Below are 144,179 nucleotides of genomic sequence, written 5' to 3'. Positions count from 1 at the left end.
AAAAATAAAGGCGCTGTATTGGAGTGCACAAAGCATTCGAAACAAAATGGATGAACTGTTAATTAATGATGGTATTAGCACACTAGAGAGGGATGACCTAAGTTCAGGAAAGCAGGATGTAGAAGTGGTTTGGGTAGTGATGAGGAATGGTAAAGGCAAGAGGTCACTTCTGGGAGACCTGTACAGACCCCACAACAGTAACCTCACAATAGGATATGGTATCAAAGAAGAAATAATGGGAGCTTGTCAGAAAGGTATGACAATAATCATGGGGGATTTTAATCTACATACTGGAAAAATCAGATGGGCAAAGATAGCCTAGATGAGGAATTCTTGGATACTGAGGCCACCCATGTCCAAATGCAGCAAGACCAGGACCATATCCAGGCTTGGGTTGACAAGTGCCCAGTTACAGTTGTGTTACACAAGTGCCAGGCAATGACCATCTCCAACAAGACAGAATCTCAGCCTCACCCCTTGATGTTCAATGGCATTACCCTTGCTGAATCCCCCACTATCAACATCCTGAGGGTTACCATTGACCAGAAACTGAACTGGACTAGCCATATAAATACTGTGGCTAGAAGAGCAGGTCAGAGGCTGGGAATCCTGCGGAGAGTGACTCACCTCCCCAAATCCTGTCCACCATCTACAAGGCACAAGTCAGGAGTGTGATGGAATACTCCCCACTTGCCTGGATGAGTGCAGCTCCCACAACACTCAAGAAGCTTGACACCATCCAGGATAAAGCAACACATTTGGTTGGCACCACATCCACAAACATTCACTCCCCCCACCACCAACACACAGTAGCAGCAATGTGTACCATCTAAAGATGCACTGCAGGAATTCACCAAGGCTCCTTAGACAGTAACTTTTAAACCCACAACCACTCCCATCTAGAAGGACAAGGGCAGCAGAAAGATGGGAACACCACCACCTGGAAGTTCCCCTCCAAGACACTTACCATCCTGACTTGGAAATATATCGCCGTTCCTTCACTGTCACTGGGTCACAATCCTGGAACTTCCTCCCTAACAGCACTGTGGGTGTACCTACACCACATGGATTGCAGCGGCTCAAGAAGGCAGCTCACCACCACCTTCTCAAGGGCAATTAGGGATGGGCAATAAATGCTGGCCCAGCCAGTGAAGCCCACATCCTGTGAATGAATAAAATAAAAACTTAATTCTGGCACCAAACAGAGAGCAGGCTATACTTGACCTGGTATTGTGCAATGGGACACGATTAATTAATGACCTCAAAGTGAAGGCACCCCTTGGGTAGCATATTCAAAATATACTTCATTGGCTGAAGAGACAGTAAAAAATGTTGAAAATATAAGGTAGCTTAATTTGTCTGCATAAATCTCTAAGGCATTTCATTACAATTCCATTCCTTTGGGATATCATTGAGAAATGTGATAAATGCAAGTTCTTTAATTTAAAAAAACCCTTTTAATTGAATACATTATATGACAAGAATTTGCATACTCCAAAAATGATTTAACAGAATAATTAATAATAATTGGGTCCTTGAATGCAGAGCCAAAACAATCGCTTCAATGCCCTTACAGAGGCGGAGAGACGGGACAGAGGGATTTGAAAACAAGGATGAGATTTTAAAGATCAAGACATTGCTAGACTGGGAGTGAATGTAGGTCAGTGAGCACAGGGGTGATAGGGGAATGGGACTTGGTGTGAGTTAAGGCATGGGCAATGCAGTTTTGGATGACCTCAAATTTACGGAGGGTAGAATGTGGGACACCAGCCAGGGGTGCGTTGGAATAGTTGAGTTTAGAGGTAATGAAGGCAAGTGTGAGGGTTCCAGTAGCTGATGAGCTGAGACAGGGCGAGATGAGGCAATTTTACAGAGGTGTACTTAGGCAGCCTTAGAGATGGCAGGAATATGAAGTCGGAAGTTCATCTTGGGGTTAAATTTAAGATCAAGATTGCAAACAGACTGACTTAATTGCACACTGTTATCAGGGAGATGGATGGAGTCGGTAACTAGGGAATGGAGTTTGGAGTGGAAACTGAATAAAACTGACACTGGTCTCCTTAATATTCATTTGGAGGAAATTTCTGCTCATCCAGTATGGTGATAATGACTGGATAAGCGGTCTGATAATTTAGCAACAGTAGAGGAATCAAGAGAGGTGGTGGTGACATAGAGCTGGGTGTCCTCAGGCCGAGAGAGAGCACGCCACTAGACTTTTTTATTCATGGGATGTGAGTGTCGCTGGCTACACGTGACTCCAGACCCACAGCAATGTGGTTGACTCTGAATTGGCCTAGCAAGACACTCAGTTGTATCAAACTGCTACAAAGTCTAAAAGGAATGAAACTGGACAGATCACCCAGCATCAACCTAGACACTGGAAACGACAACAGCAAACTCAGCCTTGCCAACCCTGCAAAGTCCTACTTACTAACATCTGGGGGCTTGTGCCAAAATTGGGAGAGCTGTCTCAGACTAGTCAAACAACAACCCGACTCACAGAATCATACCTTACAAACTGTCAATGAGACAGGACAGACCCGGCAGAGGTGACGGCACAGTGGTATTCAATCAGGAGAGAGTTGTCCTGGGAGTTCTCAACATTGCTGCTGGACCCCATGAAGTCTCATGACGTCAGGTCGAACATGGGCAAGGAAACCTCCAGCTGATTACCACGTACCGCCCTCCCTCTGCTGAGGAATCAGTGCTCCTCCATGTTGAACACCACTTGGAGGAAACACTGAGGGCAGCAAGGGTGCAGAATGTACTCTGGGTGGGGACTTCAATGTCCATCACCAAGAGTAGCTCGGTAGCGCCACTACTGACCAAGCTGGCTGAGTCCTGAAGGTGATGGTTGCTAGACTGAGTCTGCGGCAGGCGGTGAGGGAACCAAGAGGGAAAAAGAAACTTGTAATTTATTATTCTTTTATGGGACATGGGTTTCGCTGGATAGGCCAGAATTTTTATTTGAGTGACTTGGAGAGAACTTCTAGGTGATGATATTCCAGGGGGTGGAATATCCACTACGCATGTCCTTCTAGGTAGTAGAGATCACAAGGTTGGAAGGTGCTGTCTAAGGATCCTTGGTGAGTTGCTGCAGTGCATCCTGTAGATGGTACACACGCTGCTGCTACTGTGTGTCGGTGGTGGAGGGGGTGAATGTTTGTGGATGGGGTGCCAATCAAGTGCGCTGTTTTGTCCTGGATGGTATGGAGCTTCTTGAGTGTTGTGGGAGCTGCACTCATCCAGGCAAGTGGGGAGTATTCCATCACACTCCTGACTTGTGCCTTGTAGATGGTGGACAGGCTTTGGGGAGTCAGGAAGTGAGTTACTCACCACAGGATTCCAATCCTCTGACCTGCTCTTGTAGCCACAGTGTTTAAATGCATATAAATACTTTGCCTACAACAGCAGGTCAGAGGCTAGGAATCCTGCGATGAGTAACTTACACCCTGTCTCCCCAAATCCTGTCCACTATCTACAAGGCACAAGTCAGGAGTGTGATGGAATACTCCCCACTTGCCTGGATCATCCATTGGGGAGGCCACGGCTTGGTGGTATTGTTGCTGGGCAAATAATCTGGAAACCCAGGGTAATTCTTTGGGGACCAGGGTTCAAATCCTGCCACAACAGGTGGTGGAATGTGAATTCAATAGAACCATTGTAGATTTTTTTTGTAAAAACCCATCTGGTTCACTAATGTCATGGAAATCTGCTGTCTTTACCTGGTCTGGCCTACATGTGACTCCAGACCCACAGCAATGTGGTTTACTTTAAAATGGCCTAACAAGCCACTCATATGTAATAAGCTGCTACAAAAAAGGAATGAAACTGGACGGACCACCCAGTATCGACCTAGGCACTGGAAATGGCAGGAGTAATCTCAGCCCTGTGCACCCTGCAAAGTCCTCCTTACTAACATCTGGGGTCTAGTGCCAAAATTGGGAGAGCTGTCTCACAGACTAGACAAACAATAACCTGACATAGTCATCCTCACAGAATCATACCTTACAGATAATGTCCCAGACTCCCCCATCACCATCCCTGGGTATGTCCTGTCCCACTGGCAGCAACGACCCAGCAGAGGTGGGGGCACGGTGGTATACAGTCGGGAGGGAGTTGCCCTGGGAGTCCTCAACATCCACTTCGGACCCCATGGAGTCTCATGGCATCTGGTCAAACATGGGCAAGGAAACCTCCTGCTGATTACCACGTACCGCCCTCCCTCAGCTCATGAATCAGTGCTCCTCCATGTTGAACACCACTTGGAGGAAGGACTGAGGGCAGCAAGGTGCAGAATGTACTCTGGGTGGGGGACTTCAAAGTCCATCACCAAGAGTAGCTCGGTAACACCACTATTGACCGAGATGGCCGAGTCCTAAAGGACATAGCTGCTAGACTGGGTCTGTGACAGATGGTGAGGGAACCAACAGCACGAAAAAACATAACTGACCTCATGCTCACCAACCTGCCTGTCACAGCTGCATCTGTCCATGACTGTATCGGCAGGAGTGACCACTGCTCAGTCGTTGTGGAGACTAAGTTGCGCCATCACATTGAGGATACCCTCCATCGTGTTGTGTGGCACTATCACTGTGCTAAATGGGATAGATTTCAAACAAATTCAGCAACTCAGCAGCAGCAGAATTGTACTCGAACACAATCTGTAACCTCATGGCCCAGCATATCCCCCACTCTACCATTACCATCAAGACAGGGGATCAACCCTGGTTCAACGGAGTGTCCAGGAGCAGCACCAGACATACCTAAAAATGAGGTGTCAACCTGGTGAAGCTACAACACAGGACTACTTGTGTGTCAAATAGCATAAGCAGCAAGTGATAGGCAGAGCTAAGCAATCCCACAACCAACAGATCAGATCTAAGCTCTGCAGTCCTGCCACATCCAGTTGTGAATGGTGGTGGACAATTAAACAACTCACTGGAGGAGGAGGCTCCACAAATATCCCCATCCTCAATGATGGGGAAGCCCAGCACATCAGTGCAAAAGATAAGGCAGAAGCATTTGCAACAATCTTCAGCCAGAGGTGCCAAGTGGATGATCCATCTCAGCCTCCTCTGGAGGTCCCCAGCATCACAGATACCAGTTTTCAGCCAATTCCATTCACTCCAGGTGATATCAAGAAACGGCTGAAGGCACTGGATACTGCAAAGTCTATGGGCCCTGACAAAATTCCGGCAATAGTACTGAAGACTTGTGCTCCAGAACTTGCCTCACCCCTAGCCAAGCTGTTCCAGCGCAGCTACAACACTGGCATCTACCTGGCTATGTGGAAAATTGCCCAGGTATGTCTTGTTCACAAAAAGCAGGACAAATCCAACCTGGCCAATTACTGTCCCATCAGTCTACTCTCCATCATAAGTAAAGTAATGGAAGGGGTCATCAACAGTGCTATCAAGCGACACTTGCTTAGCAATAACCTGCTCACTGACACCCAGTTTGGGTTCTGCCAGAGTCACTCAGCTCCTGAGAACATGGACAAAATAGCTGAACTCCCAAAGTGAGGTGAGAATGAGTATCCTCGACATCAAGGCAGCATTTAACCGAGTGTGGCATCAAGGAGCCCCAGCAAAACTGGAGTCAATGGGAATCAGGGGGAAAACTCTCTGCTGGTTGGAATCATACCTAGCACAAAGGAAGATGGTTGTGGTTGTTGGAGGTCAGTCATCTCAGCTCCAGGACATCACTGCAGGAGTTCCTCAGGGTAGTGTCCTCGGCCCAACCATCTTCAGCTGCTTCATCAGTGACCTTCCTTCCATCATAAGGTCAGAAGTGGGGATGTTCGCTGATGATTGCACAATGTTCAGCACCATTTGTGACTCCTCAGATATTGAAGCAGTCCATATCCAGGCTTGGGCTGACAAGTGGCAAGTAATATTTTCTCTACAGAAGTCCCAGGCCTTGACCATCTCCAGCTGCAGAGAATCCAGCCATCCCATCCCTTGATGTTCAATGTTCAATTACCATCACTGAATCCCCCACTATCGACATCCCAGGGGTTACCATTGACCAGAAACTGAACTGGACTAGCTATGTAAATACAATGGCTACAAGAGCATGTGAGAGGCCAGGAATCGTGTGACGAGTAACTCACTTCCTGACTCCCCAAAGCCTGTCCACCGTCTACAAGGCACAAGTCAGGAGTGTGATGGAATACTGCCCACTTTCCTGGACGAGTGCAGCTCCCACAACACTCAAGAAGCTCGACACTGTCCAGGACAAAGCAGCCCCACTGATTGGCACCCCATCCACAAACATTCACTCCCTCCACCACCAACACACAGTAGCAGCAGTGTGTACCATCTACAAGATGCACTGCAGGAATTCACCAAGGCTCCTTTGACAGCACCTTCCAAACCTGTGGCCTCTACCAGCTAAGTGGGTGAGGGGAGCAGGAGCATAGGAGCAGTTGCGGCTGCACCCTGCACTCTATGGCTGCCCTTTCACTCTACCTCATCAAAATCCTACCATTGCCTCCCTAACAGCACATGGACTGCGCTCACCAGATTGTGATTCCAAGGCTAACCTAAAGCTGGGTCCCACCGAGGTGTGTGTCTCTCTGCTGGTGGAGGGTGTGGGTGACGCTGTGATGGGTTTTCAATTAGGGTTTCAATAGATTCTTCTTCTGAGGTGTTTTCAGGACTTGATTGGAGGCCCTGGGTCATGGACTCTGTCGGCCGTTTCCCAGATGTGTCTGTGAAAGCAAGAGAGATAATCAGTGCCTGGCAGTGCCTGTGAAACAGGACACTTCACTCACAGCATGGCTGTCTGATGGATGTTGCACTGCTGGATCCTCACTTGGTAGAGCAGCACCGATCTCACCGTCAGCACAGGACCGGTCCCGGTCATTGCCGGCCAGCTGGATGGCTCTGTTTTCAAAGTCCGTGAGGATCTTGATTTCAGGCATTCCTCCACCGGTTTGTGACCTCTCCCTCTTGTTGTGAGCCAGCTTGTCCTGCATGAATAGAGATGGAGAGAGTGTAAGCAGGATGCCTGCCAGGCCAGATGATAAGTATACCTGGCCTGTGTGGGTGGTAAGTGATCCCATGGACAGGATGAGGACAATGAGTGTGTGTGAGAGAGAGTGAATGGTGATGTCCCTCGCACTGGCAGTGAGTGAGGGCCCTGTGGGTGTGTGCTGGGTTTGTGAGTGTGTGTGTGTTGGGGGTGATGAAAAGAGTCACTTACTCTGGGGGAACAGAGGAGATCATTCACCCTCTTGCGGCACTGGGTGGCTGTCCTCTTTTGCAGGGCATTGGCATTGACCACCACTGTCACTGTCTCCCATGCCGGATTGTGATGTTGCTGCTCCTCCTGCGTCCAGAGTGGGGGTAGAGGTCATCACGACCAGACCCCAATGCCTCGAGGGACTCGTTATTAAACGGGGGTGGGGAGGGGGCGGTGTGATGCTGCTATCTTCCTGCCTTTTGGGGCCATGCCCTTCTGTACAACAGTCATGGCTGGAAGCACTGAGGCCTGTGCGAGCGGCTGTACTTTAAATATGGTGCCTGGCAAAATGAAGCAGTGAAATGATGGCGTGGTGGGAGGATGAGAGCCCATCCACCATCGAAATGGCGTGTTTGCCAGGAATGCATAATTAATGAGGTGGGATTGGGACAGCACAGCGTGAAAAGCCACCACTGCAGCTAGCGGGTACAATGTCCCTTTTCCCACCCGCTACCACTTAGTGCAGATCTGGGACAATTCTGCCATTATCTGGACATTATCATATTACTGTTTGTGGGAGCTTGCTGTGCACAGCTTGGTTGCCAGGTTTCCCATGCTACAAGGTACTAAGAACTTCAAAAGTACTTGATTCATCTTGGCATGTTTTGAAGATGCTTAGTAATGTAAGTATGGCTGTCTTCCTTCCTTCCTCTGTCCCTCTCCTTCGTTCTTTCCTTCTGTCTCTCTCTCTCCTTTCTTTTATAAATTTCAGTGCATTATTTACCATCTTTCAGGAGACTTAAATGGATATCTGTGGGTTATAATACTGATTCCTCCACTGTGCCTATCCCAGACCAATGCTGATAGCCTCTACCTCCATTTCCAAAGTTGCTATATACCTTGATCCTGTGGTTTGTAATACCCGTCTCCAATTTCGGTGTAAGCGTCACTGACTCATGTGTCATTATTGTCATTGAAGAGAAGGCGAAAACTACAGCAGAACTTGTACTAGAATAGTAATGCTCATTATATTTTTAACATCTCATTAAAAAATGTAAAAGTAGTAACAAACAAGTTCCAGTATTAACATCACAGGCCCAAACACACACACGGACACAGCCATCCTGTTCAATAAACAACATCAGTTACAGTCAAGGCTGATATTCTTTAGTTGTGGAGGTTTTGTCAAATAATGTTTTAGATTGTTAGCTACATTAAATATTTACATGTTATATTTTCATATAAATAAAGCAAACTTCAACAAGTAAAAACACAACGGGAATAACTCAGTGCAGCAGACAGATGCATTTGTGATCTGTGCTGACATGAGTTGGTTTTTTTTGAACTGCTCATACACACAAACTGCAGAGTGTCAGCCGTGGCTCTGTGGGTAACACTCTCACCTCGGAGTCAGCAGCTTGGAGGGTCACAGCCCCTCTCCAGGAATGAGCACGGAAATCCAGCTGATACTCCAGTGCAATTTTGAGGGGGTGCTGTCTTTCACATGAGATGTTAAATCAAGACCCCATGTCACCCTCACATGTGGATGTAGAAGGCACATTTTTGAAGAGCAGGGGAGTTCTCATCAGTGTCCCGGCCAACAGTTACCCCTCATGACTAAAAAAAACAGATGATCTGGTCATTATCCTATCGTTGCTCTTGGGGCCTTGCTGTGTGTAAATAAAAGCTACAGTGTCTCCAACATTGAAAACAGTGTCACAACCATGTGAAAGCTGTTTCCTTAAAGTGGTCTGTGGGCTATGAATTTGTGCATGTGTATGTAGCTTAGAAATGGTTCAATTTAAAAATAACCCATCAGACAGTTTTAGTCTTAAACAAAAGGTCAGGTTATGACAAAACTACAGCTGAAAATTACTCTGGTAAAAGTGTTAAAGTTAGTAACTAAAATGCAGGTGCAAAGACTAAAATGCAGACAAAGAAAAAGATACTTAAAGATGAGAATTAAATCAGTCGGTGGGATATCATTGTGGGACGGATGCTTAACTTCCCTCTTTCAAAAGTGAAGAGGTTGAACCTTGAGGTTTGGGTTTCAAGGCTGTGTATGTATGTAGGTTTATGTAGGCGACTATTCAGGAGTTTGCCTTTTCAGATGGACTCAGCAGGTCAATAGGTTTTTGGGAGAGGGAGGTTTCCTATTTGTCACTAATTCTACGATTACTGCACTTGCAAATTGTCTGAATTCTTTCGGCAGAGCAGCAATTCATTTCTCATTACCCACTTTGTCCTCCCTTGGCCAAGAACCCTCTCGGGTGTTGTTTCTCAGAGTTCTTCATGGGGTTTTGCACTCTGGCTCACAAGATGCCTTTGCACACCCCCCTTTACACAGTTCCAAAAGCACAACAATGGCTGCTATATTCATTATCAAGGAATCATTTTTACACCAGGCAAAGAAGTTAATTATGTTGTGGTCTTCTGAAGTCTCTTCCTGTTGTCATGACTCACTGAGGATAGTGCGCTGTAATATCAGCCTCACTGAGGATCGTGCACTGTAATATCAGCCTCACTGAGGATCGTGCGCTGTAATATCAGCCTCACTGAGGATCGTGCGCTGTAATATCAACCTCACTGAGAATCGTGCACTGTAATATCAGCCTCACTGGGGATCGTGCGCTGTAATATCAGCCTCACTGAGGAAAGTGCTCTGTAATATCAGCCTCACTGAGAATCGTGCACTGTAATATCAGCCTCACTGAGGATCGTGCGCTGTAATATCAGCCTCACTGAGGATCGTGTGCTGTAATATCAACCCCACTGTTCCCTGAGCAGTGACGAATATGAACAGTTTGACCAAACTATCAGATTGCCCCAATTCTAACTGTTTAAATTAGGTTAACAGAACATGAGCACCAGGTTTGTAAACTTAATAAGTAAATAACTGTTTATTGAACAAAATGTCTTTAACCAGTGACAAAAGGAAGAAATATGAACTGCTAATTTCTAACTCTATAACTTAAACTCTTAACTTAAATCCTGTGACACGCATACAAGACACATTGAGAAAGCATAGCACCAATTCTGGAGTACGGGATTCGATGGTTGACTTTGATTGATGTCTTCCAAATTCCTTTCAGTTCTTAAACAAAAACAAAAATGCCTGGAAAAACTCAGCAGGTCTGGCAGCATCTGCGGAGAGGAACACAGTTAATGTTTCAAGTCCCAATGACTCTTCATCAGAACTAAGGAAATAGAGAAATGAGGTGAAATATAAGCTGATTGGGTGGGTGGGTGGGGGTGGGGGGGTGGCAGGTAGAGCTGGGTAGAGGGCCAGTGATAGATGGAGGCAAAGAAGAGATTGCCAAAGATGTCATAGACAAAAGCACAAGAGGGTGTTGACGGTGGTGATATTATCTAAGGAATGTGCTAGTGAGGACATTAAGGGTAGCAAGCAGGACAAGCTAGTGGGAGATAGCCCTAGTGGGGGTGGGGTGAAGGGAAGGGATCGAAATGGGCTAAAAGGTGGAGATAAAACAATAGATCAAAATAAATTTAAAAATAGGTGGGAAAAGAAAAACATATGTTTTTTAAAATTATAAATTATTGGAAAAAGGGGGATCGGAAAGGGGGTGGGGATGGAGGAGAGAGTTCATGATCAAAAATTGTTGAACTCAATATTCAGTCTGGAAGGCTGTAAAGTGCTTAATCGGAAGATGAGGTGCTGTTCCTCCAGTTTGCGTTGAGCTTCACTGGAACATTGCAGCAGGCCAAGGATGACATGTGGGCATGAGAGCAGGATGGGGTGTTGAAATGGCAAGCGACAGGGAGGTCTGGTCATGCTTGCAGACAGACCAAAGGTGTTCCGCAAAGCGGTCACCCAGTCTGCGTTTGGTCTCTCCAATGTAGAGGAAACCTCATTGAGAGCAGCGAATGCAGTAGACTAAATTGAGGGAACTGCAAGTGAAGCGCCTCTTCACTTGAAAGGAGTGTTTGGACCCTTGGATGGTGAGGAGAGGGGAAGTAAAGGGGCAGGTGTTGCATCTTCTGCAGTTGCATGGGAAGGTGCCATGGGAGGGGGTTGAGGTGTAGGGGGTGATGGAGGAGTGGAGCAGGGTGTCCCGGAGGGAATGATCCTTGTGGAAAGCCACCAGGTGGGGTGAAGGGAAGATGTGTTTGGTGGTGGCATCATGCAGGAGTTGGCGGAAATGGCGGAGGATGATCCTTTGAATGTGGAGGCTGGTGAGGTGATAAGTGAGGACAAGGGGGACCCTATCATGTTTCTGGGAAGGAGAGGAAGGCGTGAGGGCGGATGCGTGGGAGATGGGCCGGACACGGTTGAGGGCCCTGTCAACCACCGTGGGTGGAAAACCTTGGTTAAGGAAGAAGGAAGACATGTCAGAGGAACTGTTTTGGAAAGTGGCATCATCAGAACAGATGCGACGGAGGAGAAGGAACTGAGAGAATGGGATGGAGTCCTTACAGGAAGCAGGGTGTGAGGAGCTTTTATTTGCTTTTGCTTTTTGCTTTTTGCTTTTACCCTTTCACTTCTTGTTGATGAGCTGGTCTTCCAGCATTTTCAGTATTTAATTCACTGGTTGAGCATATGCTTTTCAATGTCTCTAACAATGATTTTCTGATTTGCCCCTTGATGGGGATTTTCAGAGAGAGAGCAGTTTATAGAAATATGAGGACAAAATACCAGCTAGCTATTATTCTAGGATAACTGGAATCTTATACACAGAGGAGAGAGAGGTTTCAAGTCTTTTTCTTTTCAGGCTAGAAACTATTCAGCTGCACTGCTCTCACACAAACCCTGGTCACCTGGTCAGGAGCCAATTAAAATGCTATTGCCAGGCAGCTCCTGTGGTCCAGGACTCCTTTCCGGCACCATCCTGTCTTTCATGGCACACTCTGTTCCAGGACAGCAACATTGTATATATCTCTCATCCTGTTCCAGTGGACATGTCCTTCAACCTGCAGCCATTGTAATTCTAATCCACAGTCCAACAGAAAATAAAAAGATATGTTCTTTACAACAGTCCAACAGAAATAAAAAGGTATGTTCCTTACATGCCTCCACTCTTAAAAGAGATGAAACGTCATTTCCAAATGTGTTTCATCACAAGGTATGTGACACATAGGCAACAAAACACGAAGCTTATTTTCATTCATTCTTCCTCCCCCTTGTGCAATCTTATACAATCTTCAGCATTTCTTACCCTTTTAACTTTTTTTAGTATTTTACACCAAGGACAATGTATCTGCGATCACATTATCTTCACCAGCAATGTGAATAATCTTTATATTGAATGGCTAAAACAACAGACTCCACCTAAACAGTCCAGCATTTCGAGTTTTAAACTTCTCAATGAACACCAGTGGATAATGGCCAGTGTAGATTAGTGTTTGTTTGTTATTGTGTCGGACATAAACTTCAAAGTGTTGAAGAGACAACAACAATACTGGAGTTTCTTTTTCTCCTTAGAATACTTCCTCTGATATTGATTTCGTCTCTTGGAAAAGTACCCCACCGGCTTCTCCATCTCTAATTTATCATTTTGTAATAGAACTGTACCTACCCCCAAGTCTCTATTTTAAAAGGTTTGGTAAAATCAGGGGCAGCCAACATGGGTTCATTTATTAAGATTACTTTCAGCTTTTCAAAGGCTGCTTAACATTCTGCCAGTTTTCCTAAAACTGGTGAGAGGTGCAGCTATTGTGCTGTCTACGTCTCCCTCTACCTTACTCTTACTGTCTCTGTCATCCTCCATTACCCTTACCACCTGGTACACTTGCTCTGTCTTATCATCTTCTCTGTGATGATATTGCTTCAACTTGTTTATGTGACATAACCGTTTCTTCTCCCAATGCTCAGGAGTATCTATCAGATAAGTCACTTTACTGACCCTCCTAACGACCTTGTAGGAGCCACTGAATTTTGATTTCAGGGTTCACCCTGCAAAGGTAAAAATACCAATACTTCATCTTCTGCTTGGAATGTTCTAGTTGCAGCATGTTTGTCTGCCCATTCTTTCATTTTGGCTTGGGAAATTTTTAAGAGCTCTCCTGCTACTTTACATGCTCCTGTGAGTCTTTCTAGAAACATGGACACATAATCCAACATGGAGGAATCATCTTTCTGCTTTAAGAACTTTTCCTTAATCATTTTTAATGGGCTTTTTATTTCATGACCATCGATCAATTCGCATAGACTAAATCCAGTCGATTCATTCAGAGAATCTCTGGTAGCACATAGTAAGAAATCTAATCCATTGTCCCAATCCTTTGGATATTCATGGCAATAGGGTCTTAAGCATGGTTTTGAGAGTCTGATGGTGTCTCTCTAAAGCTGGTGATAGGCAATAGACTTTATTTTTTTGATACACAAACTGTTGATTATGCCCTGGTGTTATGAATGATACAGTTGGTAAAGGGGAATTATTTAAAAATCCCAGAGGGAAACTTTAAACAACTGTCATAACCTATATTTTTAAATGTTATGTTTGAGATGCGACTCAAAATTCGGGAATCAGAACCCCAGTTCTCAAGGTTTTACATTAAACTAAAGGAAACATTTTATTAATTTTCACAGGTTAATATATACACATGGCTACAAATTACTACTATCATAACTTTTAACAAATTCCCAAACTAATCTCCATTAAGGTAACAGCAACTTATAGAATTAACCAGACACCAGGCAAAGCTTTTTCACCTTACACATTCTAAATGAGGTTATTTTCACTGTGGAGCCAGTTGGACCAGTTGAAGTCTTACAGCTGCCTTTTGATCTCACATTGCCTCTGCCCTGCACACCCAAAAACTACTGAAGTTATACCTACCACCATCAAATTGTCATTGTCTCACCAGCCTCTTTGAACACCACCTTTTAACAAGGAAACCCTTTCATAGAACCAATTTTATTAGTAATACAAACATATTGCTTGGTCTCTGCTAGCCAGGTGATAGTTTTCACCCCCTCTTCTAGAATGCTGCATTCAAAAAATGCAAATGCACTCTCTCTCTTACATATCAAAACTAGGACATATCAAAACACCCAGACTAGCTGGCTTTAATCCAATTAAGGCATGTCCACAGACTAAACCTCTTTTAAAAGAAAAATATTTTCCAAAATATTATATACATTAATAGCTTCATGACACTCCCCTCCTTATCAGAAAATGAATTGTCATAATTCTAAAAGATGGCTTCATTTTAATAACCCATCTCACACTATCTCCTATACTTATTACACTATTACATTACCAGATACATGCATTAACATCACAATATATATACACAAGTCCTTGGTATCAACAAAAGTCATTTCAGTTCAGTGTCCAGCTTTGTTTAAATGTCCCAATTTCCTAATACATCTGCAAACAGATCTTCTCTTCCAGCAACATGTATAATCTGTAGATTAAATGGTTATAATAATGGACTCCATCTGAAAAGCCTTGCACTTTTGTCTCGAAATTTGTCCAGAAACTTCAAAGGATTATGGTCTGTATAAACAATTGTTTCTGATGAATTGTTTGCAACAATTTGGTTCAATGAAGAGTGCAGGAGGGCATGCCGGGAGCAGCACCAGACATACCTAAAAATGAGGTGTCAACCTGGTGAAGCTACAACACAGGACTACTTGTGTGCTAAACAGCATAAGCAGCAAGTGATAGACAGAGCTAAGTGATCCCACAACCAACGGATCAGATCTAAGCTCTGCAGTCCTGCCACATCCAGTCGTGAATGGTGATGGACAATTAAACAACTCACTGGAGGAGGAGGCTCCACAAATATCCCCATCCTCAATGATGGAGGAGCCCAGCACATCAATGAAAAGATAAGGCTGAGTGGATGATCCATCTCGGCCTCCTCTGGAGGTCCCCAGCATAACAGATGCCAGTTTTCAGCCAATTCCATTCACTCCACATGATATCAAGAAATGCCTGAAGGCACTGGATACTGCAAAGGCTATGGGCCCTGCCAATATTCCGGCAATTGTACTGAAGACTTGTGCTCCAGAACTTGCTGCGCCCCTAGCCAAGCTGTTCCAATGCAGCTACAACACTGGCATCTACCCGGCTATGTGGAAAATTGCCCAGGTATGTCCTGTACACAGAAAGCAGGACAAATCCAACCCAGCCAATTACCGCCCCATCAGTCTGTTCTCCATCATCAGTAAAGTAATGGAAGGGGTCATCAACAGTGCTATCAAGCGGCACTTGCTTAGCAATAACTTGCTCACTGATGCCCAGTTTGGGTTCTGCCAGGACCACTCAGATCCTGACCTCATTACAGCCTTGGTTCAAACATGGACAAAAGAGCTGAGCTCCCGAGGTGAGGTGAGAGTGACTGCCCTTGACATCAAGGCAGCATTTGACCGAGTGTGGCATCAAGGAGCCCCAGCAAAACTGGAGTCAATGGGAATCCGGGGAAACTCTCCACTGGTTGGAGTCATACCTAGCACAAAGGAAGATGGTTGTGGTTGTTGGAGGTCAGTCATCTCAGCTCCAGGACATCACTGCAGGAGTTCCTCAGGGTAGTGTCCTCGGCCCAACCATCTTCAGCTGCTTCATCAGTGACCTTCCTTCCATCATAAGGTCAGAAGTGGGGATGTTCGCTGCTGATTACTCAATGTTCAGCACCATTCACGACTTCAGGTACTGAAGCAGTCCATGTCTAAATGCAGCAAGACCTGGACAATATCAAGGCTTGGGCTGACAAGTGGCAAGTAACATTCATGCCACACAAGTGTGCAATGTCTTTCTCCAACAAGAGATTCCAAGCATCACCCCTTGATGTTCAATGGCATTACCATCACTGAATCCCCCACTATCAACATCCTGGGGGCTTATCATTGACCAGAAATTGAACTGGACTAACCATAAAAATACTGTGGCTATAAGAGCAGGTCAGAGGCAAGGAATCATGCGACGAGTAACTCAACTTCTGACTCCTCAAAGCTGTCCACTATCTACAAGGCACAAGTCAGGAATATGATAGAATACTCCCCACTTGCTTGGATGAGTGCAGCTCCTACAACACTGAAGAAGCTTGACACCATTATTCGGCTTGATTGGCACCCCATCCGCAAACATTCACTCCCTCCACCACTGATGCATAGTAGCAGCAGTGTGTGTACCATCTACAAGATGCACTGCAGGAATTCACCAAGGCTCCTTAGACAGCACCTTCCAAACCCATGACTACTACCATCTAGAAGGAAAAGGGCAGCATATGAATGGGAACACCATCACCTGGAAGTTCCCCTCCAAGTCACTCACCATCTTGAATTAGAAATATATCGCCATTCCTTTACTGTCTTTGGGTCAAAATCCTGGAACTCCCTCCCTAACAGCACTGTGGGTGTACCTACACCACATGGACTGCAGCGGTTCAAGAAGGCAGCTCACTACCACCTTCCCAAGGGCAATTAGGGATGGGCAATAAATACTGGCCCAGCCAGTGACACCCACATCCCATGAATGAAAAAATACTTAAATTTCAAACTGCTGCATTGCTAACACCAAACTCAAAGTCTCTTTTTTTGATCATTTAATATCTTCTCTGTTGTACATTCAGCTTGCGTGAAAAATCCCCTGTTAGTTTTTCAATTCCAGTTTCATCTTCTTGTAACAGCCCCAATGCCTATATCACTTTCGTCAAGGGCCAACTTGAATTGCTTGGCATAATTGGGTATGGACAAAACTGGCATCGTAGTTAATACAGTTTTCAAACTATCAAATGCCTTCTGACACTCCAGTGTCCATTGAAACGTCTTGTTCTTTTTTAATAGTTCAGCCAGTGGAGCAACCACTTGGCTAAACTTTGGTACAAATTTCCAGTAAAACCCACTCATGCCCAGAAATCTCAAAAGTTCTTATTTTGTTGTAGACACTGGGAAATCCATGATAGCCTTGAGCTTCGCATCTCTTGGAGTGATCTTACCATGTCCAATGGTATGGCCTAGATACACAACTTGCACTTTTGCAAAGTCACTTTAAGCCAAGTTCATCACCAAATTAGCTTCCTGTAGCTGAGTAAATAATTCTTCCAGATGCTGTAACTGCCCCTCTCACATCTGACTGAAAATGATTAGACCATCAACATAAACAGCGCAATTTCTTCGATCCGCAATTACTTTGTTTATCAGTCTTTGAAATGTTGCAGGTGCATTCTTCATACCAAATGACATGACTTTAAACTGATACAGTCCATTTGGCATTACAAAAGCTGATTTCTCCTTTGCTTTCTCCAACAATGGTACCTGCCAATATCCTTTTATCAAGTCAATCTTTGTGATAAATTTAGATTGTCCCACTTTCTCAATACAATCTTCTAACCGTGGTATAGGATATGATTCCACTTTTGTCACTGCATGCACCTTCTGACAGTCCACACACAGTCTTTGGGCAGAATTTTCCGTTGTGGGGGGAGGGTCCAGGCGTGGGCGGGCGCGGACCTGATCGTTGCCCGTGATCGGATCCGTGCCACCATTTTATGTGGCCGGGCCAATTAATTTGCGCCCAGAGTATTTGCCGACTCCCGTGGACAGTGTGAGTGTGCGGGTGAGTGCGCACAGAACGTCGAGTACAATGGTGACTCAGCGGCCTGTTTAAAGGAAGGCCTGACATCCTCCTGTAGGCTGCTGACAACGGCCACGTCCAGGTCACACCACATGGGGTTGGCTGAGCAGGGCAGGCTGCAGGGTAGGGTCCAGGAGCAGGGCCAGGCTGCAGGGTAGGCCAGCGGCGGGGTGGGTGGTGGGGGGGGGGGATGTGTGGGTGGTGGGGGGGGGGGGGGGGATGTGTGGGTGGTGGGGGGGGGGGATGTGTGGGTGGTGGGGGGGGGGGGGATGTGTGGGTGGTGGGGGGGGGGGGGATGTGTGGGTGGGGTGGGGGGGGGATGTGTGGGTGGTGGGGGGGGGGATGTGTGGGTGGTGGTGGGGGGGGGATGTGTGGGTGGGTGGGGGTGGGGGGGGGATGTGTGGGTGGGGTGGTGGGGGGATGTGTGGGTGGTGGGGGGGGGATGTGTGGGTGGTGGGGGGGGGGATGTGTGGGTGGGGTGGGGGGGGGATGTGTGGGTGGTGGGGGGGGGATGTGTGGGTGGTGGGGGGGGGGGGGATGTGTGGGTGGTGGGGGGGGGGATGTGTGGGTGGGTGGGGGTGGGGGGGGGATGTGTGGGTGGTGGTGGGGGGGGGGATGTGTGGGTGGGTGGTGGTGGGGGGGATGTGTGGGTGGGTGGGCGGGGGGATGTGTGGGTGGGTGGGTGGTGGGTGGGGGGGGGATGTGTGGGTGGTGGGTGGGGGGGGGATGTGTGGGTGGTGGGGGGGGGGATGTGTGGGTGGTGGGGGGGGGGGGGGGATGTGTGGGTGGGTGGTGGGGGGGGATGTGTGGGTGGGTGGTGGGGGGGGGGGATGTGTGGGTGGTGGGGGGGGGATGTGTGGGTGGTGGGGGGGGGGGGATGTGTGGGTGGTGGGGGGGGGGATGTGTGGGTGGGTGGTGGGTGGTGGGGGGGGGGGGGGATGTGTGGGTGGGTGGTGGGGGGGGATGTGTGGGTGGGTGGTGGGGGGGGGGGATGTGTGGGTGGTGGGGGGGGGATGTGTGGGTGGTGGGGGGGGGGGATGTGTGGGTGGTGGGGGGGGGGATGTGTGGGTGGGTGGTGGGTGGTGGGGGGGGGGATGTGTGGGTGGTGGGGGGGGGGATGGGTGGGTGGTGGGGGGGGGGATGTGTGGGTGGTGGGGGGGGGGATGGGTGGGTGGTGGGGGGGGGGGATGTGTGGGTGGTGGGGGGGGGATGGGTGGGTGGGTGGTGGGGGGGGATGTGTGGGTGGTGGGGGGGGATGTGTGGGTGGGGGGGGGGGGATGGGTGGGTGGGTGGTGGGGGGGGGGATGTGTGGGTGGGTGGTGGGGGGGATGTGTGGGTGGTGGGGGGGGGGGATGTGTGGGTGGGTGGGGGTGGGGGGGATGTGTGGGTGGGTGGGGGGGGGTGGGATGTGTGGGTGGGTGGTGGGGGGGGATGTGTGGGTGGGTGGGGGGGGGGATGTGTGGGTGGGTGGGGGGGGGTGGGATGTGTGGGTGGGTGGTGGGGGGGGATGTGTGGGTGGGTGGGTGGTGGTGGGGGGGGGGATGTGTGGGTGGGTGGGGGGGGGGATGTGTGGGTGGTGGGGGGGGGATGGGTGGGTGGGTGGTGGGGGGGGGGATGTGTGGGTGGTGGGGGGGGGGGATGTGTGGGTGGTGGGGGGGGGATGGGTGGGTGGGTGGTGGGGGGGGGATGTGTGGGTGGTGGGGGGGGGGATGTGTGGGTGGTGGGGGGGGATGTGTGGGTGGTGGTGGGGGGGGGGGATGTGTGGGTGGTGGGGGGGGGATGGGTGGGTGGGTGGTGGGGGGGGGGATGTGTGGGTGGTGGGGGGGGGGGGGGATGTGTGGGTGGGTGGTGGGGGGGGATGTGTGGGTGGGTGGGTGGTGGTGGGGGGGGGATGTGTGGGTGGGGGGGGGATGTGTGGGTGGGTGGTGGGGGGATGTGTGGGTGGGTGGTGGGGGGGGGATGTGTGGGTGGGTGGTGGGGGGGGGATGTGTGGGTGGGTGGTGGGGGGGGGGATGTGTGGGTGGTGGGGGGGGGGATGTGTGGGTGGTGGGGGGGGGGATGTGTGGGTGGGTGGGGGTGGGGGGGATGTGTGGGTGGTGGGGGGGGGGGATGTGTGGGTGGTGGGGGTGGGGGGGATGTGTGGGTGGTGGGGGGGGGGGATGTGTGGGTGGGTGGGTGGGTGGGTGGGGGGGGGATGTGTGGGTGGGTGGGGGGGGGGGGATGTGTGGGTGGGTGGGTGGGTGGGTGGGGGGGGGGATGTGTGGGTGGTGGGGGGGGGGGATGTGTGGGTGTGTGGTGGGGGGGGGGGGGTCAATGCGCCCCTCACTATTCAGGTGAATTCCTTGCTGCCCTCCTCGAGGAGGTGGCAACCCGGTGGGAGGTGCTGGTCCCTCAGGACAGGAGGAGGAGGCCCCCCCACATGATGAAATGTGCCTGGGAGGAGGTGGTGGAGGTGGTGAACTCCCGCGATGTGGTGCGAGGCACCTGGATCCAGTGGCACAATCGCTTCAATGATTTGTTGAGCTCAGGCAGGGTGAGGACCATGTTGGCATTGGGCATTTAACCCAGCTGGTAGCCTTCGACTTTGAGAGCCCCCCCCGCCCCCCCCAAGTCTTATTGTCGTGACTGTATTGAATCATTGAGGGCATTTTTCCTTTGCTGGATGGGCCAGCAGATAGTGCCCATGCTTACATCAGCCTGAGTGGTTCATGGGGAGATGGGTTCTCCCCCGCACCATGTGTTGCTCTTAGTCGTGCATGGACTAGTCTGGGGGAAACCTGCAGGAGATGCAGCTCGGCACATACTCAGAACTCCAGCACGTCCTATTCACGATGAGGAGATGGTAGAAGGGGAGCCTCAAGGTGTCGTGGCCAAGAACCATCTGCTGCCCTTGACGCTGCATGTGGTTGCGCCTCCTTGCTATGGGAGCAAATACCATGTGTTTCCTAAAGTGATTTATGCAGAATGTGTCCAAGGAGGCCACTGGGGGTGTTGGGAGCAGGCGTACTATCTTTGTGTGACTGATCAGCGGTAGCGGGGAGAGGAGGCACTGAAGGCCTGATATTGCCCACTGTGGTTGGGGTGCAGCATGCGTGTGCAGAGTCCAATGAACAGTGTCCTCCCTTTCTCAGGAGGAGAATGCTCATAATGCCTCGGAGCATTCGAGGATGGGGGCAGCCAGGCACAGCTCCTCATGTTAAGCAGATTCGAGCAGGAGGCCCTTGAGCTGGAGAGGCAGCTTGCACCCAGGTCAACTGGTGTCAGTGAGGCTGGGGTGGCTTGGCCAGGTCTCTGAGGCCAGTGAGATCTGCGCTGTTCCCAACATCCACAGCACTGATGATCGTTAAATTTGTTAATGTTGCAACGTTGCTCAGTCACAGACTGATACAGTCAGACGTGTGGAGCATCGAAAAAGGCCCTTCGGCCCATCGAGTCTGTGCCGGTCAAACAGGTACCTAACTATTCTAATCCCATTTTCCAGCACTAGGCCCATAGCCTTGTAAACCATGGCATCACACGTGACATCCAAATACTCCTTAAATATTATGAGGGTTTCTGCCTCTAACACCCTTTCAGGCAGCGAGTTCCAGATTCCCACCACCCTCTGGAGCCCACTCGCTGACTGTAAAAGGACGCGGGATGACTTCGGGTGGCGCTCCCACCATCACCCCGCATCACTTCCATTTTCAGGTCGGCAGGGGCGCAGCCGAGTCAATGGCCTATTGAGGCCATTGAGAAACTAATTAAAGTCATTAATGGACCTGCCCGTCCAACCTTAAGGTTGGTGAACAGGCCGGGAGCCCTGGCAGGCTTCAGAAAAAGCATCAAACCTCATCCACGGCCAAGATGAAGTTCTATGAGGGTATTTAAATTTTTATTAAAGGTTTCAGTAAAAGTATCCCATATGCCTTCTGAACCACCTTATCTACCTGTCCCGCTACCTTAAGGGACCGGTGGACATGCACACCAAGGTCCCTCTGATCCTCGGTACTTCCCAGGGTCCTACCATTCATCGTGTATTCCCGTGCCTTGTTTGTCCTGCCAAAGTGCATCACCTCACATTTATCCGGATTAAATTCCATTTGCCACTGATCAGCCCATTTGATCAGCTCGTCTATATCCTCCTGTAATCTAAGACTATCCTCCTCACTTTTTACCACCCCACCAATTTTCATGTATTCCACGAACTTACTGATCAACACTCCTACATTCAAGGTTAAATCGTTTGTATCTACCACGTTTATATCTACCATGTTTATATCTACCACATTTATATCTACCACGTTTATATCTACCACGTTTATATCTACCACAAATAACCAGGCTAAGGGGAGGCTTCCTGAAAGCTACAGGCCAGCTAAAGATTCCTGACTACAGAGTGCTGACCTGAAGCTTAAAAGTACAGAAAAAGCTGCTGGAAATGCAATCTGGACTGCTGCAGATTACACAGGCAAGTTTTAAAAACTTTCCCCAATAAATATTCCACAAAGCAGATTGAAAATCCCACTGAGTCCTCTTATCCCGCCCGTGGATGAGCTTCATAGAAAAGTACCTTACCTGCCTGCCTGTTCTGTCTTCTATCTGGAGTATTTATTAAATAATTTACTTCACTCAATTTCTTTTCAAACCTGTAAGGCTCACTAAATCTTGCATTTAATGAATCCCCTAGTGCTAGTAACAAAGCTAATAATTTCTCTCCAGCGACTAAACTGCGAATTTTAGCCTTCTTCTCTGCTTTCACTTATATCACTTGCTGTGAGATCTTTAAATTCTCCCTGGCCAACTCACACGCTCTGTTCAATCTTTCCCTGAAATTTGATAGGTAATCCAGGAGAGGTGTTTCTGAATTTTTACCTATCAATTTCTCATGAATCAACTTCAGTGGTCCCCTTACCTCATGACCATAAACTAGTTCAAACGGGCTAAAACCAGTCGATGCATTAGGAGTGTCTCTAATAGCAAATAACAAAAATGGAATTCCTGTATCCCAATCCTGTGCATAATCCTGACAGTATGCTCGTATCATAGTTTTTAAAGTTTGATGCCATCTTACCAAAGCTCCTTGTGACTCTGGATGATAACCTGTTGACTTGAATTGTTTAATCCCCAAACTGTTCATTATTTCCTTAAACAGCTGTGACATAAAATTTGTCCCCTGACCTGATTGTATTTCCTTAGGTAAACCAGATCTTGTGCAAAATTTAATTAACTCCTCCACAATTTTCTTAGTTGTAATATTTCTTAAAGCTATCGCTTCAGGAGACCTGGTAGACACATCCATTATTGTCGATAAATGCTGATTTCCACTTTTAGTCTTCGGGAGGGGTCCTACACAATCAATCACGACCCTGGTAATAGGTTCTTCAAATGCTGGTATTGGAATTAAAGGCTCCGGCTTAATCACTGCTTGTGGTTTTCCTGTTATTTGACATGTATAACAGGTTCTACAGAATTTGACCACATCCCGATGCAATCCTGGCCAAAAAAAAAATACCTCTGTATCTTTTCCTGTGTTTTCCTAATTCCTAAATATCCCCCCATTGGAATTTCACCAGCAATCCTCAGAATCTCATTTCTATAACCTAATGGGATAGCAATCTGTTGTACCTCCCTCCAGCTTTCATTTCACAGAATCACAGAAGCAAACAGCGCAGAAGAGACCCTTCAGCCCATCGAGTCTGCACCGCCACATGAGAAACACCCGACCTACCTAATCCCATTTACCAGCACTTGGCCCATAGCCTTGAATGTTATGACAAGATATGTTTGTTGAGACATGATCTGAACTCCGCTTTCTCATTAATATATTCCCTCGAGGAGAATAATGTACTGGAATACATTTTGCTTCAGTTTCTGAATCAGCTTTCTGATATAACTGTTATAATTGCAAATTGTTTTTATGTAACTCCACTGACCTCTTTGAGTTAACCACTTCAACTGAACTGTCCTGCATTCCTTCGTCCTGAACAATGTTATCAATACAGTGCCAGCTAATTAGCTTTTGATACCTTCTTCTTGCCTTTGAACTGCCTGCTTATCTTGTTTATTTTGTTCTTCCTGATGGGCCTTTGATCTCATTATAACACAATCAGGAAACAATTCAGGATGTTCCTTCTGTAACAACTCTGTTGAAAACACTTCTACAGGCTGCTCAACTACCATAGACATCACCCACATTAACTATGTCATTACCCAGAATAAATTAAACCCCTGCAATGGGCAATTTTTCTACCACTCCAACTATAATGTCACCAGTCTTCCATCTGCTCTTCAAACTTACCTTCCACAACAGAATAGGTTTAGCAACTCCATGAACCTCACTTATTATTACCTTCTCCTGCAGCACTCCCCCTGAACAATAAATATCACTACCCCACAACATTAAGGATTGACTAGCCCCAGTGTCTCTCAAAATTTTAACATCTTTACCTACTCCACCCTGTACCCATGGAAAGATTTTCCCTTCACACACAAAATCTTTAAACATTTCTGTAGCCTGGGCCTGAATCTTCCGGTTGGTGTACGTGTGCGGGTCCTGCTCACCGACAGGTGAAGTGACGTGTAGTGACATTGGGCATCATTCTGGTCCTCAGTTTGGTGGGTGCACAGCTGACTCCGAACTGTCAAAGGTCTATTAAAAACAAAAAACTGTGGATGCTGGAAATCCAAAACAAAAACAGAATTACCTGGAAAAACTCAGCAGGTCTGGCAACATCGGCGGAGAAGAAAAGAGTTGACGTTTCGAGTCCTCATGACCCTTCAACAGTTCTGTTGAAGGGTCATGAGGACTCGAAACATCAACTCTTTTCTTCTCCGCTAAAGGCCTATTAAGGCCATTATTGAACTAATTGAGGTACTTGTCTGGGCTGCCTGTCTAACCTTAAGGTTGAGGGGCAGGCAAAGAGTCCAGGTGGCCTTTGCATCTTTCATGAAACCTCATTCATGGGTGAGATGACGTTTCATGAAGGGTTTATAAGTTTAATAAAAAGTTTTATTAAAATTCATTGACATGTCCCAGCTCAAGTGACATTGTCACACGAGGGGACAGGTCTGAAATTTTTTTCTATTCTTTTATTCAACTTTTAATAATCAAAGTAATCTCCCCGAGGCAGCTCTCAGGTGCTTACAGGTGCACGTCATGCTGGACAGGCCTTAATTGGTCTGCCCACACAAAATGGTGGCGTGCAGCCAATCACGGGCAGCGATCGGCAATGCTCCTGGCCGCAACTGTTCCCAAACTGCCTGCCCGATGGGGAGAAAATTCTCCCCCTGCTCCTCAGAATTCTTTTGAGTAAACTGTGAACACAGTCCCACTTCTTTCACCAATTCTCCCTGTTTCACCTGTACACAAACTACTGGTTTCTCCTGTGTCTGAACCTCAGAACCCACAGTACTTTTACTTCCAGAGCTTTTCTGTACCCCAATAATTCCTACAGATTTTTTGTGCAATCCCCAACACATTGATTTCTTCTGCCCCACCTTATTACTATGAAAACACCTCAATTTTTGATGTCACTTCTATCTATAGCACCTTTCTTTTTACTCTGAGAAAGAATAACTTCCTGGGAACTTCCGCTACTCCTTCTTTCTCCTGACCACCTGCCTTCCTTTCACCTTCCCACTTTTTATCCTTTTCCAATTTTAAAGAGTGATAGGAAAAAGGTTTAGCTCTATGAACTACCCCACTATCATCAGCTATCTCTGTAGCTCATCTTACAGAATGAACACTCTGCTCCTCCACATGAGTTCTCACTAACGGAGGGATAGAATCTTTAAATTCTTCCAAAACAATGACTTCCCTAAGAGCTGAATAGGTTGTTTCTATTTTTAATGCCTGTATCGACCTGTCAAAATTACTTTGATTTACTCTTTCAAACTCAATATAATTTGGCCAAGCTGTTTTCTCATATTCTTAAATTTCTGCCTGTATACTTCAGGAACCAACTCATATGCACTCAAAATAGCCTTTTTCGCCACATCATAATTCACTGACATTTCTTCTGAAAGTGAAGCATATACCTCAATCCCCCTACCTAACAACTTAGATTGTAATAATAATGTCCTGTTTTCCTGTGGCCATTTCATCTATTTAGCTAGCTTCTCAAATGAAATAAAGAATGCTTCAATATCTGTTTCCTCAAACTTTGGAAGAGCTTGTACAAATTTAAACATATCCCCACTGGATTCTATTCTAGAGACAAATCCATCCTCACCTATTGACATCCCTTTTCTAACTGCCAGTATTTGCAGTTGGAATTTTCTCTCTTTCTTTTTCTCTTTCTTCCTTCTCTTTCTTCACAATTTCTAATTTCCTTTTAAAAACCATTTCTCTGTCCTTTACATCAAATTCTAGCATTTTCATTTGTGACTAAACTCTCACTGTCTCCAGCTGTGACTCACTAGTTTCAGGTTTCACTTCCAACTGTAGACACTGTGCTATACTTATAACTATATCTGATTTCCTAGCTCCTGCAGGTAACTCCAATTGTAACTTATCCACCAACTCTGTTAACTTATTTTTGGTTATTCTCTCCAACCCAATTAGAGATATCTCTTCTACTCTCAGACAAGTCTTAGCAATTGCCAAAGCCATTTTGTAGTCTCACCACTTCTAAAATATCTCACCAACTCCTGAATTCAAGGTGCCCATCGTACTCGTAAGCTTAAGATTCACTAATACCTAACCAATCAAGGAATTAGAAATATAATTTATCCTGGATGAGCCCCCCATTGTTATGATTGATGCTGGTGGGAAAGTGGAATTATTTAAAAATCCCAGAGGGACACTTTAAACAACTGTCATAACCAATAATTTTAAATGTTATGTTTGAGATGCGACTCGAAATTCAGGAATCAGAACCCCAGTTCTTGAGGTTTTATATTAAACTAAATGAAACATTTTATTGTTTTACACAAGTTAAAATATATGTACGCATAGCTACCATCATAACTTGTAACAAATTCCCAAACTAATCTCCATTAAGGCAACAATAACTCATAGACTTAACCAGACACCAGGCAAAGCATTTTCACCTTACACATTCAAAATGAGGTTATTTTCACTGTGGAGCCAATTGGACCAGTTGAAGACTTACAGCTGCCTTTTGATCTCACATTGCTTCTGTTCTGCACACCCAAAAACTACTGAAGTTATACCTACCACTATCAAATTGTCATTGTCTCACCAGCCTCTTTGAACATCACCTTTTAACAATGAAACCCTTTCATAGTACCAATTTTATTAGTAATATAAACATATTACTTGATCCCCGCTAGCTCGGTGGTAGCTTTTACCCCCCTTCTTGAATGCTGTATTCAAAAAATGCAAGTGTTTGCTTTCTTTTACATCTCAAAACTAGTACACATCAAAGCACCCAGACTAGCTGGCTTTGATCCAATTAAGACACAACCACTGACTAAACCTCTATTTTAAAAGAAAATATTTTCCCAAAATATTATATACAGTAATAGCTTCATGACACCTGGAAAATTTTAGACGTGAAGTTAGAACCTTGGTCAGATTGTATTTCAATTGGTAGGCCATAATGAGTGAAAAGCTGAGTTAACTTTCCCACTACCACCTTAGTTGTAATTGTGCTTAAAGGAATGACTTCTGGAAATTAGGTTGTCAGATCCATGATTGTAAAGATATACAGGGTCCTGCTTTCATTTTGGGTAATGGTCCTACACAATCTATTAATATCGGACTGAATGGTTCTTCAAAAACTGGAATGGGTAGTAAAGGTGCTGGTTTGATTGTATGTTGAAGTTTACCTACTACCTGACAAGTATGACACATTTTAAAAAATTGCACTATGTCTTTATGAAGTCTTGGCCAGGTAAAATGCCTCTTTATTGATGCTAGGGTTTTCTATATTCCTACATGTCCTGCCATAGGAATTTCATGTGCTACTCGCAATATCTCCTTATGATATTTGGGCGGTACCACTATCTGATGCACAACCATCCATTCCTCATCCACAGCTCTGTGAGGATGTCTCCACTTCCTCATTGGAACTCTGTTTTTAATGTAATAGCACTCCAGAACTCTCTTTGCCTCAGCTTCAGTATGAGCTGATTGTGCTAACTTGTTCAACTCTGGTTCTGCTTTCTGAACCTCGATTAATTAAGACATGCCAAACACTTCCTTTGAATTATCCTCATCCTTATTACTATTACTTGTTAAATCTACACCCAAATTGTCGCTGCCTTTTCTTCCAAAATATTTCAGTCAAACCCCCAAACTATGTCACGACTCACTGAGGATAGTGCGCTGTAATATCAGCCTCACTGAGGATCGTGCGCTGTAATATCAACCTCACTGAGGATCGTGTGCTGTAAAATCAGCCTCACTGGGGATCGTGCACTGTAATATCAGCCTCACTGAGGATCGTGGGCTGTAATATCAGCCTCACTGAGGATCGTGCACTGTAATATCAGCCTCACTGAGGATCGTGCGCTGTAATATCAGCCCTCACTGAGGATCGTGCGCTGTAATATCAGCCTCACTGGGGATCGTGCGCTGTAATATCAGCCTCACTGAGGATCGTGTGCTGTAATATCAGCCTCACTGAAGATCGTGCGCTGTAATATCAGCCTCACTGAGGATCGTGCAGTGTTATATCAGCCTCACTGAGGATCGTGCGTTGTAATATCAGCCTCACTGGGGATCGTGCGCTGTAAGATCAGCCTCACTGGGGATCGTGCAGTGTTATATCAGCCTCACTGGGGATCATGCACTGTAATATCAGCCTCATTGGGGATCGTGCACAGTAATATCAGCCTCACTGAGGATCGTGCGCTGTAATATCAGCCTCACTGGGGATCGTGCAGTGATATATCAGCCTCACTGGGGATCGTGCGCTGTAATATCAGCCTCACTGGGGATCGTGCAGTGTTATATCAGACTCACTAGGGATCGTGCACTGTAATATCAGCCTCACTGAGGATCGTGCACTGTAATATCAGCCTCACTGAGGATAATGGGCTGTAATATCAGCCTCAATGAGGGTCGTGTGCTGTAATATCAGCCTCACTGAGGATCGTGCGCTGTAATATCAGCCTCACTGAGGATCGTGCGCTGTAATATCAGCCTCACTGAGGATAATGCGCTGTAATATCAGCCTCACTGAGGATCGTGCGCTGTAATATCAGCCTCACTGGGGATCATGCGCTGTAATATCAGCCTCACTGATGATCGTGCGCTGTAATATCAGCCTCACTGAGGATCGTGCGCTGTAATATCAGCCTCACTGGGGATCGTGCAGTGTTATATCAGACTCACTAGGGATCGTGCACTGTAATATCAGCCTCACTGAGGATCGTGCGCTGTAATATCAGCCTCACTGAGGATAATGGGCTGTAATATCAGCCTCAATGAGGGTCGTGTGCTGTAATATCAGCCTCACTGAGGATCGTGCGCTGTAATATCAGCCTCACTGAGGATCGTGCGCTGTAATATCAGCCTCACTGAGGATAGTGCGCTGTAATATCAGCCTCACTGAGGATCGTGCGCTGTAATATCAGCCTCACTGGGGATCATGCGCTGTAATATCAGCCTCACTGATGATCGTGCGCTGTAATATCAGCCTCACTGAGGATCGTGCGCTGTAATATCAGCTTCAATGAGGATCGTGCACTGTAATATCAGCCTCACTGAGGATCGTGCGCTGTAATATCAGCCTCACTGAGGATCGTGCGCTGTAATATCAGCCTCACTGGGGATCGTGTGCTGTTTTATAAGCCTCACTGGGGATAGTGCACTGTAATATCAGCCTCACTGAGGATCGTGCGCTGTAATATCAGCCTCACTGGGGATCGTGCTCTGTAATATCAGCCCCACTGGGGATAGTGCGCTGTAAAGCAGCCTCACTGGGGATCGTGCGCTGTAATATCAGCCTCACTGAGGATCGTGCGCTGTAATATCAGCCCCACTGGGGATCGTGCGCTGTAATATCAGCCTCACTGGGGATAGTGCACTGTAATATCAGCCTCACTGAGGATCGTATGCTGTAATATCAGCCCCACTGGGGATCGTGCGCTGTAATATCAGCCTCACTGGGGATCGTGCGCTGTAATATCAGCCTCACTGAGGATCGTGCGCTGTAATATCAGCCTCACTGGGGATCATGTGCTGTAATATCAGCCTCACTGAGGATCGTGCGCTGTAATATCAGCCTCACTGAGGATCGTGTGCTGTAATATTAGCCTCACTGAGGATCGTGCTGCTGTAATATCAGCCTCACTGAGGATTGTGTGCTGTAATATCAGCCTCACTGAGGATCGTGTGCTGTAATATCAGCCTCACTGAGGATAGTGCGCTGTAATATCAGCCTCACTGAGGATCGTGTGCTGTAATATCAGCCTCACTGAGGATCGTGCGCTGTAATATCAGCCTCACTGGGGATCGTGCGCTGTAATATCAGCCTCACTGGGGATCGTGCGCTGTAATATCAGCCTCACTGAGGATCGTGCGCTGTAATATCAGCCTCACTGGGGATCGTGCGCTGTAATATCAGCCTCACTGAGGATCGTGCGCTGTAATATCAGCCTCACTGAGGATCGTGTGCTGTAATATCAGCCTCACTGGGGATCGTGCGCTGTAATATCAGCCTCACTGAGGATCGTGTGCTGTAATATCAGCCTCACTGAGGATCGTGTGCTGTAATATGAGCCTCACTGAGGATCGTGCGCTGTAATATCAGCCTCACTGAGGATCGTGTGCTGTAATATCAGCCTCACTGAGGATCGTGTGCTGTAATATCAGCCTCACTGAGGATCGTGTGCTGTAATATCAGCCTCACTGAGGATCGTGCACTGTAATATCAGCCCCACTGGGGATCGTGCGCTGTAATATCAGCCTCACTGGGGATAGTGCACTGTAATATCAGTCTCACTGAGGATCGTGCGCTGTAATATCAGCCCACTGGGGATCGTGCGCTGTAATATCAGCCTCACTGGGGATCGTGCGCTGTAATATCAGCCTCACTGAGGATAGTGCGCTGTAATATCAGCCTCACTGGGGATCGTGTGCTGTAATATCAGCCTCACTGAGGATCGTGTGCTGTAATATCAGCCTCACTGAGGATCGTGCGCTGTAATATCAGCCTCACTGAGGATCGTGTGCTGTAATATCAGCCTCACTGAGGATTGTGTGCTGTAATATCAGCCTCACTGAGGATCGTGTGCTGTAATATCAGCCTCACTGAGGATAGTGCGCTGTAATATCAGCCTCACTGAGGATCGTGTGCTGTAATATCAGCCTCACTGAGGATCGTGCGCTGTAATATCAGCCTCACTGAGGATCGTGTGCTGTAATATCAGCCTCACTGGGGATCGTGCGCTGTAATATCAGCCTCACTGGGGATCGTGCGCTGTAATATCAGCCTCACTGAGGATCGTGTGCTGTAATATCAGCCTCACTGAGGATCGTGTGCTGTAATATCAGCCTCACTGAGGATCGTGCTGCTGTAATATCAGCCTCACTGGGGATCGTGCGCTGTAATATCAGCCTCACTGAGGATTGTGTGCTGTAATATCAGCCTCACTGAGGATCGTGCGCTGTAATATCAGCCTCACTGAGGATCGTGCGCTGTAATATCAGCCTCACTGAGGATCGTGTGCTGTAATATCAGCCTCACTGAGGATCGTGTGCTGTAATATCAGCCTCACTGAGGATCGTGCGCTGTAATATCAGCCTCACTGAGGATCGTGCGCTGTAATATCAGCCTCACTGAGGATCGTGTGCTGTAATATCAGCCTCACTGAGGATCGTGCGCTGTAATATCAGCCTCACTGGGGAACGTCTGCTGTAATATCAGCCTCACTGGGGATCGTGCGCTGTAATATCAGCCTCACTGAGGATCGTGCGCTGTAATATCAGCCTCACTGGGGATCGTGTGCTGTAATATCAGCCTCACTGAGGATCGTGCGCTGTAATATCAGCCTCACTGAGGATCGTGCGCTGTAATATCAGCCTCACTGGGGATCGTGCGCTGTAATATCAGCCTCACTGAGGATCGTGCGCTGTAATATCAGCCTCACTGAGGATCGTGCGCTGTAATATCAGCCTCACTGAGGATCGTGTGCTGTAATATCAGCCTCACTGAGGATCGTGTGCTGTAATATCAGCCTCACTGAGGATCGTGTGCTGTAATATCAGCCTCACTGAGGATCGTGCGCTGTAATATCAGCCTCACTGAGGATCGTGCGCTGTAATATCAGCCTCACTGAGGATCGTGTGCTGTAATATCAGCCTCACTGAGGATCGTGCGCTGTAATATCAGCCTCACTGAGGATCGTGCGCTGTAATATCAGCCTCACTGGGGATCGTGTGCTGTAATATCAGCCTCACTGGGGATCGTGCGCTGTAATATCAGCCTCACTGAGGATCGTGCGCTGTAATATCAGCCTCACTGAGGATCGTGTGCTGTAATATCAGCCTCACTGGGGATCGTGTGCTGTAATATCAGCCTCACTGAGGATCGTGCGCTGTAATATCAGCCTCACTGGGGATCGTGCGCTGTAATATCAGCCTCACTGAGGATCGTGCGCTGTAATATCAGCCTCACTGAGGATCGTGCGCTGTAATATCAGCCTCACTGAGGATCGTGTGCTGTAATATCAGCCTCACTGAGGATCGTGCGCTGTAATATCAGCCTCACTGAGGATCGTGTGCTGTAATATCAGCCTCACTGAGGATCGTGTGCTGTAATATCAGCCTCACTGAGGATCGTGTGCTGTAATATCAGCCTCACTGAGGATCGTGTGCTGTAATATCAGCCTCACTGAGGATCGTGCGCTGTAATATCAGCCTCACTGAGGATCGTGTGCTGTAATATCAGCCTCACTGGGGATCGTGCGCTGTAATATCAGCCTCACTGAGGATCGTGTGCTGTAATATCAGCCTCACTGAGGATCGTGCGCTGTAATATCAGCCTCACTGGGGATCGTGCGCTGTAATATCAGCCTCACTGAGGATCGTGTGCTGTAATATCAGCCTCACTGAGGATCGTGCGCTGTAATATCAGCCTCACTGAGGATCGTGTGCTGTAATATCAGCCTCACTGGGGATCGTGTGCTGTAATATCAGCCTCACTGAGGATTGTGTGCTGTAATATCAGCTTCACTGAGGATCGTGTGCTGTAATATCAGTCTTACTGAGGATAGTGCGCTATAATATCAGCCTCACTGGGGATAGTGCGCTATAATATCAGCCTCACTGGGAATAGTGCGCTGTAATATCAGCTTCACCTGGGATGGGAAGCTGTAATATCAGCCTCACTGGGGATCGTGCGCTGTAATATCAGCCTCACTGGGGATAGTGCGCTGTAATATCAGCCTCACTGGGGATCGTGATCTGTAATATCAGCCTCACTGGGGATAGGGCTCTGTAATATCAGCCTCACTGGGGATAGTGCGCTGTAATATCAGCCTCACTGAGGATAGTGCGCTGTAATATCAGCCTCACTGGGGATAGGGCGCTATAATATCAGCCTCACTGAGGATTGTGTGCTATAATATCAGCCTCACTGAGGATCGTAGGCTGTAATATCAGCCTCACTGAGGATCGTGCGCTGTAATATCAGCCTCACTGAGGATCGTGCGCTGTAATATCAGCCTCACTGAGGATCGTGCGCTGTAATATCAGCCTCACTGGGGATTGTGCACTGTAATATCAGCCTCACTGAGGATCGTGCGCTTTAATATCAGCCTCACTGAGGATCGTGCACTGTAATATCAGCCTCACTGAGGATCGTGCGCTGTAATATCAGCCTCACTGGGGATCGTGCGCTGTAATATCAGCCTCACTGTGGATCGTGCGCTGTAATATCAGCCTCACTGAGGATCGTGTGCTGTAATATCAGCCTCACTGAGGATCGTGTGCTGTAATATCAGCCTCACTGGGGATCGTGCGCTGTAATATCAGCCTCACTGAGGATCGTGCGCTGTAATATCAGCCTCACTGGGGATCGTGTGCTGTAATATCAGCCTCACTGGGGATCGTGCGCTGTAATATCAGCCTCACTGAGGATCGTGCGCTGTAATATCAGCCTCACTGGGGATCGTGCGCTGTAATATCAGCCTCACTGGGATCGTGCGCTGTAATATCAGCCTCACTGAGGATCGTGTGCTGTAATATCAGCCTCACTGAGGATCGTGCTGCTTTAATATCAGCCTCACTGGGGATCGTGTGATGTAATATCAGCCTCACTGAGGATCGTGCGCTGTAATATCAGCCTCACTGAGGATCGTGCGCTGTAATATCAGCCTCACTGAGGATCGTGCGCTGTAATATCAGCCTCACTGAGGATAGTGCGCTGTAATATCAGCCTCACTGGGGATCGTGCGCTGTAATATCAGCCTCACTGGGGGTCGTGCGCTGTAATATCAGCCTCACTGAGGATCGTGCGCTGTAATATCAGCCTCACTGGGGATAGTGCGCTGTAATATCAGCCTCACTGAGGATCGTGCGCTGTAATATCAGCCTCACTGGGGATCGTGCGCTGTAATATCAGCCTCACTGAGGATCGTGCGCTGTAATATCAGCCTCACTGAGGATCGTGCGCTGTAATATCAGCCTCACTGAGGATCGTGCGCTGTAATATCAGCCTCACTGGGGATCGTGCGCTGTAATATCAGCCTCACTGAGGATCGTGCGCTGTAATATCAGCCTCACTGAGGATAGTGCGCTGTAATATCAGCCTCACTGAGGATCGTGTGCTGTAATATCAGCCTCACTGAGGATCGTGCGCTGTAATATCAGCCTCACTGAGGATCGTGCGCTGTAATATCAGCCTCACTGAGGATCGTGTGCTGTAATATCAGCCTCACTGAGGATCGTGCGCTGTAATATCAGCCTCACTGAGGATCGTGCGCTGTAATATCAGCCTCACTGAGGATCGTGTGCTGTAATATCAGCCTCACTGAGGATCGTGTGCTGTAATATCAGCCTCACTGAGGATCGTGCGCTGTAATATCAGCCTCACTGAGGATCGTGTGCTGTAATATCAGCCTCACTGGGATCGTGCGCTGTAATATCAGCCTCACTGAGGATCGTGCGCTGTAATATCAGCCTCACTGAGGATCGTGTGCTGTAATATCAGCCTCACTGAGGATCGTGCGCTGTAATATCAGCCTCACTGGGGATCGTGCGCTGTAATATCAGCCTCACTGGGGATCGTGCGCTGTAATATCAGCCTCACTGGGGATCGTGCGCTGTAATATCAGCCTCACTGAGGATCGTGCGCTGTAATATCAGCCTCACTGAGGATTGTGCGCTGTAATATCAGCCTCACTGAGGATCGTGCGCTGTAATATCAGCCTCACTGAGGATCGTGCGCTGTAATATCAGCCTCACTGAGGATCGTGCGCTGTAATATCAGCCTCACTGAGGATCGTGCGCTGTAATATCAGCCTCACTGAGGATCGTGTGCTGTAATATCAGCCTCACTGAGGATCGTGTGCTGTAATATCAGCCTCACTGAGGATCGTGCGCTGTAATATCAGCCTCACTGAGGATCGTGCGCTGTAATATCAGCCTCACTGAGGATCGTGTGCTGTAATATCAGCCTCACTGAGGATCGTGCGCTGTAATATCAGCCTCACTGGGGATCGTGCGCTGTAATATCAGCCTCACTGAGGATCGTGCGCTGTAATATCAGCCTCACTGAGGATCGTGTGCTGTAATATCAGCCTCACTGAGGATTGTGTGCTGTAATATCAGCCTCACTGAGGGATCGTGTGCTTTAATATCAGCCTCACTGAGGATCGTGTGCTGTAATATCAGCCTCACTGGGGATCGTGCGCTGTAATATCAGCCTCACTGAGGATCGTGCGCTGTAATATCAGCCTCACTGGGGATCGTGCGCTGTAATATCAGCCTCACTGGGGATAGTGCACTGTAATATCAGCCTCACTGAGGATCGTGCGCTGTAATATCAGCCTCACTGAGGATCGTGTGCTGTAATATCAGCCTCACTGAGGATCGTGTGCTGTAATATCAGCCTCACTGAGGATCGTGCGCTGTAATATCAGCCTCACTGAGGATCGTGTGCTGTAATATCAGCCTCACTGAGGATCGTGTGCTGTAATATCAGCCTCACTGAGGATCGTGTGCTGTAATATCAGCCTCACTGAGGATCGTGCGCTGTAATATCAGCCTCACTGAGGATCGTGCGCTGTAATATCAGCCTCACTGAGGATCGTGCGCTGTAATATCAGCCTCACTGAGGATAGTGCGCTGTAATATCAGCCTCACTGAGGATCGTGCGCTGTAATATCAGCCTCACTGAGGATCGTGCGCTGTAATATCAGCCTCACTGAGGATCGTGTGCTGTAATATCAGCCTCACTGAGGATCGTGCGCTGTAATATCAGCCTCACTGAGGATCGTGCGCTGTAATATCAGCCCTCACTGGGGATCGTGCGCTGTAATATCAGCCTCACTGAGGATCGTGTGCTGTAATATCAGCCTCACTGAGGATCGTGCGCTGTAATATCAGCCTCACTGAGGATCGTGTGCTGTAATATCAGCCTCACTGAGGATCGTGTGCTGTAATATCAGCCTCACTGAGGATCGTGTGCTGTAATATCAGCCTCACTGAGGATCGTGTGCTGTAATATCAGCCTCACTGGGGATCGTGTGCTGTAATATCAGCCTCACTGAGGATCGTGCGCTGTAATATCAGCCTCACTGAGGATCGTGCGCTGTAATATCAGCCTCACTGAGGATCGTGCGCTGTAATATCAGCCTCACTGAGGATCGTGCGCTGTAATATCAGCCGCACTGAGGATCGTGCGCTGTAATATCAGCCTCACTGAGGATCGTGCGCTGTAATATCAGCCTCACTGAGGATCGTGCGCTGTAATATCAGCCTCACTGAGGATCGTGCGCTGTAATATCAGCCTCACTGAGGATCGTGCGCTGTAATATCAGCCTCACTGAGGATCGTGCGCTGTAATATCAGCCTCACTGGGGATCGTGCGCTGTAATATCAGCCTCACTGAGGATCGTGCGCTGTAATATCAGCCTCACTGGGGATCGTGCGCTGTAATATCAGCCTCACTGAGGATCGTGTGCTGTAATATCAGCCTCACTGAGGATCGTGCGCTGTAATATCAGCCTCACTGGGGATCGTGCGCTGTAATATCAGCCTCACTGAGGATAGTGCGCTGTAATATCAGCCTCACTGGGGATCGTGTGCTGTAATATCAGCCTCACTGAGGATCGTGCGCTGTAATATCAGCCTCACTGAGGATCGTGCGCTGTAATATCAGCCTCACTGAGGATCGTGTGCTGTAATATCAGCCTCACTGAGGATCGTGTGCTGTAATATCAGCCTCACTGAGGATCGTGTGCTGTAATATCAGCCTCACTGAGGATCGTGCGCTGTAATATCAGCCTCACTGAGGATCGTGTGCTGTAATATCAGCCTCACTGAGGATCGTGTGCTGTAATATCAGCCTCACTGAGGGTCGTGCGCTGTAATATCAGCCTCACTGAGGATCGTGCGCTGTAATATCAGCCTCACTGGGGGTCGTGTGCTGTAATATCAGCCTCACTGAGGATCGTGTGCTGTAATATCAGCCTCACTGTGGGTCATGCACTGTAATATCAGCCTCACTGAGGATCGTGTGCTGTAATATCAGCCTCACTGAGGATCGTGCGCTGTAATATCAGCCTCACTGAGGATCGTGTGCTGTAATATCAGCCTCACTGAGGATCGTGCGCTGTAATATCAGCCTCACTGAGGATCGTGTGCTGTAATATCAGCCTCACTGAGGATCGTGCGCTGTAATATCAGCCTCACTGAGGATCGTGCGCTGTAATATCAGCCTCACTGAGGATCGTGCGCTGTAATATCAGCCTCACTGAGGATCGTGCGCTGTAATATCAGCCTCACTGAGGATCGTGTGCTGTAATATCAGCCTCACTGGGGATCGTGCGCTGTAATATCAGCCTCACTGAGGATAGTGTGCTGTAATATCAGCCTCACTGAGGATCGTGCGCTGTAATATCAGCCTCACTGAGGATCGTGTGCTGTAATATCAGCCTCACTGAGGATCGTGCGCTGTAATATCAGCCTCACTGGGGATCGTGCGCTGTAATATCAGCCTCACTGGGGATCGTGTGCTGTAATATCAGCCTCACTGAGGATCGTGCGCTGTAATATCAGCCTCACTGAGGATCGTGCGCTGTAATATCAGCCTCACTGGGGATAGTGCGCTATAATATCAGCCTCACTGGGATCGTGTGCTGTAATATCAGCCTCACTGAGGATCGTGCGCTGTAATATCAGCCTCACTGAGGATCGTGCGCTGTAATATCAGCCTCACTGAGGATCGTGCGCTGTAATATCAGCCTCACTGAGGATCGTGTGCTGTAATATCAGCCTCACTGAGGATCGTGCGCTGTAATATCAGCCTCACTGAGGATCGTGCGCTGTAATATCAGCCTCACTGAGGATCGTGCGCTGTAATATCAGCCTCACTGAGGATCGTGCGCTGTAATATCAGCCTCACTGAGGATTGTGCGCTGTAATATCAGCCTCACTGAGGATCGTGCGCTGTAATATCAGCCCTCACTGGGGATCGTGCGCTGTAATATCAGCCTCACTGAGGATCGTGCGCTGTAATATCAGCCTCACTGGGGATCGTGTGCTGTAATATCAGCCTCACTGAGGATCGTGTGCTGTAATATCAGGCTCACTGAGGATCGTGAGCTGTAATATCAGCCTCACTGAGGATCGTGTGCTGTAATATCAGCCTCACTGAGGATCGTGTGCTGTAATATCAGCCTCACTGGGGGTCGTGCACTGTAATATCAGCCTCACTGAGGATCGTGCGCTGTAATATCAGCCTCACTGGGGATCGTGCGCTGTAATATCAGCCTCACTGGGTTCGTGCGCTGTAATATCAGCCTCACTGAGGATCGTGCGCTGTAATATCAGCCTCACTGGGGGTCGTGTGCTGTAATATCAGCCTCACTGAGGATCGTGCTGCTGTAATATCAGCCTCACTGAGGATCGTGCGCTGTATATAGCCTCACTGAGGATCGTGTGCTGTAATATCAGCCTCACTGAGGATCGTGCGCTGTAATATCAGCCTCACTGAGGATCGTGTGCTGTAATATCAGCCTCACTGAGGATCGTGCGCTGTAATATCAGCCTCACTGAGGATCGTGCGCTGTAATATCAGCCTCACTGAGGATCGTGCGCTGTAATATCAGCCTCACTGGGGATTGTGCGCTGTAATATCAGCCTCACTGAGGATCGTGTGCTGTAATATCAGCCTCACTGAGGATCGTGCGCTGTAATATCAGCCTCACTGAGGATCGTGCGCTGTAATATCAGCCTCACTGAGGATCGTGCGCTGTAATATCAGCCTCACTGAGGATCGTGCGCTGTAATATCAGCCTCACTGGGGGTCGTGTGCTGTAATATCAGCCTCACTGGGGGTCGTGCGCTGTAATATCAGCCTCACTGGGTGTCGTGCGCTGTAATATCAGCCTCACTGTGGATCGTGCGCTGTAATATCAGCCTCACTGAGGATCGTGTGCTATAATATCAGCCTCACTGGGGATAGTGTGCTGTAGTATCAGCCTCACTGGGGATAGTGCGCTATAATATCAGCCTCACTGGGATAGTGCGCTGTAATATCAGCCTCACTGGGGATAGTGCGCTGTAATATCAGCCTCACTGGCGACAGTGCGCTGTAATATCAGCCTCACTGGGTATAGTGCTCTGTAATATCAGCCTCACTGGGGATAGTGCGCTATAATATCAGCCTCACTGGGATCGTGCGCTGTAATATCAGCCTCACTGGGGATAGTGCGCTGTAATATCAGCCTCACTGGGGATAGTGCGCTGTAATATCAGCCTCACTGGGGATAGTGCGCTGTAATATCAGCCTCACTGAGGATAGTGCGCTGTAATATCAGCCTCACTGAGGATCGTGCGCTGTAATATCAGCCTCACTGAGGATAGTGCGCTGTAATATCAGCCTCACTGAGGATCGTGCGCTGTAATATCAGCCTCACTGAGGATAGTGCGCTGTAATATCAGCCTCACTGAGGATCGTGTGCTGTAATATCAGCCTCACTGAGGATCGTGCGCTGTAATATCAGCCTCACTGAGGATCGTGCGCTGTAATATCAGCCCCAGTGGGGAACGTGCGCTGTAATATCAGCCTCACTGAGGATCGTGCGCTGTAATATCAGCCTCACTGAGGATCGTGCGCTGTAATATCAGCCTCACTGGGGATCGTGCGCTGTAATATCAGCCTCACTGAGGATCGTGCGCTGTAATATCAGCCTCACTGGGGATAGTGCGCTGTAATATCAGCCTCACTGAGGATCGTGCGCTGTAATATCAGCCTCACTGGGGATAGTGCGCTATAATATCAGCCTCACTGGGATCGTGTGCTGTAATATCAACCTCACTGAGAATCGTGCAATGTAATATCAGCCTCACTGGGGATCGTGCACTGTAATATCAGCCTCACTGAGGATCGTGCGCTGTAATATCAGCCTCACTGAGGATCGTGTGCTGTAATATCAGCCTCACTGAGGGATCGTGCGCTGTAATATCAGCCTCACTGAGGATCGTGCGCTGTAATATCAGCCTCACTGAGGATCGTGCGCTGTAATATCAGCCTCACTGGGGATCGTGTGCTGTAATATCAGCCTCACTGAGGATCGTGTGCTGTAATATCAGCCTCACTGAGGATCGTGTGCTGTAATATCAGCCTCACTGAGGATCGTGCGCTGTAATATCAGCCTCACTGAGGATCGTGTGCTGTAATATCAGCCTCACTGAGGATCGTGTGCTGTAATATCAGCCTCACTGGGGATCGTGCGCTGTAATATCAGCCTCACTGAGGATCGTGCGCTGTAATATCAGCCTCACTGGGGATCGTGCGCTGTAATATCAGCCTCACTGAGGATCGTGCGCTGTAATATCAGCCTCACTGGGGATCGTGTGCTGTAATATCAGCCTCACTGGGGATAGTGTGCTGTAATATCAGCCTCACTGAGGATCGTGCGCTGTAATATCAGCCTCACTGGGGATAGTGCGCTGTAATATCAGCCTCACTGGGATCGTGTGCTGTAATATCAACCTCACTGAGGATAGTGCAATGTAATATCAGCCTCACTGGGGATCGTGCGCTGTAATATCAGCCTCACTGGGGATAGTGCGCTGTAATATCAGCCTCACTGGGGATAGTGCGCTGTAATATCAGCCTCACTGGGGATAGTGCGCTATAATATCAGCCTCACTGGGGATAGTGCGCTGTAATATCAGCCTCACTGAGGATCGTGCGCTGTAATATCAGCCTCACTGAGGATCGTGCGCTGTAATATCAGCCTCACTGGGGATCGTGCGCTGTAATATCAGCCTCACTGAGGATAGTGCGCTGTAATATCAGCCTCACTGAGGATCGTGCGCTGTAATATCAGCCTCACTGAGGATAGTGCGCTGTAATATCAGCCTCACTGAGGATCGTGCTGCTGTAATATCAGCCTCACTGAGGATCGTGCTGCTGTAATATCAGCCTCACTGGGGACAGTGAGCTGTTATATCAGCCTCACTGAGGATCGTGCCCTGTAATATCAGCCTCACTGGGGATTGTGCGCTGTAATATCAGCCTCACTGAGGATCGTGCGTGTAATATCAGCCTCACTGAGGATCGTGTGCTTTAATATCAGCCTCACTGGGGATCGTGTGATGTAATATCAGCCTCACTGAGTATCGTGCGCTATAATATCAGCCTCACTGAGGATCGTGCGCTTTAATATCAGCCTCACTGAGAATCGTGCGCTGTAATATCAGCCTCACTGAGGATAGTGTGCTGTAATATCAGCCTCACTGGGGATCGTGCGCTGTAATATCAGCCTCACTGAGGATCGTGCGCTGTAATATCAGCCTCACTGAGGATAGTGTGCTGTAATATCAGCCTCACTGGGGGTCGTGCACTGTAATATCAGTCTTACTGAGGATCGTGTGCTGTAATATCAGCCTCACTGTGGGTCATGCACTGTAATATCAGCCTCACTGGGGATAGTGCGCTGTAATATCAGCCTCACGGGGATCGTGCGCTGTAATATCAGCCTCACTGGGGATAGTGCGCTGTAATATCAGCCTCACTGGGGATAGTGCGCTGTAATATCAGCCTCACTGGGGATAGTGCGCTGTAATATCAGCCTCACTGTGGATCGTGCGCTGTAATATCAGCCTCACTGGGGATAGTGCGCTGTAATATCAGCCTCACTGGGGATAGTGAGCTGTAATATCAGCCTCACTGGGGATCGTGCGCTGTAATATCAGCCTCACTGGGGATAGTGCGCTGTAATATCAGCCTCACTGAGGATAGTGCGCTGTAATATCAGCCTCACTGGGGATAGTGCGCTGTAATATCAGCCTCACTGGGGATAGTGCGCTTTAATATCAGCCTCACTGAGGATCGTGCGCTGTAATATCAGCCTCACTGGGGATAGTGCGCTGTAATATCAGCCTCACTGGGATAGTGCGCTATAATATCAGCCTCACTGAGGATAGTGCGCTATAATATCAGCCTCACTGGGGATCGTGCGCTTTAATATCAGCCTCACTTAGGGACAGTGCGCTATAATATCAGCCTCACTGGGATTAGTGCGCTATAATATCAGCCTCACTGGGGATAGTGCGCTATAATATCAGCCTCACTGGGGATAGTGCGCTGTAATATCAGCCTCACTGGGATCGTGTGCTGTAATATCAGCCTCACTGGGGGGCGTGCGCTGTAATATCAGCCCTCACTGGGGGTCGTGCGCTGTAATATCAGCCTCACTGGGGATCGTGCGCTGTAATATCAGCCTCACTGGGATCGTGAGCTGTAATATCAGCCTCACTGGGGATCGTGAGCTGTAATATCAGCCTCACTCGGGATCGTGCGCTGTAATATCAGCCTCACTGAGGATCGTGCGCTGTAATATCAGCCTCACTGGGGATAGTGCGCTGTAATATCAGCCTCACTGGGGATAGTGCGCTATAATATCAGCCTCACTGGGATCGTGCGCTGTAATATCAACCTCACCGAGAATCGTGCAATGTAATATCAGCCTCACTGGGGATCGTGCGCTGTAATATCAGCCTCACTGGGGATAGTGCGCTATAATATCAGACCCACTGGGGATAGTGCGCTGTAATATCAGCCTCACTGGGGATAGTGCGCTATAATATCAGCCTCACTGAGGATCGTGTGCTTTAATATCAGCCTCACTGGGGATAGTGCGCTGTAATATCAGCCTCACTGGGGATCGTGCGCTGTAATATCAGCCTCACTGGGGATCGTGCGCTGTAATATCAGCCTCACTGGGGATAGTGCGCTGTAATATCAGCCTCACTGAGGATAGTGCGCTGTAATATCAGCCTCACTGGGGTTCGTGCGCTGTAATATCAGCCTCACTGAGGATCGTGCGCTGTAATATCAGCCTCACTGAGGATCATGTGCTGTAATATCAGCCTCACTGAGGATCGTGCGCTGTAATATCAGCACACTGAGGATCGTGCGCTGTAATATCAGCCTCACTGGGATCGTGCGCTGTAATATCAGCCTCACTGAGGATCGTGCGCTGTAATATCAGCCTCACTGAGGATCCTGCGCTGTAATATCAGCCTCACTGAGGATCGTGCGCTGTAATATCAGCCTCACTGAGGATCGTGCGCTGTAATATCAGCCTCACTGAGGATCGTTTGCTGTAATATCAGCCTCACTGAGGATCGTGTGCTGTAATATCAGCCTCACTGGGATCGGTTGCGTGTATTTTCAGCCTCACTGAGGATCGCTGCACTGTAATATCAGCCACACTGGGATCGTTGCGCTGTAATATCAGCCTCACTGCGGATCGTGCGCTGTAATATCAGCCTCACTGAGGATCGTGCGCTGTAATATCAGCCTCACTGGGGATCGTGGCTGTAATATCAGCCTCACTGGGATCGTGCGCTGGTAATATCAGCCTCAACTGGGGATAGTGCGCTGTAATATCAGCCTCACTGGGATCGGTGCCTGTAATATCAGCCCTCACTGAGAATCGTGCGCTGTAATATCAGCCTCACTGGGATAAGTGCGCTGAAATATCAGCTCTACTGAGGATCGTGCGCTGTAATATCAGCCTCACTGAGGATCGTGCAGCTGTCCAATATCAGCTCCCAACTGAGGATCGTGCTGCTGTAATATCAGCCACACATGAGGATCGTGCACTGTAATATCAGCCTCACAGAGGATCGTGCGCTGTAATATCAGCCTCACTGGGATAGTGCGCTGTAATATCAGCGTCCACTGAGGATCGTGCGCTGTAAAGCAGCCTCACTGGGGATCGTGTGATGTAATATCAGCCTCACTGAGGATCGTGCGCTTTAATATCAGCCTCACTGAGGATCGAGTGCTGTAATATCAGCCTCACTGAGTATAGTGTGCTGTAATATCAGCCTCACTGGGGATCGTGTGCTGTATAATATGAGCCCCACTGGGATCGTGGCTGTAATATCACGCCTTCACTGAGGATAGTGTGCTGTAATATCAGCCTCACTCGGGGTCGTGCGCTGTAATATCAGCCTCACTGGGGGATAGTGCGCTAGTACTATCAGCCCTCACTGGGGATCGTGCGCTGTATTATCAGCCTCACTGAGGATAGTGTGCTGTAATATCAGCCTCACTGAGGATCAGTGCGCTGTAATATCAGCCTCACTGGGGGATGTGTGCTTTAATATCAGCCCTCACTGAGGATCGTGCGCTGTAATATCAGCCTCACTGAGGATCGTGTGCTGTAATATCAGCCTCACATGGGGGAAGTGCGCTGATAATATCAGCCCCACTGGAGACAGATGCGCTGTAATATCAGCCTCACTGAGGGTAGTGCGCTGTAATATCAGCCTCCCTGGGGATCGTGCGCTGTAATATCAGCCTCACTGGGGATAGTGCGCTGTAATATGAGCCTCCCTCGGGATATTGTGCTGTAATATCAGCCTCACTGGGGATAGTGCACTCTAATATTAGCCTCACTGGGGATAGTGCGCTGTAATATCAGCCTCACTGGGGATAGTGCGCTGTAATATCAGCCTCACTGGGGATAGTGCGCTGTAATATCAGCCTCACTGGGGATAGTGCGCTGTAATATCAGCCTCACTGGGGATAGTGCGCTGTAATATCAGCCTCACTGGGGATAGTGCGCTGTAATATCAGCCTCACTGGGGATAGTGCGCTGTAATATCAGCCTCACTGGGGATAGTGCGCTGTAATATCAGCCTCACTGGGGATAGTGCGCTGTAATATCAGCCTCACTGGGGATAGTGCGCTGTAATATCAGCCTCACTGGGGATAGTGCGCTGTAATATCAGCCTCACTGGGGATAGTGCGCTGTAATATCAGCCTCACTGGGGATAGTGCGCTGTAATATCAGCCTCACTGGGGATAGTGCGCTGTAATATCAGCCTCACTGGGGATAGTGCGCTGTAATATCAGCCTCACTGGGGATAGTGCGCTGTAATATCAGCCTCACTGGGGATAGTGCGCTGTAATATCAGCCTCACTGGGGATAGTGCGCTGTAATATCAGCCTCACTGGGGATAGTGCGCTGTAATATCAGCCTCACTGGGGATAGTGCGCTGTAATATCAGCCTCACTGGGGATAGTGCGCTGTAATATCAGCCTCACTGGGGATAGTGCGCTGTAATATCAGCCTCACTGGGGATAGTGCGCTGTAATATCAGCCTCACTGGGGATAGTGCGCTGTAATATCAGCCTCACTGGGGATAGTGCGCTGTAATATCAGCCTCACTGGGGATAGTGCGCTGTAATATCAGCCTCACTGGGGATAGTGCGCTGTAATATCAGCCTCACTGGGGATAGTGCGCTGTAATATCAGCCTCACTGGGGATAGTGCGCTGTAATATCAGCCTCACTGGGGATAGTGCGCTGTAATATCAGCCTCACTGGGGATAGTGCGCTGTAATATCAGCCTCACTGGGGATAGTGCGCTGTAATATCAGCCTCACTGGGGATAGTGCGCTGTAATATCAGCCTCACTGGGGATAGTGCGCTGTAATATCAGCCTCACTGGGGATAGTGCGCTGTAATATCAGCCTCACTGGGGATAGTGCGCTGTAATATCAGCCTCACTGGGGATAGTGCGCTGTAATATCAGCCTCACTGGGGATAGTGCGCTGTAATATCAGCCTCACTGGGGATAGTGCGCTGTAATATCAGCCTCACTGGGGATAGTGCGCTGTAATATCAGCCTCACTGGGGATAGTGCGCTGTAATATCAGCCTCACTGGGGATAGTGCGCTGTAATATCAGCCTCACTGGGGATAGTGCGCTGTAATATCAGCCTCACTGGGGATAGTGCGCTGTAATATCAGCCTCACTGGGGATAGTGCGCTGTAATATCAGCCTCACTGGGGATAGTGCGCTGTAATATCAGCCTCACTGGGGATAGTGCGCTGTAATATCAGCCTCACTGGGGATAGTGCGCTGTAATATCAGCCTCACTGGGGATAGTGCGCTGTAATATCAGCCTCACTGGGGATAGTGCGCTGTAATATCAGCCTCACTGGGGATAGTGCGCTGTAATATCAGCCTCACTGGGGATAGTGCGCTGTAATATCAGCCTCACTGGGGATAGTGCGCTGTAATATCAGCCTCACTGGGGATAGTGCGCTGTAATATCAGCCTCACTGGGGATAGTGCGCTGTAATATCAGCCTCACTGGGGATAGTGCGCTGTAATATCAGCCTCACTGGGGATAGTGCGCTGTAATATCAGCCTCACTGGGGATAGTGCGCTGTAATATCAGCCTCACTGGGGATAGTGCGCTGTAATATCAGCCTCACTGGGGATAGTGCGCTGTAATATCAGCCTCACTGGGGATAGTGCGCTGTAATATCAGCCTCACTGGGGATAGTGCGCTGTAATATCAGCCTCACTGGGGATAGTGCGCTGTAATATCAGCCTCACTGGGGATAGTGCGCTGTAATATCAGCCTCACTGGGGATAGTGCGCTGTAATATCAGCCTCACTGGGGATAGTGCGCTGTAATATCAGCCTCACTGGGGATAGTGCGCTGTAATATCAGCCTCACTGGGGATAGTGCGCTGTAATATCAGCCTCACTGGGGATAGTGCGCTGTAATATCAGCCTCACTGGGGATAGTGCGCTGTAATATCAGCCTCACTGGGGATAGTGCGCTGTAATATCAGCCTCACTGGGGATAGTGCGCTGTAATATCAGCCTCACTGGGGATAGTGCGCTGTAATATCAGCCTCACTGGGGATAGTGCGCTGTAATATCAGCCTCACTGGGGATAGTGCGCTGTAATATCAGCCTCACTGGGGATAGTGCGCTGTAATATCAGCCTCACTGGGGATAGTGCGCTGTAATATCAGCCTCACTGGGGATAGTGCGCTGTAATATCAGCCTCACTGGGGATAGTGCGCTGTAATATCAGCCTCACTGGGGATAGTGCGCTGTAATATCAGCCTCACTGGGGATAGTGCGCTGTAATATCAGCCTCACTGGGGATAGTGCGCTGTAATATCAGCCTCACTGGGGATAGTGCGCTGTAATATCAGCCTCACTGGGGATAGTGCGCTGTAATATCAGCCTCACTGGGGATAGTGCGCTGTAATATCAGCCTCACTGGGGATAGTGCGCTGTAATATCAGCCTCACTGGGGATAGTGCGCTGTAATATCAGCCTCACTGGGGATAGTGCGCTGTAATATCAGCCTCACTGGGGATAGTGCGCTGTAATATCAGCCTCACTGGGGATAGTGCGCTGTAATATCAGCCTCACTGGGGATAGTGCGCTGTAATATCAGCCTCACTGGGGATAGTGCGCTGTAATATCAGCCTCACTGGGGATAGTGCGCTGTAATATCAGCCTCACTGGGGATAGTGCGCTGTAATATCAGCCTCACTGGGGATAGTGCGCTGTAATATCAGCCTCACTGGGGATAGTGCGCTGTAATATCAGCCTCACTGGGGATAGTGCGCTGTAATATCAGCCTCACTGGGGATAGTGCGCTGTAATATCAGCCTCACTGGGGATAGTGCGCTGTAATATCAGCCTCACTGGGGATAGTGCGCTGTAATATCAGCCTCACTGGGGATAGTGCGCTGTAATATCAGCCTCACTGGGGATAGTGCGCTGTAATATCAGCCTCACTGGGGATAGTGCGCTGTAATATCAGCCTCACTGGGGATAGTGCGCTGTAATATCAGCCTCACTGGGGATAGTGCGCTGTAATATCAGCCTCACTGGGGATAGTGCGCTGTAATATCAGCCTCACTGGGGATAGTGCGCTGTAATATCAGCCTCACTGGGGATAGTGCGCTGTAATATCAGCCTCACTGGGGATAGTGCGCTGTAATATCAGCCTCACTGGGGATAGTGCGCTGTAATATCAGCCTCACTGGGGATAGTGCGCTGTAATATCAGCCTCACTGGGGATAGTGCGCTGTAATATCAGCCTCACTGGGGATAGTGCGCTGTAATATCAGCCTCACTGGGGATAGTGCGCTGTAATATCAGCCTCACTGGGGATAGTGCGCTGTAATATCAGCCTCACTGGGGATAGTGCGCTGTAATATCAGCCTCACTGGGGATAGTGCGCTGTAATATCAGCCTCACTGGGGATAGTGCGCTGTAATATCAGCCTCACTGGGGATAGTGCGCTGTAATATCAGCCTCACTGGGGATAGTGCGCTGTAATATCAGCCTCACTGGGGATAGTGCGCTGTAATATCAGCCTCACTGGGGATAGTGCGCTGTAATATCAGCCTCACTGGGGATAGTGCGCTGTAATATCAGCCTCACTGGGGATAGTGCGCTGTAATATCAGCCTCACTGGGGATAGTGCGCTGTAATATCAGCCTCACTGGGGATAGTGCGCTGTAATATCAGCCTCACTGGGGATAGTGCGCTGTAATATCAGCCTCACTGGGGATAGTGCGCTGTAATATCAGCCTCACTGGGGATAGTGCGCTGTAATATCAGCCTCACTGGGGATAGTGCGCTGTAATATCAGCCTCACTGGGGATAGTGCGCTGTAATATCAGCCTCACTGGGGATAGTGCGCTGTAATATCAGCCTCACTGGGGATAGTGCGCTGTAATATCAGCCTCACTGGGGATAGTGCGCTGTAATATCAGCCTCACTGGGGATAGTGCGCTGTAATATCAGCCTCACTGGGGATAGTGCGCTGTAATATCAGCCTCACTGGGGATAGTGCGCTGTAATATCAGCCTCACTGGGGATAGTGCGCTGTAATATCAGCCTCACTGGGGATAGTGCGCTGTAATATCAGCCTCACTGGGGATAGTGCGCTGTAATATCAGCCTCACTGGGGATAGTGCGCTGTAATATCAGCCTCACTGGGGATAGTGCGCTGTAATATCAGCCTCACTGGGGATAGTGCGCTGTAATATCAGCCTCACTGGGGATAGTGCGCTGTAATATCAGCCTCACTGGGGATAGTGCGCTGTAATATCAGCCTCACTGGGGATAGTGCGCTGTAATATCAGCCTCACTGGGGATAGTGCGCTGTAATATCAGCCTCACTGGGGATAGTGCGCTGTAATATCAGCCTCACTGGGGATAGTGCGCTGTAATATCAGCCTCACTGGGGATAGTGCGCTGTAATATCAGCCTCACTGGGGATAGTGCGCTGTAATATCAGCCTCACTGGGGATAGTGCGCTGTAATATCAGCCTCACTGGGGATAGTGCGCTGTAATATCAGCCTCACTGGGGATAGTGCGCTGTAATATCAGCCTCACTGGGGATAGTGCGCTGTAATATCAGCCTCACTGGGGATAGTGCGCTGTAATATCAGCCTCACTGGGGATAGTGCGCTGTAATATCAGCCTCACTGGGGATAGTGCGCTGTAATATCAGCCTCACTGGGGATAGTGCGCTGTAATATCAGCCTCACTGGGGATAGTGCGCTGTAATATCAGCCTCACTGGGGATAGTGCGCTGTAATATCAGCCTCACTGGGGATAGTGCGCTGTAATATCAGCCTCACTGGGGATAGTGCGCTGTAATATCAGCCTCACTGGGGATAGTGCGCTGTAATATCAGCCTCACTGGGGATAGTGCGCTGTAATATCAGCCTCACTGGGGATAGTGCGCTGTAATATCAGCCTCACTGGGGATAGTGCGCTGTAATATCAGCCTCACTGGGGATAGTGCGCTGTAATATCAGCCTCACTGGGGATAGTGCGCTGTAATATCAGCCTCACTGGGGATAGTGCGCTGTAATATCAGCCTCACTGGGGATAGTGCGCTGTAATATCAGCCTCACTGGGGATAGTGCGCTGTAATATCAGCCTCACTGGGGATAGTGCGCTGTAATATCAGCCTCACTGGGGATAGTGCGCTGTAATATCAGCCTCACTGGGGATAGTGCGCTGTAATATCAGCCTCACTGGGGATAGTGCGCTGTAATATCAGCCTCACTGGGGATAGTGCGCTGTAATATCAGCCTCACTGGGGATAGTGCGCTGTAATATCAGCCTCACTGGGGATAGTGCGCTGTAATATCAGCCTCACTGGGGATAGTGCGCTGTAATATCAGCCTCACTGGGGATAGTGCGCTGTAATATCAGCCTCACTGGGGATAGTGCGCTGTAATATCAGCCTCACTGGGGATAGTGCGCTGTAATATCAGCCTCACTGGGGATAGTGCGCTGTAATATCAGCCTCACTGGGGATAGTGCGCTGTAATATCAGCCTCACTGGGGATAGTGCGCTGTAATATCAGCCTCACTGGGGATAGTGCGCTGTAATATCAGCCTCACTGGGGATAGTGCGCTGTAATATCAGCCTCACTGGGGATAGTGCGCTGTAATATCAGCCTCACTGGGGATAGTGCGCTGTAATATCAGCCTCACTGGGGATAGTGCGCTGTAATATCAGCCTCACTGGGGATAGTGCGCTGTAATATCAGCCTCACTGGGGATAGTGCGCTGTAATATCAGCCTCACTGGGGATAGTGCGCTGTAATATCAGCCTCACTGGGGATAGTGCGCTGTAATATCAGCCTCACTGGGGATAGTGCGCTGTAATATCAGCCTCACTGGGGATAGTGCGCTGTAATATCAGCCTCACTGGGGATAGTGCGCTGTAATATCAGCCTCACTGGGGATAGTGCGCTGTAATATCAGCCTCACTGGGGATAGTGCGCTGTAATATCAGCCTCACTGGGGATAGTGCGCTGTAATATCAGCCTCACTGGGGATAGTGCGCTGTAATATCAGCCTCACTGGGGATAGTGCGCTGTAATATCAGCCTCACTGGGGATAGTGCGCTGTAATATCAGCCTCACTGGGGATAGTGCGCTGTAATATCAGCCTCACTGGGGATAGTGCGCTGTAATATCAGCCTCACTGGGGATAGTGCGCTGTAATATCAGCCTCACTGGGGATAGTGCGCTGTAATATCAGCCTCACTGGGGATAGTGCGCTGTAATATCAGCCTCACTGGGGATAGTGCGCTGTAATATCAGCCTCACTGGGGATAGTGCGCTGTAATATCAGCCTCACTGGGGATAGTGCGCTGTAATATCAGCCTCACTGGGGATAGTGCGCTGTAATATCAGCCTCACTGGGGATAGTGCGCTGTAATATCAGCCTCACTGGGGATAGTGCGCTGTAATATCAGCCTCACTGGGGATAGTGCGCTGTAATATCAGCCTCACTGGGGATAGTGCGCTGTAATATCAGCCTCACTGGGGATAGTGCGCTGTAATATCAGCCTCACTGGGGATAGTGCGCTGTAATATCAGCCTCACTGGGGATAGTGCGCTGTAATATCAGCCTCACTGGGGATAGTGCGCTGTAATATCAGCCTCACTGGGGATAGTGCGCTGTAATATCAGCCTCACTGGGGATAGTGCGCTGTAATATCAGCCTCACTGGGGATAGTGCGCTGTAATATCAGCCTCACTGGGGATAGTGCGCTGTAATATCAGCCTCACTGGGGATAGTGCGCTGTAATATCAGCCTCACTGGGGATAGTGCGCTGTAATATCAGCCTCACTGGGGATAGTGCGCTGTAATATCAGCCTCACTGGGGATAGTGCGCTGTAATATCAGCCTCACTGGGGATAGTGCGCTGTAATATCAGCCTCACTGGGGATAGTGCGCTGTAATATCAGCCTCACTGGGGATAGTGCGCTGTAATATCAGCCTCACTGGGGATAGTGCGCTGTAATATCAGCCTCACTGGGGATAGTGCGCTGTAATATCAGCCTCACTGGGGATAGTGCGCTGTAATATCAGCCTCACTGGGGATAGTGCGCTGTAATATCAGCCTCACTGGGGATAGTGCGCTGTAATATCAGCCTCACTGGGGATAGTGCGCTGTAATATCAGCCTCACTGGGGATAGTGCGCTGTAATATCAGCCTCACTGGGGATAGTGCGCTGTAATATCAGCCTCACTGGGGATAGTGCGCTGTAATATCAGCCTCACTGGGGATAGTGCGCTGTAATATCAGCCTCACTGGGGATAGTGCGCTGTAATATCAGCCTCACTGGGGATAGTGCGCTGTAATATCAGCCTCACTGGGGATAGTGCGCTGTAATATCAGCCTCACTGGGGATAGTGCGCTGTAATATCAGCCTCACTGGGGATAGTGCGCTGTAATATCAGCCTCACTGGGGATAGTGCGCTGTAATATCAGCCTCACTGGGGATAGTGCGCTGTAATATCAGCCTCACTGGGGATAGTGCGCTGTAATATCAGCCTCACTGGGGATAGTGCGCTGTAATATCAGCCTCACTGGGGATAGTGCGCTGTAATATCAGCCTCACTGGGGATAGTGCGCTGTAATATCAGCCTCACTGGGGATAGTGCGCTGTAATATCAGCCTCACTGGGGATAGTGCGCTGTAATATCAGCCTCACTGGGGATAGTGCGCTGTAATATCAGCCTCACTGGGGATAGTGCGCTGTAATATCAGCCTCACTGGGGATAGTGCGCTGTAATATCAGCCTCACTGGGGATAGTGCGCTGTAATATCAGCCTCACTGGGGATAGTGCGCTGTAATATCAGCCTCACTGGGGATAGTGCGCTGTAATATCAGCCTCACTGGGGATAGTGCGCTGTAATATCAGCCTCACTGGGGATAGTGCGCTGTAATATCAGCCTCACTGGGGATAGTGCGCTGTAATATCAGCCTCACTGGGGATAGTGCGCTGTAATATCAGCCTCACTGGGGATAGTGCGCTGTAATATCAGCCTCACTGGGGATAGTGCGCTGTAATATCAGCCTCACTGGGGATAGTGCGCTGTAATATCAGCCTCACTGGGGATAGTGCGCTGTAATATCAGCCTCACTGGGGATAGTGCGCTGTAATATCAGCCTCACTGGGGATAGTGCGCTGTAATATCAGCCTCACTGGGGATAGTGCGCTGTAATATCAGCCTCACTGGGGATAGTGCGCTGTAATATCAGCCTCACTGGGGATAGTGCGCTGTAATATCAGCCTCACTGGGGATAGTGCGCTGTAATATCAGCCTCACTGGGGATAGTGCGCTGTAATATCAGCCTCACTGGGGATAGTGCGCTGTAATATCAGCCTCACTGGGGATAGTGCGCTGTAATATCAGCCTCACTGGGGATAGTGCGCTGTAATATCAGCCTCACTGGGGATAGTGCGCTGTAATATCAGCCTCACTGGGGATAGTGCGCTGTAATATCAGCCTCACTGGGGATAGTGCGCTGTAATATCAGCCTCACTGGGGATAGTGCGCTGTAATATCAGCCTCACTGGGGATAGTGCGCTGTAATATCAGCCTCACTGGGGATAGTGCGCTGTAATATCAGCCTCACTGGGGATAGTGCGCTGTAATATCAGCCTCACTGGGGATAGTGCGCTGTAATATCAGCCTCACTGGGGATAGTGCGCTGTAATATCAGCCTCACTGGGGATAGTGCGCTGTAATATCAGCCTCACTGGGGATAGTGCGCTGTAATATCAGCCTCACTGGGGATAGTGCGCTGTAATATCAGCCTCACTGGGGATAGTGCGCTGTAATATCAGCCTCACTGGGGATAGTGCGCTGTAATATCAGCCTCACTGGGGATAGTGCGCTGTAATATCAGCCTCACTGGGGATAGTGCGCTGTAATATCAGCCTCACTGGGGATAGTGCGCTGTAATATCAGCCTCACTGGGGATAGTGCGCTGTAATATCAGCCTCACTGGGGATAGTGCGCTGTAATATCAGCCTCACTGGGGATAGTGCGCTGTAATATCAGCCTCACTGGGGATAGTGCGCTGTAATATCAGCCTCACTGGGGATAGTGCGCTGTAATATCAGCCTCACTGGGGATAGTGCGCTGTAATATCAGCCTCACTGGGGATAGTGCGCTGTAATATCAGCCTCACTGGGGATAGTGCGCTGTAATATCAGCCTCACTGGGGATAGTGCGCTGTAATATCAGCCTCACTGGGGATAGTGCGCTGTAATATCAGCCTCACTGGGGATAGTGCGCTGTAATATCAGCCTCACTGGGGATAGTGCGCTGTAATATCAGCCTCACTGGGGATAGTGCGCTGTAATATCAGCCTCACTGGGGATAGTGCGCTGTAATATCAGCCTCACTGGGGATAGTGCGCTGTAATATCAGCCTCACTGGGGATAGTGCGCTGTAATATCAGCCTCACTGGGGATAGTGCGCTGTAATATCAGCCTCACTGGGGATAGTGCGCTGTAATATCAGCCTCACTGGGGATAGTGCGCTGTAATATCAGCCTCACTGGGGATAGTGCGCTGTAATATCAGCCTCACTGGGGATAGTGCGCTGTAATATCAGCCTCACTGGGGATAGTGCGCTGTAATATCAGCCTCACTGGGGATAGTGCGCTGTAATATCAGCCTCACTGGGGATAGTGCGCTGTAATATCAGCCTCACTGGGGATAGTGCGCTGTAATATCAGCCTCACTGGGGATAGTGCGCTGTAATATCAGCCTCACTGGGGATAGTGCGCTGTAATATCAGCCTCACTGGGGATAGTGCGCTGTAATATCAGCCTCACTGGGGATAGTGCGCTGTAATATCAGCCTCACTGGGGATAGTGCGCTGTAATATCAGCCTCACTGGGGATAGTGCGCTGTAATATCAGCCTCACTGGGGATAGTGCGCTGTAATATCAGCCTCACTGGGGATAGTGCGCTGTAATATCAGCCTCACTGGGGATAGTGCGCTGTAATATCAGCCTCACTGGGGATAGTGCGCTGTAATATCAGCCTCACTGGGGATAGTGCGCTGTAATATCAGCCTCACTGGGGATAGTGCGCTGTAATATCAGCCTCACTGGGGATAGTGCGCTGTAATATCAGCCTCACTGGGGATAGTGCGCTGTAATATCAGCCTCACTGGGGATAGTGCGCTGTAATATCAGCCTCACTGGGGATAGTGCGCTGTAATATCAGCCTCACTGGGGATAGTGCGCTGTAATATCAGCCTCACTGGGGATAGTGCGCTGTAATATCAGCCTCACTGGGGATAGTGCGCTGTAATATCAGCCTCACTGGGGATAGTGCGCTGTAATATCAGCCTCACTGGGGATAGTGCGCTGTAATATCAGCCTCACTGGGGATAGTGCGCTGTAATATCAGCCTCACTGGGGATAGTGCGCTGTAATATCAGCCTCACTGGGGATAGTGCGCTGTAATATCAGCCTCACTGGGGATAGTGCGCTGTAATATCAGCCTCACTGGGGATAGTGCGCTGTAATATCAGCCTCACTGGGGATAGTGCGCTGTAATATCAGCCTCACTGGGGATAGTGCGCTGTAATATCAGCCTCACTGGGGATAGTGCGCTGTAATATCAGCCTCACTGGGGATAGTGCGCTGTAATATCAGCCTCACTGGGGATAGTGCGCTGTAATATCAGCCTCACTGGGGATAGTGCGCTGTAATATCAGCCTCACTGGGGATAGTGCGCTGTAATATCAGCCTCACTGGGGATAGTGCGCTGTAATATCAGCCTCACTGGGGATAGTGCGCTGTAATATCAGCCTCACTGGGGATAGTGCGCTGTAATATCAGCCTCACTGGGGATAGTGCGCTGTAATATCAGCCTCACTGGGGATAGTGCGCTGTAATATCAGCCTCACTGGGGATAGTGCGCTGTAATATCAGCCTCACTGGGGATAGTGCGCTGTAATATCAGCCTCACTGGGGATAGTGCGCTGTAATATCAGCCTCACTGGGGATAGTGCGCTGTAATATCAGCCTCACTGGGGATAGTGCGCTGTAATATCAGCCTCACTGGGGATAGTGCGCTGTAATATCAGCCTCACTGGGGATAGTGCGCTGTAATATCAGCCTCACTGGGGATAGTGCGCTGTAATATCAGCCTCACTGGGGATAGTGCGCTGTAATATCAGCCTCACTGGGGATAGTGCGCTGTAATATCAGCCTCACTGGGGATAGTGCGCTGTAATATCAGCCTCACTGGGGATAGTGCGCTGTAATATCAGCCTCACTGGGGATAGTGCGCTGTAATATCAGCCTCACTGGGGATAGTGCGCTGTAATATCAGCCTCACTGGGGATAGTGCGCTGTAATATCAGCCTCACTGGGGATAGTGCGCTGTAATATCAGCCTCACTGGGGATAGTGCGCTGTAATATCAGCCTCACTGGGGATAGTGCGCTGTAATATCAGCCTCACTGGGGATAGTGCGCTGTAATATCAGCCTCACTGGGGATAGTGCGCTGTAATATCAGCCTCACTGGGGATAGTGCGCTGTAATATCAGCCTCACTGGGGATAGTGCGCTGTAATATCAGCCTCACTGGGGATAGTGCGCTGTAATATCAGCCTCACTGGGGATAGTGCGCTGTAATATCAGCCTCACTGGGGATAGTGCGCTGTAATATCAGCCTCACTGGGGATAGTGCGCTGTAATATCAGCCTCACTGGGGATAGTGCGCTGTAATATCAGCCTCACTGGGGATAGTGCGCTGTAATATCAGCCTCACTGGGGATAGTGCGCTGTAATATCAGCCTCACTGGGGATAGTGCGCTGTAATATCAGCCTCACTGGGGATAGTGCGCTGTAATATCAGCCTCACTGGGGATAGTGCGCTGTAATATCAGCCTCACTGGGGATAGTGCGCTGTAATATCAGCCTCACTGGGGATAGTGCGCTGTAATATCAGCCTCACTGGGGATAGTGCGCTGTAATATCAGCCTCACTGGGGATAGTGCGCTGTAATATCAGCCTCACTGGGGATAGTGCGCTGTAATATCAGCCTCACTGGGGATAGTGCGCTGTAATATCAGCCTCACTGGGGATAGTGCGCTGTAATATCAGCCTCACTGGGGATAGTGCGCTGTAATATCAGCCTCACTGGGGATAGTGCGCTGTAATATCAGCCTCACTGGGGATAGTGCGCTGTAATATCAGCCTCACTGGGGATAGTGCGCTGTAATATCAGCCTCACTGGGGATAGTGCGCTGTAATATCAGCCTCACTGGGGATAGTGCGCTGTAATATCAGCCTCACTGGGGATAGTGCGCTGTAATATCAGCCTCACTGGGGATAGTGCGCTGTAATATCAGCCTCACTGGGGATAGTGCGCTGTAATATCAGCCTCACTGGGGATAGTGCGCTGTAATATCAGCCTCACTGGGGATAGTGCGCTGTAATATCAGCCTCACTGCGCTGTAATATCAGCCTCACTGGGGATAGTGCGCTGTAATATCAGCCTTACAGGGGATAGTGCGCTGTAATATCAGCCTCACTGGGGATATTGCTCTGTAATATCAGCCTCACTGGGGATAGTGCGCTGTAATATCAGCCTCACTGGGGATAGTGCGCTGTAATATCAGCCTCACTGGGGATAGTGCGCTGTAATATCAGCCTCACTGGGGATAGTGCGCTGTAATATCAGCCTCACTGGGGATAGTGCGCTGTAATATCAGCCTCACTGGGGATAGTGCGCTGTAATATCAGCCTCACTGGGGATAGTGCGCTGTAATATCAGCCTCACTGGGGATAGTGCGCTGTAATATCAGCCTCACTGGGGATAGTGCGCTGTAATATCAGCCTCACTGGGGATAGTGCGCTGTAATATCAGCCTCACTGGGGATAGTGCGCTGTAATATCAGCCTCACTGGGGATAGTGCGCTGTAATATCAGCCTCACTGGGGATAGTGCGCTGTAATATCAGCCTCACTGGGGATAGTGCGCTGTAATATCAGCCTCACTGGGGATAGTGCGCTGTAATATCAGCCTCACTGGGGATAGTGCGCTGTAATATCAGCCTCACTGGGGATAGTGCGCTGTAATATCAGCCTCACTGGGGATAGTGCGCTGTAATATCAGCCTCACTGGGGATAGTGCGCTGTAATATCAGCCTCACTGGGGATAGTGCGCTGTAATATCAGCCTCACTGGGGATAGTGCGCTGTAATATCAGCCTCACTGGGGATAGTGCGCTGTAATATCAGCCTCACTGGGGATAGTGCGCTGTAATATCAGCCTCACTGGGGATAGTGCGCTGTAATATCAGCCTCACTGGGGATAGTGCGCTGTAATATCAGCCTCACTGGGGATAGTGCGCTGTAATATCAGCCTCACTGGGGATAGTGCGCTGTAATATCAGCCTCACTGGGGATAGTGCGCTGTAATATCAGCCTCACTGGGGATAGTGCGCTGTAATATCAGCCTCACTGGGGATAGTGCGCTGTAATATCAGCCTCACTGGGGATAGTGCGCTGTAATATCAGCCTCACTGGGGATAGTGCGCTGTAATATCAGCCTCACTGGGGATAGTGCGCTGTAATATCAGCCTCACTGGGGATAGTGCGCTGTAATATCAGCCTCACTGGGGATAGTGCGCTGTAATATCAGCCTCACTGGGGATAGTGCGCTGTAATATCAGCCTCACTGGGGATAGTGCGCTGTAATATCAGCCTCACTGGGGATAGTGCGCTGTAATATCAGCCTCACTGGGGATAGTGCGCTGTAATATCAGCCTCACTGGGGATAGTGCGCTGTAATATCAGCCTCACTGGGGATAGTGCGCTGTAATATCAGCCTCACTGGGGATAGTGCGCTGTAATATCAGCCTCACTGGGGATAGTGCGCTGTAATATCAGCCTCACTGGGGATAGTGCGCTGTAATATCAGCCTCACTGGGGATAGTGCGCTGTAATATCAGCCTCACTGGGGATAGTGCGCTGTAATATCAGCCTCACTGGGGATAGTGCGCTGTAATATCAGCCTCACTGGGGATAGTGCGCTGTAATATCAGCCTCACTGGGGATAGTGCGCTGTAATATCAGCCTCACTGGGGATAGTGCGCTGTAATATCAGCCTCACTGGGGATAGTGCGCTGTAATATCAGCCTCACTGGGGATAGTGCGCTGTAATATCAGCCTCACTGGGGATAGTGCGCTGTAATATCAGCCTCACTGGGGATAGTGCGCTGTAATATCAGCCTCACTGGGGATAGTGCGCTGTAATATCAGCCTCACTGGGGATAGTGCGCTGTAATATCAGCCTCACTGGGGATAGTGCGCTGTAATATCAGCCTCACTGGGGATAGTGCGCTGTAATATCAGCCTCACTGGGGATAGTGCGCTGTAATATCAGCCTCACTGGGGATAGTGCGCTGTAATATCAGCCTCACTGGGGATAGTGCGCTGTAATATCAGCCTCACTGGGGATAGTGCGCTGTAATATCAGCCTCACTGGGGATAGTGCGCTGTAATATCAGCCTCACTGGGGATAGTGCGCTGTAATATCAGCCTCACTGGGGATAGTGCGCTGTAATATCAGCCTCACTGGGGATAGTGCGCTGTAATATCAGCCTCACTGGGGATAGTGCGCTGTAATATCAGCCTCACTGGGGATAGTGCGCTGTAATATCAGCCTCACTGGGGATAGTGCGCTGTAATATCAGCCTCACTGGGGATAGTGCGCTGTAATATCAGCCTCACTGGGGATAGTGCGCTGTAATATCAGCCTCACTGGGGATAGTGCGCTGTAATATCAGCCTCACTGGGGATAGTGCGCTGTAATATCAGCCTCACTGGGGATAGTGCGCTGTAATATCAGCCTCACTGGGGATAGTGCGCTGTAATATCAGCCTCACTGGGGATAGTGCGCTGTAATATCAGCCTCACTGGGGATAGTGCGCTGTAATATCAGCCTCACTGGGGATAGTGCGCTGTAATATCAGCCTCACTGGGGATAGTGCGCTGTAATATCAGCCTCACTGGGGATAGTGCGCTGTAATATCAGCCTCACTGGGGATAGTGCGCTGTAATATCAGCCTCACTGGGGATAGTGCGCTGTAATATCAGCCTCACTGGGGATAGTGCGCTGTAATATCAGCCTCACTGGGGATAGTGCGCTGTAATATCAGCCTCACTGGGGATAGTGCGCTGTAATATCAGCCTCACTGGGGATAGTGCGCTGTAATATCAGCCTCACTGGGGATAGTGCGCTGTAATATCAGCCTCACTGGGGATAGTGCGCTGTAATATCAGCCTCACTGGGGATAGTGCGCTGTAATATCAGCCTCACTGGGGATAGTGCGCTGTAATATCAGCCTCACTGGGGATAGTGCGCTGTAATATCAGCCTCACTGGGGATAGTGCGCTGTAATATCAGCCTCACTGGGGATAGTGCGCTGTAATATCAGCCTCACTGGGGATAGTGCGCTGTAATATCAGCCTCACTGGGGATAGTGCGCTGTAATATCAGCCTCACTGGGGATAGTGCGCTGTAATATCAGCCTCACTGGGGATAGTGCGCTGTAATATCAGCCTCACTGGGGATAGTGCGCTGTAATATCAGCCTCACTGGGGATAGTGCGCTGTAATATCAGCCTCACTGGGGATAGTGCGCTGTAATATCAGCCTCACTGGGGATAGTGCGCTGTAATATCAGCCTCACTGGGGATAGTGCGCTGTAATATCAGCCTCACTGGGGATAGTGCGCTGTAATATCAGCCTCACTGGGGATAGTGCGCTGTAATATCAGCCTCACTGGGGATAGTGCGCTGTAATATCAGCCTCACTGGGGATAGTGCGCTGTAATATCAGCCTCACTGGGGATAGTGCGCTGTAATATCAGCCTCACTGGGGATAGTGCGCTGTAATATCAGCCTCACTGGGGATAGTGCGCTGTAATATCAGCCTCACTGGGGATAGTGCGCTGTAATATCAGCCTCACTGGGGATAGTGCGCTGTAATATCAGCCTCACTGGGGATAGTGCGCTGTAATATCAGCCTCACTGGGGATAGTGCGCTGTAATATCAGCCTCACTGGGGATAGTGCGCTGTAATATCAGCCTCACTGGGGATAGTGCGCTGTAATATCAGCCTCACTGGGGATAGTGCGCTGTAATATCAGCCTCACTGGGGATAGTGCGCTGTAATATCAGCCTCACTGGGGATAGTGCGCTGTAATATCAGCCTCACTGGGGATAGTGCGCTGTAATATCAGCCTCACTGGGGATAGTGCGCTGTAATATCAGCCTCACTGGGGATAGTGCGCTGTAATATCAGCCTCACTGGGGATAGTGCGCTGTAATATCAGCCTCACTGGGGATAGTGCGCTGTAATATCAGCCTCACTGGGGATAGTGCGCTGTAATATCAGCCTCACTGGGGATAGTGCGCTGTAATATCAGCCTCACTGGGGATAGTGCGCTGTAATATCAGCCTCACTGGGGATAGTGCGCTGTAATATCAGCCTCACTGGGGATAGTGCGCTGTAATATCAGCCTCACTGGGGATAGTGCGCTGTAATATCAGCCTCACTGGGGATAGTGCGCTGTAATATCAGCCTCACTGGGGATAGTGCGCTGTAATATCAGCCTCACTGGGGATAGTGCGCTGTAATATCAGCCTCACTGGGGATAGTGCGCTGTAATATCAGCCTCACTGGGGATAGTGCGCTGTAATATCAGCCTCACTGGGGATAGTGCGCTGTAATATCAGCCTCACTGGGGATAGTGCGCTGTAATATCAGCCTCACTGGGGATAGTGCGCTGTAATATCAGCCTCACTGGGGATAGTGCGCTGTAATATCAGCCTCACTGGGGATAGTGCGCTGTAATATCAGCCTCACTGGGGATAGTGCGCTGTAATATCAGCCTCACTGGGGATAGTGCGCTGTAATATCAGCCTCACTGGGGATAGTGCGCTGTAATATCAGCCTCACTGGGGATAGTGCGCTGTAATATCAGCCTCACTGGGGATAGTGCGCTGTAATATCAGCCTCACTGGGGATAGTGCGCTGTAATATCAGCCTCACTGGGGATAGTGCGCTGTAATATCAGCCTCACTGGGGATAGTGCGCTGTAATATCAGCCTCACTGGGGATAGTGCGCTGTAATATCAGCCTCACTGGGGATAGTGCGCTGTAATATCAGCCTCACTGGGGATAGTGCGCTGTAATATCAGCCTCACTGGGGATAGTGCGCTGTAATATCAGCCTCACTGGGGATAGTGCGCTGTAATATCAGCCTCACTGGGGATAGTGCGCTGTAATATCAGCCTCACTGGGGATAGTGCGCTGTAATATCAGCCTCACTGGGGATAGTGCGCTGTAATATCAGCCTCACTGGGGATAGTGCGCTGTAATATCAGCCTCACTGGGGATAGTGCGCTGTAATATCAGCCTCACTGGGGATAGTGCGCTGTAATATCAGCCTCACTGGGGATAGTGCGCTGTAATATCAGCCTCACTGGGGATAGTGCGCTGTAATATCAGCCTCACTGGGGATAGTGCGCTGTAATATCAGCCTCACTGGGGATAGTGCGCTGTAATATCAGCCTCACTGGGGATAGTGCGCTGTAATATCAGCCTCACTGGGGATAGTGCGCTGTAATATCAGCCTCACTGGGGATAGTGCGCTGTAATATCAGCCTCACTGGGGATAGTGCGCTGTAATATCAGCCTCACTGGGGATAGTGCGCTGTAATATCAGCCTCACTGGGGATAGTGCGCTGTAATATCAGCCTCACTGGGGATAGTGCGCTGTAATATCAGCCTCACTGGGGATAGTGCGCTGTAATATCAGCCTCACTGGGGATAGTGCGCTGTAATATCAGCCTCACTGGGGATAGTGCGCTGTAATATCAGCCTCACTGGGGATAGTGCGCTGTAATATCAGCCTCACTGGGGATAGTGCGCTGTAATATCAGCCTCACTGGGGATAGTGCGCTGTAATATCAGCCTCACTGGGGATAGTGCGCTGTAATATCAGCCTCACTGGGGATAGTGCGCTGTAATATCAGCCTCACTGGGGATAGTGCGCTGTAATATCAGCCTCACTGGGGATAGTGCGCTGTAATATCAGCCTCACTGGGGATAGTGCGCTGTAATATCAGCCTCACTGGGGATAGTGCGCTGTAATATCAGCCTCACTGGGGATAGTGCGCTGTAATATCAGCCTCACTGGGGATAGTGCGCTGTAATATCAGCCTCACTGGGGATAGTGCGCTGTAATATCAGCCTCACTGGGGATAGTGCGCTGTAATATCAGCCTCACTGGGGATAGTGCGCTGTAATATCAGCCTCACTGGGGATAGTGCGCTGTAATATCAGCCTCACTGGGGATAGTGCGCTGTAATATCAGCCTCACTGGGGATAGTGCGCTGTAATATCAGCCTCACTGGGGATAGTGCGCTGTAATATCAGCCTCACTGGGGATAGTGCGCTGTAATATCAGCCTCACTGGGGATAGTGCGCTGTAATATCAGCCTCACTGGGGATAGTGCGCTGTAATATCAGCCTCACTGGGGATAGTGCGCTGTAATATCAGCCTCACTGGGGATAGTGCGCTGTAATATCAGCCTCACTGGGGATAGTGCGCTGTAATATCAGCCTCACTGGGGATAGTGCGCTGTAATATCAGCCTCACTGGGGATAGTGCGCTGTAATATCAGCCTCACTGGGGATAGTGCGCTGTAATATCAGCCTCACTGGGGATAGTGCGCTGTAATATCAGCCTCACTGGGGATAGTGCGCTGTAATATCAGCCTCACTGGGGATAGTGCGCTGTAATATCAGCCTCACTGGGGATAGTGCGCTGTAATATCAGCCTCACTGGGGATAGTGCGCTGTAATATCAGCCTCACTGGGGATAGTGCGCTGTAATATCAGCCTCACTGGGGATAGTGCGCTGTAATATCAGCCTCACTGGGGATAGTGCGCTGTAATATCAGCCTCACTGGGGATAGTGCGCTGTAATATCAGCCTCACTGGGGATAGTGCGCTGTAATATCAGCCTCACTGGGGATAGTGCGCTGTAATATCAGCCTCACTGGGGATAGTGCGCTGTAATATCAGCCTCACTGGGGATAGTGCGCTGTAATATCAGCCTCACTGGGGATAGTGCGCTGTAATATCAGCCTCACTGGGGATAGTGCGCTGTAATATCAGCCTCACTGGGGATAGTGCGCTGTAATATCAGCCTCACTGGGGATAGTGCGCTGTAATATCAGCCTCACTGGGGATAGTGCGCTGTAATATCAGCCTCACTGGGGATAGTGCGCTGTAATATCAGCCTCACTGGGGATAGTGCGCTGTAATATCAGCCTCACTGGGGATAGTGCGCTGTAATATCAGCCTCACTGGGGATAGTGCGCTGTAATATCAGCCTCACTGGGGATAGTGCGCTGTAATATCAGCCTCACTGGGGATAGTGCGCTGTAATATCAGCCTCACTGGGGATAGTGCGCTGTAATATCAGCCTCACTGGGGATAGTGCGCTGTAATATCAGCCTCACTGGGGATAGTGCGCTGTAATATCAGCCTCACTGGGGATAGTGCGCTGTAATATCAGCCTCACTGGGGATAGTGCGCTGTAATATCAGCCTCACTGGGGATAGTGCGCTGTAATATCAGCCTCACTGGGGATAGTGCGCTGTAATATCAGCCTCACTGGGGATAGTGCGCTGTAATATCAGCCTCACTGGGGATAGTGCGCTGTAATATCAGCCTCACTGGGGATAGTGCGCTGTAATATCAGCCTCACTGGGGATAGTGCGCTGTAATATCAGCCTCACTGGGGATAGTGCGCTGTAATATCAGCCTCACTGGGGATAGTGCGCTGTAATATCAGCCTCACTGGGGATAGTGCGCTGTAATATCAGCCTCACTGGGGATAGTGCGCTGTAATATCAGCCTCACTGGGGATAGTGCGCTGTAATATCAGCCTCACTGGGGATAGTGCGCTGTAATATCAGCCTCACTGGGGATAGTGCGCTGTAATATCAGCCTCACTGGGGATAGTGCGCTGTAATATCAGCCTCACTGGGGATAGTGCGCTGTAATATCAGCCTCACTGGGGATAGTGCGCTGTAATATCAGCCTCACTGGGGATAGTGCGCTGTAATATCAGCCTCACTGGGGATAGTGCGCTGTAATATCAGCCTCACTGGGGATAGTGCGCTGTAATATCAGCCTCACTGGGGATAGTGCGCTGTAATATCAGCCTCACTGGGGATAGTGCGCTGTAATATCAGCCTCACTGGGGATAGTGCGCTGTAATATCAGCCTCACTGGGGATAGTGCGCTGTAATATCAGCCTCACTGGGGATAGTGCGCTGTAATATCAGCCTCACTGGGGATAGTGCGCTGTAATATCAGCCTCACTGGGGATAGTGCGCTGTAATATCAGCCTCACTGGGGATAGTGCGCTGTAATATCAGCCTCACTGGGGATAGTGCGCTGTAATATCAGCCTCACTGGGGATAGTGCGCTGTAATATCAGCCTCACTGGGGATAGTGCGCTGTAATATCAGCCTCACTGGGGATAGTGCGCTGTAATATCAGCCTCACTGGGGATAGTGCGCTGTAATATCAGCCTCACTGGGGATAGTGCGCTGTAATATCAGCCTCACTGGGGATAGTGCGCTGTAATATCAGCCTCACTGGGGATAGTGCGCTGTAATATCAGCCTCACTGGGGATAGTGCGCTGTAATATCAGCCTCACTGGGGATAGTGCGCTGTAATATCAGCCTCACTGGGGATAGTGCGCTGTAATATCAGCCTCACTGGGGATAGTGCGCTGTAATATCAGCCTCACTGGGGATAGTGCGCTGTAATATCAGCCTCACTGGGGATAGTGCGCTGTAATATCAGCCTCACTGGGGATAGTGCGCTGTAATATCAGCCTCACTGGGGATAGTGCGCTGTAATATCAGCCTCACTGGGGATAGTGCGCTGTAATATCAGCCTCACTGGGGATAGTGCGCTGTAATATCAGCCTCACTGGGGATAGTGCGCTGTAATATCAGCCTCACTGGGGATAGTGCGCTGTAATATCAGCCTCACTGGGGATAGTGCGCTGTAATATCAGCCTCACTGGGGATAGTGCGCTGTAATATCAGCCTCACTGGGGATAGTGCGCTGTAATATCAGCCTCACTGGGGATAGTGCGCTGTAATATCAGCCTCACTGGGGATAGTGCGCTGTAATATCAGCCTCACTGGGGATAGTGCGCTGTAATATCAGCCTCACTGGGGATAGTGCGCTGTAATATCAGCCTCACTGGGGATAGTGCGCTGTAATATCAGCCTCACTGGGGATAGTGCGCTGTAATATCAGCCTCACTGGGGATAGTGCGCTGTAATATCAGCCTCACTGGGGATAGTGCGCTGTAATATCAGCCTCACTGGGGATAGTGCGCTGTAATATCAGCCTCACTGGGGATAGTGCGCTGTAATATCAGCCTCACTGGGGATAGTGCGCTGTAATATCAGCCTCACTGGGGATAGTGCGCTGTAATATCAGCCTCACTGGGGATAGTGCGCTGTAATATCAGCCTCACTGGGGATAGTGCGCTGTAATATCAGCCTCACTGGGGATAGTGCGCTGTAATATCAGCCTCACTGGGGATAGTGCGCTGTAATATCAGCCTCACTGGGGATAGTGCGCTGTAATATCAGCCTCACTGGGGATAGTGCGCTGTAATATCAGCCTCACTGGGGATAGTGCGCTGTAATATCAGCCTCACTGGGGATAGTGCGCTGTAATATCAGCCTCACTGGGGATAGTGCGCTGTAATATCAGCCTCACTGGGGATAGTGCGCTGTAATATCAGCCTCACTGGGGATAGTGCGCTGTAATATCAGCCTCACTGGGGATAGTGCGCTGTAATATCAGCCTCACTGGGGATAGTGCGCTGTAATATCAGCCTCACTGGGGATAGTGCGCTGTAATATCAGCCTCACTGGGGATAGTGCGCTGTAATATCAGCCTCACTGGGGATAGTGCGCTGTAATATCAGCCTCACTGGGGATAGTGCGCTGTAATATCAGCCTCACTGGGGATAGTGCGCTGTAATATCAGCCTCACTGGGGATAGTGCGCTGTAATATCAGCCTCACTGGGGATAGTGCGCTGTAATATCAGCCTCACTGGGGATAGTGCGCTGTAATATCAGCCTCACTGGGGATAGTGCGCTGTAATATCAGCCTCACTGGGGATAGTGCGCTGTAATATCAGCCTCACTGGGGATAGTGCGCTGTAATATCAGCCTCACTGGGGATAGTGCGCTGTAATATCAGCCTCACTGGGGATAGTGCGCTGTAATATCAGCCTCACTGGGGATAGTGCGCTGTAATATCAGCCTCACTGGGGATAGTGCGCTGTAATATCAGCCTCACTGGGGATAGTGCGCTGTAATATCAGCCTCACTGGGGATAGTGCGCTGTAATATCAGCCTCACTGGGGATAGTGCGCTGTAATATCAGCCTCACTGGGGATAGTGCGCTGTAATATCAGCCTCACTGGGGATAGTGCGCTGTAATATCAGCCTCACTGGGGATAGTGCGCTGTAATATCAGCCTCACTGGGGATAGTGCGCTGTAATATCAGCCTCACTGGGGATAGTGCGCTGTAATATCAGCCTCACTGGGGATAGTGCGCTGTAATATCAGCCTCACTGGGGATAGTGCGCTGTAATATCAGCCTCACTGGGGATAGTGCGCTGTAATATCAGCCTCACTGGGGATAGTGCGCTGTAATATCAGCCTCACTGGGGATAGTGCGCTGTAATATCAGCCTCACTGGGGATAGTGCGCTGTAATATCAGCCTCACTGGGGATAGTGCGCTGTAATATCAGCCTCACTGGGGATAGTGCGCTGTAATATCAGCCTCACTGGGGATAGTGCGCTGTAATATCAGCCTCACTGGGGATAGTGCGCTGTAATATCAGCCTCACTGGGGATAGTGCGCTGTAATATCAGCCTCACTGGGGATAGTGCGCTGTAATATCAGCCTCACTGGGGATAGTGCGCTGTAATATCAGCCTCACTGGGGATAGTGCGCTGTAATATCAGCCTCACTGGGGATAGTGCGCTGTAATATCAGCCTCACTGGGGATAGTGCGCTGTAATATCAGCCTCACTGGGGATAGTGCGCTGTAATATCAGCCTCACTGGGGATAGTGCGCTGTAATATCAGCCTCACTGGGGATAGTGCGCTGTAATATCAGCCTCACTGGGGATAGTGCGCTGTAATATCAGCCTCACTGGGGATAGTGCGCTGTAATATCAGCCTCACTGGGGATAGTGCGCTGTAATATCAGCCTCACTGGGGATAGTGCGCTGTAATATCAGCCTCACTGGGGATAGTGCGCTGTAATATCAGCCTCACTGGGGATAGTGCGCTGTAATATCAGCCTCACTGGGGATAGTGCGCTGTAATATCAGCCTCACTGGGGATAGTGCGCTGTAATATCAGCCTCACTGGGGATAGTGCGCTGTAATATCAGCCTCACTGGGGATAGTGCGCTGTAATATCAGCCTCACTGGGGATAGTGCGCTGTAATATCAGCCTCACTGGGGATAGTGCGCTGTAATATCAGCCTCACTGGGGATAGTGCGCTGTAATATCAGCCTCACTGGGGATAGTGCGCTGTAATATCAGCCTCACTGGGGATAGTGCGCTGTAATATCAGCCTCACTGGGGATAGTGCGCTGTAATATCAGCCTCACTGGGGATAGTGCGCTGTAATATCAGCCTCACTGGGGATAGTGCGCTGTAATATCAGCCTCACTGGGGATAGTGCGCTGTAATATCAGCCTCACTGGGGATAGTGCGCTGTAATATCAGCCTCACTGGGGATAGTGCGCTGTAATATCAGCCTCACTGGGGATAGTGCGCTGTAATATCAGCCTCACTGGGGATAGTGCGCTGTAATATCAGCCTCACTGGGGATAGTGCGCTGTAATATCAGCCTCACTGGGGATAGTGCGCTGTAATATCAGCCTCACTGGGGATAGTGCGCTGTAATATCAGCCTCACTGGGGATAGTGCGCTGTAATATCAGCCTCACTGGGGATAGTGCGCTGTAATATCAGCCTCACTGGGGATAGTGCGCTGTAATATCAGCCTCACTGGGGATAGTGCGCTGTAATATCAGCCTCACTGGGGATAGTGCGCTGTAATATCAGCCTCACTGGGGATAGTGCGCTGTAATATCAGCCTCACTGGGGATAGTGCGCTGTAATATCAGCCTCACTGGGGATAGTGCGCTGTAATATCAGCCTCACTGGGGATAGTGCGCTGTAATATCAGCCTCACTGGGGATAGTGCGCTGTAATATCAGCCTCACTGGGGATAGTGCGCTGTAATATCAGCCTCACTGGGGATAGTGCGCTGTAATATCAGCCTCACTGGGGATAGTGCGCTGTAATATCAGCCTCACTGGGGATAGTGCGCTGTAATATCAGCCTCACTGGGGATAGTGCGCTGTAATATCAGCCTCACTGGGGATAGTGCGCTGTAATATCAGCCTCACTGGGGATAGTGCGCTGTAATATCAGCCTCACTGGGGATAGTGCGCTGTAATATCAGCCTCACTGGGGATAGTGCGCTGTAATATCAGCCTCACTGGGGATAGTGCGCTGTAATATCAGCCTCACTGGGGATAGTGCGCTGTAATATCAGCCTCACTGGGGATAGTGCGCTGTAATATCAGCCTCACTGGGGATAGTGCGCTGTAATATCAGCCTCACTGGGGATAGTGCGCTGTAATATCAGCCTCACTGGGGATAGTGCGCTGTAATATCAGCCTCACTGGGGATAGTGCGCTGTAATATCAGCCTCACTGGGGATAGTGCGCTGTAATATCAGCCTCACTGGGGATAGTGCGCTGTAATATCAGCCTCACTGGGGATAGTGCGCTGTAATATCAGCCTCACTGGGGATAGTGCGCTGTAATATCAGCCTCACTGGGGATAGTGCGCTGTAATATCAGCCTCACTGGGGATAGTGCGCTGTAATATCAGCCTCACTGGGGATAGTGCGCTGTAATATCAGCCTCACTGGGGATAGTGCGCTGTAATATCAGCCTCACTGGGGATAGTGCGCTGTAATATCAGCCTCACTGGGGATAGTGCGCTGTAATATCAGCCTCACTGGGGATAGTGCGCTGTAATATCAGCCTCACTGGGGATAGTGCGCTGTAATATCAGCCTCACTGGGGATAGTGCGCTGTAATATCAGCCTCACTGGGGATAGTGCGCTGTAATATCAGCCTCACTGGGGATAGTGCGCTGTAATATCAGCCTCACTGGGGATAGTGCGCTGTAATATCAGCCTCACTGGGGATAGTGCGCTGTAATATCAGCCTCACTGGGGATAGTGCGCTGTAATATCAGCCTCACTGGGGATAGTGCGCTGTAATATCAGCCTCACTGGGGATAGTGCGCTGTAATATCAGCCTCACTGGGGATAGTGCGCTGTAATATCAGCCTCACTGGGGATAGTGCGCTGTAATATCAGCCTCACTGGGGATAGTGCGCTGTAATATCAGCCTCACTGGGGATAGTGCGCTGTAATATCAGCCTCACTGGGGATAGTGCGCTGTAATATCAGCCTCACTGGGGATAGTGCGCTGTAATATCAGCCTCACTGGGGATAGTGCGCTGTAATATCAGCCTCACTGGGGATAGTGCGCTGTAATATCAGCCTCACTGGGGATAGTGCGCTGTAATATCAGCCTCACTGGGGATAGTGCGCTGTAATATCAGCCTCACTGGGGATAGTGCGCTGTAATATCAGCCTCACTGGGGATAGTGCGCTGTAATATCAGCCTCACTGGGGATAGTGCGCTGTAATATCAGCCTCACTGGGGATAGTGCGCTGTAATATCAGCCTCACTGGGGATAGTGCGCTGTAATATCAGCCTCACTGGGGATAGTGCGCTGTAATATCAGCCTCACTGGGGATAGTGCGCTGTAATATCAGCCTCACTGGGGATAGTGCGCTGTAATATCAGCCTCACTGGGGATAGTGCGCTGTAATATCAGCCTCACTGGGGATAGTGCGCTGTAATATCAGCCTCACTGGGGATAGTGCGCTGTAATATCAGCCTCACTGGGGATAGTGCGCTGTAATATCAGCCTCACTGGGGATAGTGCGCTGTAATATCAGCCTCACTGGGGATAGTGCGCTGTAATATCAGCCTCACTGGGGATAGTGCGCTGTAATATCAGCCTCACTGGGGATAGTGCGCTGTAATATCAGCCTCACTGGGGATAGTGCGCTGTAATATCAGCCTCACTGGGGATAGTGCGCTGTAATATCAGCCTCACTGGGGATAGTGCGCTGTAATATCAGCCTCACTGGGGATAGTGCGCTGTAATATCAGCCTCACTGGGGATAGTGCGCTGTAATATCAGCCTCACTGGGGATAGTGCGCTGTAATATCAGCCTCACTGGGGATAGTGCGCTGTAATATCAGCCTCACTGGGGATAGTGCGCTGTAATATCAGCCTCACTGGGGATAGTGCGCTGTAATATCAGCCTCACTGGGGATAGTGCGCTGTAATATCAGCCTCACTGGGGATAGTGCGCTGTAATATCAGCCTCACTGGGGATAGTGCGCTGTAATATCAGCCTCACTGGGGATAGTGCGCTGTAATATCAGCCTCACTGGGGATAGTGCGCTGTAATATCAGCCTCACTGGGGATAGTGCGCTGTAATATCAGCCTCACTGGGGATAGTGCGCTGTAATATCAGCCTCACTGGGGATAGTGCGCTGTAATATCAGCCTCACTGGGGATAGTGCGCTGTAATATCAGCCTCACTGGGGATAGTGCGCTGTAATATCAGCCTCACTGGGGATAGTGCGCTGTAATATCAGCCTCACTGGGGATAGTGCGCTGTAATATCAGCCTCACTGGGGATAGTGCGCTGTAATATCAGCCTCACTGGGGATAGTGCGCTGTAATATCAGCCTCACTGGGGATAGTGCGCTGTAATATCAGCCTCACTGGGGATAGTGCGCTGTAATATCAGCCTCACTGGGGATAGTGCGCTGTAATATCAGCCTCACTGGGGATAGTGCGCTGTAATATCAGCCTCACTGGGGATAGTGCGCTGTAATATCAGCCTCACTGGGGATAGTGCGCTGTAATATCAGCCTCACTGGGGATAGTGCGCTGTAATATCAGCCTCACTGGGGATAGTGCGCTGTAATATCAGCCTCACTGGGGATAGTGCGCTGTAATATCAGCCTCACTGGGGATAGTGCGCTGTAATATCAGCCTCACTGGGGATAGTGCGCTGTAATATCAGCCTCACTGGGGATAGTGCGCTGTAATATCAGCCTCACTGGGGATAGTGCGCTGTAATATCAGCCTCACTGGGGATAGTGCGCTGTAATATCAGCCTCACTGGGGATAGTGCGCTGTAATATCAGCCTCACTGGGGATAGTGCGCTGTAATATCAGCCTCACTGGGGATAGTGCGCTGTAATATCAGCCTCACTGGGGATAGTGCGCTGTAATATCAGCCTCACTGGGGATAGTGCGCTGTAATATCAGCCTCACTGGGGATAGTGCGCTGTAATATCAGCCTCACTGGGGATAGTGCGCTGTAATATCAGCCTCACTGGGGATAGTGCGCTGTAATATCAGCCTCACTGGGGATAGTGCGCTGTAATATCAGCCTCACTGGGGATAGTGCGCTGTAATATCAGCCTCACTGGGGATAGTGCGCTGTAATATCAGCCTCACTGGGGATAGTGCGCTGTAATATCAGCCTCACTGGGGATAGTGCGCTGTAATATCAGCCTCACTGGGGATAGTGCGCTGTAATATCAGCCTCACTGGGGATAGTGCGCTGTAATATCAGCCTCACTGGGGATAGTGCGCTGTAATATCAGCCTCACTGGGGATAGTGCGCTGTAATATCAGCCTCACTGGGGATAGTGCGCTGTAATATCAGCCTCACTGGGGATAGTGCGCTGTAATATCAGCCTCACTGGGGATAGTGCGCTGTAATATCAGCCTCACTGGGGATAGTGCGCTGTAATATCAGCCTCACTGGGGATAGTGCGCTGTAATATCAGCCTCACTGGGGATAGTGCGCTGTAATATCAGCCTCACTGGGGATAGTGCGCTGTAATATCAGCCTCACTGGGGATAGTGCGCTGTAATATCAGCCTCACTGGGGATAGTGCGCTGTAATATCAGCCTCACTGGGGATAGTGCGCTGTAATATCAGCCTCACTGGGGATAGTGCGCTGTAATATCAGCCTCACTGGGGATAGTGCGCTGTAATATCAGCCTCACTGGGGATAGTGCGCTGTAATATCAGCCTCACTGGGGATAGTGCGCTGTAATATCAGCCTCACTGGGGATAGTGCGCTGTAATATCAGCCTCACTGGGGATAGTGCGCTGTAATATCAGCCTCACTGGGGATAGTGCGCTGTAATATCAGCCTCACTGGGGATAGTGCGCTGTAATATCAGCCTCACTGGGGATAGTGCGCTGTAATATCAGCCTCACTGGGGATAGTGCGCTGTAATATCAGCCTCACTGGGGATAGTGCGCTGTAATATCAGCCTCACTGGGGATAGTGCGCTGTAATATCAGCCTCACTGGGGATAGTGCGCTGTAATATCAGCCTCACTGGGGATAGTGCGCTGTAATATCAGCCTCACTGGGGATAGTGCGCTGTAATATCAGCCTCACTGGGGATAGTGCGCTGTAATATCAGCCTCACTGGGGATAGTGCGCTGTAATATCAGCCTCACTGGGGATAGTGCGCTGTAATATCAGCCTCACTGGGGATAGTGCGCTGTAATATCAGCCTCACTGGGGATAGTGCGCTGTAATATCAGCCTCACTGGGGATAGTGCGCTGTAATATCAGCCTCACTGGGGATAGTGCGCTGTAATATCAGCCTCACTGGGGATAGTGCGCTGTAATATCAGCCTCACTGGGGATAGTGCGCTGTAATATCAGCCTCACTGGGGATAGTGCGCTGTAATATCAGCCTCACTGGGGATAGTGCGCTGTAATATCAGCCTCACTGGGGATAGTGCGCTGTAATATCAGCCTCACTGGGGATAGTGCGCTGTAATATCAGCCTCACTGGGGATAGTGCGCTGTAATATCAGCCTCACTGGGGATAGTGCGCTGTAATATCAGCCTCACTGGGGATAGTGCGCTGTAATATCAGCCTCACTGGGGATAGTGCGCTGTAATATCAGCCTCACTGGGGATAGTGCGCTGTAATATCAGCCTCACTGGGGATAGTGCGCTGTAATATCAGCCTCACTGGGGATAGTGCGCTGTAATATCAGCCTCACTGGGGATAGTGCGCTGTAATATCAGCCTCACTGGGGATAGTGCGCTGTAATATCAGCCTCACTGGGGATAGTGCGCTGTAATATCAGCCTCACTGGGGATAGTGCGCTGTAATATCAGCCTCACTGGGGATAGTGCGCTGTAATATCAGCCTCACTGGGGATAGTGCGCTGTAATATCAGCCTCACTGGGGATAGTGCGCTGTAATATCAGCCTCACTGGGGATAGTGCGCTGTAATATCAGCCTCACTGGGGATAGTGCGCTGTAATATCAGCCTCACTGGGGATAGTGCGCTGTAATATCAGCCTCACTGGGGATAGTGCGCTGTAATATCAGCCTCACTGGGGATAGTGCGCTGTAATATCAGCCTCACTGGGGATAGTGCGCTGTAATATCAGCCTCACTGGGGATAGTGCGCTGTAATATCAGCCTCACTGGGGATAGTGCGCTGTAATATCAGCCTCACTGGGGATAGTGCGCTGTAATATCAGCCTCACTGGGGATAGTGCGCTGTAATATCAGCCTCACTGGGGATAGTGCGCTGTAATATCAGCCTCACTGGGGATAGTGCGCTGTAATATCAGCCTCACTGGGGATAGTGCGCTGTAATATCAGCCTCACTGGGGATAGTGCGCTGTAATATCAGCCTCACTGGGGATAGTGCGCTGTAATATCAGCCTCACTGGGGATAGTGCGCTGTAATATCAGCCTCACTGGGGATAGTGCGCTGTAATATCAGCCTCACTGGGGATAGTGCGCTGTAATATCAGCCTCACTGGGGATAGTGCGCTGTAATATCAGCCTCACTGGGGATAGTGCGCTGTAATATCAGCCTCACTGGGGATAGTGCGCTGTAATATCAGCCTCACTGGGGATAGTGCGCTGTAATATCAGCCTCACTGGGGATAGTGCGCTGTAATATCAGCCTCACTGGGGATAGTGCGCTGTAATATCAGCCTCACTGGGGATAGTGCGCTGTAATATCAGCCTCACTGGGGATAGTGCGCTGTAATATCAGCCTCACTGGGGATAGTGCGCTGTAATATCAGCCTCACTGGGGATAGTGCGCTGTAATATCAGCCTCACTGGGGATAGTGCGCTGTAATATCAGCCTCACTGGGGATAGTGCGCTGTAATATCAGCCTCACTGGGGATAGTGCGCTGTAATATCAGCCTCACTGGGGATAGTGCGCTGTAATATCAGCCTCACTGGGGATAGTGCGCTGTAATATCAGCCTCACTGGGGATAGTGCGCTGTAATATCAGCCTCACTGGGGATAGTGCGCTGTAATATCAGCCTCACTGGGGATAGTGCGCTGTAATATCAGCCTCACTGGGGATAGTGCGCTGTAATATCAGCCTCACTGGGGATAGTGCGCTGTAATATCAGCCTCACTGGGGATAGTGCGCTGTAATATCAGCCTCACTGGGGATAGTGCGCTGTAATATCAGCCTCACTGGGGATAGTGCGCTGTAATATCAGCCTCACTGGGGATAGTGCGCTGTAATATCAGCCTCACTGGGGATAGTGCGCTGTAATATCAGCCTCACTGGGGATAGTGCGCTGTAATATCAGCCTCACTGGGGATAGTGCGCTGTAATATCAGCCTCACTGGGGATAGTGCGCTGTAATATCAGCCTCACTGGGGATAGTGCGCTGTAATATCAGCCTCACTGGGGATAGTGCGCTGTAATATCAGCCTCACTGGGGATAGTGCGCTGTAATATCAGCCTCACTGGGGATAGTGCGCTGTAATATCAGCCTCACTGGGGATAGTGCGCTGTAATATCAGCCTCACTGGGGATAGTGCGCTGTAATATCAGCCTCACTGGGGATAGTGCGCTGTAATATCAGCCTCACTGGGGATAGTGCGCTGTAATATCAGCCTCACTGGGGATAGTGCGCTGTAATATCAGCCTCACTGGGGATAGTGCGCTGTAATATCAGCCTCACTGGGGATAGTGCGCTGTAATATCAGCCTCACTGGGGATAGTGCGCTGTAATATCAGCCTCACTGGGGATAGTGCGCTGTAATATCAGCCTCACTGGGGATAGTGCGCTGTAATATCAGCCTCACTGGGGATAGTGCGCTGTAATATCAGCCTCACTGGGGATAGTGCGCTGTAATATCAGCCTCACTGGGGATAGTGCGCTGTAATATCAGCCTCACTGGGGATAGTGCGCTGTAATATCAGCCTCACTGGGGATAGTGCGCTGTAATATCAGCCTCACTGGGGATAGTGCGCTGTAATATCAGCCTCACTGGGGATAGTGCGCTGTAATATCAGCCTCACTGGGGATAGTGCGCTGTAATATCAGCCTCACTGGGGATAGTGCGCTGTAATATCAGCCTCACTGGGGATAGTGCGCTGTAATATCAGCCTCACTGGGGATAGTGCGCTGTAATATCAGCCTCACTGGGGATAGTGCGCTGTAATATCAGCCTCACTGGGGATAGTGCGCTGTAATATCAGCCTCACTGGGGATAGTGCGCTGTAATATCAGCCTCACTGGGGATAGTGCGCTGTAATATCAGCCTCACTGGGGATAGTGCGCTGTAATATCAGCCTCACTGGGGATAGTGCGCTGTAATATCAGCCTCACTGGGGATAGTGCGCTGTAATATCAGCCTCACTGGGGATAGTGCGCTGTAATATCAGCCTCACTGGGGATAGTGCGCTGTAATATCAGCCTCACTGGGGATAGTGCGCTGTAATATCAGCCTCACTGGGGATAGTGCGCTGTAATATCAGCCTCACTGGGGATAGTGCGCTGTAATATCAGCCTCACTGGGGATAGTGCGCTGTAATATCAGCCTCACTGGGGATAGTGCGCTGTAATATCAGCCTCACTGGGGATAGTGCGCTGTAATATCAGCCTCACTGGGGATAGTGCGCTGTAATATCAGCCTCACTGGGGATAGTGCGCTGTAATATCAGCCTCACTGGGGATAGTGCGCTGTAATATCAGCCTCACTGGGGATAGTGCGCTGTAATATCAGCCTCACTGGGGATAGTGCGCTGTAATATCAGCCTCACTGGGGATAGTGCGCTGTAATATCAGCCTCACTGGGGATAGTGCGCTGTAATATCAGCCTCACTGGGGATAGTGCGCTGTAATATCAGCCTCACTGGGGATAGTGCGCTGTAATATCAGCCTCACTGGGGATAGTGCGCTGTAATATCAGCCTCACTGGGGATAGTGCGCTGTAATATCAGCCTCACTGGGGATAGTGCGCTGTAATATCAGCCTCACTGGGGATAGTGCGCTGTAATATCAGCCTCACTGGGGATAGTGCGCTGTAATATCAGCCTCACTGGGGATAGTGCGCTGTAATATCAGCCTCACTGGGGATAGTGCGCTGTAATATCAGCCTCACTGGGGATAGTGCGCTGTAATATCAGCCTCACTGGGGATAGTGCGCTGTAATATCAGCCTCACTGGGGATAGTGCGCTGTAATATCAGCCTCACTGGGGATAGTGCGCTGTAATATCAGCCTCACTGGGGATAGTGCGCTGTAATATCAGCCTCACTGGGGATAGTGCGCTGTAATATCAGCCTCACTGGGGATAGTGCGCTGTAATATCAGCCTCACTGGGGATAGTGCGCTGTAATATCAGCCTCACTGGGGATAGTGCGCTGTAATATCAGCCTCACTGGGGATAGTGCGCTGTAATATCAGCCTCACTGGGGATAGTGCGCTGTAATATCAGCCTCACTGGGGATAGTGCGCTGTAATATCAGCCTCACTGGGGATAGTGCGCTGTAATATCAGCCTCACTGGGGATAGTGCGCTGTAATATCAGCCTCACTGGGGATAGTGCGCTGTAATATCAGCCTCACTGGGGATAGTGCGCTGTAATATCAGCCTCACTGGGGATAGTGCGCTGTAATATCAGCCTCACTGGGGATAGTGCGCTGTAATATCAGCCTCACTGGGGATAGTGCGCTGTAATATCAGCCTCACTGGGGATAGTGCGCTGTAATATCAGCCTCACTGGGGATAGTGCGCTGTAATATCAGCCTCACTGGGGATAGTGCGCTGTAATATCAGCCTCACTGGGGATAGTGCGCTGTAATATCAGCCTCACTGGGGATAGTGCGCTGTAATATCAGCCTCACTGGGGATAGTGCGCTGTAATATCAGCCTCACTGGGGATAGTGCGCTGTAATATCAGCCTCACTGGGGATAGTGCGCTGTAATATCAGCCTCACTGGGGATAGTGCGCTGTAATATCAGCCTCACTGGGGATAGTGCGCTGTAATATCAGCCTCACTGGGGATAGTGCGCTGTAATATCAGCCTCACTGGGGATAGTGCGCTGTAATATCAGCCTCACTGGGGATAGTGCGCTGTAATATCAGCCTCACTGGGGATAGTGCGCTGTAATATCAGCCTCACTGGGGATAGTGCGCTGTAATATCAGCCTCACTGGGGATAGTGCGCTGTAATATCAGCCTCACTGGGGATAGTGCGCTGTAATATCAGCCTCACTGGGGATAGTGCGCTGTAATATCAGCCTCACTGGGGATAGTGCGCTGTAATATCAGCCTCACTGGGGATAGTGCGCTGTAATATCAGCCTCACTGGGGATAGTGCGCTGTAATATCAGCCTCACTGGGGATAGTGCGCTGTAATATCAGCCTCACTGGGGATAGTGCGCTGTAATATCAGCCTCACTGGGGATAGTGCGCTGTAATATCAGCCTCACTGGGGATAGTGCGCTGTAATATCAGCCTCACTGGGGATAGTGCGCTGTAATATCAGCCTCACTGGGGATAGTGCGCTGTAATATCAGCCTCACTGGGGATAGTGCGCTGTAATATCAGCCTCACTGGGGATAGTGCGCTGTAATATCAGCCTCACTGGGGATAGTGCGCTGTAATATCAGCCTCACTGGGGATAGTGCGCTGTAATATCAGCCTCACTGGGGATAGTGCGCTGTAATATCAGCCTCACTGGGGATAGTGCGCTGTAATATCAGCCTCACTGGGGATAGTGCGCTGTAATATCAGCCTCACTGGGGATAGTGCGCTGTAATATCAGCCTCACTGGGGATAGTGCGCTGTAATATCAGCCTCACTGGGGATAGTGCGCTGTAATATCAGCCTCACTGGGGATAGTGCGCTGTAATATCAGCCTCACTGGGGATAGTGCGCTGTAATATCAGCCTCACTGGGGATAGTGCGCTGTAATATCAGCCTCACTGGGGATAGTGCGCTGTAATATCAGCCTCACTGGGGATAGTGCGCTGTAATATCAGCCTCACTGGGGATAGTGCGCTGTAATATCAGCCTCACTGGGGATAGTGCGCTGTAATATCAGCCTCACTGGGGATAGTGCGCTGTAATATCAGCCTCACTGGGGATAGTGCGCTGTAATATCAGCCTCACTGGGGATAGTGCGCTGTAATATCAGCCTCACTGGGGATAGTGCGCTGTAATATCAGCCTCACTGGGGATAGTGCGCTGTAATATCAGCCTCACTGGGGATAGTGCGCTGTAATATCAGCCTCACTGGGGATAGTGCGCTGTAATATCAGCCTCACTGGGGATAGTGCGCTGTAATATCAGCCTCACTGGGGATAGTGCGCTGTAATATCAGCCTCACTGGGGATAGTGCGCTGTAATATCAGCCTCACTGGGGATAGTGCGCTGTAATATCAGCCTCACTGGGGATAGTGCGCTGTAATATCAGCCTCACTGGGGATAGTGCGCTGTAATATCAGCCTCACTGGGGATAGTGCGCTGTAATATCAGCCTCACTGGGGATAGTGCGCTGTAATATCAGCCTCACTGGGGATAGTGCGCTGTAATATCAGCCTCACTGGGGATAGTGCGCTGTAATATCAGCCTCACTGGGGATAGTGCGCTGTAATATCAGCCTCACTGGGGATAGTGCGCTGTAATATCAGCCTCACTGGGGATAGTGCGCTGTAATATCAGCCTCACTGGGGATAGTGCGCTGTAATATCAGCCTCACTGGGGATAGTGCGCTGTAATATCAGCCTCACTGGGGATAGTGCGCTGTAATATCAGCCTCACTGGGGATAGTGCGCTGTAATATCAGCCTCACTGGGGATAGTGCGCTGTAATATCAGCCTCACTGGGGATAGTGCGCTGTAATATCAGCCTCACTGGGGATAGTGCGCTGTAATATCAGCCTCACTGGGGATAGTGCGCTGTAATATCAGCCTCACTGGGGATAGTGCGCTGTAATATCAGCCTCACTGGGGATAGTGCGCTGTAATATCAGCCTCACTGGGGATAGTGCGCTGTAATATCAGCCTCACTGGGGATAGTGCGCTGTAATATCAGCCTCACTGGGGATAGTGCGCTGTAATATCAGCCTCACTGGGGATAGTGCGCTGTAATATCAGCCTCACTGGGGATAGTGCGCTGTAATATCAGCCTCACTGGGGATAGTGCGCTGTAATATCAGCCTCACTGGGGATAGTGCGCTGTAATATCAGCCTCACTGGGGATAGTGCGCTGTAATATCAGCCTCACTGGGGATAGTGCGCTGTAATATCAGCCTCACTGGGGATAGTGCGCTGTAATATCAGCCTCACTGGGGATAGTGCGCTGTAATATCAGCCTCACTGGGGATAGTGCGCTGTAATATCAGCCTCACTGGGGATAGTGCGCTGTAATATCAGCCTCACTGGGGATAGTGCGCTGTAATATCAGCCTCACTGGGGATAGTGCGCTGTAATATCAGCCTCACTGGGGATAGTGCGCTGTAATATCAGCCTCACTGGGGATAGTGCGCTGTAATATCAGCCTCACTGGGGATAGTGCGCTGTAATATCAGCCTCACTGGGGATAGTGCGCTGTAATATCAGCCTCACTGGGGATAGTGCGCTGTAATATCAGCCTCACTGGGGATAGTGCGCTGTAATATCAGCCTCACTGGGGATAGTGCGCTGTAATATCAGCCTCACTGGGGATAGTGCGCTGTAATATCAGCCTCACTGGGGATAGTGCGCTGTAATATCAGCCTCACTGGGGATAGTGCGCTGTAATATCAGCCTCACTGGGGATAGTGCGCTGTAATATCAGCCTCACTGGGGATAGTGCGCTGTAATATCAGCCTCACTGGGGATAGTGCGCTGTAATATCAGCCTCACTGGGGATAGTGCGCTGTAATATCAGCCTCACTGGGGATAGTGCGCTGTAATATCAGCCTCACTGGGGATCACTGGGGATAGTGCGCTGTAATATCAGCCTCACTGGGGATAGTGCGCTGTAATATCAGCCTCACTGGGGATAGTGCGCTGTAATATCAGCCTCACTGGGGATAGTGCGCTGTAATATCAGCCTCACTGGGGATAGTGCGCTGTAATATCAGCCTCACTGGGGATAGTGCGCTGTAATATCAGCCTCACTGGGGATAGTGCGCTGTAATATCAGCCTCACTGGGGATAGTGCGCTGTAATATCAGCCTCACTGGGGATAGTGCGCTGTAATATCAGCCTCACTGGGGATAGTGCGCTGTAATATCAGCCTCACTGGGGATAGTGCGCTGTAATATCAGCCTCACTGGGGATAGTGCGCTGTAATATCAGCCTCACTGGGGATAGTGCGCTGTAATATCAGCCTCACTGGGGATAGTGCGCTGTAATATCAGCCTCACTGGGGATAGTGCGCTGTAATATCAGCCTCACTGGGGATAGTGCGCTGTAATATCAGCCTCACTGGGGATAGTGCGCTGTAATATCAGCCTCACTGGGGATAGTGCGCTGTAATATCAGCCTCACTGGGGATAGTGCGCTGTAATATCAGCCTCACTGGGGATAGTGCGCTGTAATATCAGCCTCACTGGGGATAGTGCGCTGTAATATCAGCCTCACTGGGGATAGTGCGCTGTAATATCAGCCTCACTGGGGATAGTGCGCTGTAATATCAGCCTCACTGGGGATAGTGCGCTGTAATATCAGCCTCACTGGGGATAGTGCGCTGTAATATCAGCCTCACTGGGGATAGTGCGCTGTAATATCAGCCTCACTGGGGATAGTGCGCTGTAATATCAGCCTCACTGGGGATAGTGCGCTGTAATATCAGCCTCACTGGGGATAGTGCGCTGTAATATCAGCCTCACTGGGGATAGTGCGCTGTAATATCAGCCTCACTGGGGATAGTGCGCTGTAATATCAGCCTCACTGGGGATAGTGCGCTGTAATATCAGCCTCACTGGGGATAGTGCGCTGTAATATCAGCCTCACTGGGGATAGTGCGCTGTAATATCAGCCTCACTGGGGATAGTGCGCTGTAATATCAGCCTCACTGGGGATAGTGCGCTGTAATATCAGCCTCACTGGGGATAGTGCGCTGTAATATCAGCCTCACTGGGGATAGTGCGCTGTAATATCAGCCTCACTGGGGATAGTGCGCTGTAATATCAGCCTCACTGGGGATAGTGCGCTGTAATATCAGCCTCACTGGGGATAGTGCGCTGTAATATCAGCCTCACTGGGGATAGTGCGCTGTAATATCAGCCTCACTGGGGATAGTGCGCTGTAATATCAGCCTCACTGGGGATAGTGCGCTGTAATATCAGCCTCACTGGGGATAGTGCGCTGTAATATCAGCCTCACTGGGGATAGTGCGCTGTAATATCAGCCTCACTGGGGATAGTGCGCTGTAATATCAGCCTCACTGGGGATAGTGCGCTGTAATATCAGCCTCACTGGGGATAGTGCGCTGTAATATCAGCCTCACTGGGGATAGTGCGCTGTAATATCAGCCTCACTGGGGATAGTGCGCTGTAATATCAGCCTCACTGGGGATAGTGCGCTGTAATATCAGCCTCACTGGGGATAGTGCGCTGTAATATCAGCCTCACTGGGGATAGTGCGCTGTAATATCAGCCTCACTGGGGATAGTGCGCTGTAATATCAGCCTCACTGGGGATAGTGCGCTGTAATATCAGCCTCACTGGGGATAGTGCGCTGTAATATCAGCCTCACTGGGGATAGTGCGCTGTAATATCAGCCTCACTGGGGATAGTGCGCTGTAATATCAGCCTCACTGGGGATAGTGCGCTGTAATATCAGCCTCACTGGGGATAGTGCGCTGTAATATCAGCCTCACTGGGGATAGTGCGCTGTAATATCAGCCTCACTGGGGATAGTGCGCTGTAATATCAGCCTCACTGGGGATAGTGCGCTGTAATATCAGCCTCACTGGGGATAGTGCGCTGTAATATCAGCCTCACTGGGGATAGTGCGCTGTAATATCAGCCTCACTGGGGATAGTGCGCTGTAATATCAGCCTCACTGGGGATAGTGCGCTGTAATATCAGCCTCACTGGGGATAGTGCGCTGTAATATCAGCCTCACTGGGGATAGTGCGCTGTAATATCAGCCTCACTGGGGATAGTGCGCTGTAATATCAGCCTCACTGGGGATAGTGCGCTGTAATATCAGCCTCACTGGGGATAGTGCGCTGTAATATCAGCCTCACTGGGGATAGTGCGCTGTAATATCAGCCTCACTGGGGATAGTGCGCTGTAATATCAGCCTCACTGGGGATAGTGCGCTGTAATATCAGCCTCACTGGGGATAGTGCGCTGTAATATCAGCCTCACTGGGGATAGTGCGCTGTAATATCAGCCTCACTGGGGATAGTGCGCTGTAATATCAGCCTCACTGGGGATAGTGCGCTGTAATATCAGCCTCACTGGGGATAGTGCGCTGTAATATCAGCCTCACTGGGGATAGTGCGCTGTAATATCAGCCTCACTGGGGATAGTGCGCTGTAATATCAGCCTCACTGGGGATAGTGCGCTGTAATATCAGCCTCACTGGGGATAGTGCGCTGTAATATCAGCCTCACTGGGGATAGTGCGCTGTAATATCAGCCTCACTGGGGATAGTGCGCTGTAATATCAGCCTCACTGGGGATAGTGCGCTGTAATATCAGCCTCACTGGGGATAGTGCGCTGTAATATCAGCCTCACTGGGGATAGTGCGCTGTAATATCAGCCTCACTGGGGATAGTGCGCTGTAATATCAGCCTCACTGGGGATAGTGCGCTGTAATATCAGCCTCACTGGGGATAGTGCGCTGTAATATCAGCCTCACTGGGGATAGTGCGCTGTAATATCAGCCTCACTGGGGATAGTGCGCTGTAATATCAGCCTCACTGGGGATAGTGCGCTGTAATATCAGCCTCACTGGGGATAGTGCGCTGTAATATCAGCCTCACTGGGGATAGTGCGCTGTAATATCAGCCTCACTGGGGATAGTGCGCTGTAATATCAGCCTCACTGGGGATAGTGCGCTGTAATATCAGCCTCACTGGGGATAGTGCGCTGTAATATCAGCCTCACTGGGGATAGTGCGCTGTAATATCAGCCTCACTGGGGATAGTGCGCTGTAATATCAGCCTCACTGGGGATAGTGCGCTGTAATATCAGCCTCACTGGGGATAGTGCGCTGTAATATCAGCCTCACTGGGGATAGTGCGCTGTAATATCAGCCTCACTGGGGATAGTGCGCTGTAATATCAGCCTCACTGGGGATAGTGCGCTGTAATATCAGCCTCACTGGGGATAGTGCGCTGTAATATCAGCCTCACTGGGGATAGTGCGCTGTAATATCAGCCTCACTGGGGATAGTGCGCTGTAATATCAGCCTCACTGGGGATAGTGCGCTGTAATATCAGCCTCACTGGGGATAGTGCGCTGTAATATCAGCCTCACTGGGGATAGTGCGCTGTAATATCAGCCTCACTGGGGATAGTGCGCTGTAATATCAGCCTCACTGGGGATAGTGCGCTGTAATATCAGCCTCACTGGGGATAGTGCGCTGTAATATCAGCCTCACTGGGGATAGTGCGCTGTAATATCAGCCTCACTGGGGATAGTGCGCTGTAATATCAGCCTCACTGGGGATAGTGCGCTGTAATATCAGCCTCACTGGGGATAGTGCGCTGTAATATCAGCCTCACTGGGGATAGTGCGCTGTAATATCAGCCTCACTGGGGATAGTGCGCTGTAATATCAGCCTCACTGGGGATAGTGCGCTGTAATATCAGCCTCACTGGGGATAGTGCGCTGTAATATCAGCCTCACTGGGGATAGTGCGCTGTAATATCAGCCTCACTGGGGATAGTGCGCTGTAATATCAGCCTCACTGGGGATAGTGCGCTGTAATATCAGCCTCACTGGGGATAGTGCGCTGTAATATCAGCCTCACTGGGGATAGTGCGCTGTAATATCAGCCTCACTGGGGATAGTGCGCTGTAATATCAGCCTCACTGGGGATAGTGCGCTGTAATATCAGCCTCACTGGGGATAGTGCGCTGTAATATCAGCCTCACTGGGGATAGTGCGCTGTAATATCAGCCTCACTGGGGATAGTGCGCTGTAATATCAGCCTCACTGGGGATAGTGCGCTGTAATATCAGCCTCACTGGGGATAGTGCGCTGTAATATCAGCCTCACTGGGGATAGTGCGCTGTAATATCAGCCTCACTGGGGATAGTGCGCTGTAATATCAGCCTCACTGGGGATAGTGCGCTGTAATATCAGCCTCACTGGGGATAGTGCGCTGTAATATCAGCCTCACTGGGGATAGTGCGCTGTAATATCAGCCTCACTGGGGATAGTGCGCTGTAATATCAGCCTCACTGGGGATAGTGCGCTGTAATATCAGCCTCACTGGGGATAGTGCGCTGTAATATCAGCCTCACTGGGGATAGTGCGCTGTAATATCAGCCTCACTGGGGATAGTGCGCTGTAATATCAGCCTCACTGGGGATAGTGCGCTGTAATATCAGCCTCACTGGGGATAGTGCGCTGTAATATCAGCCTCACTGGGGATAGTGCGCTGTAATATCAGCCTCACTGGGGATAGTGCGCTGTAATATCAGCCTCACTGGGGATAGTGCGCTGTAATATCAGCCTCACTGGGGATAGTGCGCTGTAATATCAGCCTCACTGGGGATAGTGCGCTGTAATATCAGCCTCACTGGGGATAGTGCGCTGTAATATCAGCCTCACTGGGGATAGTGCGCTGTAATATCAGCCTCACTGGGGATAGTGCGCTGTAATATCAGCCTCACTGGGGATAGTGCGCTGTAATATCAGCCTCACTGGGGATAGTGCGCTGTAATATCAGCCTCACTGGGGATAGTGCGCTGTAATATCAGCCTCACTGGGGATAGTGCGCTGTAATATCAGCCTCACTGGGGATAGTGCGCTGTAATATCAGCCTCACTGGGGATAGTGCGCTGTAATATCAGCCTCACTGGGGATAGTGCGCTGTAATATCAGCCTCACTGGGGATAGTGCGCTGTAATATCAGCCTCACTGGGGATAGTGCGCTGTAATATCAGCCTCACTGGGGATAGTGCGCTGTAATATCAGCCTCACTGGGGATAGTGCGCTGTAATATCAGCCTCACTGGGGATAGTGCGCTGTAATATCAGCCTCACTGGGGATAGTGCGCTGTAATATCAGCCTCACTGGGGATAGTGCGCTGTAATATCAGCCTCACTGGGGATAGTGCGCTGTAATATCAGCCTCACTGGGGATAGTGCGCTGTAATATCAGCCTCACTGGGGATAGTGCGCTGTAATATCAGCCTCACTGGGGATAGTGCGCTGTAATATCAGCCTCACTGGGGATAGTGCGCTGTAATATCAGCCTCACTGGGGATAGTGCGCTGTAATATCAGCCTCACTGGGGATAGTGCGCTGTAATATCAGCCTCACTGGGGATAGGGCTCTGTAATATCAGCCTCACTGGGGATGGGGCGCTGTAATATCAGCCTCACTGGGGATAGTGCGCTGTAATATCAGCCTCACTGGGGATAATGCGCTGTAATATCAAACTCACTGGGGATAGTGCGAAGTAATATCAGCCTCAGTGGGGATAGTGCGCTGTAATATCAGCCTCACTGGGGATAGTGCGCTGTAATATCAGCCTCACTGGGGATAGTGCGCTGTAATATCAGCCTCACTGGGGATAGTGCGCTGTAATATCAGCCTCACTGGGGATAGTGCGCTGTAATATCAGCCTCACTGGGGATAGTGCGCTGTAATATCAGCCTCACTGGGGATAGTGCGCTGTAATATCAGCCTCACTGGGGATAGTGCGCTGTAATATCAGCCTCACTGGGGATAGTGCGCTGTAATATCAGCCTCACTGGGGATAGTGCGCTGTAATATCAGCCTCACTGGGGATAGTGCGCTGTAATATCAGCCTCACTGGGGATAGTGCGCTGTAATATCAGCCTCACTGGGGATAGTGCGCTGTAATATCAGCCTCACTGGGGATAGTGCGCTGTAATATCAGCCTCACTGGGGATAGTGCGCTGTAATATCAGCCTCACTGGGGATAGTGCGCTGTAATATCAGCCTCACTGGGGATAGTGCGCTGTAATATCAGCCTCACTGGGGATAGTGCGCTGTAATATCAGCCTCACTGGGGATAGTGCGCTGTAATATCAGCCTCACTGGGGATAGTGCGCTGTAATATCAGCCTCACTGGGGATAGTGCGCTGTAATATCAGCCTCACTGGGGATAGTGCGCTGTAATATCAGCCTCACTGGGGATAGTGCGCTGTAATATCAGCCTCACTGGGGATAGTGCGCTGTAATATCAGCCTCACTGGGGATAGTGCGCTGTAATATCAGCCTCACTGGGGATAGTGCGCTGTAATATCAGCCTCACTGGGGATAGTGCGCTGTAATATCAGCCTCACTGGGGATAGTGCGCTGTAATATCAGCCTCACTGGGGATAGTGCGCTGTAATATCAGCCTCACTGGGGATAGTGCGCTGTAATATCAGCCTCACTGGGGATAGTGCGCTGTAATATCAGCCTCACTGGGGATAGTGCGCTGTAATATCAGCCTCACTGGGGATAGTGCGCTGTAATATCAGCCTCACTGGGGATAGTGCGCTGTAATATCAGCCTCACTGGGGATAGTGCGCTGTAATATCAGCCTCACTGGGGATAGTGCGCTGTAATATCAGCCTCACTGGGGATAGTGCGCTGTAATATCAGCCTCACTGGGGATAGTGCGCTGTAATATCAGCCTCACTGGGGATAGTGCGCTGTAATATCAGCCTCACTGGGGATAGTGCGCTGTAATATCAGCCTCACTGGGGATAGTGCGCTGTAATATCAGCCTCACTGGGGATAGTGCGCTGTAATATCAGCCTCACTGGGGATAGTGCGCTGTAATATCAGCCTCACTGGGGATAGTGCGCTGTAATATCAGCCTCACTGGGGATAGTGCGCTGTAATATCAGCCTCACTGGGGATAGTGCGCTGTAATATCAGCCTCACTGGGGATAGTGCGCTGTAATATCAGCCTCACTGGGGATAGTGCGCTGTAATATCAGCCTCACTGGGGATAGTGCGCTGTAATATCAGCCTCACTGGGGATAGTGCGCTGTAATATCAGCCTCACTGGGGATAGTGCGCTGTAATATCAGCCTCACTGGGGATAGTGCGCTGTAATATCAGCCTCACTGGGGATAGTGCGCTGTAATATCAGCCTCACTGGGGATAGTGCGCTGTAATATCAGCCTCACTGGGGATAGTGCGCTGTAATATCAGCCTCACTGGGGATAGTGCGCTGTAATATCAGCCTCACTGGGGATAGTGCGCTGTAATATCAGCCTCACTGGGGATAGTGCGCTGTAATATCAGCCTCACTGGGGATAGTGCGCTGTAATATCAGCCTCACTGGGGATAGTGCGCTGTAATATCAGCCTCACTGGGGATAGTGCGCTGTAATATCAGCCTCACTGGGGATAGTGCGCTGTAATATCAGCCTCACTGGGGATAGTGCGCTGTAATATCAGCCTCACTGGGGATAGTGCGCTGTAATATCAGCCTCACTGGGGATAGTGCGCTGTAATATCAGCCTCACTGGGGATAGTGCGCTGTAATATCAGCCTCACTGGGGATAGTGCGCTGTAATATCAGCCTCACTGGGGATAGTGCGCTGTAATATCAGCCTCACTGGGGATAGTGCGCTGTAATATCAGCCTCACTGGGGATAGTGCGCTGTAATATCAGCCTCACTGGGGATAGTGCGCTGTAATATCAGCCTCACTGGGGATAGTGCGCTGTAATATCAGCCTCACTGGGGATAGTGCGCTGTAATATCAGCCTCACTGGGGATAGTGCGCTGTAATATCAGCCTCACTGGGGATAGTGCGCTGTAATATCAGCCTCACTGGGGATAGTGCGCTGTAATATCAGCCTCACTGGGGATAGTGCGCTGTAATATCAGCCTCACTGGGGATAGTGCGCTGTAATATCAGCCTCACTGGGGATAGTGCGCTGTAATATCAGCCTCACTGGGGATAGTGCGCTGTAATATCAGCCTCACTGGGGATAGTGCGCTGTAATATCAGCCTCACTGGGGATAGTGCGCTGTAATATCAGCCTCACTGGGGATAGTGCGCTGTAATATCAGCCTCACTGGGGATAGTGCGCTGTAATATCAGCCTCACTGGGGATAGTGCGCTGTAATATCAGCCTCACTGGGGATAGTGCGCTGTAATATCAGCCTCACTGGGGATAGTGCGCTGTAATATCAGCCTCACTGGGGATAGTGCGCTGTAATATCAGCCTCACTGGGGATAGTGCGCTGTAATATCAGCCTCACTGGGGATAGTGCGCTGTAATATCAGCCTCACTGGGGATAGTGCGCTGTAATATCAGCCTCACTGGGGATAGTGCGCTGTAATATCAGCCTCACTGGGGATAGTGCGCTGTAATATCAGCCTCACTGGGGATAGTGCGCTGTAATATCAGCCTCACTGGGGATAGTGCGCTGTAATATCAGCCTCACTGGGGATAGTGCGCTGTAATATCAGCCTCACTGGGGATAGTGCGCTGTAATATCAGCCTCACTGGGGATAGTGCGCTGTAATATCAGCCTCACTGGGGATAGTGCGCTGTAATATCAGCCTCACTGGGGATAGTGCGCTGTAATATCAGCCTCACTGGGGATAGTGCGCTGTAATATCAGCCTCACTGGGGATAGTGCGCTGTAATATCAGCCTCACTGGGGATAGTGCGCTGTAATATCAGCCTCACTGGGGATAGTGCGCTGTAATATCAGCCTCACTGGGGATAGTGCGCTGTAATATCAGCCTCACTGGGGATAGTGCGCTGTAATATCAGCCTCACTGGGGATAGTGCGCTGTAATATCAGCCTCACTGGGGATAGTGCGCTGTAATATCAGCCTCACTGGGGATAGTGCGCTGTAATATCAGCCTCACTGGGGATAGTGCGCTGTAATATCAGCCTCACTGGGGATAGTGCGCTGTAATATCAGCCTCACTGGGGATAGTGCGCTGTAATATCAGCCTCACTGGGGATAGTGCGCTGTAATATCAGCCTCACTGGGGATAGTGCGCTGTAATATCAGCCTCACTGGGGATAGTGCGCTGTAATATCAGCCTCACTGGGGATAGTGCGCTGTAATATCAGCCTCACTGGGGATAGTGCGCTGTAATATCAGCCTCACTGGGGATAGTGCGCTGTAATATCAGCCTCACTGGGGATAGTGCGCTGTAATATCAGCCTCACTGGGGATAGTGCGCTGTAATATCAGCCTCACTGGGGATAGTGCGCTGTAATATCAGCCTCACTGGGGATAGTGCGCTGTAATATCAGCCTCACTGGGGATAGTGCGCTGTAATATCAGCCTCACTGGGGATAGTGCGCTGTAATATCAGCCTCACTGGGGATAGTGCGCTGTAATATCAGCCTCACTGGGGATAGTGCGCTGTAATATCAGCCTCACTGGGGATAGTGCGCTGTAATATCAGCCTCACTGGGGATAGTGCGCTGTAATATCAGCCTCACTGGGGATAGTGCGCTGTAATATCAGCCTCACTGGGGATAGTGCGCTGTAATATCAGCCTCACTGGGGATAGTGCGCTGTAATATCAGCCTCACTGGGGATAGTGCGCTGTAATATCAGCCTCACTGGGGATAGTGCGCTGTAATATCAGCCTCACTGGGGATAGTGCGCTGTAATATCAGCCTCACTGGGGATAGTGCGCTGTAATATCAGCCTCACTGGGGATAGTGCGCTGTAATATCAGCCTCACTGGGGATAGTGCGCTGTAATATCAGCCTCACTGGGGATAGTGCGCTGTAATATCAGCCTCACTGGGGATAGTGCGCTGTAATATCAGCCTCACTGGGGATAGTGCGCTGTAATATCAGCCTCACTGGGGATAGTGCGCTGTAATATCAGCCTCACTGGGGATAGTGCGCTGTAATATCAGCCTCACTGGGGATAGTGCGCTGTAATATCAGCCTCACTGGGGATAGTGCGCTGTAATATCAGCCTCACTGGGGATAGTGCGCTGTAATATCAGCCTCACTGGGGATAGTGCGCTGTAATATCAGCCTCACTGGGGATAGTGCGCTGTAATATCAGCCTCACTGGGGATAGTGCGCTGTAATATCAGCCTCACTGGGGATAGTGCGCTGTAATATCAGCCTCACTGGGGATAGTGCGCTGTAATATCAGCCTCACTGGGGATAGTGCGCTGTAATATCAGCCTCACTGGGGATAGTGCGCTGTAATATCAGCCTCACTGGGGATAGTGCGCTGTAATATCAGCCTCACTGGGGATAGTGCGCTGTAATATCAGCCTCACTGGGGATAGTGCGCTGTAATATCAGCCTCACTGGGGATAGTGCGCTGTAATATCAGCCTCACTGGGGATAGTGCGCTGTAATATCAGCCTCACTGGGGATAGTGCGCTGTAATATCAGCCTCACTGGGGATAGTGCGCTGTAATATCAGCCTCACTGGGGATAGTGCGCTGTAATATCAGCCTCACTGGGGATAGTGCGCTGTAATATCAGCCTCACTGGGGATAGTGCGCTGTAATATCAGCCTCACTGGGGATAGTGCGCTGTAATATCAGCCTCACTGGGGATAGTGCGCTGTAATATCAGCCTCACTGGGGATAGTGCGCTGTAATATCAGCCTCACTGGGGATAGTGCGCTGTAATATCAGCCTCACTGGGGATAGTGCGCTGTAATATCAGCCTCACTGGGGATAGTGCGCTGTAATATCAGCCTCACTGGGGATAGTGCGCTGTAATATCAGCCTCACTGGGGATAGTGCGCTGTAATATCAGCCTCACTGGGGATAGTGCGCTGTAATATCAGCCTCACTGGGGATAGTGCGCTGTAATATCAGCCTCACTGGGGATAGTGCGCTGTAATATCAGCCTCACTGGGGATAGTGCGCTGTAATATCAGCCTCACTGGGGATAGTGCGCTGTAATATCAGCCTCACTGGGGATAGTGCGCTGTAATATCAGCCTCACTGGGGATAGTGCGCTGTAATATCAGCCTCACTGGGGATAGTGCGCTGTAATATCAGCCTCACTGGGGATAGTGCGCTGTAATATCAGCCTCACTGGGGATAGTGCGCTGTAATATCAGCCTCACTGGGGATAGTGCGCTGTAATATCAGCCTCACTGGGGATAGTGCGCTGTAATATCAGCCTCACTGGGGATAGTGCGCTGTAATATCAGCCTCACTGGGGATAGTGCGCTGTAATATCAGCCTCACTGGGGATAGTGCGCTGTAATATCAGCCTCACTGGGGATAGTGCGCTGTAATATCAGCCTCACTGGGGATAGTGCGCTGTAATATCAGCCTCACTGGGGATAGTGCGCTGTAATATCAGCCTCACTGGGGATAGTGCGCTGTAATATCAGCCTCACTGGGGATAGTGCGCTGTAATATCAGCCTCACTGGGGATAGTGCGCTGTAATATCAGCCTCACTGGGGATAGTGCGCTGTAATATCAGCCTCACTGGGGATAGTGCGCTGTAATATCAGCCTCACTGGGGATAGTGCGCTGTAATATCAGCCTCACTGGGGATAGTGCGCTGTAATATCAGCCTCACTGGGGATAGTGCGCTGTAATATCAGCCTCACTGGGGATAGTGCGCTGTAATATCAGCCTCACTGGGGATAGTGCGCTGTAATATCAGCCTCACTGGGGATAGTGCGCTGTAATATCAGCCTCACTGGGGATAGTGCGCTGTAATATCAGCCTCACTGGGGATAGTGCGCTGTAATATCAGCCTCACTGGGGATAGTGCGCTGTAATATCAGCCTCACTGGGGATAGTGCGCTGTAATATCAGCCTCACTGGGGATAGTGCGCTGTAATATCAGCCTCACTGGGGATAGTGCGCTGTAATATCAGCCTCACTGGGGATAGTGCGCTGTAATATCAGCCTCACTGGGGATAGTGCGCTGTAATATCAGCCTCACTGGGGATAGTGCGCTGTAATATCAGCCTCACTGGGGATAGTGCGCTGTAATATCAGCCTCACTGGGGATAGTGCGCTGTAATATCAGCCTCACTGGGGATAGTGCGCTGTAATATCAGCCTCACTGGGGATAGTGCGCTGTAATATCAGCCTCACTGGGGATAGTGCGCTGTAATATCAGCCTCACTGGGGATAGTGCGCTGTAATATCAGCCTCACTGGGGATAGTGCGCTGTAATATCAGCCTCACTGGGGATAGTGCGCTGTAATATCAGCCTCACTGGGGATAGTGCGCTGTAATATCAGCCTCACTGGGGATAGTGCGCTGTAATATCAGCCTCACTGGGGATAGTGCGCTGTAATATCAGCCTCACTGGGGATAGTGCGCTGTAATATCAGCCTCACTGGGGATAGTGCGCTGTAATATCAGCCTCACTGGGGATAGTGCGCTGTAATATCAGCCTCACTGGGGATAGTGCGCTGTAATATCAGCCTCACTGGGGATAGTGCGCTGTAATATCAGCCTCACTGGGGATAGTGCGCTGTAATATCAGCCTCACTGGGGATAGTGCGCTGTAATATCAGCCTCACTGGGGATAGTGCGCTGTAATATCAGCCTCACTGGGGATAGTGCGCTGTAATATCAGCCTCACTGGGGATAGTGCGCTGTAATATCAGCCTCACTGGGGATAGTGCGCTGTAATATCAGCCTCACTGGGGATAGTGCGCTGTAATATCAGCCTCACTGGGGATAGTGCGCTGTAATATCAGCCTCACTGGGGATAGTGCGCTGTAATATCAGCCTCACTGGGGATAGTGCGCTGTAATATCAGCCTCACTGGGGATAGTGCGCTGTAATATCAGCCTCACTGGGGATAGTGCGCTGTAATATCAGCCTCACTGGGGATAGTGCGCTGTAATATCAGCCTCACTGGGGATAGTGCGCTGTAATATCAGCCTCACTGGGGATAGTGCGCTGTAATATCAGCCTCACTGGGGATAGTGCGCTGTAATATCAGCCTCACTGGGGATAGTGCGCTGTAATATCAGCCTCACTGGGGATAGTGCGCTGTAATATCAGCCTCACTGGGGATAGTGCGCTGTAATATCAGCCTCACTGGGGATAGTGCGCTGTAATATCAGCCTCACTGGGGATAGTGCGCTGTAATATCAGCCTCACTGGGGATAGTGCGCTGTAATATCAGCCTCACTGGGGATAGTGCGCTGTAATATCAGCCTCACTGGGGATAGTGCGCTGTAATATCAGCCTCACTGGGGATAGTGCGCTGTAATATCAGCCTCACTGGGGATAGTGCGCTGTAATATCAGCCTCACTGGGGATAGTGCGCTGTAATATCAGCCTCACTGGGGATAGTGCGCTGTAATATCAGCCTCACTGGGGATAGTGCGCTGTAATATCAGCCTCACTGGGGATAGTGCGCTGTAATATCAGCCTCACTGGGGATAGTGCGCTGTAATATCAGCCTCACTGGGGATAGTGCGCTGTAATATCAGCCTCACTGGGGATAGTGCGCTGTAATATCAGCCTCACTGGGGATAGTGCGCTGTAATATCAGCCTCACTGGGGATAGTGCGCTGTAATATCAGCCTCACTGGGGATAGTGCGCTGTAATATCAGCCTCACTGGGGATAGTGCGCTGTAATATCAGCCTCACTGGGGATAGTGCGCTGTAATATCAGCCTCACTGGGGATAGTGCGCTGTAATATCAGCCTCACTGGGGATAGTGCGCTGTAATATCAGCCTCACTGGGGATAGTGCGCTGTAATATCAGCCTCACTGGGGATAGTGCGCTGTAATATCAGCCTCACTGGGGATAGTGCGCTGTAATATCAGCCTCACTGGGGATAGTGCGCTGTAATATCAGCCTCACTGGGGATAGTGCGCTGTAATATCAGCCTCACTGGGGATAGTGCGCTGTAATATCAGCCTCACTGGGGATAGTGCGCTGTAATATCAGCCTCACTGGGGATAGTGCGCTGTAATATCAGCCTCACTGGGGATAGTGCGCTGTAATATCAGCCTCACTGGGGATAGTGCGCTGTAATATCAGCCTCACTGGGGATAGTGCGCTGTAATATCAGCCTCACTGGGGATAGTGCGCTGTAATATCAGCCTCACTGGGGATAGTGCGCTGTAATATCAGCCTCACTGGGGATAGTGCGCTGTAATATCAGCCTCACTGGGGATAGTGCGCTGTAATATCAGCCTCACTGGGGATAGTGCGCTGTAATATCAGCCTCACTGGGGATAGTGCGCTGTAATATCAGCCTCACTGGGGATAGTGCGCTGTAATATCAGCCTCACTGGGGATAGTGCGCTGTAATATCAGCCTCACTGGGGATAGTGCGCTGTAATATCAGCCTCACTGGGGATAGTGCGCTGTAATATCAGCCTCACTGGGGATAGTGCGCTGTAATATCAGCCTCACTGGGGATAGTGCGCTGTAATATCAGCCTCACTGGGGATAGTGCGCTGTAATATCAGCCTCACTGGGGATAGTGCGCTGTAATATCAGCCTCACTGGGGATAGTGCGCTGTAATATCAGCCTCACTGGGGATAGTGCGCTGTAATATCAGCCTCACTGGGGATAGTGCGCTGTAATATCAGCCTCACTGGGGATAGTGCGCTGTAATATCAGCCTCACTGGGGATAGTGCGCTGTAATATCAGCCTCACTGGGGATAGTGCGCTGTAATATCAGCCTCACTGGGGATAGTGCGCTGTAATATCAGCCTCACTGGGGATAGTGCGCTGTAATATCAGCCTCACTGGGGATAGTGCGCTGTAATATCAGCCTCACTGGGGATAGTGCGCTGTAATATCAGCCTCACTGGGGATAGTGCGCTGTAATATCAGCCTCACTGGGGATAGTGCGCTGTAATATCAGCCTCACTGGGGATAGTGCGCTGTAATATCAGCCTCACTGGGGATAGTGCGCTGTAATATCAGCCTCACTGGGGATAGTGCGCTGTAATATCAGCCTCACTGGGGATAGTGCGCTGTAATATCAGCCTCACTGGGGATAGTGCGCTGTAATATCAGCCTCACTGGGGATAGTGCGCTGTAATATCAGCCTCACTGGGGATAGTGCGCTGTAATATCAGCCTCACTGGGGATAGTGCGCTGTAATATCAGCCTCACTGGGGATAGTGCGCTGTAATATCAGCCTCACTGGGGATAGTGCGCTGTAATATCAGCCTCACTGGGGATAGTGCGCTGTAATATCAGCCTCACTGGGGATAGTGCGCTGTAATATCAGCCTCACTGGGGATAGTGCGCTGTAATATCAGCCTCACTGGGGATAGTGCGCTGTAATATCAGCCTCACTGGGGATAGTGCGCTGTAATATCAGCCTCACTGGGGATAGTGCGCTGTAATATCAGCCTCACTGGGGATAGTGCGCTGTAATATCAGCCTCACTGGGGATAGTGCGCTGTAATATCAGCCTCACTGGGGATAGTGCGCTGTAATATCAGCCTCACTGGGGATAGTGCGCTGTAATATCAGCCTCACTGGGGATAGTGCGCTGTAATATCAGCCTCACTGGGGATAGTGCGCTGTAATATCAGCCTCACTGGGGATAGTGCGCTGTAATATCAGCCTCACTGGGGATAGTGCGCTGTAATATCAGCCTCACTGGGGATAGTGCGCTGTAATATCAGCCTCACTGGGGATAGTGCGCTGTAATATCAGCCTCACTGGGGATAGTGCGCTGTAATATCAGCCTCACTGGGGATAGTGCGCTGTAATATCAGCCTCACTGGGGATAGTGCGCTGTAATATCAGCCTCACTGGGGATAGTGCGCTGTAATATCAGCCTCACTGGGGATAGTGCGCTGTAATATCAGCCTCACTGGGGATAGTGCGCTGTAATATCAGCCTCACTGGGGATAGTGCGCTGTAATATCAGCCTCACTGGGGATAGTGCGCTGTAATATCAGCCTCACTGGGGATAGTGCGCTGTAATATCAGCCTCACTGGGGATAGTGCGCTGTAATATCAGCCTCACTGGGGATAGTGCGCTGTAATATCAGCCTCACTGGGGATAGTGCGCTGTAATATCAGCCTCACTGGGGATAGTGCGCTGTAATATCAGCCTCACTGGGGATAGTGCGCTGTAATATCAGCCTCACTGGGGATAGTGCGCTGTAATATCAGCCTCACTGGGGATAGTGCGCTGTAATATCAGCCTCACTGGGGATAGTGCGCTGTAATATCAGCCTCACTGGGGATAGTGCGCTGTAATATCAGCCTCACTGGGGATAGTGCGCTGTAATATCAGCCTCACTGGGGATAGTGCGCTGTAATATCAGCCTCACTGGGGATAGTGCGCTGTAATATCAGCCTCACTGGGGATAGTGCGCTGTAATATCAGCCTCACTGGGGATAGTGCGCTGTAATATCAGCCTCACTGGGGATAGTGCGCTGTAATATCAGCCTCACTGGGGATAGTGCGCTGTAATATCAGCCTCACTGGGGATAGTGCGCTGTAATATCAGCCTCACTGGGGATAGTGCGCTGTAATATCAGCCTCACTGGGGATAGTGCGCTGTAATATCAGCCTCACTGGGGATAGTGCGCTGTAATATCAGCCTCACTGGGGATAGTGCGCTGTAATATCAGCCTCACTGGGGATAGTGCGCTGTAATATCAGCCTCACTGGGGATAGTGCGCTGTAATATCAGCCTCACTGGGGATAGTGCGCTGTAATATCAGCCTCACTGGGGATAGTGCGCTGTAATATCAGCCTCACTGGGGATAGTGCGCTGTAATATCAGCCTCACTGGGGATAGTGCGCTGTAATATCAGCCTCACTGGGGATAGTGCGCTGTAATATCAGCCTCACTGGGGATAGTGCGCTGTAATATCAGCCTCACTGGGGATAGTGCGCTGTAATATCAGCCTCACTGGGGATAGTGCGCTGTAATATCAGCCTCACTGGGGATAGTGCGCTGTAATATCAGCCTCACTGGGGATAGTGCGCTGTAATATCAGCCTCACTGGGGATAGTGCGCTGTAATATCAGCCTCACTGGGGATAGTGCGCTGTAATATCAGCCTCACTGGGGATAGTGCGCTGTAATATCAGCCTCACTGGGGATAGTGCGCTGTAATATCAGCCTCACTGGGGATAGTGCGCTGTAATATCAGCCTCACTGGGGATAGTGCGCTGTAATATCAGCCTCACTGGGGATAGTGCGCTGTAATATCAGCCTCACTGGGGATAGTGCGCTGTAATATCAGCCTCACTGGGGATAGTGCGCTGTAATATCAGCCTCACTGGGGATAGTGCGCTGTAATATCAGCCTCACTGGGGATAGTGCGCTGTAATATCAGCCTCACTGGGGATAGTGCGCTGTAATATCAGCCTCACTGGGGATAGTGCGCTGTAATATCAGCCTCACTGGGGATAGTGCGCTGTAATATCAGCCTCACTGGGGATAGTGCGCTGTAATATCAGCCTCACTGGGGATAGTGCGCTGTAATATCAGCCTCACTGGGGATAGTGCGCTGTAATATCAGCCTCACTGGGGATAGTGCGCTGTAATATCAGCCTCACTGGGGATAGTGCGCTGTAATATCAGCCTCACTGGGGATAGTGCGCTGTAATATCAGCCTCACTGGGGATAGTGCGCTGTAATATCAGCCTCACTGGGGATAGTGCGCTGTAATATCAGCCTCACTGGGGATAGTGCGCTGTAATATCAGCCTCACTGGGGATAGTGCGCTGTAATATCAGCCTCACTGGGGATAGTGCGCTGTAATATCAGCCTCACTGGGGATAGTGCGCTGTAATATCAGCCTCACTGGGGATAGTGCGCTGTAATATCAGCCTCACTGGGGATAGTGCGCTGTAATATCAGCCTCACTGGGGATAGTGCGCTGTAATATCAGCCTCACTGGGGATAGTGCGCTGTAATATCAGCCTCACTGGGGATAGTGCGCTGTAATATCAGCCTCACTGGGGATAGTGCGCTGTAATATCAGCCTCACTGGGGATAGTGCGCTGTAATATCAGCCTCACTGGGGATAGTGCGCTGTAATATCAGCCTCACTGGGGATAGTGCGCTGTAATATCAGCCTCACTGGGGATAGTGCGCTGTAATATCAGCCTCACTGGGGATAGTGCGCTGTAATATCAGCCTCACTGGGGATAGTGCGCTGTAATATCAGCCTCACTGGGGATAGTGCGCTGTAATATCAGCCTCACTGGGGATAGTGCGCTGTAATATCAGCCTCACTGGGGATAGTGCGCTGTAATATCAGCCTCACTGGGGATAGTGCGCTGTAATATCAGCCTCACTGGGGATAGTGCGCTGTAATATCAGCCTCACTGGGGATAGTGCGCTGTAATATCAGCCTCACTGGGGATAGTGCGCTGTAATATCAGCCTCACTGGGGATAGTGCGCTGTAATATCAGCCTCACTGGGGATAGTGCGCTGTAATATCAGCCTCACTGGGGATAGTGCGCTGTAATATCAGCCTCACTGGGGATAGTGCGCTGTAATATCAGCCTCACTGGGGATAGTGCGCTGTAATATCAGCCTCACTGGGGATAGTGCGCTGTAATATCAGCCTCACTGGGGATAGTGCGCTGTAATATCAGCCTCACTGGGGATAGTGCGCTGTAATATCAGCCTCACTGGGGATAGTGCGCTGTAATATCAGCCTCACTGGGGATAGTGCGCTGTAATATCAGCCTCACTGGGGATAGTGCGCTGTAATATCAGCCTCACTGGGGATAGTGCGCTGTAATATCAGCCTCACTGGGGATAGTGCGCTGTAATATCAGCCTCACTGGGGATAGTGCGCTGTAATATCAGCCTCACTGGGGATAGTGCGCTGTAATATCAGCCTCACTGGGGATAGTGCGCTGTAATATCAGCCTCACTGGGGATAGTGCGCTGTAATATCAGCCTCACTGGGGATAGTGCGCTGTAATATCAGCCTCACTGGGGATAGTGCGCTGTAATATCAGCCTCACTGGGGATAGTGCGCTGTAATATCAGCCTCACTGGGGATAGTGCGCTGTAATATCAGCCTCACTGGGGATAGTGCGCTGTAATATCAGCCTCACTGGGGATAGTGCGCTGTAATATCAGCCTCACTGGGGATAGTGCGCTGTAATATCAGCCTCACTGGGGATAGTGCGCTGTAATATCAGCCTCACTGGGGATAGTGCGCTGTAATATCAGCCTCACTGGGGATAGTGCGCTGTAATATCAGCCTCACTGGGGATAGTGCGCTGTAATATCAGCCTCACTGGGGATAGTGCGCTGTAATATCAGCCTCACTGGGGATAGTGCGCTGTAATATCAGCCTCACTGGGGATAGTGCGCTGTAATATCAGCCTCACTGGGGATAGTGCGCTGTAATATCAGCCTCACTGGGGATAGTGCGCTGTAATATCAGCCTCACTGGGGATAGTGCGCTGTAATATCAGCCTCACTGGGGATAGTGCGCTGTAATATCAGCCTCACTGGGGATAGTGCGCTGTAATATCAGCCTCACTGGGGATAGTGCGCTGTAATATCAGCCTCACTGGGGATAGTGCGCTGTAATATCAGCCTCACTGGGGATAGTGCGCTGTAATATCAGCCTCACTGGGGATAGTGCGCTGTAATATCAGCCTCACTGGGGATAGTGCGCTGTAATATCAGCCTCACTGGGGATAGTGCGCTGTAATATCAGCCTCACTGGGGATAGTGCGCTGTAATATCAGCCTCACTGGGGATAGTGCGCTGTAATATCAGCCTCACTGGGGATAGTGCGCTGTAATATCAGCCTCACTGGGGATAGTGCGCTGTAATATCAGCCTCACTGGGGATAGTGCGCTGTAATATCAGCCTCACTGGGGATAGTGCGCTGTAATATCAGCCTCACTGGGGATAGTGCGCTGTAATATCAGCCTCACTGGGGATAGTGCGCTGTAATATCAGCCTCACTGGGGATAGTGCGCTGTAATATCAGCCTCACTGGGGATAGTGCGCTGTAATATCAGCCTCACTGGGGATAGTGCGCTGTAATATCAGCCTCACTGGGGATAGTGCGCTGTAATATCAGCCTCACTGGGGATAGTGCGCTGTAATATCAGCCTCACTGGGGATAGTGCGCTGTAATATCAGCCTCACTGGGGATAGTGCGCTGTAATATCAGCCTCACTGGGGATAGTGCGCTGTAATATCAGCCTCACTGGGGATAGTGCGCTGTAATATCAGCCTCACTGGGGATAGTGCGCTGTAATATCAGCCTCACTGGGGATAGTGCGCTGTAATATCAGCCTCACTGGGGATAGTGCGCTGTAATATCAGCCTCACTGGGGATAGTGCGCTGTAATATCAGCCTCACTGGGGATAGTGCGCTGTAATATCAGCCTCACTGGGGATAGTGCGCTGTAATATCAGCCTCACTGGGGATAGTGCGCTGTAATATCAGCCTCACTGGGGATAGTGCGCTGTAATATCAGCCTCACTGGGGATAGTGCGCTGTAATATCAGCCTCACTGGGGATAGTGCGCTGTAATATCAGCCTCACTGGGGATAGTGCGCTGTAATATCAGCCTCACTGGGGATAGTGCGCTGTAATATCAGCCTCACTGGGGATAGTGCGCTGTAATATCAGCCTCACTGGGGATAGTGCGCTGTAATATCAGCCTCACTGGGGATAGTGCGCTGTAATATCAGCCTCACTGGGGATAGTGCGCTGTAATATCAGCCTCACTGGGGATAGTGCGCTGTAATATCAGCCTCACTGGGGATAGTGCGCTGTAATATCAGCCTCACTGGGGATAGTGCGCTGTAATATCAGCCTCACTGGGGATAGTGCGCTGTAATATCAGCCTCACTGGGGATAGTGCGCTGTAATATCAGCCTCACTGGGGATAGTGCGCTGTAATATCAGCCTCACTGGGGATAGTGCGCTGTAATATCAGCCTCACTGGGGATAGTGCGCTGTAATATCAGCCTCACTGGGGATAGTGCGCTGTAATATCAGCCTCACTGGGGATAGTGCGCTGTAATATCAGCCTCACTGGGGATAGTGCGCTGTAATATCAGCCTCACTGGGGATAGTGCGCTGTAATATCAGCCTCACTGGGGATAGTGCGCTGTAATATCAGCCTCACTGGGGATAGTGCGCTGTAATATCAGCCTCACTGGGGATAGTGCGCTGTAATATCAGCCTCACTGGGGATAGTGCGCTGTAATATCAGCCTCACTGGGGATAGTGCGCTGTAATATCAGCCTCACTGGGGATAGTGCGCTGTAATATCAGCCTCACTGGGGATAGTGCGCTGTAATATCAGCCTCACTGGGGATAGTGCGCTGTAATATCAGCCTCACTGGGGATAGTGCGCTGTAATATCAGCCTCACTGGGGATAGTGCGCTGTAATATCAGCCTCACTGGGGATAGTGCGCTGTAATATCAGCCTCACTGGGGATAGTGCGCTGTAATATCAGCCTCACTGGGGATAGTGCGCTGTAATATCAGCCTCACTGGGGATAGTGCGCTGTAATATCAGCCTCACTGGGGATAGTGCGCTGTAATATCAGCCTCACTGGGGATAGTGCGCTGTAATATCAGCCTCACTGGGGATAGTGCGCTGTAATATCAGCCTCACTGGGGATAGTGCGCTGTAATATCAGCCTCACTGGGGATAGTGCGCTGTAATATCAGCCTCACTGGGGATAGTGCGCTGTAATATCAGCCTCACTGGGGATAGTGCGCTGTAATATCAGCCTCACTGGGGATAGTGCGCTGTAATATCAGCCTCACTGGGGATAGTGCGCTGTAATATCAGCCTCACTGGGGATAGTGCGCTGTAATATCAGCCTCACTGGGGATAGTGCGCTGTAATATCAGCCTCACTGGGGATAGTGCGCTGTAATATCAGCCTCACTGGGGATAGTGCGCTGTAATATCAGCCTCACTGGGGATAGTGCGCTGTAATATCAGCCTCACTGGGGATAGTGCGCTGTAATATCAGCCTCACTGGGGATAGTGCGCTGTAATATCAGCCTCACTGGGGATAGTGCGCTGTAATATCAGCCTCACTGGGGATAGTGCGCTGTAATATCAGCCTCACTGGGGATAGTGCGCTGTAATATCAGCCTCACTGGGGATAGTGCGCTGTAATATCAGCCTCACTGGGGATAGTGCGCTGTAATATCAGCCTCACTGGGGATAGTGCGCTGTAATATCAGCCTCACTGGGGATAGTGCGCTGTAATATCAGCCTCACTGGGGATAGTGCGCTGTAATATCAGCCTCACTGGGGATAGTGCGCTGTAATATCAGCCTCACTGGGGATAGTGCGCTGTAATATCAGCCTCACTGGGGATAGTGCGCTGTAATATCAGCCTCACTGGGGATAGTGCGCTGTAATATCAGCCTCACTGGGGATAGTGCGCTGTAATATCAGCCTCACTGGGGATAGTGCGCTGTAATATCAGCCTCACTGGGGATAGTGCGCTGTAATATCAGCCTCACTGGGGATAGTGCGCTGTAATATCAGCCTCACTGGGGATAGTGCGCTGTAATATCAGCCTCACTGGGGATAGTGCGCTGTAATATCAGCCTCACTGGGGATAGTGCGCTGTAATATCAGCCTCACTGGGGATAGTGCGCTGTAATATCAGCCTCACTGGGGATAGTGCGCTGTAATATCAGCCTCACTGGGGATAGTGCGCTGTAATATCAGCCTCACTGGGGATAGTGCGCTGTAATATCAGCCTCACTGGGGATAGTGCGCTGTAATATCAGCCTCACTGGGGATAGTGCGCTGTAATATCAGCCTCACTGGGGATAGTGCGCTGTAATATCAGCCTCACTGGGGATAGTGCGCTGTAATATCAGCCTCACTGGGGATAGTGCGCTGTAATATCAGCCTCACTGGGGATAGTGCGCTGTAATATCAGCCTCACTGGGGATAGTGCGCTGTAATATCAGCCTCACTGGGGATAGTGCGCTGTAATATCAGCCTCACTGGGGATAGTGCGCTGTAATATCAGCCTCACTGGGGATAGTGCGCTGTAATATCAGCCTCACTGGGGATAGTGCGCTGTAATATCAGCCTCACTGGGGATAGTGCGCTGTAATATCAGCCTCACTGGGGATAGTGCGCTGTAATATCAGCCTCACTGGGGATAGTGCGCTGTAATATCAGCCTCACTGGGGATAGTGCGCTGTAATATCAGCCTCACTGGGGATAGTGCGCTGTAATATCAGCCTCACTGGGGATAGTGCGCTGTAATATCAGCCTCACTGGGGATAGTGCGCTGTAATATCAGCCTCACTGGGGATAGTGCGCTGTAATATCAGCCTCACTGGGGATAGTGCGCTGTAATATCAGCCTCACTGGGGATAGTGCGCTGTAATATCAGCCTCACTGGGGATAGTGCGCTGTAATATCAGCCTCACTGGGGATAGTGCGCTGTAATATCAGCCTCACTGGGGATAGTGCGCTGTAATATCAGCCTCACTGGGGATAGTGCGCTGTAATATCAGCCTCACTGGGGATAGTGCGCTGTAATATCAGCCTCACTGGGGATAGTGCGCTGTAATATCAGCCTCACTGGGGATAGTGCGCTGTAATATCAGCCTCACTGGGGATAGTGCGCTGTAATATCAGCCTCACTGGGGATAGTGCGCTGTAATATCAGCCTCACTGGGGATAGTGCGCTGTAATATCAGCCTCACTGGGGATAGTGCGCTGTAATATCAGCCTCACTGGGGATAGTGCGCTGTAATATCAGCCTCACTGGGGATAGTGCGCTGTAATATCAGCCTCACTGGGGATAGTGCGCTGTAATATCAGCCTCACTGGGGATAGTGCGCTGTAATATCAGCCTCACTGGGGATAGTGCGCTGTAATATCAGCCTCACTGGGGATAGTGCGCTGTAATATCAGCCTCACTGGGGATAGTGCGCTGTAATATCAGCCTCACTGGGGATAGTGCGCTGTAATATCAGCCTCACTGGGGATAGTGCGCTGTAATATCAGCCTCACTGGGGATAGTGCGCTGTAATATCAGCCTCACTGGGGATAGTGCGCTGTAATATCAGCCTCACTGGGGATAGTGCGCTGTAATATCAGCCTCACTGGGGATAGTGCGCTGTAATATCAGCCTCACTGGGGATAGTGCGCTGTAATATCAGCCTCACTGGGGATAGTGCGCTGTAATATCAGCCTCACTGGGGATAGTGCGCTGTAATATCAGCCTCACTGGGGATAGTGCGCTGTAATATCAGCCTCACTGGGGATAGTGCGCTGTAATATCAGCCTCACTGGGGATAGTGCGCTGTAATATCAGCCTCACTGGGGATAGTGCGCTGTAATATCAGCCTCACTGGGGATAGTGCGCTGTAATATCAGCCTCACTGGGGATAGTGCGCTGTAATATCAGCCTCACTGGGGATAGTGCGCTGTAATATCAGCCTCACTGGGGATAGTGCGCTGTAATATCAGCCTCACTGGGGATAGTGCGCTGTAATATCAGCCTCACTGGGGATAGTGCGCTGTAATATCAGCCTCACTGGGGATAGTGCGCTGTAATATCAGCCTCACTGGGGATAGTGCGCTGTAATATCAGCCTCACTGGGGATAGTGCGCTGTAATATCAGCCTCACTGGGGATAGTGCGCTGTAATATCAGCCTCACTGGGGATAGTGCGCTGTAATATCAGCCTCACTGGGGATAGTGCGCTGTAATATCAGCCTCACTGGGGATAGTGCGCTGTAATATCAGCCTCACTGGGGATAGTGCGCTGTAATATCAGCCTCACTGGGGATAGTGCGCTGTAATATCAGCCTCACTGGGGATAGTGCGCTGTAATATCAGCCTCACTGGGGATAGTGCGCTGTAATATCAGCCTCACTGGGGATAGTGCGCTGTAATATCAGCCTCACTGGGGATAGTGCGCTGTAATATCAGCCTCACTGGGGATAGTGCGCTGTAATATCAGCCTCACTGGGGATAGTGCGCTGTAATATCAGCCTCACTGGGGATAGTGCGCTGTAATATCAGCCTCACTGGGGATAGTGCGCTGTAATATCAGCCTCACTGGGGATAGTGCGCTGTAATATCAGCCTCACTGGGGATAGTGCGCTGTAATATCAGCCTCACTGGGGATAGTGCGCTGTAATATCAGCCTCACTGGGGATAGTGCGCTGTAATATCAGCCTCACTGGGGATAGTGCGCTGTAATATCAGCCTCACTGGGGATAGTGCGCTGTAATATCAGCCTCACTGGGGATAGTGCGCTGTAATATCAGCCTCACTGGGGATAGTGCGCTGTAATATCAGCCTCACTGGGGATAGTGCGCTGTAATATCAGCCTCACTGGGGATAGTGCGCTGTAATATCAGCCTCACTGGGGATAGTGCGCTGTAATATCAGCCTCACTGGGGATAGTGCGCTGTAATATCAGCCTCACTGGGGATAGTGCGCTGTAATATCAGCCTCACTGGGGATAGTGCGCTGTAATATCAGCCTCACTGGGGATAGTGCGCTGTAATATCAGCCTCACTGGGGATAGTGCGCTGTAATATCAGCCTCACTGGGGATAGTGCGCTGTAATATCAGCCTCACTGGGGATAGTGCGCTGTAATATCAGCCTCACTGGGGATAGTGCGCTGTAATATCAGCCTCACTGGGGATAGTGCGCTGTAATATCAGCCTCACTGGGGATAGTGCGCTGTAATATCAGCCTCACTGGGGATAGTGCGCTGTAATATCAGCCTCACTGGGGATAGTGCGCTGTAATATCAGCCTCACTGGGGATAGTGCGCTGTAATATCAGCCTCACTGGGGATAGTGCGCTGTAATATCAGCCTCACTGGGGATAGTGCGCTGTAATATCAGCCTCACTGGGGATAGTGCGCTGTAATATCAGCCTCACTGGGGATAGTGCGCTGTAATATCAGCCTCACTGGGGATAGTGCGCTGTAATATCAGCCTCACTGGGGATAGTGCGCTGTAATATCAGCCTCACTGGGGATAGTGCGCTGTAATATCAGCCTCACTGGGGATAGTGCGCTGTAATATCAGCCTCACTGGGGATAGTGCGCTGTAATATCAGCCTCACTGGGGATAGTGCGCTGTAATATCAGCCTCACTGGGGATAGTGCGCTGTAATATCAGCCTCACTGGGGATAGTGCGCTGTAATATCAGCCTCACTGGGGATAGTGCGCTGTAATATCAGCCTCACTGGGGATAGTGCGCTGTAATATCAGCCTCACTGGGGATAGTGCGCTGTAATATCAGCCTCACTGGGGATAGTGCGCTGTAATATCAGCCTCACTGGGGATAGTGCGCTGTAATATCAGCCTCACTGGGGATAGTGCGCTGTAATATCAGCCTCACTGGGGATAGTGCGCTGTAATATCAGCCTCACTGGGGATAGTGCGCTGTAATATCAGCCTCACTGGGGATAGTGCGCTGTAATATCAGCCTCACTGGGGATAGTGCGCTGTAATATCAGCCTCACTGGGGATAGTGCGCTGTAATATCAGCCTCACTGGGGATAGTGCGCTGTAATATCAGCCTCACTGGGGATAGTGCGCTGTAATATCAGCCTCACTGGGGATAGTGCGCTGTAATATCAGCCTCACTGGGGATAGTGCGCTGTAATATCAGCCTCACTGGGGATAGTGCGCTGTAATATCAGCCTCACTGGGGATAGTGCGCTGTAATATCAGCCTCACTGGGGATAGTGCGCTGTAATATCAGCCTCACTGGGGATAGTGCGCTGTAATATCAGCCTCACTGGGGATAGTGCGCTGTAATATCAGCCTCACTGGGGATAGTGCGCTGTAATATCAGCCTCACTGGGGATAGTGCGCTGTAATATCAGCCTCACTGGGGATAGTGCGCTGTAATATCAGCCTCACTGGGGATAGTGCGCTGTAATATCAGCCTCACTGGGGATAGTGCGCTGTAATATCAGCCTCACTGGGGATAGTGCGCTGTAATATCAGCCTCACTGGGGATAGTGCGCTGTAATATCAGCCTCACTGGGGATAGTGCGCTGTAATATCAGCCTCACTGGGGATAGTGCGCTGTAATATCAGCCTCACTGGGGATAGTGCGCTGTAATATCAGCCTCACTGGGGATAGTGCGCTGTAATATCAGCCTCACTGGGGATAGTGCGCTGTAATATCAGCCTCACTGGGGATAGTGCGCTGTAATATCAGCCTCACTGGGGATAGTGCGCTGTAATATCAGCCTCACTGGGGATAGTGCGCTGTAATATCAGCCTCACTGGGGATAGTGCGCTGTAATATCAGCCTCACTGGGGATAGTGCGCTGTAATATCAGCCTCACTGGGGATAGTGCGCTGTAATATCAGCCTCACTGGGGATAGTGCGCTGTAATATCAGCCTCACTGGGGATAGTGCGCTGTAATATCAGCCTCACTGGGGATAGTGCGCTGTAATATCAGCCTCACTGGGGATAGTGCGCTGTAATATCAGCCTCACTGGGGATAGTGCGCTGTAATATCAGCCTCACTGGGGATAGTGCGCTGTAATATCAGCCTCACTGGGGATAGTGCGCTGTAATATCAGCCTCACTGGGGATAGTGCGCTGTAATATCAGCCTCACTGGGGATAGTGCGCTGTAATATCAGCCTCACTGGGGATAGTGCGCTGTAATATCAGCCTCACTGGGGATAGTGCGCTGTAATATCAGCCTCACTGGGGATAGTGCGCTGTAATATCAGCCTCACTGGGGATAGTGCGCTGTAATATCAGCCTCACTGGGGATAGTGCGCTGTAATATCAGCCTCACTGGGGATAGTGCGCTGTAATATCAGCCTCACTGGGGATAGTGCGCTGTAATATCAGCCTCACTGGGGATAGTGCGCTGTAATATCAGCCTCACTGGGGATAGTGCGCTGTAATATCAGCCTCACTGGGGATAGTGCGCTGTAATATCAGCCTCACTGGGGATAGTGCGCTGTAATATCAGCCTCACTGGGGATAGTGCGCTGTAATATCAGCCTCACTGGGGATAGTGCGCTGTAATATCAGCCTCACTGGGGATAGTGCGCTGTAATATCAGCCTCACTGGGGATAGTGCGCTGTAATATCAGCCTCACTGGGGATAGTGCGCTGTAATATCAGCCTCACTGGGGATAGTGCGCTGTAATATCAGCCTCACTGGGGATAGTGCGCTGTAATATCAGCCTCACTGGGGATAGTGCGCTGTAATATCAGCCTCACTGGGGATAGTGCGCTGTAATATCAGCCTCACTGGGGATAGTGCGCTGTAATATCAGCCTCACTGGGGATAGTGCGCTGTAATATCAGCCTCACTGGGGATAGTGCGCTGTAATATCAGCCTCACTGGGGATAGTGCGCTGTAATATCAGCCTCACTGGGGATAGTGCGCTGTAATATCAGCCTCACTGGGGATAGTGCGCTGTAATATCAGCCTCACTGGGGATAGTGCGCTGTAATATCAGCCTCACTGGGGATAGTGCGCTGTAATATCAGCCTCACTGGGGATAGTGCGCTGTAATATCAGCCTCACTGGGGATAGTGCGCTGTAATATCAGCCTCACTGGGGATAGTGCGCTGTAATATCAGCCTCACTGGGGATAGTGCGCTGTAATATCAGCCTCACTGGGGATAGTGCGCTGTAATATCAGCCTCACTGGGGATAGTGCGCTGTAATATCAGCCTCACTGGGGATAGTGCGCTGTAATATCAGCCTCACTGGGGATAGTGCGCTGTAATATCAGCCTCACTGGGGATAGTGCGCTGTAATATCAGCCTCACTGGGGATAGTGCGCTGTAATATCAGCCTCACTGGGGATAGTGCGCTGTAATATCAGCCTCACTGGGGATAGTGCGCTGTAATATCAGCCTCACTGGGGATAGTGCGCTGTAATATCAGCCTCACTGGGGATAGTGCGCTGTAATATCAGCCTCACTGGGGATAGTGCGCTGTAATATCAGCCTCACTGGGGATAGTGCGCTGTAATATCAGCCTCACTGGGGATAGTGCGCTGTAATATCAGCCTCACTGGGGATAGTGCGCTGTAATATCAGCCTCACTGGGGATAGTGCGCTGTAATATCAGCCTCACTGGGGATAGTGCGCTGTAATATCAGCCTCACTGGGGATAGTGCGCTGTAATATCAGCCTCACTGGGGATAGTGCGCTGTAATATCAGCCTCACTGGGGATAGTGCGCTGTAATATCAGCCTCACTGGGGATAGTGCGCTGTAATATCAGCCTCACTGGGGATAGTGCGCTGTAATATCAGCCTCACTGGGGATAGTGCGCTGTAATATCAGCCTCACTGGGGATAGTGCGCTGTAATATCAGCCTCACTGGGGATAGTGCGCTGTAATATCAGCCTCACTGGGGATAGTGCGCTGTAATATCAGCCTCACTGGGGATAGTGCGCTGTAATATCAGCCTCACTGGGGATAGTGCGCTGTAATATCAGCCTCACTGGGGATAGTGCGCTGTAATATCAGCCTCACTGGGGATAGTGCGCTGTAATATCAGCCTCACTGGGGATAGTGCGCTGTAATATCAGCCTCACTGGGGATAGTGCGCTGTAATATCAGCCTCACTGGGGATAGTGCGCTGTAATATCAGCCTCACTGGGGATAGTGCGCTGTAATATCAGCCTCACTGGGGATAGTGCGCTGTAATATCAGCCTCACTGGGGATAGTGCGCTGTAATATCAGCCTCACTGGGGATAGTGCGCTGTAATATCAGCCTCACTGGGGATAGTGCGCTGTAATATCAGCCTCACTGGGGATAGTGCGCTGTAATATCAGCCTCACTGGGGATAGTGCGCTGTAATATCAGCCTCACTGGGGATAGTGCGCTGTAATATCAGCCTCACTGGGGATAGTGCGCTGTAATATCAGCCTCACTGGGGATAGTGCGCTGTAATATCAGCCTCACTGGGGATAGTGCGCTGTAATATCAGCCTCACTGGGGATAGTGCGCTGTAATATCAGCCTCACTGGGGATAGTGCGCTGTAATATCAGCCTCACTGGGGATAGTGCGCTGTAATATCAGCCTCACTGGGGATAGTGCGCTGTAATATCAGCCTCACTGGGGATAGTGCGCTGTAATATCAGCCTCACTGGGGATAGTGCGCTGTAATATCAGCCTCACTGGGGATAGTGCGCTGTAATATCAGCCTCACTGGGGATAGTGCGCTGTAATATCAGCCTCACTGGGGATAGTGCGCTGTAATATCAGCCTCACTGGGGATAGTGCGCTGTAATATCAGCCTCACTGGGGATAGTGCGCTGTAATATCAGCCTCACTGGGGATAGTGCGCTGTAATATCAGCCTCACTGGGGATAGTGCGCTGTAATATCAGCCTCACTGGGGATAGTGCGCTGTAATATCAGCCTCACTGGGGATAGTGCGCTGTAATATCAGCCTCACTGGGGATAGTGCGCTGTAATATCAGCCTCACTGGGGATAGTGCGCTGTAATATCAGCCTCACTGGGGATAGTGCGCTGTAATATCAGCCTCACTGGGGATAGTGCGCTGTAATATCAGCCTCACTGGGGATAGTGCGCTGTAATATCAGCCTCACTGGGGATAGTGCGCTGTAATATCAGCCTCACTGGGGATAGTGCGCTGTAATATCAGCCTCACTGGGGATAGTGCGCTGTAATATCAGCCTCACTGGGGATAGTGCGCTGTAATATCAGCCTCACTGGGGATAGTGCGCTGTAATATCAGCCTCACTGGGGATAGTGCGCTGTAATATCAGCCTCACTGGGGATAGTGCGCTGTAATATCAGCCTCACTGGGGATAGTGCGCTGTAATATCAGCCTCACTGGGGATAGTGCGCTGTAATATCAGCCTCACTGGGGATAGTGCGCTGTAATATCAGCCTCACTGGGGATAGTGCGCTGTAATATCAGCCTCACTGGGGATAGTGCGCTGTAATATCAGCCTCACTGGGGATAGTGCGCTGTAATATCAGCCTCACTGGGGATAGTGCGCTGTAATATCAGCCTCACTGGGGATAGTGCGCTGTAATATCAGCCTCACTGGGGATAGTGCGCTGTAATATCAGCCTCACTGGGGATAGTGCGCTGTAATATCAGCCTCACTGGGGATAGTGCGCTGTAATATCAGCCTCACTGGGGATAGTGCGCTGTAATATCAGCCTCACTGGGGATAGTGCGCTGTAATATCAGCCTCACTGGGGATAGTGCGCTGTAATATCAGCCTCACTGGGGATAGTGCGCTGTAATATCAGCCTCACTGGGGATAGTGCGCTGTAATATCAGCCTCACTGGGGATAGTGCGCTGTAATATCAGCCTCACTGGGGATAGTGCGCTGTAATATCAGCCTCACTGGGGATAGTGCGCTGTAATATCAGCCTCACTGGGGATAGTGCGCTGTAATATCAGCCTCACTGGGGATAGTGCGCTGTAATATCAGCCTCACTGGGGATAGTGCGCTGTAATATCAGCCTCACTGGGGATAGTGCGCTGTAATATCAGCCTCACTGGGGATAGTGCGCTGTAATATCAGCCTCACTGGGGATAGTGCGCTGTAATATCAGCCTCACTGGGGATAGTGCGCTGTAATATCAGCCTCACTGGGGATAGTGCGCTGTAATATCAGCCTCACTGGGGATAGTGCGCTGTAATATCAGCCTCACTGGGGATAGTGCGCTGTAATATCAGCCTCACTGGGGATAGTGCGCTGTAATATCAGCCTCACTGGGGATAGTGCGCTGTAATATCAGCCTCACTGGGGATAGTGCGCTGTAATATCAGCCTCACTGGGGATAGTGCGCTGTAATATCAGCCTCACTGGGGATAGTGCGCTGTAATATCAGCCTCACTGGGGATAGTGCGCTGTAATATCAGCCTCACTGGGGATAGTGCGCTGTAATATCAGCCTCACTGGGGATAGTGCGCTGTAATATCAGCCTCACTGGGGATAGTGCGCTGTAATATCAGCCTCACTGGGGATAGTGCGCTGTAATATCAGCCTCACTGGGGATAGTGCGCTGTAATATCAGCCTCACTGGGGATAGTGCGCTGTAATATCAGCCTCACTGGGGATAGTGCGCTGTAATATCAGCCTCACTGGGGATAGTGCGCTGTAATATCAGCCTCACTGGGGATAGTGCGCTGTAATATCAGCCTCACTGGGGATAGTGCGCTGTAATATCAGCCTCACTGGGGATAGTGCGCTGTAATATCAGCCTCACTGGGGATAGTGCGCTGTAATATCAGCCTCACTGGGGATAGTGCGCTGTAATATCAGCCTCACTGGGGATAGTGCGCTGTAATATCAGCCTCACTGGGGATAGTGCGCTGTAATATCAGCCTCACTGGGGATAGTGCGCTGTAATATCAGCCTCACTGGGGATAGTGCGCTGTAATATCAGCCTCACTGGGGATAGTGCGCTGTAATATCAGCCTCACTGGGGATAGTGCGCTGTAATATCAGCCTCACTGGGGATAGTGCGCTGTAATATCAGCCTCACTGGGGATAGTGCGCTGTAATATCAGCCTCACTGGGGATAGTGCGCTGTAATATCAGCCTCACTGGGGATAGTGCGCTGTAATATCAGCCTCACTGGGGATAGTGCGCTGTAATATCAGCCTCACTGGGGATAGTGCGCTGTAATATCAGCCTCACTGGGGATAGTGCGCTGTAATATCAGCCTCACTGGGGATAGTGCGCTGTAATATCAGCCTCACTGGGGATAGTGCGCTGTAATATCAGCCTCACTGGGGATAGTGCGCTGTAATATCAGCCTCACTGGGGATAGTGCGCTGTAATATCAGCCTCACTGGGGATAGTGCGCTGTAATATCAGCCTCACTGGGGATAGTGCGCTGTAATATCAGCCTCACTGGGGATAGTGCGCTGTAATATCAGCCTCACTGGGGATAGTGCGCTGTAATATCAGCCTCACTGGGGATAGTGCGCTGTAATATCAGCCTCACTGGGGATAGTGCGCTGTAATATCAGCCTCACTGGGGATAGTGCGCTGTAATATCAGCCTCACTGGGGATAGTGCGCTGTAATATCAGCCTCACTGGGGATAGTGCGCTGTAATATCAGCCTCACTGGGGATAGTGCGCTGTAATATCAGCCTCACTGGGGATAGTGCGCTGTAATATCAGCCTCACTGGGGATAGTGCGCTGTAATATCAGCCTCACTGGGGATAGTGCGCTGTAATATCAGCCTCACTGGGGATAGTGCGCTGTAATATCAGCCTCACTGGGGATAGTGCGCTGTAATATCAGCCTCACTGGGGATAGTGCGCTGTAATATCAGCCTCACTGGGGATAGTGCGCTGTAATATCAGCCTCACTGGGGATAGTGCGCTGTAATATCAGCCTCACTGGGGATAGTGCGCTGTAATATCAGCCTCACTGGGGATAGTGCGCTGTAATATCAGCCTCACTGGGGATAGTGCGCTGTAATATCAGCCTCACTGGGGATAGTGCGCTGTAATATCAGCCTCACTGGGGATAGTGCGCTGTAATATCAGCCTCACTGGGGATAGTGCGCTGTAATATCAGCCTCACTGGGGATAGTGCGCTGTAATATCAGCCTCACTGGGGATAGTGCGCTGTAATATCAGCCTCACTGGGGATAGTGCGCTGTAATATCAGCCTCACTGGGGATAGTGCGCTGTAATATCAGCCTCACTGGGGATAGTGCGCTGTAATATCAGCCTCACTGGGGATAGTGCGCTGTAATATCAGCCTCACTGGGGATAGTGCGCTGTAATATCAGCCTCACTGGGGATAGTGCGCTGTAATATCAGCCTCACTGGGGATAGTGCGCTGTAATATCAGCCTCACTGGGGATAGTGCGCTGTAATATCAGCCTCACTGGGGATAGTGCGCTGTAATATCAGCCTCACTGGGGATAGTGCGCTGTAATATCAGCCTCACTGGGGATAGTGCGCTGTAATATCAGCCTCACTGGGGATAGTGCGCTGTAATATCAGCCTCACTGGGGATAGTGCGCTGTAATATCAGCCTCACTGGGGATAGTGCGCTGTAATATCAGCCTCACTGGGGATAGTGCGCTGTAATATCAGCCTCACTGGGGATAGTGCGCTGTAATATCAGCCTCACTGGGGATAGTGCGCTGTAATATCAGCCTCACTGGGGATAGTGCGCTGTAATATCAGCCTCACTGGGGATAGTGCGCTGTAATATCAGCCTCACTGGGGATAGTGCGCTGTAATATCAGCCTCACTGGGGATAGTGCGCTGTAATATCAGCCTCACTGGGGATAGTGCGCTGTAATATCAGCCTCACTGGGGATAGTGCGCTGTAATATCAGCCTCACTGGGGATAGTGCGCTGTAATATCAGCCTCACTGGGGATAGTGCGCTGTAATATCAGCCTCACTGGGGATAGTGCGCTGTAATATCAGCCTCACTGGGGATAGTGCGCTGTAATATCAGCCTCACTGGGGATAGTGCGCTGTAATATCAGCCTCACTGGGGATAGTGCGCTGTAATATCAGCCTCACTGGGGATAGTGCGCTGTAATATCAGCCTCACTGGGGATAGTGCGCTGTAATATCAGCCTCACTGGGGATAGTGCGCTGTAATATCAGCCTCACTGGGGATAGTGCGCTGTAATATCAGCCTCACTGGGGATAGTGCGCTGTAATATCAGCCTCACTGGGGATAGTGCGCTGTAATATCAGCCTCACTGGGGATAGTGCGCTGTAATATCAGCCTCACTGGGGATAGTGCGCTGTAATATCAGCCTCACTGGGGATAGTGCGCTGTAATATCAGCCTCACTGGGGATAGTGCGCTGTAATATCAGCCTCACTGGGGATAGTGCGCTGTAATATCAGCCTCACTGGGGATAGTGCGCTGTAATATCAGCCTCACTGGGGATAGTGCGCTGTAATATCAGCCTCACTGGGGATAGTGCGCTGTAATATCAGCCTCACTGGGGATAGTGCGCTGTAATATCAGCCTCACTGGGGATAGTGCGCTGTAATATCAGCCTCACTGGGGATAGTGCGCTGTAATATCAGCCTCACTGGGGATAGTGCGCTGTAATATCAGCCTCACTGGGGATAGTGCGCTGTAATATCAGCCTCACTGGGGATAGTGCGCTGTAATATCAGCCTCACTGGGGATAGTGCGCTGTAATATCAGCCTCACTGGGGATAGTGCGCTGTAATATCAGCCTCACTGGGGATAGTGCGCTGTAATATCAGCCTCACTGGGGATAGTGCGCTGTAATATCAGCCTCACTGGGGATAGTGCGCTGTAATATCAGCCTCACTGGGGATAGTGCGCTGTAATATCAGCCTCACTGGGGATAGTGCGCTGTAATATCAGCCTCACTGGGGATAGTGCGCTGTAATATCAGCCTCACTGGGGATAGTGCGCTGTAATATCAGCCTCACTGGGGATAGTGCGCTGTAATATCAGCCTCACTGGGGATAGTGCGCTGTAATATCAGCCTCACTGGGGATAGTGCGCTGTAATATCAGCCTCACTGGGGATAGTGCGCTGTAATATCAGCCTCACTGGGGATAGTGCGCTGTAATATCAGCCTCACTGGGGATAGTGCGCTGTAATATCAGCCTCACTGGGGATAGTGCGCTGTAATATCAGCCTCACTGGGGATAGTGCGCTGTAATATCAGCCTCACTGGGGATAGTGCGCTGTAATATCAGCCTCACTGGGGATAGTGCGCTGTAATATCAGCCTCACTGGGGATAGTGCGCTGTAATATCAGCCTCACTGGGGATAGTGCGCTGTAATATCAGCCTCACTGGGGATAGTGCGCTGTAATATCAGCCTCACTGGGGATAGTGCGCTGTAATATCAGCCTCACTGGGGATAGTGCGCTGTAATATCAGCCTCACTGGGGATAGTGCGCTGTAATATCAGCCTCACTGGGGATAGTGCGCTGTAATATCAGCCTCACTGGGGATAGTGCGCTGTAATATCAGCCTCACTGGGGATAGTGCGCTGTAATATCAGCCTCACTGGGGATAGTGCGCTGTAATATCAGCCTCACTGGGGATAGTGCGCTGTAATATCAGCCTCACTGGGGATAGTGCGCTGTAATATCAGCCTCACTGGGGATAGTGCGCTGTAATATCAGCCTCACTGGGGATAGTGCGCTGTAATATCAGCCTCACTGGGGATAGTGCGCTGTAATATCAGCCTCACTGGGATAGTGCGCTGTAATATCAGCCTCACTGGGGATAGTGCGCTGTAATATCAGCCTCACTGGGGATAGTGCGCTGTAATATCAGCCTCACTGGGGATAGTGCGCTGTAATATCAGCCTCACTGGGGATAGTGCGCTGTAATATCAGCCTCACTGGGGATAGTGCGCTGTAATATCAGCCTCACTGGGGATAGTGCGCTGTAATATCAGCCTCACTGGGGATAGTGCGCTGTAATATCAGCCTCACTGGGGATAGTGCGCTGTAATATCAGCCTCACTGGGGATAGTGCGCTGTAATATCAGCCTCACTGGGGATAGTGCGCTGTAATATCAGCCTCACTGGGGATAGTGCGCTGTAATATCAGCCTCACTGGGGATAGTGCGCTGTAATATCAGCCTCACTGGGGATAGTGCGCTGTAATATCAGCCTCACTGGGGATAGTGCGCTGTAATATCAGCCTCACTGGGGATAGTGCGCTGTAATATCAGCCTCACTGGGGATAGTGCGCTGTAATATCAGCCTCACTGGGGATAGTGCGCTGTAATATCAGCCTCACTGGGGATAGTGCGCTGTAATATCAGCCTCACTGGGGATAGTGCGCTGTAATATCAGCCTCACTGGGGATAGTGCGCTGTAATATCAGCCTCACTGGGGATAGTGCGCTGTAATATCAGCCTCACTGGGGATAGTGCGCTGTAATATCAGCCTCACTGGGGATAGTGCGCTGTAATATCAGCCTCACTGGGGATAGTGCGCTGTAATATCAGCCTCACTGGGGATAGTGCGCTGTAATATCAGCCTCACTGGGGATAGTGCGCTGTAATATCAGCCTCACTGGGGATAGTGCGCTGTAATATCAGCCTCACTGGGGATAGTGCGCTGTAATATCAGCCTCACTGGGGATAGTGCGCTGTAATATCAGCCTCACTGGGGATAGTGCGCTGTAATATCAGCCTCACTGGGGATAGTGCGCTGTAATATCAGCCTCACTGGGGATAGTGCGCTGTAATATCAGCCTCACTGGGGATAGTGCGCTGTAATATCAGCCTCACTGGGGATAGTGCGCTGTAATATCAGCCTCACTGGGGATAGTGCGCTGTAATATCAGCCTCACTGGGGATAGTGCGCTGTAATATCAGCCTCACTGGGGATAGTGCGCTGTAATATCAGCCTCACTGGGGATAGTGCGCTGTAATATCAGCCTCACTGGGGATAGTGCGCTGTAATATCAGCCTCACTGGGGATAGTGCGCTGTAATATCAGCCTCACTGGGGATAGTGCGCTGTAATATCAGCCTCACTGGGGATAGTGCGCTGTAATATCAGCCTCACTGGGGATAGTGCGCTGTAATATCAGCCTCACTGGGGATAGTGCGCTGTAATATCAGCCTCACTGGGGATAGTGCGCTGTAATATCAGCCTCACTGGGGATAGTGCGCTGTAATATCAGCCTCACTGGGGATAGTGCGCTGTAATATCAGCCTCACTGGGGATAGTGCGCTGTAATATCAGCCTCACTGGGGATAGTGCGCTGTAATATCAGCCTCACTGGGGATAGTGCGCTGTAATATCAGCCTCACTGGGGATAGTGCGCTGTAATATCAGCCTCACTGGGGATAGTGCGCTGTAATATCAGCCTCACTGGGGATAGTGCGCTGTAATATCAGCCTCACTGGGGATAGTGCGCTGTAATATCAGCCTCACTGGGGATAGTGCGCTGTAATATCAGCCTCACTGGGGATAGTGCGCTGTAATATCAGCCTCACTGGGGATAGTGCGCTGTAATATCAGCCTCACTGGGGATAGTGCGCTGTAATATCAGCCTCACTGGGGATAGTGCGCTGTAATATCAGCCTCACTGGGGATAGTGCGCTGTAATATCAGCCTCACTGGGGATAGTGCGCTGTAATATCAGCCTCACTGGGGATAGTGCGCTGTAATATCAGCCTCACTGGGGATAGTGCGCTGTAATATCAGCCTCACTGGGGATAGTGCGCTGTAATATCAGCCTCACTGGGGATAGTGCGCTGTAATATCAGCCTCACTGGGGATAGTGCGCTGTAATATCAGCCTCACTGGGGATAGTGCGCTGTAATATCAGCCTCACTGGGGATAGTGCGCTGTAATATCAGCCTCACTGGGGATAGTGCGCTGTAATATCAGCCTCACTGGGGATAGTGCGCTGTAATATCAGCCTCACTGGGGATAGTGCGCTGTAATATCAGCCTCACTGGGGATAGTGCGCTGTAATATCAGCCTCACTGGGGATAGTGCGCTGTAATATCAGCCTCACTGGGGATAGTGCGCTGTAATATCAGCCTCACTGGGGATAGTGCGCTGTAATATCAGCCTCACTGGGGATAGTGCGCTGTAATATCAGCCTCACTGGGGATAGTGCGCTGTAATATCAGCCTCACTGGGGATAGTGCGCTGTAATATCAGCCTCACTGGGGATAGTGCGCTGTAATATCAGCCTCACTGGGGATAGTGCGCTGTAATATCAGCCTCACTGGGGATAGTGCGCTGTAATATCAGCCTCACTGGGGATAGTGCGCTGTAATATCAGCCTCACTGGGGATAGTGCGCTGTAATATCAGCCTCACTGGGGATAGTGCGCTGTAATATCAGCCTCACTGGGGATAGTGCGCTGTAATATCAGCCTCACTGGGGATAGTGCGCTGTAATATCAGCCTCACTGGGGATAGTGCGCTGTAATATCAGCCTCACTGGGGATAGTGCGCTGTAATATCAGCCTCACTGGGGATAGTGCGCTGTAATATCAGCCTCACTGGGGATAGTGCGCTGTAATATCAGCCTCACTGGGATAGTGCGCTGTAATATCAGCCTCACTGGGGATAGTGCGCTGTAATATCAGCCTCACTGGGGATAGTGCGCTGTAATATCAGCCTCACTGGGGATAGTGCGCTGTAATATCAGCCTCACTGGGGATAGTGCGCTGTAATATCAGCCTCACTGGGGATAGTGCGCTGTAATATCAGCCTCACTGGGGATAGTGCGCTGTAATATCAGCCTCACTGGGGATAGTGCGCTGTAATATCAGCCTCACTGGGGATAGTGCGCTGTAATATCAGCCTCACTGGGGATAGGGCGCTGTAATATCAGCCTCACTGGGGATAGGGCGCTGTAATATCGCCTCACTGGGGATAGTGCGCTGTAATATCAGCCTCACTGGGGATAGTGCGCTGTAATATCAGCCTCACTGGGGATAGTGCGCTGTAATATCAGCCTCACTGGGGATAGGGCGCTGTAATATCAGCCTCACTGGGGATAGTGCGCTGTAATATCAGCCTCACTGGGGATAGGCGCTGTACTATCAGCCTCACTGGGGATAGTGGCTGTAATATCAGCCTCACTGGGGATAGTGCGCTGTAATATCAGCCTCACTGGGGATAGTGCGCTGTAATATCAGCCTCACTGGGGATAGTGCGCTGTAATATCAGCCTCACTGGGGATAGTGCGCTGTAATATCAGCCTCACTGGGGATAGGGCGCTGTAATATCAGCCTCACTGGGGATAGGGCGCTGTAATATCAGCCTCACTGGGGATAGGGCGCTGTAATATCAGCCTCACTGGGGATAGGGCGCTGTAATATCAGCCTCACTGGGATAGGGCGCTGTAATATCAGCCTCACTGGGGATAGGGCGCTGTAATATCAGCCTCACTGGGGATAGTGCGCTGTAATATCAGCCTCACTGGGGATAGGGCGCTGTAATATCAGCCTCACTGGGGATAGGCCGCTGTAATATCAGCCTCACTGGGGATAGTGCGCTGTAATATCAGCCTCACTGGGGATAGTGCGCTGTAATATCAGCCTCACTGGGGATAGTGCGCTGTAATATCAGCCTCACTGGGGATAGGGCGCTGTAATATCAGCCTCACTGGGGATAGGGCGCTGTAATATCAGCCTCACTGGGGATAGGGCGCTGTAATATCAGCCTCACTCATAGTGCTGTAATATCAGCCTCACTGGGGATACGTCACTGTAATATCAGCCTCACTGGGGATAGTGCGCTGTAATATCAGCCTCAATGTGGATAGGGCGCTGTAATATCAGCCTCACTGGGGATACTGCGCTGTAATATCAGCCTCACTGGGGATAGGGCGCTGTAATATCAGCCTCACTGGGGATAGGCGCTGTAATATCAGCCTCACTGGGGATAGTGCGCTGTAATATCAGCCTCACTGGGGATAGGGCGCTGTAATATCAGCCTCACTGGGGATAGGGCGCTGTAATATCAGCCTCACTGGGGATAGTGCGCTGTAATATCAGCCTCACTGGGGATAGGGCGCTGTAATATCAGCCTCACTGGGGATAGGGTGCTGTAATATCAGCCTCACCTGGGATAGTGCTCTATAATATCAGACTCACTGGGGATAGGGCGCTCTGATATCAGCCTCACTGGGGATAGGGCTGTAATATCAGCCTCACTGGGGATAGCTCGCTTTAATATCAGCCTCAAAGCGGATAGGGTGCTGTAATATCAGCCTCACTGGGGATAGTGCGCTGTAATATCAGCCTCACTGGGGATAGGGCGCTGTAATATCAGCCTCACTGGGGATAGGGCGCTGTAATATCAGCCTCACTGGGGATAGGGCGCTGTAATATCAGCCTCACTGGGGATAGGGCGCTGTAATATCAGCCTCACTGGGGATAGTGCGCTGTAATATCAGCCTCACTGGGGATAGGGCGCTGTAATATCAGCCTCACTGGGGATAGGGCGCTGTAATATCAGCCTCACTGGGGATAGTGCGCTGTAATATCAGCCTCACTGGGGATATGGCGCTGTAATATCAGCCTCACTGGGGATAGGGCGCTGTAATATCAGCCTCACTGGGGATAGTGCGCTGTAATATCAGCCTCACTGGGGATAGGGCGCTGTAATATCAGCCTCACTGGGGATAGTGCGCTGTAATATCAGCCTCACTGGGGATAGGGCGCTGTAATATCAGCCTCACTGGGGATAGGCGCTGTAATATCAGCCTCACTGGGGATAGGGCGCTGTAATATCAGCCTCACTGGGGATAGTGCGCTGTAATATCAGCCTCACTGGGGATAGGGCGCTGTAATATCAGCCTCACTGGGGATAGGGCGCTGTAATATCAGCCTCACTGGGGATAGTGCGCTGTAATATCAGCCTCACTGGGGATAGGCGCTGTAATATCAGCCTCACTGGGGATAGGGCGCTGTAATATCAGCCTCACTGGGGATAGGGCGCTGTAATATCAGCCTCACTGGGGATAGGGCGCTGTAATATCAGCCTCACTGGGGATAGGGCGCTGTAATATCAGCCTCACTGGGGATAGGGCGCTGTAATATCAGCCTCACTGGGGATAGGGCGCTGTAATATCAGCCTCACTGGGGATAGGCGCTGTAATATCAGACTCACCTGGGATAGGGCGCTGTAATATCAGCCTCACTGGGGATAGGGCGCTGTAATATCAGCCTCACTGGGGATAGTGCGCTGTAATATCAGCCTCACTGGGGATAGTGCGCTGTAATATCAGCCTCACTGGGGATAGGGCGCTGTAATATCAGCCTCACTGGGGATAGTGCGCTGTAATATCAGCCTCACTGGGGATAGGGCGCTGTAATATCAGCCTCACTGGGGATAGGGCGCTGTAATATCAGCCTCACTGGGGATAGGGCGCTGTAATATCAGCCTCACTGGGGATAGGGCGCTGTAATATCAGCCTCACTGGGGATAGTGCGCTGTAATATCAGCCTCACTGGGGATAGGCGCTGTAATATCAGCCTCACTGGGGATAGTGCGCTGTAATATCAGCCTCACTGGGGATAGGGCGCTGTAATATCAGCCTCACTGGGGATAGGGCGCTGTAATATCAGCCTCACTGGGGATAGGGCGCTGTAATATCAGCCTCACTGGGGATAGTGCGCTGTAATATCAGCCTCACTGGGGATAGTGCGCTGTAATATCAGCCTCACTGGGGATAGGGCGCTGTAATATCAGCCTCACTGGGGATAGTGCGCTGTAATATCAGCCTCACTGGGGATAGGGCGCTGTAATATCAGCCTCACTGGGGATAGTGCGCTGTAATATCAGCCTCACTGGGGATAGGGCGCTGTAATATCAGCCTCACTGGGGATAGGGCGCTGTAATATCAGCCTCACTGGGATAGGGCGCTGTAATATCAGCCTCACTGGGGATAGTGCGCTGTAATATCAGCCTCACTGGGGATAGTGCGCTGTAATATCAGCCTCACTGGGGATAGTGCGCTGTAATATCAGCCTCACTGGGGATAGGGCGCTGTAATATCAGCCTCACTGGGGATAGGGCGCTGTAATATCAGCCTCACTGGGGATAGTGCGCTGTAATATCAGCCTCACTGGGGATAGTGCGCTGTAATATCAGCCTCACTGGGGATAGGGCGCTGTAATATCAGCCTCACTGGGGATAGGGCGCTGTAATATCAGCCTCACTGGGGATAGTGCGCTGTAATATCAGCCTCACTGGGGATAGTGCGCTGTAATATCAGCCTCACTGGGGATAGGGCGCTGTAATATCAGCCTCACTGGGGATAGTGCGCTGTAATATCAGCCTCACTGGGGATAGGGCGCTGTAATATCAGCCTCACTGGGGATAGGGCGCTGTAATATCAGCCTCACTGGGGATAGGGCGCTGTAATATCAGCCTCACTGGGGATAGGGCGCTGTAATATCAGCCTCACTGGGGATAGGGCGCTGTAATATCAGCCTCACTGGGGATAGGGCTTTGTAATATCAGCCTCACTGGGGATAGTGCGCTGTAATATCAGCCTCACTGGGGATAAGGCACTGTAATATCAGCCTCACTGGGGATATTGCACTGTAATATCAGCCTCACTGGGGATAGGGCGCTGTAATATCAGCCTCACTGGGGATAGGGCGCTGTAATATCAGCCTCACTGGGGATAGGGCGCTGTAATATCAGCCTCACTGGGGATAGTGCGCTGTAATATCAGCCTCACTGGGGATAGTGCGCTGTAATATCAGCCTCACTGGGGATAGTGCGCTGTAATATCAGCCTCACTGGGGATAGGGCGCTGTAATATCAGCCTCACTGGGGATAGGGCGCTGTAATATCAGCCTCACTGGGGATAGTGCGCTGTAATATCAGCCTCACTGGGGATAGTGCGCTGTAATATCAGCCTCACTGGGGATAGGGCGCTGTAATATCAGCCTCACTGGGGATAGGCGCTGTAATATCAGCCTCACTGGGGATAGGGCGCTGTAATATCAGCCTCACTGGGGATAGTGCGCTGTAATATCAGCCTCACTGGGGATAGTGCGCTGTAATATCAGCCTCACTGGGGATAGGGCGCTGTAATATCAGCCTCACTGGGGATAGTGCGCTGTAATATCAGCCTCACTGGGGATAGTGCGCTGTAATATCAGCCTCACTGGGGATAGGGCGCTGTAATATCAGCCTCACTGGGGATAGGGCGCTGTAATATCAGCCTCACTGGGGATAGTGCGCTGTAATATCAGCCTCACTGGGGATAGGGCGCTGTAATATCAGCCTCACTGGGGATAGTGCGCTGTAATATCAGCCTCACTGGGGATAGGGCGCTGTAATATCAGCCTCACTGGGGATAGTGCGCTGTAATATCAGCCTCACTGGGGATAGTGCGCTGTAATATCAGCCTCACTGGGGATAGTGCGCTGTAATATCAGCCTCACTGGGGATAGTGCGCTGTAATATCAGCCTCACTGGGGATAGGGCGCTGTAATATCAGCCTCACTGGGGATAGGGCGCTGTAATATCAGCCTCACTGGGGATAGGGCGCTGTAATATCAGCCTCACTGGGGATAGGGCGCTGTAATATCAGCCTCACTGGGGATAGTGCGCTGTAATATCAGCCTCACTGGGGATAGGGCGCTGTAATATCAGCCTCACTGGGGATAGGGCGCTGTAATATCAGCCTCACTGGGGATAGGGCGCTGTAATATCAGCCTCACTGGGGATAGGCGCTGTAATATCAGCCTCACTGTGGATAGGGCGCTGTAATATCAGCCTCACTGGGGATAGGGCGCTGTAATATCAGCCTCACTGGGGATAGTGCGCTGTAATATCAGCCTCACTGGGTATAGGCGCTGTAATATCAGCCTCACTGGGGATAGGGCGCTGTAATATCAGCCTCACTGGGGATAGGGCGCTGTAATATCAGCCTCACTGGAATAGTGCGCTGTAATATCTGCCTCACTGGGGATAGTGCGCTGTAATATCAGCCTCACTGGGGATAGGCGCTGTAATATCAGCCTCACTGGGGATAGGGCGCTGTAATATCAGCCTCACTGGGGATAGGGCGCTGTAATATCAGCCTCACTGGGGATAGTGCGCTGTAATATCAGCCTCACTGGGGATAGGGCGCTGTAATATCAGCCTCACTGGGGATAGGGCGCTGTAATATCAGCCTCACTGGGGATAGGGCGCTGTAATATCAGCCTCACTGGGATCGGGCACTGTAATATCAGCCTCACTGGGGATAGGGCGCTGTAATATCAGCCTCACTGGGGATAGGGCGCTGTAATATCAGCCTCACTGGGGATAGTGCGCTGTAATATCAGCCTCACTGGGGATAGTGCGCTGTAATATCAGCCTCACTGGGATTATGCGCTGTAATATCAGCCTCACTGGGGATAGTGCGCTGTAATATCAGCCTCACTGGGGATAGTGCGCTGTAATATCAGCATCACTGGGGATAGGGCGCTGTAATATCAGCCTCACTGGGGATAGTGCGCTGTAATATCAGCCTCACTGGGGATAGTGCGCTGTAATATCAGTCTCACTGGGGATAGGGCGCTGTAATATCAGCCTCACTGGGGATAGGGCGCTGTAATATCAGCCTCACTGGGGATATTGCGCTGTAATATCAGCCTCACTGGGGATAGTGCGCTGTAATATCAGCCTCACTGGGGATAGTGCGCTGTAATATCAGCCTCACTGGGGATAGGGCGCAGTAATATCAGCCTCACTGGGGATAGGGCGCTGTAATATCAGCCTCACTGGGGATAGGGCGCTGTAATATCAGCCTCACTGGGGATAGGGCGCTGTAATATCAGCCTCACTGGGGATAGGGCGCTGTAATATCAGCCTCACTGGGGATAGGGCGCTGTAATATCAGCCTCACTGGTGATAAGGCGCTGTAATATCAGCCTCACTGGGGATAGGGCGCTGTAATATCAGCCTCACTGGGGATAGGGCGCTGTAATATCAGCCTCACTGGGGATAGTGCGCTGTAATATCAGCCTCACTGGGGAGAAGGCGCTGTAATATCAGCCTCACTGGGGATAGTGCGCTGTAATATCAGCCTCACTGGGGATAGTGCGCTGTAATATCAGGCTCTCTGGGGATAGGGCGCTGTAATATCAGCCTCACTGGGGATAGTGCGCTTTAATACCAGCCTCACTGGCGATAAGGCGCTGTAATATCAGCCTCACTGGGGATAGGGCGCTGTAATATCAGCCTCACTGGGGATAGTGCGCTGTAATATCAGCCTCACTGGGGATAGGGCGCTGTAATATCAGCCTCACTGGGGATAGTGCGCTGTAATATCAGCCTCACTGGGGATAGTGCGCTGTAATATCAGCCTCACTGGGGATAGTGCGCTGTAATATCAGCCTCACTGGGGATAGGGCGCTGTAATATCAGCCTCACTGGGGATAGGGCGCTGTAATATCAGCCTCACTGGGGATAGGGCGCTGTAATATCAGCCTCACTGGGGATAGTGCGCTGTAATATCAGCCTCACTGGGGATAGGGCGCTGTAATATCAGCCTCACTGGGTTTGTGCGCTGTAATATCAGCCTCACTGGGGATAGTGCGCTGTAATATCAGCCTCACTGGGGATAGGGCGCTGTAATATCAGCCTCACTGGGGATAGTGTGCAGTAATATCAGCCTCACTGGGGATAGTGCGCTGTAATATCAGCCTCACTGGGGATAGTGCGCTGTAATATCAGCCTCACTGGGTTAGGGCGCTGTAATATCAGCCTCACTGGGGATAGTGTGCTGTAATATCAGCCTCACTGGGGATAGGGCGCTGTAATATCAGCCTCACTGGGGATCAGGCGCTGTAATATCAGCCTCACTGGGGATAGGGCGCTGTAATATCAGCCTCACTGGGGATAGTGCGCTGTAATATCAGCCTCACTGGGGATAGTGCACTGTAATATCAGACTCGCTGGGGATAGGGCGCTGTAATATCAGCCTCACTGGGGATAGTGCTCCTTAATATCAGCCTCACTGGGGATAGTGCGCTGTAATATCAGCCTCACTGGGGATAGGGCGCTGTAATATCAGCCTCACTGGGGATAGGGCGCTGTAATATCAGCCTCACTGGGGATAGGGCGCTGTAATATCAGCCTCACTGGGGATAGGGCGCTGTAATATCAGCCTCACTGGGGATAGGGCGCTGTAATATCAGCCTCACTGGGGATAGGGCGCTGTAATATCAGCCTCACTGGGGATAGGGCGCTATTATATCAGCCTCACTGGGGATAGGGCGCTGTAATATCAGCCTCACTGGGGATAGGGCGCTGTGATATCAGCCTCACTGGGGATAGGGCTGTAATATCAGCCTCACTGGGGATAGGGCGCTGTAATATCAGCCTCACTGGGGATAGGGCGCTGTAATATCAGCCTCACTGGGGATAGGGCGCTGTAATATCAGCCTCACTGGGGATAGGGCGCTGTAATATCAGCCTCACTGGGGATAGTGCGCTGTAATATCAGGCTCACTGGGGATAGGGCGCTGTAATATCAGCCTCACTGGGGATAGTGCGCTGTAATATCAGCCTCACTGGGGATAGGCGCTGTAATATCAGCCTCACTGTTGATAGGGCGCTGTAATATCTGCCTCACTGGGGATAGGGCGCTGTAGTATCAGCCTCACTGGGGATAGGGCACTGATATATCAGCCTCACTGGGGATAGGGCGCTGTAATATCCGCCTCACTGGGGATAGGGCTCTGTAATGTCAGCATTACTGGGGATATGCGCTGTAATATCAGCCTCACTGGGGATAGGGCGCTGTAATATCAGCCTCACTGGGGATAGGGTGCTGTAATATCAGCCTCACTGGGGATAGTGCGCTGTAATATCAGCCTCACTGGGGATAGGGCGCTGTAATATCAGCCTCACTGGGGATAGCGCTGTAATATCAGCCTCACTGGGGATAGGGCGCTGTAATATCAGCCTCACTGGGGATAGGGCGCTGTAATATCAGCCTCACTGGGGATAGGCGCTGTAATATCAGCCTCACTGGGGATAGGGCGCTGTAATATCAGCCTCACTGGGGATAGGGCGCTGTAATATCAGCCTCACTGGGGATAGGCGCTGTAATATCAGCCTCACTGGGGATAGGGCGCTGTAATATCAGCCTCACTGGGATAGTGCGCTGTAATATCAGCCTCACTGGGGATAGGGCGCTGTAATATCAGCCTCACTGGGGATAGGGCGCTGTAATATCAGCCTCACTGGGGATAGTGCGCTGTAATATCAGCCTCACTGGGGATAGGGCGCTGTAATATCAGCCTCACTGGGGATAGGGCGCTGTAATATCAGCCTCACTGGGATAGGGCGCTGTAATATCAGCCTCACTGGGGATAGGGCGCTGTAATATCAGCCTCAATGCGGAAAGTGTGCTGTAATATCAGCCTCACCTGGGATAGTGCTCTGTAATATCAGACTCACTGGGGATAGGGCGCTGTGATATCAGCCTCACTGGGGATAGGGCTGTAATATCAGCCTCACTGGGGATAGTGCGCTGTAATATCAGCCTCACTGGGGATAGTGCGCTGTAATATCAGCCTCACTGGGGATGTGGCGCTGTAATATCAGCCTCACTGGGGATAGGGCGCTGTAATATCAGCCTCACTGGGGATAGTGCGCTGTAATATCAGCCTCACTGGGGATAGGGCACTGTAATATCAGCCTCACTGGGGATAGGCGCTGTAATATCAGCCTCACTGGGATAGGGCTGTAATATCAGCCTCACTGGGGATAGGGCGCTGTAATATCAGCCTCACTGGGGATAGGGCGCTGTAATATCAGCCTCACTGGGGATGGGGCGCTGTAATATCAGCCTCACTGGGGATAGACGACTGAAATATCAGCCTCACTGGGGATAGGGCGCTGTAATATCAGCCTCACTGGGGATAGTGCGCTGTAATATCAGCCTCACTGGGGATAGGGCGCTGTAATATCAGCCTCACTGGGGATAGTGCGCTGTAATATCAGCCTCACTGGGGATAGTGCGCTGTAATATCAGCCTCACTGGGGATAGGGCGCTGTAATATCAGCCTCACTGGGGATAGGGCGCTGTAATATCAGCCTCACTGGGGATAGGGCGCTGTAATATCAGCCTCACTGGGGATAGTGCGCTGTAATATCAGCCTCACTGGGGATAGGGCGCTGTAATATCAGCCTCACTGGGGATAGGGCGCTGTAATATCAGCCTCACTGGGGATAGGGCGCTGTAATATCAGCCTCACTGGGGATAGGGCGCTGTAATATCAGCCTCACTGGGGATAGTGCGCTGTAATATCAGCCTCACTGGGGATAGTGCGCTGTAATATCAGCCTCACTGGGGATAGGGCGCTGTAATATCAGCCTCACTGGGGATAGGCCGCTGTAATATCAGCATCACTGGGGATAGGGCGCTGTAATATCAGCTTCACTGGGGATAGTGCTTTGTATTATCAGCCTCACTGGGGATAGTGCGCTGTAATATCAGCCTCACTGGGGATAGGGCGCTGTAATATCAGCCTCACTGGGGATAGGGCGCTGTAATATCAGCCTCACTGGGGATAGTGCGCTGTAATATGAGCCTCACTGGGATAGGGCTGTAATATCAGCCTCACTGGGATAGGGCGCTGTAATATCAGCCTCACTGGGGATAGGGCGCTGTAATATCAGCCTCACTGGGGATAGGGCGCTGTAATATCAGCCTCACTGGGGATAGTGCGCTGTAATATCAGCCTCACTGGGGATAGGGCGCTGTAATATCAGCCTCACTGGGGATAGTGCGCTGTAATATCAGCCTCACTGGGGATAGGGCGCTGTAATATCAGCCTCACTGGGGATAGTGCGCTGTAATATCAGCCTCACTGGGGATAGTGCGCTGTAATATCAGCCTCACTGGGGATAGTGCGCTGTAATATCAGCCTCACTGGGGATAGTGCGCTGTAATATCAGCCTCACTGGGGATAGGGCGCTGTAATATCAGCCTCACTGGGGATAGTGCGCTGTAATATCAGCCTCACTGGGGATAGTGCGCTGTAATATCAGCCTCACTGGGGATAGGGCGCTGTAATATCAGCCTACTGGGGATAGGGCGCTGTAATATCAGCCTCACTGGGATAGGGGGCTGTAATATCAGCCTCACTGGGGATAGTGGCGCTGTAATATCAGCCTCACTGGGGATAGGGCGCTGTAATATCTGCCTCACTGGGGATAGGACGCTGTATTATCAGCCTCACTGGGATGTGCGCTGTAATATCAGCCTCACTATGGATAGTGCGCTGTAATATCGGCATCACAGGGGATGGTGCGCTGTATATCAGCCTCACTGGGGATAGTGCGCTGTAATATCAGCCTCACTGGGGATAGTGCGCTGTAATATCAGCCTCACTGGGGATAGTGCGCTGTAATATCAGCCTCACTGGGGATAGTGCGCTGTAATATCGACTCACTGGGGATAGGGCGCTGTAATATCAGCATCACTGGGGATAGGGCGCTGTAATATCAGCCTCACCTGGGATAGGCGCTGTAATATCAGCTCACTGGGGATAGGGCGCTGTAATATCAGCCTCACTGGGGATAGGGCGCTGTAATATCAGCCTCACTGGGGATAGGGCGCTGTAATATCAGCCTCACTGGGGATAGTGCGCTGTAATATCAGCCTCACTGGGGATAGGGCGCTGTAATATCAGCCTCACTGGGGATAGTGCGCTGTAATATCAGCCTCACTGGGGATAGTGCGCTGTAATATCAGCCTCACTGGGGATAGTGCGCTGTAATATCAGCCTCACTGGGGATAGGGCGCTGTAATATCAGCCTCACTGGGGATAGGCGCTGTAATATCAGCCTCACTGGGGATAGTGCGCTGTAATATCAGCCTCACTGGGGATAGGGCGCTGTAATATCAGCCTCACTGGGGATAGGGCGCTGTAATATCAGCCTCACTGGGATAGGGCGCTGTAATATCAGCCTCACTGGGGATAGGGCGCTGTAATATCAGCCTCACTGGGGATATGGCGCTGTAATATCAGCCTCACTGGGGATAGGGCGCTGTAATATCAGCCTCACTGGGGATAGTGCGCTGTAATATCAGCCTCACTGGGGATAGGGCGCTGTAATATCAGCCTCACTGGGGATAGGTCGCTGTAATATCAGCCTCACTGGGGATAGGGCTTTGTAATATCAGCCTCACTGGAGATAGTGCGCTATGATATCAGCCTCACTGGGGATAGGGCTGTAATATCAGCCTCACCGGGGATAGGGCGCTGTAATATCAGCCTCACTGGGGATAGTGCGCTGTAATATCAGCCTCACTGGGGATAGGGCGCTGTAATATCAGCCTCACTGGGGATAGGGCGCTGTAATATCAGCCTCACTGGGGATAGGGCGCTGTAATATCAGCCTCACTGGGGATAGTGCGCTGTAATATCAGCCTCACTGGGGATAGGGCGCTGTAATATCAGCCTCACTGGGATAGGGCGCTGTAATATCAGCCTCACTGGGGATAGGGCGCTGTAATTTTAGCCTCACTTTGGATAGTGCGCTGTAATATCAGCCTAACCTGGGATAGGGCGCTGTAATATCAGCCTCACTGGGGATAGGGCGCTGTAATATCAGCCTCACTGGGGATAGTGCGCTGTAATATCAGCCTCACTGGGGATAGGGCGCTGTAATATCAGCCTCACTGGGGATAGTGCGCTGTAATATCAGCCTCACTGGGGATAGGGCGCTGTAATATCAGCCTCACTGGGGATTGGTTGCTGTATTATCAGCCTCACTGGGATAGGGCGCTGTAATATCAGCCTCACTGGGGATAGGGCGCTGTAATATCAGCCTCACTGGGGATAGGGCGCTGTAATTTCAGCCTCACTGGGGATAGTGCGCTGTAATATCAGCCTCACTGGGGATAGTGCGCTGTAATATCAGCCTCACTGGGGATAGTGCGCTGTAATATCAGCCTCAATGGGGATAGGCCGCTGTAATATCAGCCTCACAGGGGATAGTGCGCTGTAATATCAGCCTCACTGGGGATAGGGCGCTGTAATATGAGCCTCACTGGGGATGGGGCGCTGTAATATCTGCCTCACTGGGGATAAGGCGCTGTAATATCAGCCTCACGGGGGATATGGCACTGTATTATCAGCCTCACTGGGGATAGTGCACTATAATATCAGGCTCACTGGGGACAGGGCGCTGTAATATCAGCCTCACTGGGGAAGGGGCGCTGTAATATCAGCCTCACTGGGGACAGTGTGCTGTAATATCAGCCTCACTGGGGATAGTGCGCTGTAATATCAGCCTCACTGGAGATGGGGCGCTGTAATATCAGCCTCACTGGGGATAGGGCGCTGTTATATCAGCCTCACTGGGGATAGTGCGCTGTAATATCAGGCTCACTGGGGATAGGGCGCTGTAATATCAGCCTCACTGGGGATAGGGCGCTGTAATATCAGCCTCACTGGGGATAGGGCGCTGTAATATCAGCCTCAATGTGGATAGGGCGCTGTAATATCAGCCTCACTGGGGATAGTGCGCTGTAATATCAGCCTCACTGGGGATAGGGCGATGTAATATCAGCCTCACTGGGAATGGGGCGCTGTGATATCTGCCTTACTGGGGATAAGGCGCTGTAATATCAGCCTCACTGGGGATAGGGCGCTGTAATATCAGCCTCACTGGGGATAGTGCGCTGTAATATCAGCCTCACTGGGGATAGGGTGCTGTAATATCAGCCTTACTGGGGATAGGGCGCTGTAATATCAGCCTCACTGGGGTAGGGGGCTGTAATATCAGCCTCACTGGGGATAGGACGCTGTAATATCAGCCTCACTGGGGATAGGGCACTGAAATATCAGCCTCACTGGGGATAGTGCGCTGTAATATCAGCCTCACTGGGGATAGTGCGCTGTAATATCAGCCTCACTGGGGATAGGGCGCTGTAATATCAGCCTCACTGGGGATAGTGCGCTGTAATATCAGCCTCACTGGGGATAGGGCGCTGTAATATCAGCCTCACTGGGGATAGTGCGCTGTAATATCAGCCTCACTGGGGATAGTGCGCTGTAATATCAGCCTCACTGGGGATAGGGCGCTGTAATATCAGCCTCACTGGGGATAGTGCGCTGTAATATCAGCCTCACTGGGGATAGTGCGCTGTAATATCAGCCTCACTGGGGATAGGGCGCTGTAATATCAGCCTCACTGGGGATAGTGCGCTGTAATATCAGCCTCACTGGGGATAGGGCGCTGTAATATCAGCCTCACTGGGAATAGTGCGCTGTAATATCAGCCTCACTGGGGATAGGGCGCTGTAATATCAGCCTCACTGGGGATTGGTTGCTGTAATATCAGCCTCACTGGGGATAGTGCGCTGTAATATCAGCCTCACTGGGGATAGGGCGCTGTAATATCAGCCTCACTGGGGATAGTGCGCTGTAATATCAGCCTCACTGGGGATAGTGCGCTGTAATATCAGCCTCACTGGGGATAGGGCGCTGTAATATCAGCCTCACTGGGGATAGGGCGCTGTAATATCAGCCTCACTGGGGATAGGGCACTGTAATATCAGCCTCACTGGGGATAGTGCGCTGTAATATCAGCTCACTGGGGATAGGGCGCTGTAATATCAGCCTCACTGGGATAGTGCGCTGTAATATCAGCCTCACTGGGGATGGGCGCTGTAATATCAGCCTCACTGGGGATAGTGCGCTGTAATATCAGCCTCACTGGGGATAGTGCGCTGTAATATCAGACTCACTGGGGATAGGGCGCTGTAATATCAGCCTCACTGGGGATAGTGCGCTGTAATATTCAACTCACTTGGGATAGTGCGCTGTAATATCAGCCTCACTGGAGATAGTGCGCTGTAATTTCAGCCTCACATGGGATGGGGCGCTGTAATATCAGCCTCACTGGGGATAGTGCGCTGTAATATCAGCCTCACTGGGGAGTGTACGCTGTAATTTCACCTCACTGGGGATAGGGCGCTGTAATATCAGCTCTCATGGGGATATTGCGCTGTAATATCAGATCCCTGGGGATAGTGCGCTGTAATATCAGCCTCACTGGGATAGTGCGCTGTAATATCAGCCTCACTGGGGATAGGCGCTGTAATATCAGCCTCACTGGGATAGTGCGCTGTACTTCAGCCTCACTGGGGATAGTGCGCTGTAATATCAGCCTCACTGTTTATAGTGCGCTGTAATATCAGCCTCACTGGGGATAAGGCGCTGTAATATCAGCCTCACTGGGGATATTGCGCTGTAATATCAGCCTCACTGGGGATAAGGCACTGTAATATCAGCCTCACTGGGGTTAGTGCCTGTAATATCAGCTCACTGGGGATAAGTGCGCTGTAATATCAGCCTCACGGGGATATGGCGCTGTAATATCAGCCTCACTGGGGATAGTGCGCTTAATATCAGCCTCACTGGGATAGTGTGCTGTAATATCAGCCTCACTGTTTCATGTTTCGCTGTAATATCTGTTTCCCTGTTTCTCTATTTCGCTGTCTCATTTTTTCACTGACTCACTGTTTTGCTCTTTTCTGTCTTAGTGTTTTGCTCTTTCGCTATCTCTGTGTTTCGCTGTTTCACTGTCGCCGTTTTTCACTGTTTCTCTATCTCTGTGTCTCGCTGTCTCAGTGTTTTGCTGTTTCGCTATCTCAGTTTTTCATTTTTTCACAATCTGAGTGTTTTGCTGTCTCCCAATGTCTGTGATTTGCTCTTTCGCTGTCTTTGTATTTTGCTGTTTTGCTATCTGTGTTTCGCTGTTTTGCTTTTTCACTATCTCAGTGTTTCACTGTTTCGCTGTCTCAGTGTTTCACTGTTTCGCTATCTTAGTGTTTCGCTGTTTCGCTGTCTCAGTGTCCGTTGTTTCACTATTTCGCTGTCTTAGTGTTTCACTGTTTCGCTGTCTCAGTGTTTGGTTGTTTCGCTGTCTCAGTGTTTCACTGTTTCACTGTCTCAGTGTTCCGTTGTTTCACTGTTTCGCTGTCTCAGTGTTTCGCTGTTTCGCTGTCTCAGTGTTTGGTTGTTTCGCTGTCTCAGTGTTTCACTGTTTCGCTGTCTCAGTGTTTGGTTGTTTCGCTGTCTCAGTGTTCCGTTGTTTCACTGTTTCGCTGTCTTAGTGTTTCACTGTTTCGCTGTCTCAGTGTTTCACTGTTTCCCTTTTTCGCAATTTCACTTTTTCACTCTTTCACTTTTTCAGTGTTTCTCTGTTTCGCTGCTTCGCTGTCTCATTTTTTCACTGACTCACTGTTTTGCTCTTTTCTGTCTCATGGTTTTGCTGTTTCGCTATCTCTGTGTTTCACCGTTTCCCTGTTTCGCAGTTTCACTTATTCTTTGTTTTGCTGTTTCGCAGTTTCACTTTTTCACTGTTTCCCTTTTCACTGTTTCACTGTTTCGCTGTTTCACTCTTTCACTTTTCACTGTTTCACTGTCTCATTGTTTTTCTGTTTCCCTGTTTCTCTGTTTCGCTGCTTCGCTGTCTCATTTTTACACTGACTCACTGTTTTGCTGTTTTCTGTCAGTTTTTTGCTGTTTGGCTATCTCTGTGTCTCGCTGCTTCGCTGTCGCAGTTTTTCACTGTTTCCCTATCTCTGTGTTTCACTGTCTCAGTGTTTCGCTGTTTCACTATCTCAGTTTTTCATTTTTTCACAATCTCAGTGTTTTGCTGTCTCCCAATGTCTGTGTTTTGCTGTTTCGCTGTCTCAGTGTTTCGCTGTTTCACTGTCTCTGTTTTGCTGTTTCTCTGTCTCAGTGTTTCGCTGTTTCACTGTCTCAGTGTTTTGCTGTTTCGCTGATTCACTATCTCAGTGTTTCGCTGTTTTGCTGTTTCACTGTCTCAGTGTTTTGCTGTTTCATTGTGTCATTGTTTTGCTGTTTCACTGTTTTACTGACTCATTGTTTTGCAGTTTCGCTGATTCACTCTCTCAGTGTTTTGCTGTTTTGCTGTTTCACTGTCTCAGTGTTTTGCTGTTTTGCTGTTTCACTGTCTCAGTGTTTTGCTGTTTCGCTGTTTCACCGTCTCAGTGTTTTGCTGTTTCGCTGATTCACTATCTCAGTGTTTTGCTGCTCTGATGTTTCACTCTCTCAGTATTTTGCTGTTTCACTGTTTCACTATCTCAGTGTTTCATGTTTCGGTATCTCAGTGTTTTGCTGTTTCCCTGTTTTTCTGTTTCACTATCTCATTGTTTCGCTATCTCAGTGTTTCACTGTTTCTCTCTCTCAGTGTTCCGCTATCTCAGTGTTTAACTGTTTCACTATCTCAGTGTTTCGCTATCTCAGGGTTTCGCTGTTTCACTATCTCAGTGTTTTGCTGTTTCATTGTTTCGCTGTCTCAGTGTTTCACTGTTTCGCTGTCGCAGTGTTTCACTGTTTCGCTATCTCACGGTTTTGGTGTTTCGCTATCTCATTGTTTCGTTGTTTCGCTGTCTCAGTGTTTCACTGTTTCGCTATCTCTCTGTTTCACTTTTTCACTGTTTCACTGTTTTGCTGTCTCCGTGTTTTTCTGTTTCCCTGTTTCTCTGTTTCGCTGCTTCACTGTCTCATTTTTTCACTGACTCACTGTTTTGCTGTTTTCTGTCTCAGTGTTTTGCTGTTTCGCTATCTCTGTGTTTCGATGTTTCGCTGTCGTAGTTTTTCACTGTTTCCCTATCTCTGTGTTTCGCTGTCTCAGTGTTTCGATGTTTCGCTATATCAGTTTTTCATTTTTTCACAATCTCAGTGTTTTCCTCTCTCCCAATGTCTGTGTTTTGCTGTTTCACAGTCTCAGTGTTTCACTGTTTCGCTGTCTCAGTGTTTTGCTGTTTCGCTGTCTCAGTTTTTTGTTGTTTCACTATCTCAGTGTTTTGCTGTTTCGCTGATTCACTATCTCAGTGTTTTGCTGTTTTGCTGTTTCACTGTCTCAGTGTTTTGCTGTTTCACTGATTCACTATCTCAGTGTTTTGCTGTTTTGCTGTTTCACTGTCTCAGTGTTTTGCTGTTTCACTGATTCACTATCTCAGTGTTTCATATTTCGGTATCTCAGTGTTTTGCTGTTTCCCTGTTTTTCTATTTCACTATCTCAGTGATTTGCTGTCTCAGTGTTTCACTGTTTCGCTGTCTCTGTGTTTCACTGTTTCACTATTTCAGTGTTTCACTGTTTCGCTCTCAGTATTTCGCTATCTCTGAGTTTCATTGTTTCCCTATCTCTGTGTTTCGCTGTCTCAGTGTTTCGATGTTTCGCTATCTCAGTTTTTCATTTTTTCACAATCTCAGTGTTTTGCCCACTCCCAATGTCTGTGTTTTGCTGTTTCGCTGTCTCAGTGTTTCGCTGTTTCGCTGTTTCACTGTCTCAGTGTTTTGTTGTTTCACTGTCTCAGTGTTTTGCTGTTTCACTGATTCACTCTCTCAGTGTTTTGCTGTTCTGATGTTTCACTCTCTCAGTGCTTTGCTGTGTCACTGTTTCACTATCTCAGTGTTTCATGTTTTGGTATCTCAGTGTTTTGCTGTTTCCCTGTTTTGCTGTTTCACTATCTCATTGTTTCGCTATCTCAGTGTTTCACTGTTTCTCTCTCTCAGTGTTCCGCTATCTCAGAGTTTCACTGTTTCACTATCTCAGTGTTTTGCTGTTTCATTGTTTCGCTGTCTCAGTGTTTCATTGTTTCGCTGTCGCAGTGTTTCTCTGTTTCGCTATCTCACGGTTTTGGTGTTTCGCTATCTCATTGTTTCGTTGTTTCGCTGTCTCAGTGTTTCACTGTTTCGCTATCTCACGGATTCACTGTTTAGCTATCTCTCTGTTTCACTTTTTCACTGTTTCGCTGTTTCACTTTTTCACTGTTTCACTGTTTTGCTGTCTCCGTGCTTTTCTGTTTCCCTGTTTCTCTGTTTCGCTGCTTCGCTGTCTCATTTTTTCACTGACTCACTGTTTTGCTGTTTTCTGTCTCAGTGTTTTGCTGTTTCGCTATCGCTGTGTTTCGCTGTTTCGCTGTCTTAGATTTTCACTGTTTCCCTATCTATGTGTTTCGCTGTCTCAGTGTTTCGCTGTCTCAGTGTTTTGTTGTTTCACTATCTCAGTGTTTTGCTGTTTTGCTGTTTCACTGTCTCAGTGTTTTGCTGTTTCAATGTCTCAGTGTTTCGCTGTTTCGCTGATTCACTATCTCAGTGTTTTGCTGTTTTGCTGTTTCACTGTCTCAGTGTTTTGCTGTTTCGCTGTTTCACTGTCTCAGTGTTTTGCTTTTTCGCTGATTCACTATCTCAGTGTTTTGCTGTTTTGCTGTTTCACTGTCTCAGTGTTTTGCTGTTTCACTGTTTCACTATCTCAGTGTTTCATGTTTCGGTATCTCAGTGTTTTGCTGTTTCCCTGTTTTTCTGTTTCACTATCTCAGTGATTTGCTGTCTCAGTGTTGCACTGTTTCGCTGTCTCAGTGTTGCACTGTTTCACTATTTCAGTGTTTCACTGTTTCGCTCTCTCAGTGTTTTGCTATCTCTGAGTTTCACTGTTTCCCTATCTCTGTGTTTCGCTGTCTCAGTGTTTCGATGTTTCGCTATCTCAGTTTTTCATTTTTTCACAATCTCAGTGTTTTGCCCACTCCCAATTTCTGTGTTTTGCTGTTTTGCAGTCTCACTGTTTCGCTGTTTCGCTGTCTCAGTGTTTTGCTGTTTCACTGTCTCAGTGTTTTGCTGTTTCCCTGTTTTTCTGTTTCACTATCTCGGTGATTTGCTGTCTCAGTGTTTCACTGTTTCGCTCTCTCAGTGTTTCGCTATCTCTGATTTTCACTGTTTCGCTATCTCACTATTATGCTGTTTCGCTATCCCACTGTTTCAATATTTCACTGTTTCGCTATCTCAGTGTCTCACTGTTTCGCTATCTCAGTGTCTCACTGTTTCGCTATCTCAGTGTTTCACTGTTTCGCTGTCTCAGTGTTTGGTTGTTTCACTGTTTCGTTATCTCTGTGTTTCACTTTTTCCCTGTTTCGCAGTTTCACTTTTTCACTGTTTCACTTTTTCACTTTTCACTGTTTCACTTTTTCGCTGTCTCGGTGTTTTTCTGTTTCCCTGTTTCTCTGTTTCGCTGCTTCGCTGTCTCATTTTTTCACTGACTCACTGTTTTGCTGTTTTCAGTCTCCGTGTTTTGCTGTTTCGCTATCTCTGTGTTTCGCTGTTTCGCTGTCACAGTTTTTCACTGTTTCCCAATCTCTGTGTTTCACAGTCTCAGTTTTGCGCTGTTTCGCTATCTCAGTTTTTCATTTTTTCACTATGTCAGTGTTTTGCTATCTCAGTGTTTTGCTGTTTCACTATTTCAGTATTTTGCCGTTTCATTGTTTCGCTGTTTCGCTGTCTCAGTGTTTTGCTGTTTCACTGTTTTACTGTCTCAGTGTTTTGCTGTTTCACTGATTCACTATCTCAGTGTTCTGCTGTTTTGCTGTTTCACTGTCTCAGTGTTTTGCTGTTTTGCTGTTTCACTGTCTCAGTGTTTTGCTGTTTCACGGTTTCACTATCTCAGTGTTTCATGTTTCGGTATCTCAGTGTTTTGCTGTTTCCTTGTTTTTCTGTTTCACTATCTCAGTGATTTGCTGTCTCAGTCTTTCACTGTTTCGCTGTCTCAGTGTTTCACTGTTTCACTATTTCAGTGTTTCACTGTTTCACTGTCTCAGTGTTTCACTGTTTCACTATTTCAGTGTTTCACTGTTTCACTGTCTCAGTGTTTCGCTCTCTCTGAGTTTCGCTGTTTCGCTGTCTCAATGTTTTTCTGTTTTCCTGTTTTTCTGTTTCGCTGCTTTGCTATCTCATTGTTCCACTGTTTCACTATCTCACTGTTTCGCTATCTCACTATCTCCGTGTTCCACTGTTTCGCTGTCTCAGTGTTTCACTGTTTTGCTGTCTCAGTGTTTCACTGTTTCGCTGTCTCAGTGTCTCACTGTTTCACTGTTTCAGAGATTCACTGTTTCGCTATCTCTGCGTATCACTGTTTCGCTGTCTCAGTGTTTGGTTGTTTCACTGTTTCGCTATCTCTGTGTTTCACTGTTTGCCTGTTTCGCAGTATCACTTTTTCATTGTTTCGCTGTTTCGAGTTTCACTTTTTCACTGTTTCACTTTTTCACTGTTTCACTTTTTCACTGTTTCACTGTTTCGCTGTCTCAGTGTTTTTCTGTTTCCCTGTTTCTCTGTTTCGCTGTCTCATTTTTTCACTGACTCACTGTTTTGCTGTTTTCTGTCTCAGTTTTTTGCTGTTTCGCTATCTCTGTGTTTCGCTGTTTCGCTGTCGCAGTTTTTCACTGTTTCCCTATCTCTGTGTTTCACTGTCTCAGTGTTTTGCTGTTTTGCTGTTTCACTGTCTCAGTGTTTTGCTGTTTCGCTGATTCACAATCTCAGTGTTTTGCTGTTTAACTGTCTCAGTGTTTCGTTGTTTCACTGTTTCGCTGTCTCAGTGTATCGCTGTTTTGCTGTTTCACTGTCTCAGTGTTTCACTGTTTCGCTGTCTCAGTATTTCGCTGTTTCACCGTTTTGCTACCTCAGTGTATCGAGTTTTCGTTGTCTCAGAGTTTCACTGTTTGACTGTCTCAGTGTTTCACTGTTTCGCTGTCTTAGTGTTTCACTGTTTCGCTATCTCACGGTTTTGCTGTTTCGCTATCTCTGTGTTTCACCGTTTCCCTGTTTCGCTGTTTCACTTATTCATTGTTTCGCTGTTTCGCAGTTTCATTTTTCACTGTTTCGCTGTTTCACTTTTTCACTGTTTCACTTTTTCACTGTTTCACTTTTCACTGTTTCACTGTTTCGCTGTCTCAGTGTTTTATTGTTTCGCTGTGTGTGTTTCGCTATCTTAGTGTTTCACTGTTTCGCTGTCTCAGTGTTTCACTGTGTCACCATCTCAGAGTTTCGCTGTTTCATTATCTCAGTGTTCCACTGTTTCGCTGTCTCAGTGTATCACTGTTTCACTATCTCAGTGTTTCACTGTTTCACTGTCTCAGTGTTTCACTGTTTCGCTATCTCAGTGTTTTGCTGTTTCCCTGTTTTTCTGTTTTGCTGCTTTGCTATTTCTTTGTTCTGCTGCTTCGCTATCTCTTAATTATGCTGTTTCGCTATCTCATTATTTTGTTATTTCTTTGTCCCTGTGTTCCACTGTTTCGCTGTCTTAGTGTTTTACTGTTTCGCTATCTGTGTTTCGCTATCTCAGTGTTTCACTGTTTCGCTGTCTCAGTGTTTCACTGTTTCACCATCTCAGTGTTTCACTGTTTCACTATCTCAGTGTTTCACTGTTTCGCTGTCGCAGTGTTTCGCTGTTTTGCTGTCTCATTGTTTCGCTGTTTCGCTATCTCAGAGTTTCACTGTTTCCCTGTTTTTCTTTTTCGCTGCTTTGCTATCTCATTGTTCCGCTGTTTCACTATCTCACTATTATGCTGTTTCGCTATCCCACTGTTTCGCTATTTCACTGTCTCCGTGTTCCATTGTTTCGCTGTCTCAGTGTTTCACTGTTTCGCTTTCTCTGTGTTTCACTGTTTCACTGTCTCAGTGTTCCGCTATCTCTGAGTTTCGCTGTTTGGCTGTCTCAGTGTTTCACTGTTTCACTGTTTCGCTATCTCAGTGTATCGAGGTTTCGCAGTCTCAGAGTTTCACTGTTTCACTGTCTCAGTGTTTCACTGTTTCGCTGTCTCAGTGTTTCATTGTTTCACTGTTTCGCTGTCTCAGTGTTTCACTGTTTTGCTGTCTCAGTATTTCACTGTTTCACTGTTTTGCTACCTCAGTGTATCGAGGTTTCGCTGTCTCAGAGTTTCACTGTTTCACTAACTCAGTGTTTCACTGTTTCGCTGTCTCAGTATTTCGCTGTCTCAGTGTTTCGTTGTTTCACTGTTTCACTGTCTCAGTGTTTCACTGTTTCGCTGTCTTAGTGTTTCACTGTTTCGCTATCTCACGGTTTTGCTGTTTCGCTATCTCAGTGTGTCACCGTTTCCCTGTTTCACAGTTTCACTTTTTCATTGATTCGCTGTTTCGCAGTTTCACTTTTTTGCTGTTTCACGTTTTCACTGTTTCACTGTTTCGCTGTCTCCGTGTTTTTCTGTTTCTCTGTTTCGCTGCTTTGCTGTCTCATTTTTTCACTGACTCACTGTTTTGCTGTTTTCTGTCTCAGTTTTTTGCTGTTTCGCTATCTCTGTGTTTCACTGTTTCGCTGTTTCGCTGTCGCAGTTTTTCACTGTTTCCCTATCTCTGTGTTTCGCTGTCTCAGTGTTTCGCTGTTTCACTATCTCAGTTTTTCATTTTTTCTCAATCTCAGTGTTTTGCCATCTCATAAAGTCTGTGTTTTGCTGTTTTGCAGTCTCAGTGCTTCACTGTTTCGCTGTCTCAGTGTATCACTGTTTTGCTATCTCATGGTTTTGCTGTTTCGCTATCTCTGTGTTTCACTGTTTCCCTGTTTCGCAGTTTCACTTATTCACTGTTTCACATTTCACTGTTTCACTTTTTCGCTGTCTCAGTGTTTTTCTGTTTGGCTGTTTCTCTGTTTCGCTGCTTCGCTGTCTCATTTTTTCACTGACTCACTGTTTTGCTGTTTTCTGCCTGTGTTTCGCTTTTTTGCTATCTCTGTGTTTTGTTGTTTCGCTGTCGCAATTTTTCACTGTTCCCTATCTCTGCATCTCGCTATCTCAGTGTTTCGCTGTTTCGCTATCTCAGTTTTTCATTTTTTCACAGTCTCAGTGTTTCACTGTTTCGCTGCCTCAGTGTTTCACTGTTTCGCTGTCTCTGTGTTTCACTGTTTCACTATCTCACTATTATGCTGTTTCGCTATTCCACTGTTTCACTATTTCACTGTCTCAGTGTTCCACTGTTTCGCTGTCTCAGTGTTTCACTGTTTCCGTATTTCAGTGTTTCACTGTTTCGCTGTCTCAGTGTTTTGCTGTTTCCCTGTTTTTCTGTTTCGCTGCTTTGCTATCTCATTGTTCCACTGTTTCACTATGTCATTGTTCCGCTGTTTCACTATCTCACTGTTTCGCTATTTCACTGTCTCTGTGTTCCACTGTTTCGCTCTTTCAGTGTTTCACTGTTACACTGTTTTGCTATCTCAGTGTTTCACTGTT

This window comes from Carcharodon carcharias, chromosome 21 (genome assembly GCF_017639515.1).
Source record: "Carcharodon carcharias isolate sCarCar2 chromosome 21, sCarCar2.pri, whole genome shotgun sequence".
NCBI lineage: Eukaryota > Metazoa > Chordata > Chondrichthyes > Lamniformes > Lamnidae > Carcharodon > Carcharodon carcharias.
The sequence above is the reverse complement of the archived record's forward strand: the minus strand, read 5'-3'. Positions refer to the sequence as shown.